The 144179-nt window shown below is 41.3% G+C and overlaps 6 protein-coding genes across 8 annotated transcripts; 2 read left to right on the forward strand and 4 right to left on the reverse strand.

Annotated features, from left to right (window-relative positions):
• Positions 1–7522: 7522 nt before the first annotated feature.
• On the reverse strand, positions 7523–11598 carry LOC115253641 (uncharacterized). The gene is made up of 2 exons (XM_029859338.2): positions 10894–11598; positions 7523–7841 (listed from the first exon to the last, which is right to left on the reverse strand). Exons 1-2 carry the CDS (start codon positions 11519–11521, stop codon positions 7807–7809), a joined length of 663 nt encoding a protein of 220 aa, XP_029715198.1. The 5' UTR covers positions 11522–11598; the 3' UTR covers positions 7523–7806.
• Positions 11599–27832: 16234 nt separating this feature from the next.
• Positions 27833–49852, reverse strand: LOC109409336 (minor histocompatibility antigen H13). Of its 2 annotated transcripts, XM_029858575.2 has the most exons (4): positions 49391–49852; positions 39509–40386; positions 29227–29341; positions 27833–28545 (listed from the first exon to the last, which is right to left on the reverse strand). In XM_029858575.2, exons 1-4 carry the CDS (start codon positions 49595–49597, stop codon positions 28501–28503), a joined length of 1245 nt encoding a protein of 414 aa, XP_029714435.1. In that variant the 5' UTR covers positions 49598–49852; the 3' UTR covers positions 27833–28500. The 2 variants fall into 2 exon arrangements, with proteins under 2 accessions (XP_029714435.1, XP_062706836.1); XM_062850852.1 differs by lacking the exons at positions 27833–28545; positions 29227–29341 and having other exon boundaries at positions 39505–40386.
• A 5196-nt stretch (positions 49853–55048) lies between these two features.
• LOC115253436 (crossover junction endonuclease MUS81-like) lies at positions 55049–87358 on the forward strand. The gene is made up of 3 exons (XM_029858890.2): positions 55049–55711; positions 55793–56743; positions 87060–87358. The coding sequence occupies exons 1-2, from the start codon at positions 55198–55200 to the stop codon at positions 56737–56739; spliced, it is 1461 nt and encodes a 486-aa protein (XP_029714750.1). The 5' UTR covers positions 55049–55197; the 3' UTR covers positions 56740–56743; positions 87060–87358.
• Positions 56716–77972, reverse strand: LOC115266916 (venom protease-like). 2 transcript variants are annotated; one of them, XM_029873538.2, is made up of 5 exons: positions 77674–77972; positions 77351–77593; positions 69723–69990; positions 57028–57448; positions 56716–56935 (listed from the first exon to the last, which is right to left on the reverse strand). In XM_029873538.2, the coding sequence occupies exons 1-5, from the start codon at positions 77765–77767 to the stop codon at positions 56768–56770; spliced, it is 1194 nt and encodes a 397-aa protein (XP_029729398.2). In that variant the 5' UTR covers positions 77768–77972; the 3' UTR covers positions 56716–56767. The 2 variants fall into 2 exon arrangements, with proteins under 2 accessions (XP_029729398.2, XP_029729399.2); XM_029873539.2 differs by having other exon boundaries at positions 77351–77590; positions 77674–77971.
• LOC115258807 (uncharacterized) lies at positions 81004–81780 on the forward strand. The gene is made up of 2 exons (XM_029859236.1): positions 81004–81081; positions 81160–81780. Exons 1-2 carry the CDS (start codon positions 81004–81006, stop codon positions 81778–81780), a joined length of 699 nt encoding a protein of 232 aa, XP_029715096.1.
• Positions 87132–93970, reverse strand: LOC109419087 (hypertrehalosaemic prohormone). The gene is made up of 3 exons (XM_029858893.2): positions 93673–93970; positions 87542–87673; positions 87132–87457 (listed from the first exon to the last, which is right to left on the reverse strand). The coding sequence occupies exons 1-3, from the start codon at positions 93739–93741 to the stop codon at positions 87419–87421; spliced, it is 240 nt and encodes a 79-aa protein (XP_029714753.2). The 5' UTR covers positions 93742–93970; the 3' UTR covers positions 87132–87418.
• Positions 93971–144179: the final 50209 nt, after the last annotated feature.

Here is a 144179-nt window from a genome sequence, read left to right on the forward strand (position 1 = left end):
ACCTTCGAGAAGGGAGCCATCAGTGTAACATACGATGCCGTCTGAAATACTTCTTTCCAGATATCCAGATGTCTACTCTTCCCGGGAAGGGAAATTCGTGGAAAATGTCCTATATGGAAAATTACAAGCAATTCTGGACGAACATTTGAAAAGGGCCTATCTGCTTTGCGTAAACAAACATGTTTTTGTCTCTGTAGGGCCCATCTGCATCCACTCACGCACATCAACACCCTTATCAGAAAGAGTGTTCTTCAAGCTATCTGTTAAGGGTGTTAATGTGCGTGGGTGTATGCAGATGGGCCCTGCAGAGACAAAAACATGTTTGTTTACAAAAAGCAGATAGGCCCTTTTCAAATGTTCGTCCAGAATTGTAAAATCACTTGGAGCAAGGACAACTTTGTCCCAATTCACCAAAAGTGGAAACAACAAGGTGTGTGCTGAACTGCGGTTCACAGGAGTTTCCTCTAGTAAACTGAGTACCCATAGGCGGTAAGTGCAAGGAAGTGCTTCTTGTTTGAGATGAATGTGTGGGGCAACGTCAAAGAGAACTTGAAACGACATCGTTTCAATAATAATTACACAACGTTCGATTCAAGCGAAAACGATAAGTTTCGCCTGCATTTAGGTTAAAGTGCTCGAATCAATAGTGCATGATTAGTTAAATGAGGAAATTCGTTCTGGGGGTAATTAAAAAGGTCCAAAAAGCCAGCTAAGAAAATTATAAAAAGAAATCAATAGAATACGGAATGCGGAAATGGATAAAATCTAGTACTGCATACTAGGTTTCATGATGAAATACAGAACTATGATCGGTCTTTCCCTGTTAGACCGCCGAGAAGAAAACAGCTAATGAAGATTAGAGTGCAAAGAGAAAATTATTCAAAGTTCTTTAAAGTAATAGTGAAATTAAAAGCAGTTTAACCGTGAAATTAATTTAATTAACTTGTTTTCCAGAGTTGTTATTCCATAGATGATCAACCACGGGGACGGCAACCTATTTTTTCACTATGGAGTTTGACAGGTTGGATTGTGCCTCCTTACGTGGAGCATAAATTTATGCTCCAGCCAATATATTCACCAACACAGTCGTGAAATTTGAATGTTTACCTTTTTACAAGGGTATTGGTGCAAAACGCTTGCATCCTCATAAAAGTTTTGATCATGAAAAAACGGCATATTTGATAATTATCAATTTGAGATTGTTAATGTTTAGGTAAAGTTCCTACAGAGAGTGGGAATTGTTTGTGAAAAGACACACAACACCTCTTTTCGCAAACTTTGTTCGCCAAAGTGCGTTTTTCCTTATTTTCTCCCGCTGCTGTATTGATTCAATGTTGGTATTAGTGAGCTCAGGTTGCGCATGATAAGCGGCAACAAAATCAGATCACCATAGCATCCCCGTGTGATCAACTGAGTAGAATATATGAAAAAAAAAACGTGAGTCGTGTGAGAAATTACTACTGATCATCGTAAGTCTCCGAGTGAGAGAAAATTAGAAGCTAGTTATAAATTACAAAATTTTTCTAATAGGTACAAATAGTAGAAAGTGAGAAACACAAAAATTAATCGTTAAGATCACTGAAAAAACGAGCAAGGTAAATATGGTGTACTTTGGTAGAAGAAAATGTGTCCTAATGTGCCAATTTTTGTTCAGCCAGCACGTGGCGTTATCCCGTTTGGGAACAAGAACGGTGGTGTCGGCCCCTCGCCGGAAAACTAATTGGGTGTGAGGACAGGGCAGAAGGAAGCTGGGACGATTCGCCTAGGTGCGCCTATCGCCTCGTGGCTGCGTGCCACTATAGGCCATCTGGAGTGCGTAGGCCGTCGTGAAGGATTCTCGGCCTCGCCGTCCACCAACGTCACCAAGGTGGTTAACAACACTGCGAGAGATCTAGCAGGGGAAAGGTTGCCACGCCAGCGACATCGTTCCTTGACTCACGTGAAACTTCGCTTCCCACGGTGAGCTGTGGTCCGTCAATCAAGATCACTCTCCGAAGCATTCCCGAAGTTGGTGCACAGTCGACCTAACCTCACTACCCACTGCCCGAGAAAAGCCGAAGGAACTCCCACAAAGTGAGACGGTTTCGTAACCGCTGCCGACTGCATGCACGCAGAACTCGATGTACACAGCGCAACGAGTAACTTTCATGCAGCGACCGAAAAGACAAAAGAATTTTCACGCAGATTTGTGTAACACCGGATCAACACAAAAAATGTGCTGATCCGGTGTTACACAAATCTGCGTGAAAATTCTTTTGTCTTTTTGCTCGCTGCGTGAAAGTTACTCGTGCGCTGTGTTGTTTCATTTAAGGGTGTGCTCAAGCCTCACAGGTCGTGATACTCTCCCTCTCGACCTCTCACGAACAGCGGCGTCGTTATCATCCGATCGCTCCATGCGCTAGATCGGCCCCGACCTTGAGGAAGTTTCAACCCAATACCCGTCGGTCGCCGGCTCCACGAATCCCCCGTAGTGTACCACTACCATCTCACACTGCGACCGCCAACCATCGTGGTGGTCAGGCGGTTCCACGACCTTTCAAGCCATCCGAGGCACGGCTGGCGTTGCGGAGTAAGTCCAAGGAGAATACATTTTACTAAGGTGGCGCAGATAAACATTGCAAACCACTGGTTGTCTCTTCCATTCTTCTGGTGTTCTTATGGAACTGAAATAGTGACGTCACTATTTTAGTTGCATAAGAACACCAGAAGAGTGGAAGAGACAACCAGTGGTTTGCAATGTTTATCTGCGCCACCTTAGTAAAATGTATTCTCCTTGGAGTAAGTCGGCATACATCCGTAAGTACCTATGGACACATACAGTGACATCTTCCGGTAGGGAATAGACAATCATAATCGCAAAAACCCATTGTAGAAAGTGAGCATGTGTAAACCGTAAGAAAAATTAGAGAAGAGACGATGAACACGATTTGATAGCCTAGTACAGTGGTGCTCAGGTTGATGTATACCGCGGGCCAAATTGAGATTTTACATCTGAGCCGCGGGCCGCAGGATAAAATTTATCTTGAGAGTATTCTAACTTTATCACTATTTTATTGTAGGAAAATTATAGATTTTTTGGATAATTTCGACAAATGTCTCTTGCATTCCAATTCTTTCAAAGATCTCAGTTCGATCATTGAAGACATATTGAGAATCGGAAATCCTTTTTTTTATCCAGTTCATTTATTTGGGGCTCAATCGCGTTTAACGCTTTACGGAGCCAAAGTTAAATTTTTGTTTGATATGTACAAATGCAATCTTATATACCATAATTACTATGGGTCAGAGCCAGGGTACTCCTCGTGGCCAGGGCCCTACATTTTCAATTTCAATTGAAATTTTCAGGCGAAGTTTGTAAACAATGTTTTCAATCGTCAATGGAAACAAGGCGCCGTCGTCGTCGCTCAGCCCGACTGTCATCGTCACCGATGAACCGACGGTGCTGCGCCGTCGCAGATGCCACTTTGTTTCGCACTCACAAGCTCACACACGCTCGTTCGACATCGAATGAATTTCTCTGTTATAACTCAATTAATGAGTGTAACAACCGGCAAATCTGTGTAATGTTAATGTATGCTATGCATATTTTACTGAAATAGTTTATTATTCATAAAAATATTAAGCAAACATACATTTTAGACCATTTGAAAATTTCAATTGAATCCCAGTCGGTGTGAAAATGAGCCGCCACCCGTCGTTGCGTCGAAGAAAGTGACAAGAAGGGCGGCTGAAGCGAAGCGCATGCATGTTGTTTTGAATGTTCTTGTCGTCGGCGTCCGTCCGATGCTGATGGGCGCTCGCTTTCAGCGTCATGTTTTGGTTTCGACGATGTAGGCCCCTGCTCGTGGCAGCTCGAGGTTAGTAAGTCACAATGTTTTAAGGATGGGCTTGGAAAGGACTGGGGTTAAGGGTTCCCTGAAGCTTATCCGGGCGGTATCTTTGGCTTAGCGTAAATATTCGTCGCCTTATAGTGTTGATACCACATTGTCGGTTTTCGTCTGCCGGATGGCCAGGAACAAAACACAAAAAGATAAAACAGAGAAAAAACTGGGGGATCGGAAATTCTATCCAATTGTGAATCAATTGTAGTAGCTAATCATTCATTGCTACTTATGGTGTGTAGATTCCATTTTCAAAATGTAGCATCAAACTATAGAAGAAACTGTAGCCACATTACAAACATAATATTAGCTTAAAATTATTGCTCACTACTAAATGTGTGAATTTTTAACCAAACAAAAGATTTTGTGGAGAGTATTGAAACCACTTTTTGAAAGAAATTAGACTTGGACTTGCTTTCAATTTTACCTCCGTAAGACCAAATATTTCAAAATAATGAATCATTCTACAGTTAGTATTAACATGAACTAAATTAACTTTTAACACAACTTTTTCAATCATGAAAAATTATAAGAAGTATTGATGTTGATATTGACATCATTTCATCATAAATGAAAGATAGACATTTGCATAACATTGAGCATTAAAATAATATGGTTTCATCATTTTGAACGATCTGTTCCAAAAAACTGTGCGGGCCGCATTCAAGAGCTTCGAGGGCCGCATGCGGCCCGCGGGCCGCAGTTTGAGCACCACTGGCCTAGTAGATGAGAGAACCGTGACGTCACAGGTAATGAAGTTTTCGAACGATCGTTCTCGGAGAAACGACTCCGACGAAACACAGAATGTAGGTCAGTAGGTCAGGGAATAAATGTGATCAACAGCTTTGGAAAATTTTACAAATTTTGTTTTGATTATCCGCGTGCTGATGCACGGAATAGTTTCGAATAGTTTCCACTTTGAATAAATCTTCAGAATGACTTTTAAACTTACCTTTAGTACGATTTATTAAATTTGGAATCGAGAAATCAAGGACATTGGAATTTGGGATTTCATTGGGTTCAGACTTTGTAGGGTTGGGAAAATCTCGTGGAGGTCGGTCTTGCTGTGGGGTTGGACTTTAGCAAGCTGGGCAACCCGATCCTGCAGTTCCTGCAACCCGATGTGATTGTCTGGCGTGAAAGCTGGGAACTTTAGAGGCTCCACCAAGACCTTCCTTACAAACTTCGAGCGCTGCCATGGGAGATGAAGAGAACGCTCCAGACATTGCCATTATGCACATCCTTTGGAGATGGCCTAATTTTGATTAAACCGTTCTCACTTCGCCCTTTTGCCAGCACACAAGACATCCATAGACCAATATTGGACGAACAACAGTTGTGTAAATCCATTTGATATACTTGGGTTTTAGAGCCCAAGTTGTACCAAAGGCTCGCCGGCATTGCCCGAAGGGCCGTAGGCCATACAAGCTTTCTTGATTCTGAACTCAACCTGAGCTGTCCAGGAAAGCTTGGAATCAAGAATGACTCCAACGTACTTTACCTGTTCAGTCATTAATTTCAGAATCAAAGAGACGTAAAGGTCGAACACCATTACGGTTTCGCTCTTCCGTGAAAAAAAAACAAGAGATGTTTTTCTCGGATTAATCGAAAGGCCATATTGGCGACACCAACCCTCAACTACCTGAAGAGCTTTTTGCATCAGGTCGAAAAGGGTGCTGATGCACATACCGACTAACAATGCTAGGTAGTCGTCGGCAAAACCATAAGTAGGAAATCCGCTATTATTGAGTTGCCTCAATAGCGTATCTGCTACGAGATTCCACAAAAGTGGTGATGAGACTCCCCTTGGGGGCATCCACAAACACTCAATTTCCTAATCGCCGCTTGACGCAATGTCGAGAAGAGATGTCGGTTTTTGAGCATTTGGTGAATCCAATTGGAAATCATTGGAGATATACCATGACCCCGTGCGGCTTCCAATATGGCATCGAAAGGCACGTTGTCAAAGGCACCCTCGATAGCTATGAAAACACCCAAGCAGAATTGCTTTTGAGCGAATGCCTTCTCGATATCGTAAACAACTTTGTGTAAAGAGTCACAGTGGACTTTCCAGATTGGTAAACATGTTGGTTCACATGAAGAGGCACATTGGCCAGATGAACATCACGGATGTGATGATCGACAATGCGTTCTATGCATTTCAGAAGAAAAGAGGTCAAAATGATAGGTCTGAAGCTCTTTGCTTCTAAATACGACGCACGAACCACTTTCGGAATAAACTTTACAGTAATGTCCCGCCAGGATTTGGGAATATACCCTGTAGCAAAACTGCAAACAAGTAGTTGTTTCAAAACGTGTTTGAAATGATTAAATCCCTTCTGAGGTAAAATAGGATAAATCCCATCTGCCCCAGGAGATTTAAAAGGAGCAAAACTATTAAGTGCCCATTCAATCGATTTTAAAGTTATGATACGCGAGTCGAAACTAAAGAATCATAGCTACAAGAAAAGACATCAGGTTCATCCGAAGATGTAATATCCACACATCCGGGGAAGTGTGTACTGAATAAACATTACAAAACTTCCTAATCAGAGGAAGTGAAATCACCATTTGGTAAACGAAGTTCGTTCACTTGAAAATTCTTAGATTTTGCATGGATTTTGTTCAACCGACTGGCTTCACTCAGACTGGAAACATTTGTACAAAGGTTTTTCCAGCCGGTTCGTTCAGCAGACCGAAGAGCATTCTGGTAGGCCTTGCGAGCCGACCTGAAAGCCTCCGATCCAGCAGAACGTCGCCTGTTCCAACTCTTTCTACATTGTTTCCTGAGCTTCGCCAGATCAGAGTTCCACCAAGGGGTTCCTCTTGTGGTCTTCATAGACCGCAGAGGGCAATCTTCGTCAAAAGCTTCCATGATGAAGGCCGTTGTAGTATCAACGGCATCATCTAAATCAATTGGAGTGTCAATGGATGGTGAGTATCCATGAAATTTGGCTGCAACCAACTCGGTAAAGAGATCCCAGTTGGTTGACCGGGGGTTCCTGAAACGCAAAGTTTGCGAAGTAACATTCACATGTTTAAAAAAGTGCAGCGATGGTCAGATAAAGATTCTTCATCTGACACATGGCTAGATGGCTAATTCTGGTAGAGCAAAGCGTTATGTCTAACACTTCCGCTCTAGCAGATACCATGAAGGTTGGGCGGTTGCCTATGTTAAGTAATCCAAGATCTGTACTACTTAAGTATTCCATCAAACTGGAGCCTCTCAAATTGATGTCTGAGCTGTCCCAGATTTTAAGGTGAGCATTAGCATCACTACCAATAATTAGCGGAAGGCCTTTTGAAGTGCAGTATGCTATACCCAACTAACAATCACTCTTTTTACAAGCACCTTTACGACGAATTGATTCAGCATGATGCTGAATAATATTTGGATAATTTTCAGGCACAACCTTTGTTCGGGTTTTGTTCACACAAATTTGGAGAAACTGTAAAGCATAGTGTTGTGTACCAACTAAAATGTTTGTTGTTAAATCGTTTTACAAATATATAGTAAAACTGTTATTCAGCTGTAGCAAAAATGATTAAAAATAAAAAAATGCAAAATTTTTCAATTTCCACGAGAGTTTATGATTGGAACTTAATGCTGTGAACAAATATTGTGAAATAATAACTGTGAGGACTCGGTTAATGTATCAAAATACTACAGCAATAGACACTTTAATAAAGAGCAATTAACGATTAACTTTATTTAATATTCACACCACACCGCTAGCTTGTTTACAGTCTTCTCTCTTCTATATCCATACACTCTTAACAATGACAAGCCATAAATATAAATATAAACACTTCAACGTATATTGACCATCAGGTATGCTATTCGTAATGCGGCCGTCACCACATCTCCTTTTTTCTCATAGAATTATAATTCACTCTGAGGATACTTCACGAATCACAAAATCTTTCAAATAAGAAGGTTGCCTGGTTTGACGTCGTACTCTGGAAGAAGTAGAAGGTGACACATGATCGTTGACTTGGGATTGGGTGATGAGTGTTTGTTCAGTGTCTGAATCTTGACGGCCTCGCGAAGATGAATCTACAGTTTCCTCTTCCACCAATGAACCACATGAAACTTTCTTAAGGTGTACCACATTACGTTGATAAACTTTACCGGTTTCCCTATTTCTGACTGTTACCCTCGATCCTTCTTTGCTCAGTACAACGCACTCGCTGGGATTGAAGTTAGGCACGAGTTTATTTCCAGGAATCAAATTCTTCATCAAGACAGTGTCACCAACTTTCAGTTCATTTTCTTTAGCCTGTCGCTTCCTATCTTCATTCTCCTTTCCTTTTTCTTTAAGCAATTTATCTCTATCGACCACTTCAGCTCTAGATGGTGCAGTTTCAATATCCTTTATCGATGGAATTTTGGATCGAATAGTTCTTCCGTAGCATAGTTCGGTGGGGGTTTTACCAGTAATTGAATGTGGAGTCGTGTAGTACATCAGAAGATAGTCTTGAAGATCCGCTTTCCAATCTCGGCCCAATGAATTACTTATTTGGAGACGTTTAAGTAACGATCGGTTTTGGCGTTCTACTAGACCATTTTCTTGGGGCCAATATGGAGTCGAGTAATTCAAAATGATTCCATTTTGCTTACAGTAGCCTTCAAAAAATGCACTCACAAATTGTTTAGCATTATCCAAAGTAATTGTTACTGGAAAACCTAACCTCGTGAAGATTTTCCGTAAACGTGCAACTGTTTCCTCAGCGGTTATATGTTTCATGATTTCGACCTCCTTATAACGACTGTAGTAGTCGATTATCACAAACAGATATTCTCCCGAAGGTAATGGTCCCAGGAAGTCCAGCGCCACATCAATCCAAGGTCTCATAGGAAGTTCTCTACGATGCATTGGCTCAGGTCTATTTGGTAGAGAAACGAGGCGACATCCTTCGCACACTGAAACATATTTGGTAATTTCGCGATCCATGCTAGGCCACCAGACTCGATCTCGCAGCCGACGCTTCATCACGGTTTCACCAGGATGACCTTCGTGCGCCAAGGTTAACATTCTTGCCCTTAAAATTTTAGGAACTACCAGTTTGTTCCCTCTAACCAGCACGTCTCCAACAACTCCAAGCTCATTTTGCACCATTTCGTATGGCTTTTCATTTGTCCATGTTCCCTGCCGCAGGCAATCTCTGACCATGGAAAGCTCTTCATCCTCTAAAGATGCGTTCTCCAACTCCACAGTGTCAACCGCTGCCGATTCCATTATAGCTAGTACTAAAAATTGGTTATCACCGTCAAAATCGTCTGTAGAAGTTATCGTTGACAGACGAGAAAAAGGATCAGCTATATTGCTGCTGCCTTTCCTATACCTCACTTCAAAGGTGAAAGATTGAAGACGAAGAACCCACCGCTCAATACGGGGGCATGGTCGAGATGTAGGTGAAAAAATGGCCTCGAGTGGCTTATGGTCTGTCTCCAATTCAAACTTCCTACCTATCAAGTACATAGAAAATCTTTCTACTGCCCAAACTAACGCTAAAGCTTCCTTTTCTGTTTGGCAATAGCGTTTCTCCGTAGGACTTAAACTTTTGCTAGCGTAAGAAATGACACGTGGATCATGTTCTCCTGGAATATCGGAAAACTGTACCAATACAGCCCCTAACCCAACTGGAGACGCATCGGCAATAACTCTGGTGCGAAGTGAGTTGTCGAAAAACTTCAGCATCTTTATGTCCATTACCATTTCCTTCAGTTTTTGAAACGCAGTCTCATGCTCTCAATTCACGCAACGATGCACAAACTGTCGCAAGATCCGGGAGAAATTTACCAACATATGTAACAAGTCCCAGAAAACTCCTTAACTCTTCTGCTGTCTGTGGAGCCCGGAACGATTTCAACGCCGCTATTTTTTCTCCGGTTGGTTTTACTCCTTGAGAGGACAAATGGTGTCCTAGAAAATCCAGTTCGCTTACTCGGAAAACACACTTGGCATGGTTTAACAAAATGCCTTTCTTGCTGAAATTATCCAGCACCTTCCGTAAAGCACGGTCATGTTCTTCTAGGGTCGCTCCGAAAACCAAAACATCATCAATGAAGCTTATGACATTTTCACAATCGGACAGAATCTGTTCCAGAACTTTTTGGAACATTTCGGGGGCACACGAATTGCCAAACATCAGTCGCTTATAGCGGTACATTCCTCTGTGCGTGATGAAGGTCGTGATGTACCGAGAAGATTCACTCAATTCAATTTGATGAAATGCATCTTTGATGTCTAGCCTACTAAACACCTTGGCATTTTTCAGTCGAGGAAGAAAATCCTCGAATGTAGGCATCAAATGTGATTCTCGTTTGATGGCTAGGTTTGCTCGCCGCATGTCTACACAAAGACGAAGGTCGCCGTTTTCCTTAATTATCGTGACTAATGGAGAAACCACTGACTAAAGTCATACACAGGCTCAATTATCTCTGACGCTAACAAATAATTCAATTTCTGTTCAATTTTATCCAGTAGGGCTAAAGGTGGACGTCGAGCGTGTTGTATGACAGGCGTGACACTCGTGTCAATTGGAATATCTAGTTGTATGCCTTTCATGTTAGGAAACGGTCGCTTTTGTTCAGTCTGTAAACGGTAAATCTCCTCAGTCTGGGTACTAGGCAACCCCAATGACAAAACGCCCAGCTCCAAGGCTGACACCTTCCCCAAAAGTGGTTGTGAGCCTCCTTCAATCACGTAAAAAGTTGCGTCCTGACAGATCCGTCGATGTCCCCCGAGAATTTCGATGGTACTCTCGAAAACATGTCGAACAACTAAGGGCTTCGCAGTTCTCCCATACGCTTTGAATGTTTGATCAGAGTTTGATCGTAGGTTCTTAACTTCCACCCTTTGAGCTTTCATTCTTTCCCAGGTAACATCATCAAGAATGTTTTTCTGACTGCCGGAATCGATTAAGACCTGAACAAGGACTCCACCAATAGCAATCCACAAATACTCATCTCCCTCTCCAATAGCAAAAATAAAACTCGAAGTTATACCTTTCTCCTCCACATCTTCAATCGTTCTGACCGGCTGTGATTGAAAACGGGAACGTTTGCGGTAGTCCTCATCCTGTTCCTCACGTTTGTTCTTCTGAGCCGGTTTTGAAGAGTGGCAACGAACTGCAAAATGTCCTACTTTTCCACATTGGTCACAGGTTTTAGTTCTGGCTGGGCAAACCTTATCGTTTCCATAGTGCCCCTTCCGGCCGCATCTGGAACAACCTTCAGCTCCTCGTTGAGGCAATTTCTTCGGTGCATTCCGGATCCTGTTTATTTCACCAGACGTAGATGGTTGGCCGATATTCGATGAGGTCATTTGACTGGCTTGAAATTTTATCGCTTCGTGGGAGTTGACCAACTTGATAACCTCGTCCATTACCAAGTGTTCTCTTTGCAAGAGCTTCTCGCGTAGATCGGGCGGTGCCAATTGGATGACCTTATCGATAACGCTTATATCCTGCGCTTCTTCTTTGCTCTGGCCGAAATTGCACTTGCTGGCGACTTCGGTGGCTCGCAGAATAAACTTGTCCAAAGGCTCGTCCTTTCGTGTCATCGACCAGAACAAAAATCGTTGGTAGGCTTCGTGTTGCTTCGGTGCGAAATACTCGTCCAATTTGTCCAACATTATCTTGAACGGATCAACGCCGAGCCTTTCTTCGACGTCTGCCCCCGGAAGAGTTTTGAACACATCCTGAACATCGGGCCCAGAGGAATATGTTCTTGAGACGTGTTTTGTTGTTCAAATTGTTTGCCAATGCCATATACTCAAAATTCCGCTTGTATCGCTGCCATTCATCCCGAACCTCATTCGGAGGCAGCAGCTTGAATTTGAATGGTGCAAGGTCCCATTTATCCATCACGGATCGTTCCACTAAAAGAGATTCAAAATAATTTAGCCTCCAAATGTTTCAATTTCTCTCTTGTTTACCTATAAGCTTTGTAGGCTGTGTATCGGAACTCAAACCAGTCACTTTCCTTTCAGCTTCCTGCTGAAAACAAATACAACGTTATGCTTGTTTAATTTTTTTTTTGTTTACCTGCAATGCTTAGGGACCAAATTCGAGGCACTTCTCGAGCAGATTAACGGCTCCGTCGGTTTCTTCAACCACGATTTCTCCCTAGAACGAAACATAATTTCCCGATTACAACTCAGTTTCCAGCCAAACATTCGTATTCCCTTCCTGTTGAGAAATGTATACACATTACTCGTTAACCGTAGCGCAGTACTTTCTAATCATTTTCTCAACTTAACTGTAAAATACGATTTATAAGAGTCTCACTGTGACTTGCACTGGCTGTCTGTATACGCTCTCCGGGAGACTTACTGTACAATGCACTAACCGTTCGATTTCCTTTTTACGCTCTCCGAGAGCAATGCTATGCGATGCACCAGCCACTTCCATTTAGTACGCTCTCTGGGAGCAATGCCATGCAGTGCACTGGCCACTTACCAATACGGTCTCCGGGACCATTTCCAAACCGACTACCAAACCCCATTTGAATATCAAACCACTTGAAATAACTTCCTATGATGACATCCGAACATTTTGCATTGCTGCATTTTGGGCAGCACCACTTACATTTCCCCATAACCTCAATTCAATTCCGAATTACCTCCGGACTTCCTAACTGCGAATTAACAAACAAATATCAACTTCCTTACCGTTTTTGCCGATCCTCGTCGCAACTGTGAGGACTCGGTTAATGTATCAAAATACTACAGCAATAGACACTTTAATAAAGAGCAATTAACGATTAACTTTATTTAATATTCACACCACACCGCTAGCTTGTTTACAGTCTTCTCTCTTCTATATCCATACACTCTTAACAATGACAAGCCATAAATATAAATATAAACACTTCAACGTATATTGACCATCAGGTATGCTATTCGTAATGCGGCCGTCACCACAATAACTACACATAAATTTACCTAAATCCAGATTCGAACTCGAGACCCGTCGATTGCCAGCCGCATGCCTTCCTATCTGCGCCATCCTAGAGATGATGAATTGCAGCGCTCAAATCAAAACATAAACTTCCCGTGGTTTAATAATGATCAGACTCTGACTCCTATACAGCAGTGGTGAATTAGCACAACATTATGGTTAACGACTGAACAACAGATTAATTCAGCTATTTTTCGGTAAAAAACGCGTGTTTTTCATCATGTACTCTGAGTCGAAGTATGATGAAACGAAAGCGCTTATTTGACTTGTGAAAAACACATTATTCAGATACATGTCCTATTTTTTACATGAACTTAACAAGAAGCAGAAAAAAGTCTTGTTAAACTATGTTGTAAAGGAATTACTGCGAGTCGAATAAAAATCTTATTAAACGCTTGAAAAGTGTTTTAAATTATCGTTATTGATACCAATACGAAAAGTTGAACATTGGTTACTTTTTCAATTGAAAAAGCATTTGCACAGTAATATGTACAGCATAATTTTAGTTCAGCTATAATTACCATTATAAAGCAACAATTCAGCATGCATGCTTGTTTGCGGCTGGCGATTGTTACTTGGGTAGGTAACCACTAAGCATTTGAATAAGCCGTGTATCAGCCCGTATTACGTATTTAAAATGCTTGCTGCCCTACATAAGCAGTTCGAATGCATAGCTGCATTGAGTTAGCATAAGCTGTGCTGCTCAAAAGCTTTCGGCTGTTAATTAGCATTTCAACTGCTTGAAGTGGTTTCACTTGGGGGCATACAGAATGCTTTTCAACTGTTCTTTAAATGCTATAGGAGCAAAAAGGTTGGGAGATATGTTACGCATTTGGCAACACATTTTGTCTCTCTCTTACAGAGCCCTGAGAGAGAGGAGACAGCTGGCTTCGATCTCGTGCTACTTAATGTCAAGGAGGACCTGTCACAAACTGTCACCGCGAACCGAGCTGAAAATCGCACATTGGTGGTGTGGAGTGGCCAAATATTCAAAGTATGTTATTAAAATTTCGCTCCATTTGTTGAAATTAAAAAAGATACAATGATGATGGTCAGTTTTCGTCAACCAGCGCAACGAATCCATTTATTTTCCATGCTCTGTCGCAGCAAACTCAATATGCAAAACAATTTTGACCAATAATAAATTTTCAAACCATTGTGCGGCGCACAAAATTGTAAAAAGAAGTAAGAAGAAGAAATGTAAACATCGGCGCCGTCAGTGAGCTGTCTTCTCTCTCTCAGACAGAGCCTATGCTTCTGTTTACAAATTTGTGCATCTTATTTGTTTCGTCATTTTCCCCTGCTCATCCAAAAGCACCAAAGAAAACATTACTGCAGCTGAATTGGATTGGGAACTTGGCCATCAAAAACTCCCCAATTATTTATCATTTCGTCGGAAAATATGTGCCGAATAGGTGGATGCTTTGGTGGATCATAGGATTGTTTGAAAGAGGGAAGAAACAATCATATTCCACAGATATTTAAAAGAAGGGATCGTAATGCTCTACCACAACGAAATATCTCAATGAAAACAAGTTTTGGATGTTGAAGCTGTTATCGAATCATTCTTTATATTGGCGATTAAATCAACGCACGCCACCGGGACAGCTTTAGCATCGTGGATCAGGAGCAACAGAATCCGAAGCAGATATGATTAATCAATCTCCGGATCGTAAGTTCAAACCTACATCACTACAAAAATTAGCAAAAAAGTACCACCTAGCACCGGCTGGAATATGGAAGGACGATGAAGCGGGGAAGCAGGCTGAGAGAACGAGAAGCAGACGTCAATCTATTTTGTCTTTTTTTTTGCTCGACGAGGCGTTACGCTTCTTTGACATTTCATCACGACGTTCCTGAAGGGATAGCACTAAGACAGCCCGTTATTTTGCCAAAACCTGCTGTGAGGTAGCACTATAGGCGCATATACGGCTAATTAGCATTAAACGCCTTGTCGTAAAGGTTACTATAATGCTGAAGGAATGCTATTTTAAATGCTTACTGGTTACTTGGGATGACTTGCTTGAAAGCATCCGAAGGGGATGGTTCATCATGCGGTAAATAAACCGAACAAAAGACGTATTTCCTGTTGAGGTTTTCAACAGATACATCAATTGTGATAGCACATACATCTCTAGTAGTTAGTTCAGAGATGAGTGTAGCAACGATTGCGTTGTTGACAAGCACACATGCTCGAGGCATGACCCGTGAGTTTGCCATTTCATTTTTACTGAAAGTAGCAAACACCGGATTCACAAGGTTACCTAGATAGAAATTCCCCTTACGAAAGTAAGGTTCTTGGACTAACGCCACTTAGGCTGTACCATTTTGCATAAGTCTACATAGATTGGTCGTTGCTGTTCTTTTGTGCTGAAGATTGATCTGAGCTATCCTAACCGTAGCCACTACCCAAACTAGGCAAGATTAAACTCTTAACAATCACAGCACAAAAAAGAACAGCAACAATAAAGCCAGATCGGTATCGATTTGAGTGCGCCAAAGGCGAGGATACACAGAATACACTGTGTAAATCGCATAATGCGAAACCATATAGGTAAAAATTTAAACTAATTAACAACATCTTCATAATCCCGCTCTTATTTAGCCTCAAGTGAGACTAAAAAAGGGCAGCTGATCATCTCGGAGAAACACAAGGTCCACTGCACCATTGCTCCGGTTAGCGCAGTAAGGGCAACATACTATGGAGGGCGCCCTGGTACTCCATATGCTCCGTTTGCGGTTAGGTTTTTATTATCCACTTATTCGCGAGCGGTAATGGCGGCGGTGGGCATAACCAACCGATTCGAATTTTGACGTTTCTTGGGGATCGCAATCGGTTGGCGCCACCGAACGGTGGGTGAAGAGGTGAGGAGGAGAATGAAACTGTTTTGACTTTCCCCCAAGAAACGTCAAAATCCGAACCGGTTGGATATGCCCGCCGCCGCCATTGCCGCTCGCGGATAAGTGGATACCCCTAGCCATTCATTCCTAGGCAAGGTATACCCGAATAAAAAATACAGTAGAAAAACCGAACGTTATATTGTAACAGTACTATTTAGAACCATATTTTTACAATAGACACCACTGTAAAAATATAAATACAAAAACAATAAGATGTAATGTTGGATACCATACCGTGAATTGTAAATAAGATTTTTACAATATATTATACAGGTTGTTAAGTATCGTAACAATATAAAAAAATATTTTCCTCCATATATATTTTTTTTGCAAAACCATACATTTTATTGTTAATGAATTCTAGATTAAGTTTAAATAAGGGCGAAAGTAACATGATCGATTTCTCTTCATCGACCCTCTCTTCTTCAAATTAAACCGACAAGATGCAAGTTTGATTAAACTTTTTGGTCATAAAACGCTAGGTTGGGATGCGATTTTGCGTCCAAACGTAAACAAGTTTAATCAAACTTGCATCTTGTCAGTTTAATTTGAAGAAGAGAGAGTCGATGAAGAGAAATCGATCATGTTAGTTTCGCCCTTATTTAAACTCAATCTAGAATTGTTCAAAATACTGATACGTGGGTTTAAATATACCGTACATTGTATGGTACATGAATGGTTTCAAACAATAAAATGTACCGTAAATAAATTGTTTTTAATTGTAATTTCACTACTGGTTATACATTTAATCAAATGGTTTTGGAATGGTTCTTTTTTGTTATGTTGAATTGTTTTACATTACATAAACCATATATTGTTATATTATCTTGCCATTTTCCTCCTGTTAATGGCATCTTAGGCTTATTAGATTTATTAGAATGCGCTTTGGGAATTCCCGGAGCGTTTTGGATAACCCTTCATATATAGGATCGCCCACGTCTAAGTCTGAGTAGTCTCTGATTGCATTAACAGTTGAAGCTTAGGCTCCCATTCCCCACCAGCCAGATAACCGGGTTTCGCAAACTAAGCATTATTTGTGGCAACACTTTGAGCGGCATGATGGAACTATGCCGAGCGCGCTAAGTGTTATTAGACCACTAATGTAGTTGCATGAAGTGGGTGACGAGGTACATAAGTATCATTACAGCGTGCTTAACCGTTATTGCAATATTGAGGCACCAGTTTGACTAAAGTTTGAAATACATAACAACTCATGAGATAACTGTCAAGTTCGATTCAAATATAAGTTAGGTTAAAAAGCGAACCCGCAGATGTACCTATATTAAAAGTCATTTCAGTGTTCAGTCCAGTCCATATGTTAAAGATGGCTCTACGTCAAAGATAAAGTTTGTCAACCGCATTTGATTCGATTGTGGTCGAAGGCAAGTTCACATGAGAGAAGAGGAGAAAACTCCCCTAAATGCAAATACAGAAAGAATAGTGTTGAAGTGTTGAACTCATCTACTGATTTACGGTAATCTGACCTACATCTTTCCGGGTTGGCCTACATTGCATTAGTATTTCTCTCATCGCACTCTACACACTTAGCCCGCCCTCGAGCTCGCCATATCTCTTGGACCCCTGCTTGGACCTGCAGTTCTTAGGACATCTGGTTTACCACTGATTTAAACATGTTATTGGCATTAACCCTTTGGAGCCGCCCGTATAAAAATGAACCGTTGAACCTATTGTGAAAACTGTAGACAAACAAAAGAATCTCATGTTAACAACGTTTTCTATTGTAAGTGTACTGTACAACACATTTCAAAATATCATTCGTTATAACGATTACAATAGATTAACATTAGATTTCATTGTTACAGTGTTTTCTATGGGCATACAGTAGATTAACATAAGATTTCATTGTTACAGTGTTTACTGAAGACATACAGTATAATCACATAGGGTACTGCAAGCACCTGATCTAACCTCACTTTGTCTGACAGTTCAGCGAGCTTGTTTACAAGGTGTTAGAATTTTTAACGAGCGGCGAAAATTTAATTTACGTCTTCCGTCTCGAAACCATTGTGGTACGGAAATATCGATTATATTCAACTCTACTAGTACAAAACCAATCGTCTAATTACCGTTTTACTGAAATTGTATCGAAAAACAGTTTTTCCGGATCTCCACTAGAGACTAAGTCCATGTAAACAAGCTCGCTGAACTGTCAGTGCACGGCTTCGTGACGTCATCTTGCAGTATCCTATTAGATTTCATTGTTATTTTTCATTAAGTTTCACACCGAACTCCATGGCACTCAATTTGGCCGATTTGGCGTAACCGCGTAACCCTCACACATTTTTGTGTTTGAAATTTTATGCGTGTTTGTTTTGATGTCCTCCGGGTGTGTGAAGCGTAGCGTGTGAAGTGATGGAAAGTTTGCTGCTTCCGATCGAATTCTGCGTGCGCCGATAAATCTCGGTACCCGCATTCGGAATGGCCACTCGTAAGCGCTTCCGTTCCGACTCCAAACGCCCGACGGAGAAGTGGTGTGCTGTTGCTGCACGGTGCAAAGGCGGACCGAAACAAGCTACTACGCTACTACTGCTGGGACGAGTTTTTCTGCTGCAGCCCAACACGGTCGCCTTCAAGGCGGAGCTGCAAAAGTTCGATTGATTCGGCGAAACTACACGGCCAAGTCTACTGCTGCTGCTGCTGCTGCTGCTGCTGGAAAAACCCATTGTGGGCCGGTGTGCGGTAAGTACGATATTGCTTTCGTTGTATATTTCAGTAAATATTTATCTGATTGCAATTCTGATTCTAGGGTGGTCAAACTTCCGGACATACATTTGGAGTATGGATTTGTCATTTGGAGCATAGCAGCGTTTAATATGAACAATCCAGTTCGGTCGTTCCGCCAGGGAGTGTCGAATCAAATATCAACTGCGGCGTTCGTATGCTGTGGACGGACCTGTTCAAGAAGGACCTGAGAGCAAGAAATCGTTACGCCAACAAGGGGTGGAGATCCCCCACAAGTTTTTAAGGGCATTCCAATTAATACGTAAGGGTACAGCCAGAGAGGACGCGGATTTTCCATGCGATTTGACTCCTTATTATTGATTGTTATTCCTTTGCGTGCAAATTTCCGCGTCACGCGCCCACTCTGGCCGGCACCTAAAACCAGAGGGGACGCCACAAGTTTTCAAACCAGAGGAAGACGGTAAGATTTTGCGTTTCGTTTTTTGTCTTCTTTCGGCGTTTTTTTTTTAGAATATGAGTCACGCCGAGAAAAGTTGAATGGTCGAATGGAATGCCGCAAAGTAAGTTTATTTAGGATTTGTCTAAAATTATGTCCCAAAAAGTATTTCAACCGTACGAATAAGTTTTAAAAAAATAATATAGGGGAACTTACGTATTTTCGGCATTTTTCTTCGCCATGGCTTTTTTCAAACCTCAACTCAGAGTTGACCTCAAATCCTTCCCAACCGAGCTGAATTATATGGCCAAGTTTAAGGCAATTTGGCCGAGAAAAACCCCCATGAAGAGAACAAACCTTCAGATTAAACCCAAAGTCACCCTACATAAAAAGCGTGTATATTTGGTATATTTAACTCAGTATTAGCTTGTTCTCTGTCACTCCACATGAATTTTATCAAAAACGAAAACAGAAGCACTGACCCATTCATTAACTGAGTATAACTTTCCACTGGAATAAAATGTTAACCGCCACACGCAAACAACCTAGCACTATCGCTGTCTGACGAATTTCTAGTCATACAACAAAAGAACCCATAATTTTGATTGATTTGTAGTTCCGTGCAGTTAACGTCACTTGTCTATGAAATGAACGCTGTGTCGATTTTTTTTAGTTAATATCGAGGTTAATATTCAATTACTTTGCGGTATTCCCATGCAGCGCATTTATTATCGGAGAGAGAGAGCATAGAGAGTAAGTAATTCTACGAAAAGCCGTAAAATGTATATTTCATAATGAGCACGACCCGTCTATTTACCAAATCTAAAAATAATAATGAAAGCAAGAAGTAATGCTAGTACGTAAGAGTATGTAATAGTCGAGGTAATAGTTCAACATAATTGTAAAATAATGCAGAAAAATTTCAATATAAAGCCCCTGAGGTTTTCCCGGTTTTGACGAAAATATGAAAAGCTTTTATTTAGAATTTTAATTGACTGCAATCATTCAATTCATATTAAACTTGTCTAGTGAAACAAAATTATAACCATACACTGAAAGTCGGCTTGCAGTAATGACAAGCATAACAATGTTTTTAAATTAACCATGGCCAAACATGATCATCGACCCACTAACGCTTCTTATGTGAAATTGAAAACATAATTCTGTTGAATTGAAACGAAAATCAGTCTGCACAAATTTAGTGGCGTTGTGTATTTAAATTGACCCTCAGAATAGTAATTTTTACCGCAAGCCACCGTTCAGTGTATTGAACAACGAGTAGGTGACAGCATACACTCTAATATTATTTTATACAAGATATTCACAATAGCAGTAGTGGGGACACTACACTTGTTACTGAATTAGAACCATCTTTCGCATTTGGTCGCTTTGCAACGTCTTCTAATATAGGATCGCTCTTCAAGCTTGGAACACATGCGTGCGTTTGAGTTAAATTCTATAGTTATCCCTTGGATTAACTATCAAATTAGACGCAATTGCATGCTGTATTCCGCAAGCTGTTTATCAAGTGTCTATAAGTGCTGCAATAATGGTTAAACACGCTGTAATGTTACATTTGTACCTCATCACCCACTGAATGCAGCTACATTAGTGGACTAATAACACTTAGCGCGCTGGGCACGGTTCCCATATGCCGCTCATAGTGTTGCCACATATAATGCTTAGTTTGCTAAACCCAGTTATCTGGCTGGTGGGGCATGGGAGCCTAAGTTTCGACCATGAATGCAATCAGACGTTATTTGAACTACGACGAGCGATCCCAATATTTGAAGAACTATTCAAACCGAGATTCAAACTATATAGAAGCTTGTGTATAGTCAACATTTAACAAACTTAATCTATGCAATATTTTGCATTTTAACGTTTCGAACGATCATCAAGTATAGGTTAAAGTTGTAGTATATCGAGTTTTTTTAGTGCTACAATAATGGTTAAACACGCTGTAATGTTACTTTTGTACCTCATCACCCACTAAATGCAGCTACATTAGTGGACTAATAACACTTAGCGCGCTGGGCACGGTTCCCATATGCCGCTCATAGTGTTGCCACATATAATGCTTAGTTTGCTAAACCCAGTTATCTGGCCAGTGGGGCATGGGAGCCTAAGCTTCAATCATTAATGCAATCAAATATTACTCGATTTACGACATGATTGATCCAAATATTAGATAATTGTTCGATCTGTGTTCTTAAAATGTAGCCCTTAATTTAGCATAAAATATAAATACAAGCTTCTAGTCCAAATGCATAAAGATGGTTCAGATTCACTGTTTTTCAGATTTTTTCAAGCAATCAGCAACAAAAATAAAAAGCAGAAATAGATCAAACCATTCCAAAATGTTCATATTCGTTTGTAAAATAAAACTATTCCAAAACATTAGAATTTTCTGTCTCACAATAGAAAACAATTCCCAAACCATTGGATTTACCGTGGGCAAAACAGTATGTTCCATAATCACAATTGAAAGCAATTCCAAAACAATAGAATCTAATGTGTAATTAAGTCACTGCTCAAAGAACAATATGAAAACATAAGAATCATCTGTATCACAATAGAAAACAATTCTGAAACCATAGAACCAAACGTGGAACCAGTAATAAAATTACTACTCCAAGCAATACGTTTATCGTGCAATTCACTGTTTTAAACATTTCGAAAACATAAGAATCTTCTGTATCACAATAGAAAACAGTATGTTCTGTTTCACAATAGAAAACAATTCCAAAACATTTGAATCAAGTGTGGAACCATCAATAAAATCACTACCCAAAACAATACGTTTACTGAGCATTTAATTGTTTGAAACTATTCGAAAACATAAGAATTTTCTGTTTCACAATAGAAAACCATCCCCAAACCATTGAATCTAATGTAAAATCACAGTTCAAAACAGACAGTTCTCGGCATATTTAACAGTTCAAAACAATACAAATACATAAAAATCTACGGTATATTTGATTCCACGTATATGTATTAACGACATTTCATTTACATTAGAATCTTCTGTTTTGCGAAAAAACTTGTATGGAAAAAAGTCATTTTTTGTATTGTTACGATACTTAACAACCTATACAATTCAATGTGAAATGCTCATTCACATTTGCTTCTATTGTTAGAAACATTAGATTCTATTGTTTTTCTATTGTTATTTTCACATTGAATTCTATTGTGAGAGCATGGTTTTCAATGGTACTGTTACATAAGAATCCTATGTTTTTCTATTGTATTTTTTATCCGGGCGGAGGGGTCATATATGACCCCGGCGATGAAACCGAGCATAACAAACGTGTTCGACACCAGCGAGGTTGCGTCAACAGCGGCGAAAAAAATCGATTCCAAAAGCTTAAATTGATGTTTCAACTTATTCGCTTTTTTTTTTCTTTCCTTTCCTTTGCATCAAAAAATTCACAAACATCAACAAAACAAAGCACGGAAAAAAATCTTAAACTGAATAAATCTGGTGTTCGATTTGAATAGGTCGAATCTGCATAGGAATCACAGCAAACATACGATCTATTCAAATCGAACACCAGAAATAATTAAAAATTCACGGAAAAATAATGTTTCGGAAAAGTGAATGGTTCAAACGTAAGAAAAACAGTATAATATATTGTTACATAAAAATCCAATGTAAATGTATAGTATAGCGAACCATTTCATTACAATACACTTTATTGTAGCTGGTACACTGTATGGTGCAGGAATGGTTTTCACCATACAACCTATGGTTAGTTTTTATCCGGGTAAGCATAAGGCCGCATCACACTACGAATTAGGGGCACAGAGAACAGACATCCAGGCTAGAACAAATTTCATTCGGAAAGTTGTGTAAGGATTTGAATCTTTACTCGAGTAAGGTTGCAAACCAATACACGATGACAACACTAACGCCACCAAACACCATATTGCCACAGTCAGTGGTGAATTGAAACATTTCAAGTGGTGAATTAAATTAGTATGAGAAATTAACCGATTGCAGCGCCACGCTATTGCCACTTGTGTTGCCGATTTCAAATGGCCGTTAAATTCCTTACACAGTTTCTGCACAGGACTTGGATGTCTGTTCTCTGTGTTAGGGGTCACCTGTTTAATTAATACTTGCCACTGGATCAGGCGGTCCGTAGTGTTTTAGTACCTTTTCCATAATTTTGAGCATTACAGAGGATAAACTTATCGGCCTGAATGCTTTGGTGTTGGTTTTATCTCTTGTTCCTGCCATCGGAATGAAGACAGCCCGAATTTGACGCCAATCGTTAGGTATACGCCCCAAAATCAGACTCGCCCTAAAAATCTCCACCAAGGGTGGAACCAGTGTTTTCTCCTCTTTTTGGATCAACGCTGGGAATAGTCCATCCATGCCAGGAGACTTAAATGGCTCGAAAGATCTCACAGCCCTCTCAACCCTGGCCCGAGTGGAAGCTTCCTTTGCAACCTTTATTGCGTCTTTTTTAGATCCAGAAATCCATGCACTCTCGAAATATTTGATTCAATGTGTGGCATTTGTGTACACTCTCAAAACATTTCAGTAACTTCTAAATTATTCACCTTTCATACATCATATACACTACAATGTAATCTTCGGATTGTAGGATTGCTGAGTAGGATTCCCAATCAGTTTTCGTAGGATCTTTAAACGTTGTTTTTATCGTTAGACCCCATTCCCATTCGAAGATGATGTGTTTATGGTCTGACATTGATATTTCTTCACAAATCGGTAGTTGAAGGTGTATTTGGGCTTCTTAAACTTTTCCATCCACGCACCCTCTACTGTGAAGATCCATTCAACATGAATGTCTTTCAGAATGGATCGTTTCACAATAGGTACGCCAATTAGTTGTTATAATGTCATTTTGGCTTTCTGTGGTTGGTCGTCGTCATAGCCAGAGAAAATAGGTAGAGAAGCGAAGAGTGTGAAGCCAAAAAAACCTTATCGAACCGTCAAACTGGTATCCTATCGAACAAAATCAACAAACCTTGATGATTGCCGCAGTCTCTTGATCCTTAGAGCAAGTTTACCGGGGGCTACTATCTGGGCGAGTAAAATGATTGCCCACAGAGTTGTCATTTTAGTTTAGTTACTCATTTCCACACCGGTCGCTACTATATTTAGTTACCGGATTGCGTACCGGTCGTTGCCAAATACTGTTGCGGTATAAACAAAATATTTTGCAAACCTATTTTGGAAGAATTTTCTCTGGGATTCGGCAGGAATTCCTTCTGAGATTCTAGCATGAATTTTTACTGAGTATTCTCGAGCAATACATACGTACTAGGGTTTCCCCAGGAATTCCAGATTTCCCCAGAAATCCCTTCCGGGATTTAACCCAAAATTTCTGCTGGGATTTTCTTTCAGGATTCCTCCTGGAATTCCTCCGGCGATTCCTCCAAGAGTTCCTCCAGGGATTCATTCCGGAATTTCTCCGGGGATTCTACCAGGAGTTCCTTCGGGGATTCCTCACGAAATTCTTCCGGGGATTCCTCCAGGAATTCCTCCGATGATTCCTCAAGGAATTGCTCCAAGGATCCTTCCACGAATTCTTCCGGGGATTCCGCCAAGAATTCCTTTTAGTATTCCTCTGGGAATTCTTCCGAGCAGGGTTCCTGATTTCCACTTTTCATTTTCTTCCACATTCGAAGACAGTCAGCAGCGAACGGTTGTCGCTTTAGTTTGTGTGTTTGCTTGTCAGCGACGACAGCAAACTCCGGCGAACGGTGGGAAGCCACACTTGGAAATTACTCATTCGTTCACATTCGCATCGCAAGCGATCGAGCGGTGATGCGATTCGTGAATGATACGAGTAATATTGTGCATACGAATTTTTGATGTTTTCAAAAAATGTTTGTTATTTTTTTTGCTAATCTAGCATTTCAACAACAATACACTAAAAATGTATGCATTACGAGCAAAAATTCTCTTCTAGTTAAGATAATAGCCGCTTCGATCACTCACCAGCATTCTTCACCATTCGCCATTCATTCATTCGCGTGCGATCCAAACTGCGACGAACGGCAACGAATATCCATGTCAAACAATTTGCCCATCGCTTCCCACTGGTGATGGGGTTGCATGTTTGATCATGACTATCCGTTTGCTGCATCTTTCTCGATTCGCTTCAGTAAAGAAGAGTAAATATGAATGGAGTGAGGCGAATATACCGATCCTTGCTTCCGAGGATTCTTCCGGGAATTCCTCCGAGGATTCTTCCGAGGATTCCTCCAGGAATTCCTCTGGGAATTCATCCAGGAATTTTTCCGGGAATTCCTCCAGGAATTTTTCCGGGAATTCCTCCAGGAGTTCCTCCGGGAATTCCTCCAAGTAATTCCGCCGGGAATTCCTCCAGGAATTCCTCCGGAATTCTTCCGAGGATTCCTCCAGGAATTTCACCGAGGATTCCTCCAGGAATTCCTCCGAGGATTCCTCCAGGAATTTCACCGAGGATTCCTCCAGGAATTCCTCCAGAAATTTCACCGAGGATTCCTCTAGGAATTCCTCCGAGGATTCCTCTGGGAATTTTTCCAAGAATTTCTCCAGGAATTCCTCCGGGGGTTCTTTCAGAAATTTATTCGGATGTTCCTTCAGGAAATTCCTCCTTGGGTTTTTTTTTCAGGAATTCCTCCGGGGATTCCTTCCGGCTATTTCTCCAGGAAATCTTCAGGGAAATTCCTCCGGGAATTCCTCGGGAATTCACCTGAGGAATTTCTAGGGGAATCTTCGATGGAATTCTAGGAGAAATCTTCACAGAAATTTAATATGAAATTTCCGTAGGAACTTCCGGATTAATCCCCGGATAAATTCTTGAGCAACCCTGGTGGATTTCCTGTAATAATCCCCGAATGAATAACCGGAAGAATTGCTGGAGAAATTTCCGGAGGAATTCCTGTACGAACTCTTGCAGGAATGCCAGAAGGAATTATAGGAAGAATCGTAAAAGAACTCTAGAAATATTCCAAAAGAAATCTCTGAAAGAATCCCAAGAGAAATACCCGGACCGATTTCTAGATTCATCTCCGGAGGGATGCCTGAAGAAATTCCTGGAGGAACTCTTTGAGGAGTTTATTGAGGAATCCAAGGAGAAAATGCTGTAGGGTTCCCCGGATGAATTCCTGAATGAATCCCCGGAGGAATTCCTGAATCTCGTCCTGAATGAATCCCCGGAGGAATTCCTAGAGGAAGGATTTCTGAAGGAGGAATCATCGGAGAAATTTCTGAAGGAATCCCCGGATGAATTCCCGTAGGTATTTCTGGTGGAATTCCTGGAGGAAACCCCGTTGGAATCTTTGGAGAAATTCCCGGAGGACTCCCCGGAGGAAATTTTGGTCAGGATGGCCGTTTAATCTGTTCCGGGTGGACCAGTAATCTACACAGCTCCCGAACCATTATTCACCGAAATCCCCTCGACGTGCAGAGCGAGATTTTCCGTTTCTCGCTCATGCCCCGGGAGACATCCCACAGCAGCGACACTCATTTCTTCCGGCTTGACCTCCGTTGACTCTTTCGGTGGTCGTACTCTGCCCCGCTTTGGCGGAGAGGCTTCCACTCCTCCTCCACTATTGTGGTGTCGTGCTTTCTTCGTGAAGGCTGTCCCTTCCGTTTGGGAGTGATAATTTTTCTTTTGATTCTTCCAGCACTTCACTCACCCGAACGCTGCGACGAGTACTCCTGGACATTTTCGCTTGTGATATTCGCAGCAGATTTTCTCTAACTGCAAGTGTTTATAAAATTTGTTGCTTACCGCTGGTGCGTTTTGTTCGAAACAAACAAATAAAAACAACACAGCACTTTAGACATATATGAAATAGCAATCGTTACCCGCGCAACTATCGGGCGCCTAAATTTGCGCGCTCGATGTTTCCCGCAAGCCGCGCTGCTATTTTACTAGCCCGGTTAGTAGCCCCCGATAAGGTATAGCGCTATGATACTGCGCTATGTAATTTAGTTTAGTCGCGCACCGGTAAAGGTGCTCTTACAGATTAGAACCATGTAACCGGACTTGTAGATGAGGTTGTTGAATTTGGGTATTATTGGCTCGTTTCGCTGTTGAACTACTCTGAGCAGCAGTGCTTCTTGTAGAAGGTCTAGCTGGGCTGTAGTGAGTTGGACGGTGGAAAAGCCTTTGGGTATTATCCCGAACTTCACGCTTTTGGCCATATATCACGGTAGCTGATACCAGCTGTTTCTCTCATGGGCGGGTTTTGTTGTCCAGACACGTTTTTTTCTGATGCGTGCGGTTTGAGGACTCTTTTGGATCTAGATGGGGTGGAGCGGACCTTCTGTGATGGTTAGAACACTTGACCATTACGCCGAGGACCTGGGATCGAATCCCACTCCCGACAAACTCGAAAAATGTGAGTTCTTCCTTCGGAAGGGAAGTAAAGCGTGGGTCCCGAGATGAACTAGCCTAGGGCTAAAAATCTCGTTAATACAGATAAAAAAAATCTAGATGGTGCTTCACCCTTTTTTGTTTGGGGTCCTCTATAGCGGATTTGTCTGGGTCGTTTGTCGAGCGTTTTGAGGATGTGGGCTCGCTCTCCTTATTCAAGATTGTAGATAAGGCCTCACTCCGATTTTTTTCCTTCTCCCGGAGAGTACTAAGCTGCTTCCTCTGTGAACGTGTGAGTGTGGGGATTTTCTTGCTCGGAGCACCCTTGGCTTCCGTAGAACCCTTGTTAACTTCGGATCCTTTGCTACTTGCTAAACATTCTTGGGGGTTGACGATCCTTATACCATCATCTTTGTTATCTTCCATGTCCAGCAGGTTGGAGTCGGTCGATGAGGGGTGTCGTAGAACTGGATCAGCTTTTTCGAAATATGTGCTGCTTCGGAAGATAGGCGTTGAGGGGCAGGATATATTACAACACTATTAAAGCTGAAAAAATGACAAGGCTGTGATATGACAAAAACAAATCCTACAACTACTGGTTATCATATCAAGGTAAAGTTACTTCATTCAATGTATTTTTTTTTCTGACAATAAACTGTATCTGCCGATGTTTGTCCAACTGAATTCTATAAATATTCCATTATGTATTATCATCCTTTCCCAGTTCGGGCCATAATGTTTCCCCCAAGCAATAGTTGCTTCTATAATATTTTGCTAAATCACGCCCGGCCGGTAGGAAAGTAACTAGTTTTCCCCATATTTTTTTTTTATTATTTCAAAAGCGACAATGTCGCTCACATCGCACTAATACAATTTCAGTCGATAAAACTTAAAACAAAAAAAATCCGTAAGCAAAACAAGCATGCTTAGCAATAGTACTCTTGTTCTTATGGATTCTGCTTTCTATCGTTAGGAAGTCAGTTTTTGAACTACTTTTTTGTTGTTTTTGTCTGACTGTGAAAATAAAGAAATAACAAGATCTAGGTATAAACGAATCTGCAAGTAGTGTAGTAAGTTGTGCTGACGAAACGGCAGTTCCATCTGGGTTTTCTATTTTTCTGCTTTCTGTTTTTCTTTCTCTTTACCTATTTGTCGGTAGCTAAAAGAGCGATCATCACAAACATGATCAGATAGTGATACTCACTAGAATGCTCACTCAGTTCAAAACCGGAAAGTAGGATGTAGGTTGTGTATCTTGCTTTTGATTTCATCGCTTTGTTATCAGACTTGATTGGGTCTGTTGATTTTTAGTCTGGAAAGAATAACGTTCATTATAGTAGACCATTTCCGTCAGATCTAAGTGGCTGTTTTAATAGTTCCAATTCTCAATAAAACTTTGTTTAAGATTTCAAATGCGATCCTTCAAAGTTTTCCAGATTCGAATAGGACAAAATTATTCAGAAATAATTGTATTTCAAACTGAAGCAAGATCTGATGAATTTGATCTATATTTAACTTGAGGTGTGATCATTTTGATGGAATACTGATTACTGAGCAGTTTTGATAACGGCGGAATGGATTCAAGCAGCGTTCGTAAGCGTTTTTTATGAATTCAAATCGAATGACAGTGATGATTACATAACAAGAAGACTGGGTTGTCTTTTTAAAACGTCTTCAATGTATTTTCTAATCCTGACGGAATTACTTATTCTGCTTATTAAGTAAGTAGTACAACACGATGATGGTGATTTTTTGTCCAAGCGTGAACTATTTTATCAAACATTTTTGTGTCCCATATTGGAAACAAATAGAATAATGATCTTGTTAAAAAAAATGCCCCCTCTTGTTATGCGTGTTGTTAAGTAGGTACTCTTTGAGCTGGATAGACAGCGATTTCCTCTGTAGCAGTTTCGCACATGCAACCAACACACATACAAACACACTCAAATGTTTTCGCTTATTCTTCTGGTGGAAGAATAGAAGCTTATTTTACTTTTTTCGACTCCTTCTTCTTGGTTTCCTTTTTCGTCTTGGTGGAGTTTTCATCGCCGGAAGACTTGTCCGATTTCTTGGCGTCCTTTGGTTTCTCCTCCGGGTGGTCTTCGTAACTAGAAAGAAAGGTGGGCATGAAAACTCGCTGCCTATCTGATTTGTTTGTCTGAATGTTTTGCAACTGTGTCATAGATTTGCAATTCAACCCTCTGCACCACCATGGATGCTCCAGACTGAAAGAAACCAAGTACATAAGTAACATTTCTAAGTATTACGGACAGACACGCTGGAATTTTGTACTGAGTGTCAATCATGCTATTGTCGCTTCGCCACCAAACCAGAAGTCGCACAAGCAAGTCGCGACGCGACCCAAGCAGCCATCCACGACGCAGCCGAAAGCACCATCGGATACGTGGAACGGAATCGACGGAACGAATGGTTCGACGAAGAGTGCAGAACGGTTTTGGAGGAGAAGAACGCAGCGCGGACGGTGATGCTGCAGCAAGGTACCCGACAGAACGTGGAACGTTACAAACAGAAGCGGAAACAGCAGATCCGCCTCTTTCGGGAGAAAAAGCGCCGCCTGGAAGAAGTGGAGTGCGAAGAAATGGAACTGTTGTGCCGTTCCTAAGAAACACGGAAGTTCTACAAGAAGCTCAACGTACCCGGTAACGGCTTCGTGCCGCGAGTCGCAATGTGCAGGGATAAGGACGGAGGCCTATCGACGGACGGACGTGAGGTGATCGAAAGGTGGAAACAGCACTTCGATCAGCACCTAAATGGCGTGGAGAACGTAGGCACGGGAGACCATGTCAGCGGAGAAAACGACGACGCCAGTGCAGTGGAGGACGGAAATGAACTAACTCCCACGCTGAGGGAAGTTAAGGATGTCATTCATCAGCTCAAAACCAACAAAGCAGCTGATAAGGATGGTATCGCAGCTGAACTCATCAAGATGAGCCCAGAAAAGTTGACCACCTGTCTGCACCGGCTGATAGTCAGGATCTGGGAGACCGAACAGCTACCGGGGGAGTGGAAGGAAGGGATAATCTGCCCCATTCACAAAAAAGGTTTCCATTTGGAATGTGAGAACTTCAGGGCGATCACTATTTTGAATGCTGCATGCAAAGTGCTATCCTAGATCATCTTCCGTCGTCTGTCACCTAAAACGAATGACTTTGTGGGAAGGTAACAAGCTGGCTTCATCGACGGCCGGTCGACAACGGACCAGATCTTCACCGTACGGCAAATCCTCCAGAAATACCGTGAATACCAGGTCTCAACGTATCACCTGTTCATGGACTTCAAAGCGGCATACGACAGTATCGACCGCGCAGAGCTATGGGAAATCATGGACAAAAACGGCTTACCTGGAAAGCTGACTGAATGATTAAAGCAACGATAGACGGTGTGTAAAGCTGTTCAAGGGTTTCGGGTGAACTATCCAGTTCATTCGAATCTCGCCGGGGACTGCCATAAGGTGTGGGACTCTCATGCCTATAGAGTATACTCTTCAACATCGCTCTGGAAGGTGTGATGCGATGAGTCGGGCTCAACAGCCGGGGAACGATTTCCCCAAAATCCGGTCAATTTGTGTGCTTTGCGGACGACATGGACATTATCGTCAGAACATTAGGAACGGTGGCAGAGCTGTACACCCGCCTGAAACGCGAATCAGCAAAGGTCGGACTGATGGTGAATGCCTCAAGCAGGGTGGCCACTCAGAGTGGCAAATAAAATTCCCGAGTTTTTCCCGGTTTTCCCGATAGGTTTTTGATTTTTTTCCCGATTCTAAAATAGAATGATTTGCAGTGAAAATTAAACGTAACTTACTAAGAAAAAAAAAAGAGAATTGATATTGATAAAAGTACTTATAGGAACTTGAAAATAAGTCATGTGTAGTTTGTCTCGTATCCAATGATGGGCATTGAAGTTACGACATCTTCATTAAACATTCCTTAAATTCATAAATGACCAACTAGTACAAATTATGCATTTGTTTAAGCAAATAAAAAAAAGATAATCCTGAGGGGGTCGAAATTCTCAGTATGATTATAGGATTAACGAACTTATTATTAGTGGATTTCTTAGTAATATTTCATAAACCTCTTCTGAAAAATTCTTGGTAAGTTCGTTTGGGAAACTAATAGGCAATAACAGAATGTCCAGAAAAAAAAATTCTGGATGAACTTTTGGTGGAATATCTGGAAAGATTACTCGTGAAAGAATTTTGGAAACGATTTCTAGGGAGAACTTCAGTGTAGTATTTTTGATGGCCAGTTTCAAGATATTTTAATAGAAAACCAGTGGAGAACTTTATGGTACCGTAAATGGCTACTGCAGAAAGTCAGGCAGGTTACTTAGACTGGAATCGTAAATTCTAGGAAAAAAATGGAGAGATCAAAGAAATCTTAGATTTTGTCTGATACTCGTCTAGTATTCAGTTATTTCATCAACAATTGCAATATGAACCTCTCAGAGATTTAATATCTGATCACATTTTCAGATGTCAAGAATTTCTCCAGGGATTTCGAAAGATTAGTTTTTGAGAAAGTATTTCCCCCAAAATGTAGAGGCAGATTCATTATTTGGGAATTATTTATTCTGTTATTCTGTTATAATCAACGCACCCCCGGGCCGTGGCCAATCTGCGTTGAATCGCTGGGCGATACGTCTACCAGTAGACTTGTATCTGCCCTATGCTAAACCGATTAGCATAGCAAGTCCTTTCCACTGATGAGTAGGCTCGAATGTCCCGCTCCTCCCTATAACCCATAGGGGGAAATAAGGAGTTTTCAGTTTCAAGTTTTGCATGAATCATGACACCAACTCTTTCTACCATAATGCTTTAAAAATTCTGAAATAAAAGAAAACTAATATGATGAAAATAATTGAGATGCAAGTTTTTATACAAAATTTAAAGATCAGTTATTTAAAGGTGAATTGAAGAAATGTTAAGTAGGGTAGGTAATCAAAAGTTGAACCAAATTGCAGCTTTCCGAAGTAGCGCAAATTTTGAGTGTTTTTTTCTCCCACATGGAAATAATTTACTACGGCAAAATTTTATGTACATGAAAGCCACGGGTATAAGCTTTTTGTTAAGTGGTAAAAAGTTTGTATTTGCACCGAGTTTCATTGAAAAATTTGATTATTCGTCAACAATGATTTTAATCTTAATTTGAACCATCGTAATCATAATTTGAACCAATTTTAATCTTAATTTGAACTACTAGCGGCAGCAGCTCGAGCATCTCCCACAACAGCCAATTTCGTGCTGAACAATAAAAAAAACACATGGATCTGCTAATTCTCATAACTATTTTTCATTAGGCAGTTGAATTTCAACTAAGAATGTTTTAAACTCTTCAGGAACTTGGAAACTAAATTTGGAATTTTTCATCCCCCAAGAGTAAACAAAACAACCACTAGCGCAGTCTGTTGGCCAACACTGGAAGCTCGCCCTCGTTTACTAGTTCAAATTTAGATTACAAATGGTTCAACTTAAGATAACATTCTCCAAGTAAGAATTACCTAAATTTGATAATTTTATGACAAATAATGCGGAATATTATTCGGTTGGTCGATTCTACAATAAATAAGCTTCCATTTGACGTGTTCATATATTGCGTGTGATACAATGCATGAGCTGTACGAGTGCAATGAAAATGTGCTTTCTCTGGGGGGAAATGGGTGAAATCACAGTGATTTTTCAATTGCCTGTTTTCCATGACAAAAACGCTTTTTTCGATGCTTTCAAAGTCCATGTTATCAGGTTATATTACGGAAAGCTGTTTAACATCTTTTTCGGAACAATATTTGCCCAAAAAGTACGTCGTTTTAATGAATTTCGAAATGGTTCAAATTAAGATTACAATTTGACTAGTTCAAAGTTTGATTTCTTACCCTACGGTACCTATATTATAAAATGTTCCGCACCGCCACGAATGTGATGAATGAGCAAACACATAAATATTCTATTTGCCTAGTAGTAGAAAGAGTTGCGTGCCTGTTTATAAAAGTTTTTACTTATCTTGATTGCTCCGGACAATTTCCGTTTATGTTTGGGAACTTCGTGGGTGTATCTTCAGAACTATGGCGTTTTCTGGAATCAAAAAATTAAAGGAAATACTGGGCCGCACAGCTCCGCGGCCCACTTAAATTAGTATAAACATATATATATATATATAGGACGAAGTAGTCAGTTTTTGTCGATTTCGTCAAGTATGCGTCTTAAGTCTTGAGTCTTGATCACCCGTTGGCTTCGAATCTATAAGCAAGCACTATTAAATGCTGCACTTTCACACTATTGGTTTCGGTTTCTTAGTTATTTTAAATTGATATGGCAAGAAAACATTATTAAGCATTAGACATTCAAAACATATTAGGGTTTACTCACAAAACAACTATCACATATGAAAATACTGATATTGAAAATTAAAATTAATATTAATCACAAGTAAATACAATGTCAGCACTGTGAATGAGCAATTTGAATACACGAGATACTATTATTTGTTGCATATTGTTTAACAATCAATAACCAAATAATGGAAAGCCCAGACAACAATATTCCAAGTCTGCTGAATCCAGAAGAATTATAATTATAATTATAATTAACTTCCTTCACTTAAATACCGTCAAACCCTGTGATCTTGGCTAGGGAGTAAACAGTTACGTGAAGTTGTATCAAAATTCTACAGAGTGTTGGGGAAGGGGAGGGGAAATGAACATACTTCTTCCTACACCTAGCAGTTCGGATCTTCTGTTCACACTGTCATTCCAACCTTCTTTCAGTGTGAAACGTTTCTGGATCTGTAACGGGTGGTATCACTTTACGCTATTCTTCTATCATGAACATAGATAACTACTTTTAAAAATAAAAGTTTTGTCCTACTACCTATTTTATACCTGAAAGATTTTAATTGGTCAAATGTTTCGTTCAGCAAGTCTATGTCCATATTGATGATACCGTGGGGTGCCCTAATTTCGTGCGGGCCCAAACTTCGTTAACTTCTGACATCTGAGAGCATTATTATCTAATTAACAGCGGAATCATTCAAAATTTGCTATAACCTCAAAACTGCATTTGATCTCAATACAATTCACAAAACAAAGAAATGAAAAATTTGATTTATGTTAAAGATTGAAAAATAAATTGCAAATGTATGCAAATAGCAGATGCCATATTCAGTTATACGAGAAAATCAACACTCACGAAAATGAACAAATATTTCGATCTCTATCAAAGGTAAATATTTCAATTTATGCTTGCTTATTTCAATTCAATATGTTTTATTATAATACGCAATAAAATTACTTAAAAATGTTATTTTCTTATTTTGTTTCAACATTTTTGTTGTTGGCGAAATTAGGAACCCACAATTTGTATGGGTCCCTAATTTCGTGCACTCTTTTTCATAACTTTGTTTTAGAGGTTCATGTGTACACAAATGGCTATACAAAGCCATCGTATGATTCGGTTATTAATAATAGTTCTAATAACTATTTTAATTGGTTTAAAATTAGCTAGGGACTGCTCATACATTACGTAGAAAAAAATAAATAAATTTATAAATGTGGGAATACTAAGTAAGCTCGGGATGATTTTATTTACCCAAACATTGGGAACAGGGAGTAGTAGCTTACAGCCGTTAGTTTTATTCAAGCAAATTATTGCCGTAAGCTTTATTGCCAGAACACAAATTTGGCAGACAACACTTTACTGGTTAGTTCTAGTAAAGTGTTGTCTTCCAAAGCAATATGCCTATTAATGGCACATAATAGAAACGTAAAAAGCTACAATTAAAAAAATGAATTAATTCACATTAGGCTAATACAAATTTCGATTTTCTCTTATGTCACCGCCCCCTCGGAAAATTTTGGTCGGAATTCAACATTTTGAGGGGGGCACAAATAAAATGTTCAAGAAAATCAACAAATTTAAGGTGTAATTCGAGTTCCACAGAAACTTTCTTAATAAATCCGATGAGTTTATCTATGTTGCCTAATTGTTTGGATATTTTTCCATCGAATACATTTATTATTTATCATCCTCCCCCTTAACGAGTCAACGAGCGCTGTGACAAAAGAAGAAAATGAGATTTGTTCCTGCCTTACTGACCATCAGTAAAGTTAATGAACATTTGATTCAAATAGCAAACAATATATCGTTTTATTAAGATTTCAATAAAAGAGCAAAATAAACGTCAAAAATAATAACCCCTAAAACCACAGAAGGATTTTGGAAATCTTAATGTAAACATCCGGGACGAACACGGTAAACAGCAAATATTCACTCATATTTCGTCACAGACATCGATTTTATCTATTCGTTATGGTTTCATAGGTATTCTACGAGTATGCTACGTTTTGAAAATTAACATATTTAGGCGAATTCTACGTCTTTTAGAGTGAGCGAAATTTGGACCCATTTTGAACGAAATTTGGAACCCGTGCACGAAATTTGGCACTTTCAAACAAATCAAAACTAATGCTGTATTTATCTTGTATAATGTCAAGTTGCCTAATTTATATTTTTCTTGGGAGCTACAGTACCAGCACTAAATATTATCGAAGAAATTAATCTGATATACTTTATGGTAAAATTTCAGTCGCTTATCAAACTTTGAAATTTCTTAAGTGCACGAAATATGGGCACCTCACGGTACAACCTTTTATTAATGAGTAATAATGTTGCTTACAGTTGTGAGGCAATATAACATTCAACTCGTTGAGTGCAAGTTATGAACCTGCAGAAAATTTCTTATTAGGCTGTTACCTCTAAAACTACTAAACACATATTGAAACGTGAAATTGTATTGTAATAATTGATCCTAATCTTAACCCTATCACTGGAACGCGTTTGAAGCAAATTGATATTGCTAATAGGGGTATTCACGAAACAGATTAAATTGCTGCGTAAGCCATGATTTTCCGCTTATTTGAAATGTTTCACGATTTTGCGAATGATATAATGAAAGATTGCCTTGGTGATCGCGACGTTTAATCAGTTTAATCAGTTTACGCTGTTTAGTGAATCCCCCTAATGATTTGGTTGGGCATTAAAAGTTTTTTTGGTTTCGACAATAGTCACATACTATGCCCTACGACATTGACGATTCTATTGTCTATGGCTCACCTATTTCGTGCCACCCAGCAGGGACTTGGTCTGGTACCCAATTCAGTATATCCGCTCCACGTAATATACCGCACCTCTTTTGATTTGTGATATATTACGCGGAACATTACTCTCTTCATTCGGATAGCGGCTATGTAACCCATTGGATTAAAAGCCTCCATCAAACATGAAGCGATTAATCGGAGACTGAAGACTCTATACCAAATTTGGCTCAGAGACAGGTAATCAGTGAGGTCAGTTTTTCTCGTTTGTCAGAGACGATTGATACGTATTAAGACAAACTTTCCACTGCATCTGCCAGCAATAATCGGTGATCGATCAACATTCCGAGTACCCCAATTTACACAAGAATGCCAAGGATCACCGCTCATGCTTTACAATACAGTTGGAAAAACTAGAACAACACCTGGCCACAATGATGCATAAAGCACTAAAGCGGACCGGCAGTGTTGGTGAGCCAGCCCCCACCATTATTTGGGAATTATTTATTTACATAAATAGTTGTATGATGAACATATTGCTCCAGATGATTTTGAATACTCACTGGAACTCCCGCGAGAATTTCAATTGGTAGTTTAACTAGAAACTACGAATACTGAAAATTCTCGAGAATTTGCTAAACCAGGAGTTTTACCAGGGACTTCTGCTAAAGCTTCGCCAAAAAGGGATTTTCCCGATACAAATCTTTCAAACAAAATATTAGAAATACTTTTATGAGCTGCAATAGGTGTGCTTTGAGAAATTCCATCAGATACAACAAATCCCTTCGAATATTCTTTCAATTGATTACCACTAACTTTTTTTAAATTGTAAAAATATTTTCACCAGCGTTACTCATCCAGAATTTAATAATTTTTAATTTTTATTTAATCTTGGGGCAATTCACTCATTCATTCAATATTTTATCAGCATCCTATCCGAATTTCACAAAGACTTTTCGCTCAAAGGACAAAGCCTATATTAAATATTCCCCAAGAGATTGTACAAGGATATTTTTTTAGAAAGGAGTTATAATTTTTGTTGTTTTATAAAACTTTTATAGGATGCTTGATGTTTTCAGAAACATGTACATTAGCCTGGTACACGGTTTATATGGGAAAATATAAAAAATGGAAAAACTGCAACTCCTGTATACTTTTTGAGTTCCATTTTGGTCCCATATCAACTGTGCAAAATTTCAGATCGATCGAAGAAACTATATTTTAGCGCCAGCCATTCTTATGCCGTTTTTCTTTATTATCCAGTTCCAACCTGGGTTGGAACTGGATCAGATCACAGTTTCAACCCCAACCTGATTTCGGTTTCGCTTGTACTAAAGTTTGTTTGACGTTGTTTGTTTACACATTTTCCGCCAATCCAGTTCCAACCCAGGTTAAAAAAGAAAAACGGCATTAGGTTTTCATATGATTTACTATGGGGAAAATTTACTTCTTCAAAGAAAAATCGCTTGAGGTCACTCATTGATCCCTAAAAATAAGCCGTTGAATGATTTCTGTTGAAAACTTCACGTGGAATCAGACCTCCGAAGACCACAAAGCGATGCGACATTCGTGGAAAAAGTTATTAAGCTTTACCCGATCGATAAAATGACGAGATTTTATTATTTATTGTTATTCCTTACGTGTTAAACAGCGTTTGCATGTCATTCGGTTTTCAGTCAATAACTTTTTCCACGAGCCTTAGATCGCTTTGCGCTCTTCGGACGGTTTGTTCCTCGTAAAATTCCCAACAGAAATCATTCATCGATATATTTTTAGGGGTTAAGAGGCAACATGGGGCGATTTTTCTTCGAAAAAGTGATTTTCCCCAAAGTAAATCGTATGAAAATTTCAAACGGCTGGCGCTAAAATATAGTTTCTCCGATCGAGCTGAAATTTTGCACAGTTGCTATGGGGCCAAAATGGAACTCAAAAAGTGTACAGGAGTAAAGTGTCTTCTTGTGTCCCACGCTAATGTACATCCTGAAATGCATAAGTGACATATGAATCTATAAATATTTGAATGTGTCTCAACCAGTCTTTTCACCAGATTTTTTTTTAGAATATCTTTGAAATTGTTCAAATTGTGATGTTTGGTAACATCACTATGATTAACTTTAATTGTCATGAGTCGACGACAAGATATTAATTTCCAAAAATGGTTTTTACGTCAGTTCACCCACTATGTTATATAGTTCAACAGTTGTTGACAACATTTCCCACAGATTCTCGTACTTATGCTTGTGGAGACTGTAATTTTAGATTTTTGGAAATTCCCGGTGGCTAGCAACAATTCCCGAGGTTTTCCCGACTTTTTCCCGGTGGTTTCGAATTCCCGAGCTTTTCCCGGTTTTCCCGAAATTCCCGACTGGGTGGCCACCCTGCTCAAGACAAAGTACATGCTGGTAGGCGGAACCGAACACGACCGGGTCCGCCTGGGTAGTAATGTTACGATAGACGGCGATACTTTCGAGGTGGTGGAGGAATTCGTCTACCTCGGATCCTTAGTGACGGCTGACAACAACGTGAGTCGTAAAATTCGAAGGCGCATCATCAGCGGAAGTCGGGCCTATTACGGGCTCCAGAAAAAAACTGCGGTCGAAAACGATTCACCCACGCACCAAATGCGCCATGTACAAAACGCTAATTAGACCGGTAATCCTCTACGGGCACGAGACATGGACCATGCTCGAAGAGGACCTGCAAGCACTCGGAGTTTTCGAGCGACGCGTGCTAAGGACGATCGTCGGCGGTGTGCAGGAGAACGGTGTGTGGCGGAGAAGGATGAACCACGAGCTCGCTGCACTTTACGGCGAACCCAGCATACAGAAGGTGGCCAAAGCCGGAAGGTTACGATGGGCAGGGCATGTTGCAAGAATGCCGGACAACAACCCTGCAAAGTTGGTGTTCGCGACAGATCCGGTAGGTACAAGAAGGCGTGGAGCGCAGAGAGCACAATGGGCGGCAGGTGGAGCGTGACTTGGCGAGCATCGGGTGTGACCGAGGACGGAGAACGGCAGACACGAACCGCGTATTATGCTGACATATTGTTGATTAAGTTTTGTCTTGAATTTGATGTAGGTAATACTAACTAAATGAAATGAAAATTGATTGAATGTCTGTCTTAATTCCAACGGGATAAACAATAATCTCTATACGATACTTACGCAAACAGCTTCTTGATGTCTCCCTTCAGCAGCGCCAACAGCAGAGGCGTTCCCAAGCAAGCCGGTACCAGATAGAGCAGCGCCGGCTGGGCATGCTTGAACACGTGCATCACGAAGATCGTGGCCAACAATCCGAAGAAGTACGCCGTGAATGTGGCGTAGAAGTACAGATTGCTCTTCCGCTTGAGACTGTTGTCGAACCGCAGCAGCAGGGCGATGAAAATTCCCGGAATGACGATGTCTCCCAGTCCCAGGACGGCAAAGTTCGAGGCGGCCAGTCCGTTGGTGATGATATCCTGAGGGAAGACCAGCTTGATCGGAGCCTCGAACGACTTGGCCACGGTAACCATCACGTTCGTTCCGAACACCCAGAAAATATCGTACACGAACAGTCCACTGAGCAGGATGCAGCCAGTCACGATGTTGTTCAGATGGAGCAGCTCCACTCCGTTCACGGCGAAGGCCAGACCCAGCAGGTTGTTGGCGATCCAGTGCTTCTTCAGCAAATACCACACGCCGATGATCAGCGAAATGATGAAGCAAACGATGTCGTGTGTCGTGAACTTGTAATCGATCAGGTAGGACTTCTTGTCGTCCTTGACGCCTTCCGTGGGTCCCTGGCTGAAGGACAAGTGGTACGGAATCTTCGGGATCGAAGCCGGGATCAGAGAGCCAATCACCGGACTGAGGAGGTGGGCCAGAGCCATCACACCGAGGAAGAAGAAATATCCGGTCAGCAGGAAGTTGATGTTGTCCTTGGAGAAGATCTTGAAGAACATGTACAATCCGAACAGGGCACAGGAAGCCATAATCGGGAACATCATCGCGTCCTTCGAGGTCATCGTGTCAGGCTTTTCCCCCGTTTTTAGGAAGGTAGACTGAAAAGGGATAAAACACGAGATTGGTACATGCAAGGCGATCATACATTTAGAATTGATAGTAGTGGTGACGAGAATCACTGTTACAAAAATAAAAGAAATTAATTATTATAAAGGATCAACATATCACGATACACATAGAACCTTACAAATGCACAATGTACAGATATCACAAATTGACGCAACACGACACAAAACATGTATGTGCCCTGTTATCCACATGACAAAGTTTTATTTATTGGTTTGGGTCCATCAGTCATCCTGGAATTGTATTTTAGTTGGCAGTTTGCCATTTAGTTCACAGCAGTGAAGAGAATTGTCAGACAAAAGAGGCACAAAACAAGCAACAAAGAAGGTACGACGATTACTCTTTATCCCTACTGGTAACAGATAATGACATGATCTCGAAATTTTTTGTTGCAGACAAAACGGAAGCTGAATTTGTTGCGTACTTTTCGACTCGTGAATAATCGATTGTTAGTAACCCAAAGTCGAAACTGTTTGATGATAGAGCTTCACCAGAGTTACAGTGCTTACCGACTCGAAGTTACCGTTCGAAAATCGCAATGCAAGTCTTAAAAATCTCTAAACTCGTGGTGTACGATGTTAATCCCATTATTTTCAAGTTGGGACAAACTTATGTCGCATGGGTTAGTTTGTCGCAACAGATACAGGTTGCGACATTGTCATTATTGTTGCGCGATGGTAGAATTTTGATTCACTGGTTCACAGTAGTTGTTGCTGTGTTCATAGCTCGTTTTTGTCTAGGAAAACTTATCCTAATCGGGCATCCCGTTTCGGGGTTCGATACTTGAAATCAACAACTTGAAGCCCGTGACAGGGAAAGGTTTATATCTCTAGTACTTGACCGCTGTCAGAAATAGCCTGAAAGTTTGCAATCAAAGTAGGATTGCATCTCATGGGCCTCTTTTTTCCAGACCCCTATAAATGTACATTAAAATTATGGGAATATGTACGAGGTAACATGAAACATACATCACAAATAACGCACAAATAATAAACTTTTAACACATTAAACAATTATTCTGTCTTATAATTGTAACAAATATTTATACCCGTAACATCACGTCCTTGTTCTGGTCAACAAATCTACTTATAAGCTAGAGAGTGGGACTATTCGGACATCGATTCTGATGTGAGTTGAGTACTTTTTCTTTAAACTTAACTGATACCTACTTTTACTGGAATATCAAATTGAGTGAAATCCCAAAAAGATTTGCAGGTGGAATTCTTGCTGGGATTCATGAGGCAAATCCTCAGAAAATTCATGCTGGGAATTCTCCAGCAATTCTTGGAGAACTTTCAAGAGCAATTACTGGAGAAATTCTAGTTGGAAATGCTTGAGAAAACCCACCAAAAATTCTTAGAGACATGCTGATACTATAAGAGGAATTCCGAAAGGCATTCTTGAAGTAACTCGCGAAGAAATAACTCAGGGCTGGTAGCGTTCAGGTGGCAAAATATTAGTGACTTTAGTGACCAAAATAATCAAAAAAGTGACCAAATAGTGACTGAATAGTGACCTCAAAATTATTGAAAAATTAAATTCATATGCTGAACATTTGATGAATTCGTTTGTGGTATAACTATATCAGATGGCTTTGAGACCTGACTTTTACAGAACTGTTTGCCATTGCTTATACATCATTCAGCTATTCCAATCATTACTGCATAGTACATCGGTCACAAGTCTGAAATCAAAGCTTCCTGAAAGATATAAACCAAGACCAGGGCCCGGTTTGATTATTACACCAAAACTGCAGGTAATAAGTTCCGTGAAAATTTCTGACAAGTGGAAATCTCAAGCAAATTAGTTACCAGGTAAAAAACTAGTTTTCCTTCGATGCTTGATGTTTGTTACTTCATATGCTGATGGATTTATGCATATTGATTATAAAATTTGTCTAAATGGTCGGGGTTCTGCTAAACCGAACCAAAGACCATTTTTTGGAAAATTGAGTTTTCTTGACCATTGGGCGAAGAAAATGATGATCTTCCTTCCATGCAAAAAACAGTAATTGTGACAGCTCTTCGTGGAGTAAATTCAAAATTTCTGTTTGGCAGAATATACAAAACATTATTTTGCATCCAACCAGAGTAAACTGTAAACCATCTGATAGAATCAGCGAAATATTTCAGTTTTGGTCCTGGTGATGAACATTCCAAGTTCTCCTCATCGCCGTTAGATTTCTAACTTCTAACCGACTCATAGAAACAATCTGTGAGAGAAATGAACACGTTATTAGAAATTCACATTCAGCCAGACCGAACCAAGTCCACAGCATTTTAGAATCAATTTATTCTCAACAATACAAAAACAAACTGGTGGGGATGAACCAGCCTCGGGCTGAATTTCCCCATAATAAAAAGTCAATAATAATAAATAATAACAAACTGGTTTTTAATACCAGCGGTATGTCGATACATCTCATACTGGTAATTTAACACAGGAGCCGTCATTGAACAACAAGCCTAATTAGAATAATTGAACTTGAGAAAAAAAAATCAAACACTTAGTTCGCTTTGGCTGATCGAAAAATGGCGTTTTCACGAAAACCATCCGTGAGAAGAACTTGATTCAGACTCAACGCTTGACCTTCAGCATGGTAATATGATCAAGAGGTAACGCGCTTGGTTATCACTCAGATGATCCGAGTTCGAATTTCTCATATTTTTGAAAATTTGTTTGTACTTAGTGCACTTTGGCAGAACATTTTCATGGTTTTCTTCGACCAGCATAAATTTGAAGTACACAAATTGCTCCACATTCACATCTCAGGACAAAGGGCATGCAAGGACATCGTTTGACATAATCATTCTTGCTCTGTGCCTCCACATGCACCGCTTATGAAGAAAAAACATGAATGGGAAGGGCTGAGCTGGGAGGGCTTCCGCCTTTCATATTTCAAACTATTTTGAGACCATTGTGCTACCATACTATACGCGTCCTCTTTGATTCATGTAAAGAATTGTGAGTGATATCGATTTCAACTTGATAGACGATGAAAAATCAAGATTTTTTTCACTATCCAACTGGTTTTATCTGTAACAAAAAAAAAACACATTCAGCCAAACTGAACTATAAACCATTTTCTAATGTTTTTAATTAGCCAGAGTGAACTGAGTGCAAAATACCAAGAAATAAAATATAATTATATCAATAATTCCAAATAATTTGCATGCATTCTTCATTTCTGATGGTTAATGAAGGCTTGTAAAGAAGTTACATGTGTGCGGAAAAGTTTCAAATATTCTCCGCTGTTGTTTATTTGTGAGTGGTTGAACTTTAAGCTTAATTATCTCGGAATTATCTTTTTGGCGCTTAGTTCGGTTTAGCAGAACCCCGGCCAAATGTCTAAATTAAACACATGAAATTTGCCTGCTGAGACTGAATGAATCCATTGTTATATTACTGTGGCCGAATTCCAATGTAATCTTTATTCGATTTTTTTCTATCACGGAGACAAATTTCGTTCGTTTGAAACAAAAATATTCATGTTTATTCGGTAAACTAATAAAATATTTAAAACACAAATATAAATTTTTAAAACTAATTCAATTACATATTGATTTCTACAATACCAATTGAAGAGCCCCTCGTTCCGCCGTCGAGAACATAAACAAAACTCTCAAGTTCCAGCACTAAATTTCCTCTTGCAAAAAAAGTCAAGTTTCACCAAAAGTTTCCACGGAATCCCGTTGATTTCGGGAGCGTATGTTATCTACATGATGTTGGCATTGAAAGTGCCGAAAGTGCCACGCGGGAAGTGGGTTTTCCTAGAGAAGGAAATGACTTTTTAAATTTAATTGGGAAACAAATATTTCCGTAGGGTCGATCTGCCACAAAAAACATTTTTTTTTACATTGTTACTAACATAACTTGTCAGAAGATACACACGCTATGTCTGAACCAACAGATTATAAAAAAATGAATGTACATCGGGTTTCTTTCCATAAAACATCAGTATTCAAGCTATATTTTCATTTGCAGAAGGTTTCAAAATATTCTATCGGGGAAATTTTGATTTTTCCATCTTTTTGACCGTTTTTCATAGAAATTTGCTTGAAATCCCCATTTTTCACTCCCATACAAAATGTATGGAAAAATTTTCACCGATAGAATATTTTAAAACCTTCTGCACATGAAAATATAGCTTGAATACTGATGTTTTATGGAAAGAAACCCGATGTACATTCAATTTTTATAATCTGTTGGTTCAGACATAGCGTGATACATGTTTGTTTCAAGAATGGATTGAATTTGCTTCAAATGTGACCTTCGATTTGCTCCAAACAGTTTTATTTTTGTTGCCAGAACAAATCGACAATTTATTTGAATTTACCTGAAATATTTTTGATTTTACCATGTTTTTTTCTGCGTGATTGTCCATCGACAAGAAAATTTCCTTTTCTTCGAAGAAATTACGCGCCGAAATTCGCCCACTCATGTTTTTCAATGGTCCTAAGCTCACAATACTGATAGATTCCCGAGACAAACAACTGACACAACTCATGCAGAAATATTCTGGAAAATCAGTGCAACACCGAATTAATTAATGTTTAAACTTTTATGGCATTTTTTGAGAAATTTCGTGCCTCAGAAGAATTATTCTTCCTTTCCCTAATCCCTATATATGGATGTGTGCAGCAATCAATTATTTCTATTCAATACCCAGGTAACCAATAAGCAGTTAAAATGGCATTAATTTGGCACTATATGCGCTTTTACAGCAGGTCATGAAATGCTAATTTGCCGTATATGCGCCATAAGTGCTCTTTAAATGCAGGTTTTGGCCCAATATACGGCTGATTAAATGCTTATTTTTTCTATCCCCCAGATTGTCAAAAACAAAAAACAAAAATATTTTCCCCTGCCCATTTTACGGCATCTTTCTCTTCTATTTTTGTCCTCACAGTCCTGTGCATTTTTTGCGGCTTGCGGGGCACGTTTTGAATTGCTGTTGTTGATTTTTTTGCTGATTTCGGCGAAATAGGAGGCAATCAGTGAAGTACTAGATTGAAAGTAGTGAGCTGGATTTTTGTATGGTGAGATGATCGATTCTCCATTTCTGCAATGAAATGGTGCAAACAGCGTGGGTTATATGATTTCTTGCCTAATTTGATGCTGTTTGAGCAAAAGTTTGGGTAACTGTGTTGTTGAAGTTGCAAGAAAAAATAATACAACAACAAAGATACCCAAAGTTTTGCTCAACCAGCATCAAATTAGGCAAGAAATCATATAACCCACGCTGTTTGCACCATTTCATTGCAGAAACGGAGAACGGATCATCTCACCATACAAAAATCCAGCTCACTACTTTCAATCTAGTACATCACTGATTGCTTCCTATTCTGGAACGTTACTTAGAAAGTGGAAATGTGTTGTGGGTTTAGCATCACTCATCTCAGTTAGCAATTTTATAGCAACAAAGTAGCAGTTATGCTGCTTGTTAACCAAAATATATCGTGCATTTGAAATGCTACACAACTGCTGTCTGATTTTAAATAGCATTTCAATTGCTAATACAGGGCAGTTCAGCAGTCGAACTGCTATGATACGACAGTAAGCAGGTCGAATGCAGATATGAAACAGAAATACGGCTTATTCAAATGCTTATTGGTTACCTGGGTAACCTTCAATTGGGTTTTTAAATTTTGAAAAATTCATTGATTTTTCGATTTTATACAAAAGAGCACCTTTTTCTGAGCCACTATGATTTTTTCAGATTTTTAGAACCTTATATTGGTACCCAGAATCAAGTACAAAGATTTTTTTTGAAATCACCTTTTGACAGCTGGGAAACTGTTTGACAGCTCAGCCCAGTACAAAATGCGACGAGGGGTGATTCGACAAATCGCTTCCATACAAACTTCAAATTGGCCAATTGGCTTCTTTAGCGCTGTTAAGGCCGGACGGGACGGTGGATGAATCGTCCGCCATTGCTCTGTTGTTAGTAAGAAGCAAATCTCAGCTTCCACTTCATATTATTGACTATAAATTTGATCGTTCATTTGCTCACTTGCGGTGCACAATCGACTAAAGTTTCAGCTACGTCAGTGCAGTGGAAATTGATATTTGTATCTTCAAAATCGCGAGGCAAATCATTAGAAAGAGAGAAATCCAAAATTTTCATGAACGTTGGTGCCCGGGAACTTATTTTAAAATCAGTTTGAAGTTTGTATGGGAGCGATTTGTCGAATCACCCCTCGTCGCATTTTGTTCTGGGCGGAGCTGTCAAACAATTGCCAAGCTGCCAAAAGGTGATTTCACTTAGAACAAATTTCATTAAAAAACATCGTCATTGTAACGTAATCGTTCGATGCTAAACGTATCGTGTTTGGCCGGGCCGCCACTAGATGGCGGTAGTGAGCAAATGTCAAACAGGAGCAGAAACGATTCCAGCGCCGCGAGTGGTCGATCGACCTACTACTGAATATTTGAATCAAACGTTAAAAAGGTAATCGATGGGAAGCAATGAGAGTGTGATGTCTGTTTCTCTGTGGTAAACATTGGCGGAGACGAAGGGGGGCAAGGGAGGGCACTTGACCCCCCTAACTCTAAATTTCCGTTTAAATACGCCAAAAAATGTTTCAGAAAAATTAATTAAATAAATAGAATCAATTTGGCGCCAGAAAATTTCACTAGATACGCCAAAAAATGTTTCAGAAAAATTAACAAAATAAATAGAATCAATTTGGCGCCAGCAAATTTTACTAGATACGCCAAAAAATGTTTCAGAAAAATTAATAAAATAGATAGAACTACTTGGGCGTCTGGAAGTTGAACTAGATTTGCCAAAGTAGTTTTTCCAAATTGAAGAAAATATTTGCTTTTTAGTCGGCTCATGATAAGAAAGTGTTCTTGTATGTAATTGAATTTTTAAATTTGAAAAAATTTATTGATTTTTTTATTTTATATAAAAGAGCAGCTTTTTCTGAGCCACTATGATTTTTGTTTCAGATTTTTAGAGCATTATTTTGATATCCAAAATTAATCACAAAGCGAGTTTTTAAAATCACCATTTGACAGCTGGGCAACTGCTTGACATCTCCGCCCAGTACAAAATGGGACGAGGGGTGATTCGACAAATCTCTCCCAAACTTCTAGACGAACATTTGAAAAGGGCCTATCTGCTTTTTGTAAACAAACATGTTTCTGTAGGGCCCATCTGCATGCACCCACGCACATCAACACCCTTATCAGATAGCTACAAGAACTCTCTTTCTGGTAAATGTGTTGATGTGCGTGGGTGGATGCAGATGGGCCCTACAGAGACAAAAACATGTTTGTTTACGCAAAGCAGATAGGCCCTTTTCAAATGTTCGTCTAGACTTGAAACTAATTTTTGAATAGGTTCCCGGGGGCACCGAAAATATATGAAAATTTGGATTTCGGCTCAGTTTGGCATGCAGATTCTGCATATGAGATTATCTCAACACCGCTAAAGAAGCCAATTCAAAATTGATGTTATCACAAATCGTTGACAGATACTTTTAAATAATTTAGAACGTTTTTTCTTTCTTAAATTTTTAACGATTAACAACTATTCTCAAGTATTCTGCGGACCGCATTTACGAGCTTCAAGGGCCGCAGTTTGAGCACCACTGGTCAAGAGGATGTTCTGGTTAAAAAGAAGAAATTTAAAAAGGGACACCTGGATTAATCCGAAAAGGATATCCCAGGGGCCAGAAATTTTTTTCCTCGAGAAAATCTTATCGAATTCCAACAGATAACCAAGCAGTACGAGTTAACCTAGAGGAATTCAAGAAGAAATTCCTCAGAGAATCCTAAGTTTTGTTCTGTTGGAAGTTCCAAGTGATTGCAAAGACAAATTTCATAAAAGTATTCCAGAAGAAACTACAATAGGAATCGGTGAAGGAATACCTGAAGGTATCATAGAAGATACTCGTAGAGGAATGCCTTCGGGAAAGAAGGAAATTTTGCTAAACATGAATAAAAGCGAAGCTGTGAGACGATTTTACGTCATAGAGTGACCTTATGAAATTCATCCGAATTATTTTGAATTATTTAAAGGCCGTTTCATAAGTTGGGCATTATGGAAATCTTAAGGCTATTTGGCTGAGTGAAAGACATTGTTTTCAGGGTATGTGTTTCGGGGTAATGGCATTCGGGGAACTGCTATAGCAGTGGTGCTACGCGTATCGCGCATTCTTCCATAAATCAAGAAATCAATAAAAACTGAAGAGATGAATTTATGCTTTTTTTCTGGTCAACTAGCACCGTTCGGCGCCAGTTGTGTTTTGCGTCGGCTGTGTCTAGGAGCTAAGCCTTAAATCCGACGCCCCAGGGAGACAGCCACCACACCTGAGGACCCTACATATCGAACCCATCAACACATGGGCCGGGACCTACTGCTTTACTTCCTATCCGAGGGAAGGCGTGATCACGGATTCTATGTCTCAGAAAATCCCATCGGGGTCGACGGGAATAGAACAGATCGGTGAAGTACTAGATTTGTAGTAATAAGCTGAATTTTAGTATGGTGAGAAGGTCAATTCTTCATTTCTGCAATGAAATGGTGCAAAAAGCGTGGGTATGATGATTCCCTAATTTGATGCTGTTGGAGCAAAACTTTGGTCAACAGTGTTGTTGTTTTCTCACAGCATAAACAACATAATAGTTATCTAAAGTTTTGCACACAGCATCAAATTAGGCAAAGAATCATCATACCCACGCTTTTTGCATCATTTCATTGCATCACCATACTAAAATTCGGCTTATTACTACAAATCTAGTACTACACCGAACGTGCCCCATTAAACCCCGATTTATGCTTAAGTGCACAAAGTGCTGCTCCCTACTGTGTTATAGAATCTTTTACGATAAAAATGTAACTTTTACTTTTCTAAAAAAGTTCAAAAAGACAGGAAATTTGACATTTATAGCTACTAATAGCCAACTCACTGAACAGTGACTCACTACCAGCCCTGTCGGACGGAGAGACCCCTCGCTAAAACCTACCGTCTGTTCTTTGTGGTGTTTGACGGACCGGATGGAACCGAAGAAGATGGGCAGCATGGCCATCACGACCAGCGTTCCGTATGCCAGGGCCATTCCCTCCGGTGTGGAGGGCACCTTACCGGTCGTCCCATTGGTGGCTGCCGCGTTGGCGCTTTCGGTGAGATTCTCCTGCACCTGCTGGACGATTTCCTCCACCACATCGGCCATTCTCGTCAATCAACACTGTCGCTTCTCGGGGAACCAGTAGTCGTCAGTCAGTCACGGAGAAGAAAAGCGCGATCTTCCCGGGGAAATGGTCAACACTTCGTCGTCGTTTCCGCAGTTCTGGTTTTTTCGATCGAGAAAGAGCAAAATCACGGCACGAAAGGGGGAACTTTGTTTGCACTGATTCTCTGCAACGCACCAGCACTCTCGAAGGATACGCGTTTGCTGCGGCCGTTCGACGTTTTCTGACTGCGTGTCAAGCCAACTTTGCCAGATAACACAAAACGATGACAGCTGTCGTTTCGCTGACTGAAAGTGATCTAAACCCAAAGTATTTCGATTCGAATGGTGTGATCGAAATGGGGTCGAATCCGGGATTTTAAATAAAATAATGATTTTGGAATCATATTTTTTTCCAAGGATGAATTTGGTCATTAAATAGGTTTCTGTAGTATCCACTGGTTTTTGAGGTGATTTCTCCACATAAATATTAACCTTATTTGAAACTATTAAGCCTGGAAAACATATTTTCCTGTAAGTCTTAGTGAGTTTTTTTTTCTTGAAATTAGTCCATTTACCCGACGTCTCCACTAGACAGAAATGTCTTGCCATTTTGCTGGACAGATGTGTCATGACAGAAATGTTCTCTCGCTGTTTGCATGGAAAGCAGCGGTGTTGATCATTTCTGTTACGTTTTCTCTTTCTGGCAGCAAAATGGCACGACATTTCTGTCTAGTGGAGACGTGGGGTTAACGAACAACCCAGGTAACCACTAAGCACTGTTCTGAGCATTATAACGGCCATTAAACAGCTTTTCAGTGCTAAGTAGCTCTATATAAGCATTCCTAATGCTTATAGGCACTATAACCAGTAAGAACTAAATTAAGCCCTGTAAGCCTATATAAAGCCTACAAGCTGTAAAGAAGTTTGTCAGTGCTGTCACAGGGCTTGGAGCACATGACGTTTATATCAATCAAAATAGATTTCGACCAAAACAGACTCGAGTCGGTCATGATTAATACATTTTAAACATCCATGTCGGACGGGATTGACGAAACGGGATTATTTTTGGCATGTTTATCGGAATGGTGTTGTTAAATAGATAATGGAATTTGGTTATCTTGATTATTCCATTTTTTCAATCATGATAAACTCCAGCTCGTTTCCTTCTTCTTGTGAAACGTTTCCCGACCATTTATATAAACATTGCTTCTCCTGCATCAATTCCTGCGTTCGTTACCACCAACCTTACCACTCAATCATCCTCATCCCATATCATTTTCAACCCTCGAAATGCCAAAACTATTTTGTTTTTCATGGTTTATATACTAGTTTGATCACACCATCCCCATGGTGCATTGGTGGAGCAGATGAGAAAGGCAACGGACTTGGACTTGATCAGGAACTCGGAGGACAACAGCTAGAATCTGGATGAAGTAGCAAAAAAGCAACTTCAATGGAAGCGAAGGAAGTTAGAAAAGAACAGGAGATAAACATTTTCTTTTCTTTTTTCTTTGTCTCACTTTTGACAACTTTCGCTCCAGAGACTTGGTACGATATTTTAAAGTTGGCCGTATATCAGCCGAATAATTCGCCAAAAGTGGCTTTTGAGCAGCTCTATAAGAGGATATAGAACCAATTAGCTCTGTTAGCCAGGTTCTACATTCGACTATAGAGCCGACTTAATGCCATTTTTACGGCTTAATGGTTACTTGGGAAGTTTTATGAATGAAAATCTGGCAGGAGATGACAGGCACGTAAATATCAATATCATCATTAACACTGTTGTCGTTTCGTTATATGGCTCATTTGCATTGAACTTCCACAGTTCTCTTTTTTTCCCCGAGTTGATTACTGCTCGTTGCTTTAAAAGATGAATTTTTGATGCACTTCGCTTATCATACTATTTTTGTGGCACGGTTGCCGACATGCATTTCATAAATTTCAATTGGCTTCTTTAGTGGTGTTGAGATAATCCCAAGGGGTTGGTCACTCGGCACATTGTGCCCGGCACACATGCCGGCACATCTCGGCACATCTCGGCACACATGCCGGCACAATTCGGCACACATGGGCACAACAATAAAATCTAACGTTGCTCTATAGAATCAATCTGTCAAAATACTCACGATTGAAAAAAAAAAACCGTTTATTCACATTTTTATCAAGTATGCTGGGTTGGATTTTGTTTGTAAACACCAATCAGATCAACAACATTCGACAAAAATTGACAGGGTGCTTCATTAGCGCAAAAACATTCAAAGAAAAAACCCCACTGGGCACGTGCGGCACACCTTCGGCACGTTCGGCACACTTGGGCACACACTGAAAATTATCCGGCACAGTTTTGGCACACATTGGCACACGCTCAAAAATAATGGCACAAACGAAGTGTGCTGAATGGCCAACCCCTTGGATAATCCCATATTATGAATCTTCATGCCAAACTGAGCCGAAATCCAAATTTTCATCAATTTTGGTGCCCGGGAACCTATTTAAAAATCAATTTGAAATTTGTATGGGAGCGATTTGTCGAATCACCCCTTGTCGTAGTTTGTACTGGGTGGAGCTGTCAAACAGTTGCCCAGCTGTCAAAAGGTGATTTCAAAAAATCTCTTTGAAATTGATTTTAGGTACCAAAATAAAGTTCTAAAAATCTGAAAACAAAAAATCATAGCGGCTCAGAAAAAGGTGCTCTTTCATTTAAAAATAAAAAATCATAGAATTTTTCGTAATTTATTGCGCATTGCGCAGTTAAAAGTGCGACGAGGAAGTGCGGAATCTCAAATAAAAGTGCGATTTGGTGTCAGATTGTTCGAGGACTAGCAGAGTCTGAACCAGGTTCGGGAGCAAATGAAAACACGTCTTTACTACTACAAGACTGAACGCAAAAGAGAAAGTTTTATTTGAAATCCAATTACAGACATAAAAGCAACCAGGTTGCTGCGATTGATTCTTACATTAACGACTTAAATTCAAACGTGTGTTACCATTGGCAACCGCATCGTCACGCATGCCATCGCCACCACGTTGATGTTGCACTAGGGTGTGCCACCTCCAACACTCCTCCTCAACATCAACTGTCTCCGTAGTTGAATCGCAGTCATAAAATTTGTCATCACCCTGACCACCAGAAATCGAATTCTTCACTATTCCGTTATCCGCCACCTCGCTGCTGGTGACTCTTTCGTCGTGAACCTTACTTCTACGATGCTTACGGCGACGTTTCCGAGCAGCCACACCCCCGGAATCCATCGACATCGCACGCTCTTTTATCACGTTCAGAGTATACAGTCCGCCAACATTATCAGCAGTCGCGATAACGTCATCCCCGAGAACCAACCGACACTGGTTCGCAACAAACTCAGTTCTTACATTTTTCGTCGCAAGTTTTGAAACCGAAATCAAATTCTCCTTCAGCGTGGGAGCATAAAGAACGTCCGTCAATGTTATCAAAACTCTCTGATTTCGACCGTTTACGCACTCAATCGTACAATCTCCGATGCCACCGGTGTGGATCTTCTCCCCACTCGCGGTCGAAATTATCCGGCAAGCACTCGTGTCCAATCTCGAAAACGCTTTACGATTCTTCACTATGTGCGACGACGCGCCGGAATCAATCACCCACGTGTCCGCGTCACGCGCACCGCTCCTAACCATAAACGTGAACGAATGGTGTTCATTTTCGCGCACTGTTTTAACCTCACTTTTCTTTTTCTCACCTATTTCTTCCAGGAACGCTTTGCAGTTTCGCTTCAAGTGCCCTTCCTGTCCGCAAAAATAGCACATCACACCCTTCCGACGCGTGGTTCCACTTGTCCGGAGCACTTGTTCGTCAGTACTGTCGGTACTGCTTCTTTGCTTCCGCTGCTTTTCCGCTTCATCGATGAGCTTCACTTTTACCAACTCGAGAGTCAACTCCTCCTCGTCCCGGGCCTCCAAAGCCGTGGTCAACGGATTGAACGAATCCGGCAACCCACGCAAAATCAACGCGACCTTGAGGCACTCTCTCATTTCGAAGCCAGAGTTCTCAAGCCGGACGTACAACTTTTCGATGTCCGCCAGATACCGCTCCATGTCCTCACCGCACTGGTAATTCTGGTTCGTAATCTGCTTCAACAACGTTACCTTCTGTCCCAGCGATGCCTTCTGGTGATGGTCCTTCAATGCCGCCCAAGTATCCCTCGCCGTGGTTTTACTTCGAATCAGCCCGTACTGGCTCTCATCCACCGTCAATTGGATCGTGGCCAGCGCTCTTTCGTCTCCTTCAAGCCACGCGTTCGTCACAGGATTCGGGGGAGTTCCGGGGTCGACATACCTCCACATTTGCTCGCGTCGTAGCAGTGCTTGCATCGAAAAGCACCACGCTTCGTAGTTCGTGTTCGTCAGCTTCACGATCCGTGCCCACTCCATCTTCAGACAGCTTCCGGAAAACAGGGAACTTCTAACCTGGGCTGTATTTTCAGGAACGGCTTCTGCTTCTCAATTCGGCGGGTCACACGTGCCGGGCCAATAACCTGTTCGAGGACTAGCAGAGTCTGAACCAGGTTCGGGAGCAAATGAAAACACGTCTTTACTACTACAAGACTGAACGCAAAAGAGAAAGTTTTATTTGAAATCCAATTACAGACATAAAAGCAACCAGGTTGCTGCGATTGATTCTTACATTAACGACTTAAATTCAAACGTGTGTTACCATTGGCAACCGCATCGTCACGCATGCCATCGCCACCACGTTGATGTTGCACTAGGGTGTGCCACCTCCAACACAGATCGTTTCGGTGTCTTCACCGCACTTATTCATTAGCTCATGATGAATATGTGCGGTGAAGACACCGGAACGATTTGATGCAATATCGCACTTTTATTTAAGATTCCGCACTCTGTCGCAGTCCAGTTAGCAAAATGCAATAAACTATAAAAACCCAATTATCACAAACTTTTTCCATGAATATAAACGCACAAACCGCATAACACTGGCCACCGGTAACAACTTTGGTTAGAAAAACAGAGCGACACACCACCAAGCACACCACTTGCTAGTCTGTGACAGACCGGTTGCACGGTTGCACTAATAATGGCGAATCTGTTTGTCTGTGGTTCATATCTAGATTGAGTTTAAATTAGGGCGAAAGTAACATGAGAGAGTTCTCTTCATCGACTCTCTCTTCTGGCAATTAAAGTGACAAGATGCAAATTCAATCGAACTTTTTTACACTTAGACGCTAGGTTGCATCGCAACCTAGCGATTTATGACCAAAAAGTGCAACCATACTTGCATCTTGTCACATTAATTTGAAGAAGAGAGAGTCGATGAAGAGAATTCTCTCATGTTACTTTCGCCCTTATTTAAACTCAATCTAGTTCATATAATTTGCAATTTTCCCGGGAGCAAATTCCTTTTCTTAACCACGACACCGATCGATGCGAATAACAACCCTTCGGTCCGAATCAGCTTGAAAGGCGTCGCGATGCCCGCAGCTGGCGCAAAACGTTAGGGAAAGTGTAAACATCTGAAACTTGGAAATCGTTCTGATAGTTTAGTTTCCCAAAATGTGCGTTTTGTTCTGAGTTAAAGTTAGCTGATCGTATGAAAACTGATAATGAGTAATTGTTTAAAAAGTGGCAAATCTCATCAACGCAAAACCCGACGTAGAACGCGTGTAGTTCGAATCGTTCGCCGTCAACCAGCCGAATCAGCACAACCGACAGATCCCTCCACTGAAAGCCAGCCCATCGGTTCCCATTCGGTCCGCCAAATCTGCATCAAATACCTGACCTGCCCCAATCCGTTGTACGAACGATGGCTGCTGGAGATGATTGCCGAAGCGCAGGAAAAGGACGCCAAGAGCCGCCTGACGCTACAGAAGGCTCTAACGTCCCTGCGGCGCTATCCGCTGCCAATCCGGACGCCGAGGGATTGCATCATGCTGACCGGTTTCGGGATGGGAATTTGCGAAAAACTGGTGGCAAAGCTGAACAAGTTCAAAAGGGATGGTGGGGTGCAGTTCGATGAAGCGGCGAGCGATGCGATGGTTGAGAAGATGCTGAACGATCGACAGGGAGAGTTGTACCGGAAGTTGGTACAGGACGAGGCAGCAGCGTTGGATGAAGAAGGTACGGTCCTTGTAGTATTTACCATGTGTTATGGTCACTCCACATACCTATGTTCTCAAACAGAATGATTTTCCTTCGTAGATAACGAGATTCTGGCACCAACCGAGGAGCAGTTCGAGATACCGGATGATTCGGTGTTCGACCATTTGGAGATCGTTGAAAATGAACATCCGACAGTGTCGAATCCAAAGGCTATTCTGCTCGTCGACACTCAGGAAACCATTGGCAAATCTAAAACCAACCTGGATCGGACCCTGAAGGAACTGGAACAGTACCACATTGACTTTGAGGTTCGTCGTTTGAGTGCCGGTGATTTCCTTTGGATTGTTCGGGACGACACTGGAACCGAGTACATCCTGCCATACATTGTGGAACGCAAACGGATGGATGATTTGGCCAGTAGCATAAAGGACGGTCGATTTCACGAGCAAAAGTTCCGGCTGAAGCAGTGCCGGCTGACCAATGTGGTGTACCTGATTGAGAATCTGGGCCAGAATCGTCAGGTGGGTGTTCCACAGGACACGCTAACTCAGGCGGCGCTAAATACCTACGTGCAGGACTTTACGGTGAAGTACACGGACGATCATCGCCACACGGTGCTGTATTTGTCGATTATGACGGAGCTGCTTAACAAAAACCTTGACGGTAAAACTTTCTGGAACATCACCAACCTATCGGTGGAGGCAACAGCCGCAACCGCATCGGATTTCAACCTAAATCAGCGTACAGTTCCGTTGATTTCGTTCGAGTCTTTCAACAAAGAATCGTCCAAAACAGCCGACTGCACGGTACGGGAAGTCTTCATAAAACAGTTGCTTCAGATCAAGCTTCTCGCGATCGACAAAGCGAACGCCATCGTCGACAAGTATCCAACGCCGAAGGAACTAATCCTGGCCTATGAGCGATGCACAAGCGAAGAGGAGAGGGAAAAGCTGCTTAACATTCCGTACGGACCTACAAGGCGGACAATCGGATTGAAACTTAGCAAAACCATCTACCAACTGTTCATGAGCGACGTCTATCAGTAATGAGGTAAGTTTATTTCATCGTCTGTATTTAGAATATTAAATTTTCAATCCACGATATGTACGGGTAGACCTTGGTGTAGACGCCAGGTGATCCCGCCAAACCGCAGTACTTTCCGAAGGATGTCACTCCGATTATCGTATACGTACAGTAGACACCTTCGTCGTTGTAAATTTGCAACGGTCCTCCAGAGTCTCCCTAGAAGATAAAAGATATTCGGTGTAAATCAAGCTTAACCTTATCTATAGCTGCTGGCATGTAGAAATAGAAAAACCCCCCACATTCCTTACCTGGCAAGTATCCTTCGAGGAATCCCTCGACCCCGCGCAAATCTGCGATACCGCATTCAGTCCATCCTTGAGCTTCCGGTTCGCCTCAAACTGCACCGAGCATTCCTCATGCCCAAACATATCCAGCACCACCTTCAACAATATGGGACTGGTAGCTTCTCCATATCCAATAGTGCCCCATCCGGTGGCGATGGCCCGTCGGTTTTTCAGTTCACCGCTCATCGGCAAGCAAATCGGTCGAATGTACGGCGATAGGATCACCTTGCGGTCCAGTTTTATCAGGGCAATGTCGTTGTACTGGGACGTCAGACGATAGTCCGGGTGGGGAATCGTTTCGGCAATTTTGAAATCTTCCGGGAAGGCCTCGTCGTTCGAGGAATCCAGTGCCAGCTCTCCGAGGCGGACTGTGGTGGCGGGGCCGCTGAAACATAAGTCAGATATTTCCTACAGTTGCTTATTCATACAAATTGGATTCTAATATGAGGAAATAGTGAATAGTGATATACATGATATGTACATTGTAATATATTTATCAAATGACAAATGCAATGATCATCCACATGAACCACCAGCGACAATCACAACATTCACCTGAGGAGTGGATCCGGAAAGACGTCATCAAGTGCAAGAAGTTTATAACAGAAAATCCGAATCTGGTCATCTTGGAGGTGGATAAAGGCAGCAGATCGGTGATCCTCATTTATTTAGTTCAACTTCAAATTCATGATAACACTGAATCAACAATTTGCTGCCATAGGGGTAGTCGGGGCAGTATGGACACCCTCAATATTTTCAAGTATGCGAACTCTTTTGAACTTTGAATGAATGGAGAATACAGTTCATTTATTTGAAACGTAGTTTCAGTAAAGAAATATTCTACCTATGGTCGCATAATTGTCCCATATGAATAGGAAACCCAGCAAAGATGGGACTGATATGCGATCATGGGTAGTATTCTATATTTAAATTATACTTGATTTTACGCGAAAAAGTTGCGTCCTCCGTTTTTTGTGCATGGGAATTATAATTTTCACACCATCTAAAATAAGATTTAGTGAGTGATTACCTGCAGGTCGATTAAAACTTGATAAAGCCTGTATCCGCAATAAACGGGACACAGCCATATTTCGCTGTAACTCTGCAATAGATATATTAAAATTGCTTAAACTTTGCCTAATAATATCTTAAGATGGGTTCATTTCACCTGCAAAATTTCATGTGAATCGGTGAAGTAGCTTTTGCTATAGCAATGAAACAGTAGAACGCGAGCAATTGAATTTTGTACAGCCCCTGGTTTAGCTTGTCAGCGCTGTAACTTTTAAAATTGAAAAAGGAAATGGCTGAAATTTTGAACACAAACCTCTCAATCTACTTTACTTGCATAAGCAAAATTTCAAAAAAATGGTGCACCATCAACAATTTCATAATCGAAACATATATTGGGGCTGACCGTGATTTTAGCCCTTCAGACAACAATTAGTGAGCACCCCTTATTGTTTCGATTGTATTGTTGAAAGTACTACACCGATAATCATCAAATTTTGCAGGAATAATATACACATAATCAACTACCTTCTGTGAAAATTTCATGAAAATTGGCAGAGACATTCAAAAGTTATGAATAGGCAAACATCGCACATAAAAAACATGAAACATTTTCACTAACACTATCCCCTATCAACACCAGTAACTTTCAATCCAATTGCTAAAAGTTGATGAAATTTTGCAAGAAAGTGTCTCTATAAGTATCATAACTGCTCACGAAGGATCATAATTATCCTCACAGAACATTGAATTGTAGCGGAAAAGAACCATCTAGTAGGGTAAAGCACTAGACTTCGCCACTGCTCTAGTCTTCGCCCCCTTCATATAAATTCTATTTTTTATGTATGAAGTGGCGAAAATTAGAGCAGAATTTTAGGGGGGCGAAGTCTAGTGTTTTTACCCTATGCGAATGAAAATTGGTGATAGGGAATCGCGCCACTTGGGCGATGGCTTCTATATTCGTCTGTTTTCCACTATAACTCAGTAAAATTTGAACCAATTGACACAACTTTTGGAATGTGGTGAGATAGGTATAGTATCTACCCGTGTACAGCATTTCAAGTCAATTGGTTCAAAATTGACTGAGTTATAGTGGGAAACAGACGAATACAGAAGCCACCGCCCAAGTGGCGCGATACCCTAATTGTACAAAATCTTAAAAACCACGTCTGTTTGTTTCTTATCTACAGATAAAAGTAATGCATCGATTTTTATGAAATTTTGCACAAATAATAAACATACATCAAAGAGTTCTCAGTCAACTTTTGGTCAATTTTTATTGATTCAGTACAGAGTTACTGCCGTACTTCTGTGTCCCGATTATTGCGGATACAGGCTTTATTTCTAGAACGCATGCAAGTAGTTTTGCTGCATTTACATGCTTAACATTTATAAATTTTCTTCTTTTTTTATATGAAAAAACTATTTTGAAAACATCCTGTTCTACCGGGGCAGAATGGACATTCATCTTTTTGATAGAAGTGGCAAGGGAAAAATATAACCTAAATCACACACCAACCAAATTCTTCGATTTCAGTATATTTTCGGTTAACCCTCTACTTCCCATGGTTGCTCTAGAGCACCATCGATTTTCGACGAACTTCGGACAAACGGAATTAGATGAATATGATGCAATAATTTTTAGAATATGGTTATAACCTCATAAGGTTAACCCAACTACTACCTACTTGTTTCAATAGTTGAACTATTGATAAACAATCAAAAACCTATTGATTTACAACCAAAATTTTTTTCATTGATTTCGAAAATTTTAGCCAATTTGCAATAACTTTTGTTCTACCACTTTTTTTCGGAAACGCTTTTTTGGCATAGATATAGCCGTTCAAAGTCGTGGGAAGGAAAGGGTTAAAAGTTCACTATAGTAGACATAGAGTGAAACAAATTGGTCAAAAAACGACAACAGTGGAAATTAGTTGTTCTAGGCACAGCTGTACATGCCGACAAAAACAAAGCTTTATCCAAAACAGCCTGAATTTAAATTAACTGAACAAAAATGATCTACTTTGCCATGGGGGTGTCCATTCTGCCCCGTCTGCTTGAAGACGGTCATGAAAAACTAACATTTTTCGAAACATTTTTTGAAGAAGATAAATCATATTTTTTCGTGAACACTCTTATGCAATAGCTGCTAAACATCGTAACATCGCTGCCAAGACTTGTCCTATCTCGTTCAGTCCCATCTACCAGCATGTACTTTGTCTTAGCCGCATTCATCAGCAGTCCGACCTTTGCTGCTGCACGTTTCAGGCGGGTGTACAGTTCTGCCACCGTTCCAAATGTTCTAACAATAATATCCATATCATCCGCAAAACAGACAAGTTAGCCGGATTTCGTAAAGATCGTATCCCGGCTGTTGAACCCGGCTCGTCGCATAGCACCTTCCAGGGCGATGTTGAATAGTAGACAGGAAAGTCCGTCACCTTGTCGCAGTCCCCGTCGAGATTCGAATGAACTGGATAGTTCACCCGAAACCCTTACGCAGTTTTGAACACCGTCCATCGTTGCTTTAATCAGTCTAGTCAGCTTCCCAGGAAAGCCGTTTTCGTCCATGATTCTCCATAGCTCTGCGTGGTCGATACTGTCGTATGCCGCTTTGAAGTATATGAACAGATGATGCGTTGGGACCTGGTATTCACGGCATTTCTGGAGGATTTGCCGTAGGGTAAAGATCTGGTCCGTTGTCGACCGGCCGTCGATAAAGCCGGCTTGATAACTTCCCACGAACTCATTCGTTTTAGATGACAGACGACGGAAGATGATCTGGGATAGCACTTTGTAGGCAGCATTCAAAATAGTGATCGCCCTGAAGTTCTCACATTCCAAATGGTCGCCTTTCTTGCGGATGGGGTAGATTACCCCTTTCTTCCACTCGTCCGGTAGCTGTTCGGTTTCCCAGATCCTGACTATCAGCCGATGCAGACAAGTGGACAACTTTTCTGGGCCCATCTTGATGAGTTCAGCTGCGATACCATCTTTACCAGCTGCTTTATTGGTTTTGAGCTGGTGCATGGCATCCTTAACTTCCCTCAGCGTGGGAGTTGGTTCATTTCCGTCCTCCGCTGCACTGGCGTCGTCGTTTTCTCCGTTGCCGTAGGCTCCCGTGCCTACGTTCTCCACGCCGTTCAAGTGCTGCTTCCACCTTTCGATCACCTCACGTCCGTCCGTCAAGAGGCCTCCGTCTTTATCCCTGCATATTTCGGCGCGCGACACGAAGCCGTTGCGGGATGCGTTGAGCTTCTGATAGAACTTCCGTGTTTCTTGGGAACGGCACAGCAGTTCCATTTCTTCACACTCCGCTTCTTCCAGGTGGCGCTTTTTCTCCCGAAAGAGGCGGCTCTGCTGTTTCCGCTTCTGTTTGTAACGTTCCGCGTTCTGTCGAGTCCCTTGCTGCAGCATTATTGCCCTCGCTGCGTTCTTCTCCTCCAAAACCGTTCTGCACTCTTCGTCGAACCATTCGTTCCGTCGATTCCGTTCCACGTACCCGATGGTGCTCTCGGCTGTGTCGTTGTTGGCTGCTTTCACTGTACTTCAGCAGTAGGTTGTCCCAAAATTGCACATGGTCAAAAAACTTGGGGGCTCACCCTGCAAATGATAGCTAAGGGTGTTAGAAACAAACTTTTGTATGACGGCAACTTTCATAAATGACGTTTAGAGGTCGCCCCGGCGAGATTTTTGAAAAATGGCCATTTTTCATAATAAATTTCATACAAATATTTTTTACCGTACAAAAATTGGCAATACCCACTATTTTTATATTTTTTGCAGCTTGATATGGATCCAAACTTCTTGGGAAAAATAATTAACGACATGTTTTGCAGGTAACTTTTTGATACTGAATTTTGATTGTGCGATATTTGCCAGAAAACCGTTCGCCAGAAAACCATTCGCCAGAATGACAAACGCCAGAAAACCATTTGCCAGAATGTACCATTTGCCAGAATACTATTTGCCCGAAAGTACCATTTGCCAGAATGTACCAATCCCCAGAATTTAATATTAAATATTAAATTCTGGGGATTGGTACATTCTGGCAAATGGTACTTTCGGGCAAATAGAAATTTTATTAATTTCCTAAGAATTAATTTCAGTCCATTAACAAAAAAAAATCTTTTGCAATAATTTGATATGTTCACTGCTAGGATGATCTCTTGGTTTGTTTCGATAAAGGACGACTAAAGCTAGACCAACGAAAACAACTGGAAATGATTCACCGGTAGTTATTGAGCAAAGAGAAAATCGATGAAGAGAAATCGATCATTACAGATACGCCTGTATGATACTAAGCGCGAGACTTCGATGTAACTAGACTATGAGCCATTTTACGAGACGTTTTGGATCAGCTGATTTCTCATTTCATGAATGGAAATTTGATAGTAGGTCGCGTCCAAGCCCGTGAGTGTGAATATCAATATCAACACTGTTGTCGTTCCGCAAAATAGACTGTAAGTGTATAGGTCCACAAACATCTAGTATGGTGAAAATACTGCTGACCGAAGTACATTAGGCCGATTGGTCAATAGATAGAATGGTGATCACGAATCGCTATTCAGTGATTATGGAACAGGAATCGGGACGGTTTCTTACATTTGTTCGGTTTTCCAATAATTAGCTGATACTTCTACAATATTAATATTTCCGTATTGTTTTACCGCAATCAACAATTAATGTCAAAATCTAGTCTTACTAACTAAGAAGAACAGCCTATGTTTAAAAGAAGGCAAAATTCACTAGTTGAACATCAACGGTTTCGATGCAAAAAACTATTTTTCTACAACTAAACTATTCTCTCCCCAAGTAACCATGATGCTGAAGCCTTTTTGCGTGCAGATATACGCAACTTTAAGGTTGATTTGAAGCGGAAATGGTCATTTATAGAACCAAATTAAGATTTCACTGCTATAATCTTAGTTCAGTCGCATAATTCCCATTTCCACTTTGAATCAACCTTAAATGTTCTTAATGATTGTTCTAAATACACCGTATATCTGCATGCAATAAGGCTTCAGCACCGTGGTTACTGGGTTAGTTCAAATAGTGATTTTTTTCCTTCTTCTAAGCACAGGCTGTTCTTTCTAGTTTTATTGTAAGACTAGTTTCTTTCCATAAATTGTTGATTATGTTAGAACCATAAAGCAATATTGGTATTGCTGGACTAATAGTTTAATTATTGAAAACAAAAAAAAATACAGATCTTAAACCCATTTATTGTTCCTATATTTAAAAGAAGGAAAGATTCATGGTGAAAATACAGTAGCTCCAACTTCAACAGTTATTTTAACAGCATAAAAGGAGAAAACGAAAAAAAATATGGCCATTCTGCACTTTTTGACCAAATGACATTCGACCCAACGGCCTTCAGTCGAATTCCCTAACACCATGGATATTAAGATTCTACAACAGTAGCCGGAGCGCCATTAGCTATAATGGGGCACGTTCGGTGTAGTACTAGATTTGTAGTAATGAGCTGAATTTTAGTATGGTGAGAAGGTCAATTCTCCGTTTCTGCAATGAAATGATGCAAAAAGCGTGGGTATTATGATCCCTTGCCTAATTTGATGCTGTTTGAGCAAAACTTTGGATAACTATGTTGTTTATGTTGCAAGAAATGGAGGAAACAACAACACTGTTGCCCAAAGTTTTGCTCAAACAGCATCAAATTAGGCAAGGAATCATAATACCCACGCTTTTTGCGCCATTTCATTGCAGAAACGGAGAATTGACCTTCTCACCATACTAAAATTCAGCTCATTACTACAAATCTAGTACTTCACTAATCTGTCCTATACCAAAGCCCAAATATGTTAAGCTCACATGTTACAATTACCTTACCGTGATAAGAGAATGTATTGGTTAGAATCGGCGCAAATAAACTAAGAAGTTCATCCAAAAAGAACAGCAGATGATTAAAAGAAGGAAAAAACTCTGCTGGAATTATTAGAATTAATTTCCTCAAAAACAAGCTTTTTAAAGCATTTGATCAAGTGATATTCGGCCTAATGGTAATGGCTTTCGGGCAGTGACAGTCAGGCTAATGGTATAGGTAAAACCGTCACTTGAGTTATTATTTCTGTGTATTTTACTCGTTGCTTCCAATAGGTTTTTGTTTATGGTATTCGATTGATTTATATGTTTGATCAACAATTCCGGATAATTTTGCTGTTTGGCACAAAAATTATTATTAAAAAGCTTAAAAATTACTTTCAATTGAAAGCAGGGAATCTTTGAAAAATATAAGGTAAGCCAAAAATTCCACATCAGTAAAAGCTGGGAATCCTATGTGTTGAAGAAAGGTAAATCTTTGATGAGTATTGAACAAATTCCGTAAAAATAATATTTGATCAATTGGATCCACATTATGATCAACTTATCCACAAGACAAATTTGTGGAAATGTTCTAATTGAAAAAATAAGCTGTTTTGCGCAATAAAATATTTGAATAACATCAAAGATTTAATGTATTGTGAAGTTTGAAAGGTTTAAGTTCACATCATTTTTTTTGTTTCACAGTGATTTTCCCTTCTTCAAACTATTGCATCTTGCTTTGCTTCATAGATTACCGTGCAAATGTTCAATCGTCTAAAATATTTGTTCACACGTCAAACACAAAGGAAAGTAGCATGTAAACAAACCGATTATTCCATGCACCACCCAAAAAGTGTAACTGACGCTTAAAATTTCTAGCAGTGAAACGAACCAATGTATGCTGAAACTGGTGGGAACATATTGTGGTGTGACAAAAAATTTCTGCAGGGGGTCGAATACGGTGCAAAAAAAGCAATATAAGCTTTTCTTTAAAAGTTACTCTAAATTCATTTCTTGCTTGCTCTTACATCAGTTCTGGTAATTTATTTAACTTTCGCATATAATAAATCTGAACAAAAATTAAATTTTACATTTTGCAATCGTTATTGTGGGCTAATCTATCCCAAACAAATAAAAAAAAGATTTTTTTTAAATTATCATTAGATTGGGAACACTTCAGGATTGAGAACTATGGAAAATTTCTGGGAAATGGTACTTTCTGGGGAATGGTACATTCTGGCAAATGGTTTTCTGGGGAATGGTTCTTTCTGGCAAACGGTTTTCTGGGAAATGGTATTTTCTGGCAAATGTATTTCTGGCCAATGGCATTCTGGCGAATGGTTTTCTGGCAAATATCGCACAATCCTGAATTTTTGTATTTACTAAAATTTGTCATTTTTTGATATACTGTGCATTTTACCCATCATAAAAAGTATCTGAACTCAATGCTAATTCAAAACAATTTCCATAAAAAGATTGGAAATTTTATGAGCAAAAACTTTGCCGAAGACAGCATTGCGTTTTTTCTATCCGTTTTAGAGTTATTCACAATTTGCTATTTGGTGAAATTTGAATTTTTAGGTATTTTTCTAAAAATGTCACATAAGAACTTCCCAAAAACACATACAAAATGTTAAATATATTTTTGCGTTTATCTTACTTTCCTGTCGATATTCTCAATTATTATTCCACACGAAGACGTATGAGTCCTGGACAAGTGAAACAGCCCAGGAAACAGTGGCAAAGTGAATAAAGGCGAATACGTTGCTCCATACCAAATTCAAATCGCGATTACGAACATCTTACGTAAGAATACCGATATGTATACCAATTCAAGACATTCTAAAAAACAGAGCATGTCTTTTTTGATATTTACTGATTTAAACTATCTTATCAACACCTAAAATAAGATACACCGAGGCAAATTGAAACGGATGGGATGAGATGAACCAGTGAGTTAACGTAATGTTATCCAAGGTTAGAACAATTTGATTACCATAACACATACACGGCATACAATAAGACAAGGTAGGCTATTATTGGTAAACAACAGTTTTGGACGTAAACAAGTGACGTCATTTTTATCGTCCTATATGTTGATCAAAATGATAGGGACTACTAGAACGTTTTATTCATGTGTTTGAACGATTAGAACAACATCATTGAACAATAAAATCAGCATGTTTTGCGGAATGTATCACCTTCTAAATGGTATAGAAAATGTGCCGTGCGTTTGATTGTGTATTATGCTCGTATAAACCATTGTCAGTACATAACCGTTAAAAATTCCATGGCCTACTGAGGCATCTCAAAATGGTATTGCTTTTTTTGCACCGTATTCGACCCCCTGCAGAATTTTTTTGTCACACCACAATATGTTCCCACCAGTTTCAGCATACATTGGTTCGTTTCACTGCTAGAAATTTTAAGCGTCAGTTACACTTTTTGGGTGGTGCATGGAATAATCGGTTTGTTTACATGCTACTTTCCTTTGTGTTTGACGTGTGAACAAATATTTTAGACGATTGAACATTTGCACGGTAATCTATGAAGCAAAGCAAGATGCAATACCTAATGATAAAGTTTCTTGCTAGTAGGTCCCTTTCTGTATCAAAGAAAATGGATTTGTCAACGGAAACGAAAATTCAATAAATGATGCCACCATAATTCCTAAACACAAAAAAACAAAAACTTGTTGAGCATACGTGATTTTTTACTTTGTATGTGTTTTTGGGCAGTTCTTTTGTGATTTTTTTAGAAAAATGACTCAAAATCGCAATTTCACTAAATAGTAAATCGTGAATAACTCTAAAACGGATAGAAAAAACGCAATGCTGTCTTCGGCAAAGCTTTTGCTCATAAAATTTCCAATCTTTTTATGGAAATGGTTTTAAATTAGCATTGAGTTCAGATACTTTTTATGATGGGTAAAATGCACAGTATATCAAAAAATGACAAATTTTAGTAAATACAAAAATTCAGTATCAAAAAGTTACCTGCAAAACATGTCGTTAATTATTTTTCCCAAGAAGCTTGGATCCATATCAAGCTGCAAAAAATATAAAAATAGTGGGTATTGCCAATTTTTGTACGGTAAAAAATATTTGTATGAAATTTATTATGAAAAATGGCTATTTTTCAAAAATCTCGCCGGGGCGACCTCTAAACGTCATTTCTGAAAGTTGCCGTCATACAAGTTTGTTTCTAACACCCTTAGCTATCATTTGCAGGGTGAGCCCCCAAGCTTTTTGACTATGTGCAATTTTTGGGACAACCTATTCAGCAGTCCTCTAGAGGGGCCTCATCGAGCTCGCCCTTGTCTGGCAACGCGGCCTCGAGATTCTGCGCGTGTGCTGAGGCGACATCCGGTTGCTTCAGTCGCTCTAGGTTGTACCGTGGCGGTCACCGGTACCGTACATCGTTGATGACGGAGAGTTTTGGGCGCAGTTTGACCATCACCAGATAGTGGTCGGGGTCGATGTTGGCGCCACGATAGGTCCTGACGTCGATAATGTTGGAGAAGTGCCGTCCGTCAATCAGAACGTGGTCGATTTGAGATTCCGTCTGCTGTGGTGATCTCCAGGTGTAACGATAAGGGAGGCTGTGTTGGAAAAAGGTGCTACGGATGGCCATATATCCAGTGCTGAAAATTTCATTTCGCCATATCTAAATTCAACCTCCTAAAGCTCATTTTATAAGCTGAACCTGAAAATATGCTATATGAAAAACTTGTGCGGCTAGACCAGTTTTGCAAGAAAGTCACAAAAAGCCGCTATTTTTCAAATATTTGATGTAAATGTCACGGGCTACCTTTGCAGAATTGGTCTAGCCGCACAAGGTTTTCATATACCATATTCTCAGGTTCAGCTTCTAAAATGATCTGTAGGTGATTGAATTAGGATATGACAAAATGATTTTTTCAGCACTGCATATATCTACTTACGTGCTAACCCTAATTTGTATTCGAATGAGTGTTATCAGTTTCGTACCTTTTAATTCCGCCCTTATTGCTTATCCTTTGACAGATACGCGTATTTCGACTACCACTTGTAATCTTCCTCAGTGTCAGCTATCCACTCAAAAAACCTAATTTGTAGTTATTATCTAAAAAGGTGAGAATTTATCGCTAAAACAAGTAAACAGTACTTATGGATTAGTTTCTTAACCTACACAGAAAAAAAATGTAATTAAAATTCAGCAAAAAATCATGCACATAAAGGGAATGCTAGAGTTGGTGCACTTTTCATGAGATATAATGTAAAATTACATTTCCATTGTGTAAATTTCCACCAACCATCGCGTAAACCATCATGGACTCCAACCGGTTACGTGACTATTAGTGGAAATTTACACGATTGTAACATAATTTTACATGATATCTCATGTAAATATGCACTAACTCTAGCATTCCCATTATGTGCATGATTTCTCGCTGAATTTTACATGAATATTTTTTTTCTGTGTATGTATGTGACTTAAATTACTAGGATTAGCCTACGGACTAGAATTGCCTTCTGTGCAAGTGCTACTAAATGTGACCCTTTGGCTTGATAAAAAGGTGAGCGAACAAAATGTACATCTAAAACATATTCCTAAACATATAATAACATATATATATATTATGTATAAACAGGTTTCTACGGCACAACAAGAACCGCCCACCAATTCCTACTTTTTGGTACCGTGCATAGGTGAGACATTATACCTCAAAACAAAATGTGAAAAAGTAAAAAAAAACTAATTCTACAGATTACCTGTATCTACGAGCGGAAATTACCAAGAATTTAGCATCAAATAGACGACAAGAATCACTAAAGTAAGCCTTAAACCTGTAACGTATAAACTTAACCAAACTTAACTATGTTTTTTCAGGAATTTTATAACTTTCGTCCATTGAAATATAAAAATACGGAAGGAAGTTCATGGAATTTTGATTCATTCTCGTTGCGATCAACAGGTGGCAGTGTGCTCATGAAAGACACCGGGCAAAAGTTTTTGTCGAATTTCCTTTAAGAGTTACGTCTGTGTCAGAACTTTGAACGTGGGTAACTGGAGGAACATCCATACCCAAGACCGAACAGACATAGACGAAGCTCTACTAAATATACATACGGTGCAGATATAAAGCTACACTGAACACTGTAGGGTATTTACGATTCCCGTTCCGGTCGGGAAATTTATCTCGACTCCCTGGGCATAGTGTTTGATTGTGCTTGCCTCACAATTTACAAATTCATACAATGGCAGGCAAAAAAGCCCTTCAATTCATCGTTTAAGATCAACAAAGATTTTTTTTTTATAACAGGATAAGTTTTACCAGCCATTTTTCCCTGCAATTGCCAAAACGAGTTACTTAGTTATAGCATTAAGGGGTCGAGGTTAGCTCTTGTTAGTTACTTCAGAAAACTTAAAAGAACTGGGAAGCATCCACTCCAAGTCAATGATTCGTTTGAAAGCTCAGTGATGCATTATGACACCATAAATGCTCGTTCTCGTAAAACGTTTCGACCACATCGCGCCCATCTCTCTCTCTTCTTGGCGTAACGTCCTCACTGGGACAAAGCCTGCTTCTCAGCTTAGTGTTTTATGAGCACTTCCACAGTTATTAACTGAGAGCTTCCTCTGCCAATGACCATTTTGCATGTGTATATACTCTATGCACAAGGAAGTCAAGGAAATTTCCTTTACGAAAAGATCCTGGACCGACCGGGAATCGAACCCGTCACCCTCAGCATGGTCATGCTGAATACCCGTGCGTTTACCGCCTCGGCTATATGGGCCCATCGCGCCCATAGATTACCCTAATGAACATGCACGCACTAACTTACCTTTCCGGGGAATTGATACAATGGCCCGCGGTCAGAACGAATCTATCGGAGACCAATGAACCGCCGCACAGGTAGCGCACCTCTGGTGCCACACCATATCCAATCAGTGCCATGTGGGGGAATTCCCGCGATTTAGCCGCTTCTCCGTTCACCACCAGCTCAATCGCTTTGTGGCCGCATTTGTCCAGCCGTTGCAGCTTCGGCTCTTCCGCACCGACCGAGTTGACGTACTCTTTCGAGAAGACGGCTTCCCCGTACTCGATGCACTCTGGAATACGATGGAGTCATGCGGTCAGTCAGACAGTATAGTGAGTGAGTGTTTGGTGAGAACAAAGATCAAACAATGACGTTGTTGGTACGTGCACTTGTTGCATCTCATTTAGCGTCGAGTGCACTGCTTGACCGGGATACAGGTGAATGCGTCTGGGTAATTCCATGTCAAAAACGTGAAAGAAACGGATTCAAATGAATCATTCAATTATGTATGATATCTTGCGAAAAAAATGTGTTTCTCCATTTCTTTAAAACATCCCAATCGGGACAAGGCCGCATCTCAACTTAGTATTCTATGAGCACTTCCAGAGTTTTTAACTGAGAGATTCCTCTGCCAATGACCGTTTTGTATAAGACCTTTTCATACAAAAAAAACAAAATTTCTGGAATTCATCCAGTCACCCTTACATTCACATCCTAATGCTAAAACAAACTTCTGGTCAAATTTTCAGCTGAATTGGTCAAATCAGAAATGTGTTTTTTGGCCCTTTTTCACTATTGAAAAATGCCCATGAAGGCTGGAAGCCACATAAAATATCGCGGCAACCACAAAATGAAAGATTTTTCTATTCCTGTTGAAAACAACAAACAAAACGTTTATTTCCCTGCACGGAAAAAATCCATTCCCCTCATCATGAATAAAAAATCATGTTCTTATGATGTCTGCCAAGTCATAATATCATGGTTATGATTCATAATATCATGAATGAGTTGACCAGAATTATGAATAGAAACATACAATTTCCTAAATTTTATTCATGTTCGTTTCCTAGCGTTACACTTATCTGCCATATGTAATTATATAATTCGCGCAGTCGTCTAGCACAGACATGTGGAAAAAGTTAAAGCTGCTATTTTTGCAAAGTTTTTATTTGTTCAGAGTAATAAATGTGCATATATTAGGAAATGAAACAACATGAAAACAGTGTGCCCGTAAGATTCGGCAGTTTGTTGGGAGTTGATTGACTGAAAAGTAAACGCGCAAAAAGTAAATAGTGCCCAGTTCGCGTTTTCGTTGTGCCATTCGTCGTAGTTCCGAGTTTATGTACGGAGGGTGAAGCAAAGTGGAAATCGCGCCCAAGTGATGTGAACTAGTAGTAGAATAACTAGCCACAGAAGTCCAATGTCGCGACTTTTCGTGTGACTAACATCTAGTTTGCCACGCCCTTACAGCGTCAGTAGCGGTACTAGAAGTGTCAAATAAAATTTGTTTACCAAAACAAAAGATTCTCTTCAAGCTGGACACTTAAAAACAATCAATAATAACAATAAAAATTATAAACTTAATTATATAGGAAAAGTGACTACAGCGCCATTGGAGTTCTAGTGTATTTCTATTGAACTAGTGAACATTGGATATGGTTTATAGGGCATCTATAGCCTAGTGGATGTAGCAGCCAAAGAAAAAAATAGAAAACCAGCTAAATATGATTATCCAGTGAGTTCGATCATTGTTGTTCTCTTTTATTGCATCTTGCTTTGCTTCATAGATTACCGTGCAAATGTTCAATCGTCTAAAATATTTGTTCACACGTCAAACACAAAGGAAAGTAGCATGTAAACAAACCGATTATTCCATGCACCACCCAAAAAGTGTAACTGACGCTTAAAATTTCTAGCAGTGAAACGAACCAATGTATGCTGAAACTGGTGGGAACATATTGTGGTGTGACAAAAAATTTCTGCAGGGGGTCGAATACGGTGCAAAAAAAGCAATATTTGAACATGACATATCTTCACTTACAAGAGGCCAACTAAAAAGTGTTGCTTGCTCATAGAAAAAAAAAGGATTATGGATAGGTCCCAAAATCATAGAAATAGATCAGAGCCTATCACGTATTTTATTTACTTCTGATTTTAGTTTGTATCGTTTTATTAATCTAATTAAAAGAATTTGGGACCGACGTCGACGGAATCATAAAAATTATTCTTAATTTCATGAATTCTATGCATGGCTCCATATCCTTCAACCATAGTTTTATGAATTTGATTAAGAAGCATTTAGGTCCGACGACGACGGAATCATCAAAGTATTTTTTTGATTCCATAAATTCTATGCATGGTTCTACCTCACCAAACCATAATTTTATGAATCTAGTGGTACATACAAACATTTTTGTATAGGTTTCACTTAAGTCATGTTCAAAGTTACTTTGACATATTATCTTTTAAATAAAATCTAGAAAACCAAGAAAACCCAACAACCATTAGGTCTCAACAAAAGGGATCTCAACATCTACACCGGTCTGTACACTTCCCCTGCAGATACCATCTACAAAAGATCGGAGCAATCCAAACCTCAAATTGCCGCTTCTGTGACGAGGAGAGGGAAACATCAGAACACATCCTATTGCTATTGCAGTGCACTCACCCAACGTAGGTTCAAAGTTCCCAGCAAGTCCTTTTAGGGCCTGCTGACATATGCATCTTATCTCCCAAGGACGTGTTTGGCTTCATAAAGCTAGTCTCGCCAGAATTCTTCATTACACCAACAAAGCTAGCCATGAAAATGTTTGACACTTCTGAGGTCATTTTGACAGACCACACACATGCACGAAAAAGACGGATCATATATTCTACTTTATCGATCTTGTTTCCGTCCTTTTCATGCTCATGTTGCATCTGTCAAAATGACCTGTGAATTGTCAGTCATTTTGAGGTTAGGTTCGTTGGTGTAATAAAGAATGGGGGAGTCACATACTGTAACTCAGGATCTCTATTCATCAATAATAGATGGTCTTGAGTTCAGTCGATACCAAGGTATCTCAGTGACAAACATGTTACTGAGATAACTTGCGTACCACACAGCAAAAGGGTATATCACAATAGTTCTAAAATCTGGACGCAGTGATCTTCACCCGACAAACGAGAGAGAGAGGGGGTTTTGAAATCGGACGCAAATTGGCGGAGATATGGGCCTTAAAAATGACATGTTTTTAAGGGGGTGACCTCAAACTTTTGATCGGGAGTGTACACTGTGGTGCGTAATTAATCGGAAAACGCCGATTTCAAACAAAATGATCAACTTTGAGATGCTGTAACTATGGTTTGCTTCGATGGATTGGGCTCAATTTTTGACACGGAACTAAAGAGCGTAAGCTGGGGTCATATTTATCTGTGGGTCGAAACTGATCAAATGTGTTTCTTTAAAAAAAAAGTATGTTATTAATACTTTCCTTGCTGGCATCGTGCTGTTAGAATCTGATACTAAACTATATTTGTAAGAAAACTGTTTAAAAAATGCTTTGTCTACATAAAAAAACGACTGATCAATTTCTTCCCGGAGATCAATTTGACCCCGGTTTACGGTTCCAAACGTTTCTGTTCACAAATCTGGGCATGACAAGGCGTTCAAAATGTGCAAAAGTGATCGGACAGCGGTGCCGCTGTCTTGTAACTTTTGCGCATTTTGAACGCCTTTTCACGCCCAGACCTTTGAACGGAAACGTTTGGTACTTCGTTTACGCAACATTCAGCATATCTTTAGTTCCGTGTTAAAATTTGAGCTCAATCCATCGAAGCAAACCATCAGGTATCAGTAGGTCGGCTCCAGAGGCACGTTCTCCTCCATTTGGGAAACTTGTGCCATCGCCCTGAACACGGATGGGACAGGGGAAAGGGCAGGTAAGAGAATAGGATCGTCATACACGCGTAAGCGTTCCACCACGGGGACGGCAATCTGTTTTTTCACTATGGAATTTGACAGGTTGAATTGTGCCTCCTTACGTGGAGCATAAATTTATGCTCCAGCTAAAATATTCACCAACACAGTCGTGAAATTTGAATGTTTACCTTTTTACGAAGGATATTGGTGCAAAACGCTTGCATCGCATTGAATCTCATAAAAGTGTTGATCATGAAAAAGCGGCATACTTGATAATTTTGCAAATTGAGATTGTCAATGTCAATGATTGTCAATGAGGTAAAGTTCCTACAGAGAGTGTATTTTTTTGTGAAAAGACACACAACACCCTTTTTCGCAAACATTGTTTGCCAAAGTGCGTTTTTCCTCATTTTCTCCCGCTGCTGTATTGAGTGAATGGTGGTATTAGTGAGCTCTGGTTGCGCATGATAAGCGGCAACAAAATCAGATCACCATTGCACCCCCGTGCGTTCCACAGTGGGTTCAAACAGCGCCCTGAAAAGAGCACTGTGATAAAGTATAAAGCGTAAAGAGAGCCGATAGCTCTTTACCACAGCGGGTCAAGAACAACAGAACGTCCTGAAGATTCAGGTTTCTGAAGTCAGTTTCACTTAACAAGTGTTTACCGAGTACTCGGAAACGCAGTTGCGCAAAAACTGGACAGTTACATATCAAATGATACGAAGCTCTATAATCGGATTCACAGCTATCACATGCAAATGAATCAGCTTGCTGAATATTCGCCATGTTCCCAGTCAATGCTTTGACCAGCATGCTGAAATTCTGCTTTGACAGATTTTTTTTTATCTGTACTAACGAGATTTTTAGCCCTAGGCTAGTTCATCTCGGGACCCACGCTTTACTTCCCTTCCGAAGGAAGAACTCACATTTTTGCGAGTTTGTCGGGAGTGGGATTCGATCCCAGGTCCTCGGCATGATAGTCAAGTGTTCTAACCATCACAAAGGTTCGCCGGCATTGCCCGAAGGCCATACAAGCTTTCTTGATTCTGAACTCAACATGAGGTGTCCAAGAAAGCTTGGAATCAAGAATGACTCCAACGTACTTTACCTGTTCAGTCACATTGATGTCACATTGATTTCAGAATCAAAGAGACGTAAAGGTCGAACACCATTACGGTTTCGCTTTTCCGTGAAAAGAACAATAGATGTTTTACTCGGATTTACCGAAAGGCCCTATTGGCGACACCAACCCTCAACTACCTGAAAAGCGTTTTGCATCAGGTCGAAAAGGGTGCTGATGCACATACCGACTAACAATGTTAGGTAGTCGTCGGCAAAACCATAAGTAGGAAAACCGCTATTATTGAGTTGCCTCAATAGCGTATCTGCTACGAGATTCCACAAAAGTGGTGATAAGACTCCCCCTTGGGGGCATCCACAAACACTCAATTTTCTAATCGCCGCTTGACGCAATGTCGTGAAGAAATTTCGGTTTTTGCGCATTTGGTGAATCCAATTGGAAATCATTGGAGATATACCATGACCCCGTGCGGCTTCCAATATGGCATCGAAAGGCACGTTGTCAAAGGCGCCCTCGATATCTAAGAAAACACCCAAGCAGGATTGCTTTTGACCGAATGCCTTCTCGATATCGTAAACAACTTTGTGTAAAAGAGTCACAGCGGACTTTCCAGATTGGTAAGCATGTTGGTTCACATGAAGAGGCACATTGGCCAGATGAACATCACGGATGTGATGATCGACAATGCGTTCTAAGCATTTCAGAAGAAAAGAGGTCAAACTGATAGGTCGTAAGCTCGTCGCTTCTTCATACGACGCACGACCCACTTTCGGAATAAACTTTACAGTAATATCCCGCCAGGATTTGGGAATATACCCTGTAGCAAAACTGCAAACAAGTAGTTGTTTCAAAACATGTTTGAAATGATCAAATCCCTTCTGAAGCAAAATAGGATAAATCCCATCTGCCCCAGGAGATTTGAAAGGAGCAAAGCTATTAAGTGCCCATTCAATCGATTCTAAAGTTATGATACTCCGAGCCGAAGCTAAAGAATCATAACTACAAGAAAAGACATCAGGTTCATCCGAAGATGTAATATCCACACATCCGGGGAAGTGTGTACTGAATAAACGTTTCAAAACTTCCTTATCAGAGGAAGTGAAATCACCATTTGGCAAACGAAGCTCGTTCACTTGAAAATCCCTAGATTTTGCAAGGATTTTGTTCAATCGACTGGCTTCACTCAGACTGGAAACATTTGTACAAAGGTTTTTCCAGCCGGATCGTTCAGCAGACCGAAGGGGTGACCGGGGGTTCCTGAAACGCAAAGTTTGCGAAGTAACATTCACATGTTCAAACAAGATGTAGCGATGGTCAGATAAAGATTCTTCATCTGACACATGTCAATTGGTCAGCTCGTGACTAATTCTGCTAGAGCAAAGCGTTATGTCTAACACTTCCTCTCTAGCAGATACCATGAAGGTTGGGCGGTTGCCTATGTTAATCCAAGATCTGTACTACTTAAGTATTCCATCAAACTGGAGCCTCTCAAATTGATGTTTGAGCTGCCCCAGATTATATGGTGAGCATTAGCATCACTACCAACAATTAGCGGAAGGCCTTTTGAAGTGCAGTATGCAATGACTTGCTTGAAAGCATCCGTAGGGGATGGTTCATCATGCGGTAAATAAACCGAGCAATAAACGTATTTCCTGTTGAGGTTTCCAACAGATACATCGATTGTGATAGCACATACATCTCTAGTAGTTAGTTCAGAGATGAGTGTAGCAACGATTGCGTTGTTGACAAGCACACATGCTCGAGGCATGACACGTGAGTTTGCCATTTCATTTTGACTGAAAGTAGCAAACACCTAATTCACAAGGTTTCCTAGATAGAAACTCCCCTTACGAAAGTAAGGTTCTTGGACTAACGCCACTTGGGCTGTACCATTTTGCATAAGTCTACAAAGATTGATCGTTGCAGTTCTTTTGTGCTGGAGATTGATCTGAGCTATCCTAACCGTAGCCACTACCCAAACTAGGCAAGAATAAACTCTTAACAATCACAGCACAAAAAAGAATAGCAACAATAAAGCCAGATCGGTATCGATTTGAGTGCGCCAAAGGCGAGGATGCACAGAATACACTGTGTAAAACGCATAATGCGAAACCATATAGGTGAAAATTTAAACTAATTAACAACATCTTCATAATCCCGCCCTTATTCAGCCTCAAGTATGAGATTGAAGAAGGGCAGCTGATTGTCTCGGAGAAACACAAGGTTCACGGCACTAAAGCCGCATAACACCTTGAATTAGGGGTCACCTGATTAGTGGACTCCTACCACTGGAACAGGCGGTCCGTAGTGCTATTCTTAGCCAGTTGAACCAACCGCTACCGACACTATACAGCTATCTAGGCTGATCGGGAAAAGAAGTTAATATTGGTGATCAACTTCATACGGGCCCGAAAAGCCACCTCCCGAATCCCAATCGCTAATATATCGTGCTGTTTTCAACGAGTATCTCTCAAAAGTATGTAGGTATCCTAAAATTCAACGGATGTGAATTCGGCTCACTTTTTTTCTCAATTTGACATGGAATTACTCAACTGTTACCTCCCACCGGCTAATAAAGCGAGGTGTGTAAACTCTCACCGGTCCAGCATCACTATCGCTGCTGCACTTATGTGCGTACACCTGTATGCAATGTCAATTAAATTAGCGTACTTTCCGCAATCCGTGGATGATTACTCATCGCCGATGGGGTCAACGGGGCACTTGTCGAGGTTGTTGTTTTAGGCTGGACTCCATCTGGACAGCAAACAATTTGAACCCGACCTAGAAAGCCACACTTGGTCGGATTCGCACGCCGGTTTCGAATGTCATCGATCACCGAGGGGCAATCGGATACGGCCCGGCAGACTCCGGCCGCGTTTGTGCGCTGAACGATGCACTCATCTCCCACAACTACTGCAATTATACGCAATACGAAAACTGTGGTTACTTATCTGTGGGATGGTTTTTTTGTCGGTTCAAAATTTTCAAATCACCTAAATCCTCTTCTCCATGCACGACAATCGCTGAAAGCGCCAATACGAACAACAGCGATCGGAACCGAACGGTCAAGCAATCGAAAATACTCATCTTTACTGATTCAGAACCGGCACTCGACTAAACGCAGCTGGACGCGTTTCATTTCAGCTATACCTACACATAGGCTGCGAGGGGATCACTGCGCCATCCGCCGCTGTTATTAATTAGTGACCTGAGTGCCGTTCCGTTTGAACTCGAGAGGATTATCAAATATTCTGCTGCCGAGCAGGAATGAATAACAAATTTTGGTCGTGTTGATGGAAGTTTTCCTGCTAGTGGTATTTGAATAGTGAAATTTGACATGTTTTTACTTGCTTGAAAAGAATCAAAATAAGAAATGATAAGATAGCGTCAATTATGTGTGAAAGCTGAAGCGAAAGAGTGCATGGACCAGAACGATATGCTTAGGTTCTATGCAATTAGCAAAGGTGTGCATCATAATAATGAGGCAAAACTTATAGACTATTTCAGAAATTGTAAATACACTTTGTTTATTAAATAAAATGAACTCTTTTGATAATTTCAACCAACTTTTTTCAGAGAGCTACGTACAATTTAGACCTGAAGAAAAAACAACAATCTAATATAGTAAGAGAAGATAGCGTCAATTATGTGTTGAAACTGAAGCGAAAGAGTACATGGATCAGAAGGATATGCTAAGATTCTATGCTTTTATAAAAGGCGCGTATCATAATAATGAGCCAACACTTATGATGTTATTCAGAAACTACCATAAATTTCTTTGAAAAGTCGTTCTCATAAAATTTTCAAACTATTTTCAAATTAGTGCACGGGCATATAATTGCAAAATAAAAATTTCGACCGGCCATCGATGAAACCGGCTTCATTTGTTATCTAATCGTAGGTAATATTGATCATCAGACTCACTGCCTTGCAATTCAATGAAACATTTTCATATGCAAAATTTGTTCTTCATTTGCAATCCTTCCTAACCCGGGACAGCACACAAGCAGCCGCGAATTGATAGCGAGAACTCCGAAACAGCACCATAACCAGCTGGTATATGGTTTATTTAGTTTATAGCACACAAAGTGGTGCGTTAAGTGATGTTGAATGAGCAAACTCGCGTGCCCAGTGGGACTCTAAAATGAATCGATTATTAATGGAGTGGTGCATCCGCACGTCCAGGAGAAAAAATACCCGCGAACCGGTTTCGGGTTGCTTCAACGGAATTATTTATCCTATCGAGTTGCTTGGTTCGATGTTTTCGGTTCTATGCGGTTTTGTTGTTTAGTGTTAGTTGAGAAGAACCAGCAGTATATGGTGTTGGGTAGTTCCCTGGAGAAGCATAAATGATGTGCGAATTGAAATGATCGGCAAGGGTCAGGCTTGAAGCGTTTGTTTTTAAATAGTGAGTATCTGAAGCATAATAAGTACATAATTTTACAACCTACGAAAACTACTGTAAGCCTATCCGTATTTTTGTTTTATAGAATGTGAAAATCTGCCGATCAGACACCCAAAAGGTGGTTCCTCGGGGTTATGTGAGTTTTGACCCACTAAAAACTCATTCTCTCTCTTCTTTACCTTCACAGTACGCCCGTTAGGAATAACATCGAGAAGGGGGGGGGGCGTACGTGAGTACTCTCAATTGGTTAACGTTCCTTCAACAACCGCCTTAAGTTGTCTTCTTTCCCCTGGAAGCCTGAGTCCTGGCTAGTTCTATAGACTACACGGCGCAACATTTTTTTGTATCAAGAGCTTTTGGTCTGTCTCAAGAGCAAACTTATGTGTCTCTGACAGATTTTGGGCCGCTGAATCCGAGTCCGGGCTCAGATTTGCTCCAGCACGTCACAATTTTGAGCTATAACTCAATTTATAGGGCAAAATATGCGATGTTGGGCTTTTTTGACTGCCAGCAATTAAGCATGGAAATATTTTTTTTAAGCAATCAAAAGGTAAATAGGTCAAATAACATCTAAATTAACGACTTATGCAAAATATTTCGTTTTACCAAATCAAATTTGATAGTTTTAAGCGATAATTTTAAGGTACGATATTTCCCATACAAGTCATCCTACAAAAGTTGCATGCAAGTTTAATTGCTAACATAAAATGCTTAAATCTATTAAAATTGATTTGGTAAACCGAAATATTTTGCACGAGTCGTTAATATAGATGTTAATTGACCAATTAACACTTTGATTGCTTAAAAATATATGTTCATGCTCAATGACTGGCAGACAAAAAAGCTCAAAATCGCATATTTTGCCCTGTAATTTGATACGGCACAAAATCTGTCAGAGACACATAAGTTTGCTCTTGAGACAGACCAAAAGTTAATTTTGTTTCGCATAGCTATCCGTTGGACTCAAGAGTTCAATGGAAGAGGGGAGGTAGGCGGTCGGAGGGGTAACTCAACTTGCTGTTGGTCGGCCCGCCATTTTCACTGTAGTTCAAGTACGATTCGGGAAACCGTGGAAGTAACTGGTTCAAACCTGAGACGTTCAAACTTGTCCGCCCCGGTATACATCGTTTCAACAACGTTGTCAGGAGTGATATCTCTACCGCACATTTCCTGCACACTCGACCTTTGCTCCACGAAGCGTGGGCATTCGAAGAGCACATGCTCTGCGGTCTCGTCACAGTCTGCGCATTTTGGGTATGCGGGGGAACCTACATGTCCGAATCTGAGCAGATACCATCTGAATCACCCACGGCCTGACAGACATTTTATCTAGTGAAAATTCACCTCGCCATGGCGCCTGCTCCTCCATTTAGACACGCTAGGTATGAGTATTTACTCTTGCTGGAGGAATACCAATCCCTCTGCCACTTCAAAATAGACAATATTCTTGCAATTCGTCTTGCGCCTCTTATGCCGCGTCGCTTGAAGTATCTGAGTACCCATCGGCCTCTACCACCACTGACTGGTGTTATGAGCATTGTGGCGTATTGCATCTGAAGCGGCGATTAGCGTTTCTGGCGACGATCGAGAAAATTCATGTTCCGGAAAACTGAATTTCGTCAAGCCATCAGAATTCAACATTGGAGATTCGTGGCCGCTTTATGAAGAACGCCTGAAGTGATATTTTGTGGCGTAAGGAATCGAAGAAGCGGAAGACGAACGACGAGCTGCTTGCTTGTTGACTGCGGTTTCCATGCATGTCTATCATATCGTGTAAAATGTGTGTTTCTTGAAGTTTCCTGAAGAAAATTTTCCGAGATCTGCGACTTGATGAAGCAACGGTTTACCGCTACGCTGGTTGTGTTCCGAGAGCGAGCACGGTTTTTTTGAAGCCCGGCAAGGTGATGCGGAATCGATAATGGAATGGTTCTCGAGGTTGAAGAAGCTAGCAGCCAATTGCGATTTTGGGCTGCGCCGTGGTCCACTATTCGAACAAGTGTGCGAAGAAGAAGCGACTGCAAGCTTCGACGTTTTGATGAAGATCGCACTAAAGAAAGAATCAACCCTCCAATAGCGTGGCCTTTTGGACGTGCACAAGATTCAGCAAGGTGCGGAGAAGAAGCAGTGCAAAAGTGATTCACGCTGTTTCGCCTGCGAAAGAGGTGATCACGATTTCCGGAAATGCAAATACAATAATTCCGTGTGCAAGCTTTGCGATAAGAAGGGACACCTTGCCAAGGTGTGTCCCACTAAGGAGTCGGAACAACCAAAGGAGAAGAAGAAGCCGTATGGGCAGAAGCGAGGCCCCAGGATCAGCCATTTGTGGATCAACAAGTTGGAACCAACAAGTGGAAGTGTTATGGTTGGTATCAGTGTCAACGGATGTCCTGTACGCTTTGAGGTGGATACCGGGAGCCCGGTGAACGCCATATCGAAGGACCTGTATGACCATTTGTTTTCTGTGATACCGTTGAACACCGATTTGAGAGAGGAATTCGTCTGTTACAACGGGTCTGGTTTCCGTGCGGTTGACACATTTGAAGCAGAGCTGCGGTACAAAGAGCACATGTCCAAAGAAAAGCTCTACGTTTTCGAGGGAACGAGGCAGCCACTGTTCGGACGGCCAACAATGTGCCGTTGGAATTTGAAGATCGATTGCCACATCTCGGAGAAGAAGGTTGACTGCAAGCAGTAGTTGAAGCCATTGCTGCTAAAGCATGCTAAAATTTTCGAAGGTGAGTTGGGCTGTTTCAAGCATGGTAAGGTGCAATTATCCCTGAAGGAGGAGGCAGTTCCTAAACTTTGCAAGCCAAGAAAGGTTCCGTTCGCATTCAAGGAGAAGGTGGAAGCAGAACTGGATTGACTGGAAGAGTCAGGCATCATTTCGAATCCCTATCATCAGAAGCAGAATGGGGTACAACGCTAGTTTCCGTTCTCCATAAGGATTCGTCCATCAGGCTGTGTGCAGATTATCGTATCACGGTCAACCCGTTTTTGGTGGACAACCGTCACCCTTTCTCGATGATCGACAAGATTTTTGCGCAGCGCCGGAGGTAAATATTTTTCGAAGCTCGACCTGAAGAACGCCTGTTATATACAAGACATTTGCTGGCTTGGAGCACGCACAGAGGTGTGTACCTGATGAACCGGCTGCCATTCGGAACCAAGACAGCCTGTGCCATTTTTCAAGCGACGTTGGAGATAGTTCTGCAAGGCTGTCGTGGCACAGTCATCTATCTAGACTCAAGGAAGCGCGATTCGTACTGAATATGCAGAAGTGTGAGTTTTTCAAACAAGAAGTTGGTTATCTTGGCCACGTCATCGAGCATTCGTGGGCCTTGCGAATTATTAAGCGAAGTTTTGCCCACGCTTGGCCCAGTGTATTAAACCGTTGTACGAACTGCTGAGAAACGACGTGAAGTTTTCTTGGACGGAGAATCGGCAGAGAACCTTTGAAGCCGTCAAGAAGCTGCTCTCGGAAGATACAGTACTGGTACATTACAACTCGGACATTGCGACGCTTCGAACGAAGGAATTGGTGCTGTTATCGTTCATGAGTTTCCAGAAAAGAGTGAACGACCAATATCATTTGCATCGAGAGTGTTCCAGAAGCAGGATACTCCGTGATCGACAAAGCCTTTTCAGTCCTAAGGGTGTTCCGGAGGCAACAACCAGGGACAGGGTACGACTCAAAACTCTCTGCGTGCCGCAAACGCTGCTACGAGACAGCACAATAAACCAGAAGGAGACGAGTACGTGCAATCGGTTGTGTGTTGCTCGCTTACTTTGCCGCGCACTGGAGCTCTCCTGTCTCTCACGCTCTGTCGTATGCACTCTCTCGGTGCTTGTCTCCGTGCTTTGCACTTGGCTTGATACTAGAGTAAAAGCTTCAGTTTTGGCCAGCCCGTAGTTTTGGCCATGATGCCGTATTCAGCCTGTTACGATCTAAATCGATATAAGTTTATTTTTTACTAGTAGATTCTAATATATGGCTGACACAAATTTCGATTTTCCCTCATGTCACCCCCCCCCCTCGGATTTTTTTTGTCTGAATTCGACATTTTGAGGGGGGACGCAAATAAATTATTTAAGAAATTTAAAAATTTTAAAGTGAAATTAGAGTCATAGAGAAAATTCCTGACAAATCCGATGAGTTTGACGATTTTGCTTTATTGTTTGGGTAATTTTTGATGAAATACATTTATTATTTATCATTCTCCCCTTGACGAGTCAACAAGCAAAGTGACAAAAGAAGAAAATGAGATTTGTTCCGGCCTAATATGATGATTACAGCTTTGAAAACCATACGTTTTGATTAAAAACTGGAACAAAAAATAAATTTCCTTAAACAATCAGCTCCCATACATCTATTTTAGCCAGGGTGCTTCTATTTTGGCCACTCCCATAAGAAATACACGTGATTGGCCAAAATAGAAACCAAAGCTGAGAATATGGCCAAAACTGCGGCAATGCTTCTATTTTGGCCAGTGCCACTTTTATGAGCATGAGCATGAGCATAGATGACCACACAATTCGTAGTTGCTACTCCGTGATTGACCAGAACAATCGAAATTGCACAAGGAACCAATGAATAGGGCTTAGGACTAGCTTACTATTCTCAATGTACACAGGTCGAGAGCTCTCAACTTTAATAGGGTCAATAACGGCGCCGGCCACGTCCTTACGGTCATCGAGGATGGGAGGGAATGTTAGTAAGACAAACGTTGTTATAAAGACCGCGAATCGCTGCATCTCCACGTTTGTCTCAGGAAGGATTTTTTTGTTAGTAGGGTAAGGTACATTGTCAGTCCGGGAGTCACCTATGGTTGGTGATATGATTTAACAATGGATCAATATACACAAACCGCCGTTAACAACCGACCACTTTTCGACGCAAAAACTAGCCAAAAAGAAAATTCTATCGCGCGTCTCCACTCCACTAGGGAGCAGAAACCTTTAGTCTATTCCACACAGAAATACACTGAACGCGACTCACTTGTCGGCGCCCGGATTTTTTTCGACCGGCGAGCCCGAACTAACACTTTTCACTCTTGCATCGTGCACTTTTCACAATGCATTTCACCTCACGTTTGTTCCTCAGGAGGCTCCCGTCCTTATCGCTGCAGATTTCGGCTTGCGGCACGTAGCCGTGTCGGGTTCCATGCTGTAGCATTACCGCCCGCGCTGAGTCCTTCTCCTCCAGAACCGCTCTGCACTCCTCGTCGAACCAATCGTTTCGTCGATTCCATTCTACGTACCCGATGGTGCTCTCGGCTGCGTTTTTGATGGCTGCTTTGACTGTACTCCAGCATTTTGTCCGGCAACGCTGCCTCGAGATTCTGCGTGTATGCGGTGGCGACATCCGGTTGCTTCAGTCGCTCTAGACCGTACCGGGGCGGCCGCCGGTACTGCACATTGTTAATAACGGAGAGTTTTGGGCGCAGTTTAACCATCATCAGGTAGTGTGCAGAGGCGATATTAGCGCCACGATAGGTTCTGACGTCGATAATGTCGGAGAAGTACCGTTAATCAATCAGAACGTGGTCGATTTGAGATCTCCAGGTGTATAACGATACGCGAGACTGTGCTGGAAGAAGGTGCTACAAATGGCTATGTTCTTGGAGGCAGCGAAATCGATGAGGCATAGGTCATTTTCGTTCGTCAGCTGGTGGGCGCTGAACTTTCCAATCGTCGGTCTGAATTCCTCCTCCTGGTCTACCTGAGCGTTTAGGCTTCCCATGATGATCTTGACGTCGTGGTTTGGGCAGCGGTCGTACTCGCGTTGGAGCTGCGCGCAAAATGCGTCTTATCATCAGTGTTTCCGGAGTGAGGGCTGTGCACGTTTATTATGTTGAAGAATTGGCACCAACCGGTCACGTGCCTCTGCATGTCGCCCAAAGTTGCCGCAACTCTGGTAGATTTTTTTGCTTTTATTAATGTGTATTTTGACTAAAAGCTAATTCTACACTCACTCTGATAGATGGTATGATTACCTCTAAACGTTTGCACCATAGATCCTGTCCAACACACCTCCTGCAGCGCTACGATTCCGAACCCGCGGTCCTTCAGTATAAAGATCTGCAGTCCCACGTAACGAGCTTCCAATCGCAAGTACCTTTTCGTCGCTGTGGTCGTCACCATTGGTATCGGTTCGCATTCTTCTCTTGTTGATTTTTCGGTGCTTGTCTTTTTACGGCGGGCTCGCAGGGCCTGACACCAACCCACTAATCCAGGGGGCTGGGCTTATCTTCCCGGAACTTACGGGTTCTGCATTGGCATTTCCTCCAACTACAGTGCTAAATAGCTAGGCTCAAGCGCCAGTTTTCTCTAGCGGTGGTATTTTAATGGGTGCCAAGGAGATAATATTTTACCTGAGCTTCCACCCTCGATCGCAATATTTACGTTACGTATGTTCAATGAATCCCTTTAACATTGCGCGTTTCGTCATAGATTATCGCTAATAAATGTACTAATTTTCTTGCAACGCATAATAAAAAAGCTGTTCATGGAGACTTTTATATTCCCCTACCTCGGCAAACAGGATACGTTGCTAGAGTTCGGTTTAGTTCGGTTCATAATCATTCAAACCTTCAATGAATAAGTATCTATAGAAATCAAGTTAAGTTCTTCAAAACCTTTCCAACAACAATTAATACTTCTCTTGTATTCATTCCTTATTTGTGCATTACAGATTAACTCGATTGCGCGAGAGAATCTACGCGGAACCAGCGTTCATGTATCTTTTCACGTTCGGATTGTAATTTTTGTAACAAGACATTTAAATATTCGGAATCTGTTGTCAACCTATTTTTTTTAAATACCAAATATACAAGTACCCGAATATAAATAATAAAATTCCCTATGTATGCATACCAAGAGCATCATTTGGTCTTGAATGGATTGAACCGACTATGGAAAAGAGCGTTGACAACTCAAACTGATGACGAATTGAATATCATTTTGCAAGACTTGCAATCCGAACGGTGTAGAATACTATGCGTACACTAGTGTTTCCTTTATCTTTACTGAAGCAATTACAAGAGGGCTAATATAGTGCTCTTACTGAACAGATTTGCTCTATATTGAGCGAATATGACCCTATAAGACTAAAAAGGAGAAATATTGATGCTATTGAGGAATCAATGGCCATGTCAAGATATGTAGACAATGTGTACACGTAGTATTAATATTAATGAACATATTCCGATACACCAATAGCGTTAGTAAGTATAACCTGATTAAGATAGACTAAGTCCCTATTAACGGCCAATGACGACCAATCTGCTCTTGAAAGGGGATGAAGAAATTGAAACCAGCTTGGGCTCCTTGTCCTTGTATTTCTTCTCAAATTCCCCCGGATGATTGTCTTAGTTTTCAATCTGAGGCCTTTCGAAAACGGTTACAATGATGATTTTTGAAGCGTTGGAGTCACCACCCGAATTTGCTGGGTCCCATGGGGATTAGACCTTCACGCTGCGATGGAATACATCGAAACGTGTTAAGTGACTAGGCTTAGGACCTTCATGCATTCGAACGTCTGATTCACGCTTCACTGATGGTAACGCACGGAACAACGAAATCTATTTTTACGCAGTTCACTAATCAGTTGCAAATTTCACTTTTATGTTGATTGGATATCTATGAAGTTGACAGTAAGTATTAGATTCTCAGTTGTACTAGTTTTAGTTAATACATCATGATGATCTTATTAGTGCTTTGGATGGTGTACAATATCTAAATATAGTGTTTCAGCTGTTTCATCCAAGTTATTCAAAAATTGTATCGTAAAAAATAATAAAAAAAAAATGTAAATTGTTTCTATGTTTTAGTTAGTCTAGATCCAAGTGAATAGCTAAAAGTGAAATTTGAAACCGTGTAAAGATAGAGTGTATCGTGTCATGATAAACCACCGTCATCCATAACGATTGGCCAGAATTTATCTAGTGACTCGAATATCTATTTCAGACTTCACAGGTATCATGCCTCCTACCCATTGCCAGGGAAAACCTCTTCGGATTAGATAGATGACACACAGCCCGCCGGAAATTCACTTATGCCATTTGCTTTGTGATCTATATTTTTGAACGCTTAGTCGTATGTGCGCGGCGAGTGCTAGCCCAGGAAGAAAGCACCACACGGACAAACGGAACGAATGTGATAACTCTACATATCTACAGATTTTAAACTTAATAAATGGAGCAAAAATAAAAACAATCGCTTCCGCTCGGAGCGAAGCGTTTTTGGCTTTGGCTGTGCTGCCGGAGGCATCGATGTCGTGGTTGTTATTCCTGTTGTTGTTGTTCGATGACAGCCGTCCATCCCGTTTGTGGTCTTTACTTCTGATTGCATTCCAGTATTTTTTGCGCTTCGGTCTGTGGAGAACAACGGGAAACGATCCGGATGTAAGGGGATTGGTTTCTGGTTTGATTGAATCAAAGACTGCTGAGAGTATTTACCTGAATCATCCGGTATATGACCATTAGGGAGTCCACCGGGGTTTTACAGCTGTCCTGTACGCCAAACGAACCCGGCATGTTCATGCTCAACGGGTTTGCGGCACGTTTTCCCCAGGAAGGTGTGAATGTGAGCTGTTGGTGGAGGTGAGAAAAATTTTGGGTGAGGAAACTTTTTAAACTGTTGATTTCGTATTTAAATTAGGTAGCAGTCTAGGTAGCAGTACATTCAATCTGATATTATTCTCCGGTTTGGGATTTGTCTGGTATTTGTTCCTTGTATGAAGAATATTTTAACTATCATGTTAATAAAACAGCAAACTACGTTGGGTTAGTCATGTTACACAAACTCCGGAGAATGACAAGCAAGCATAATATTCCTTAGTCGTCATGGCTTGAAGGTTACATGAGGGGTCAGATAAGGCGCTGTCCATAAACTACGTAGTCTCAAATTTGGCAATCTCAGACCCCCCTCTCCCCTCGTAGACTTGCGCCCATACAAAATTTCCGAAATTTGTATGCAACGTAGACTTTGACAAGAACCACCCCTCCCTCTACAGAGTCTACGTATTTTATGGACAGGCCCTTATTGGTAATGATCATAATTCTCTAGGCGGATCGACTGAGAAGTTTACTGCAGGATTTAAAGCGCTACACAGTCTTCAATACGAAAAAACGAGGGTTTTTATTTGCCCGACGTTTCGACACTGGGGCTTTGTGTCATTTTCAGGGGTAACTAATAGTTCGTTGTGCACTGTACTAACGCATGAAGCGTAAACAGAGCTTATACCTCTTTACCACAGCGGGTCAAGAACAACCGAACTTTCTGAAGATTCAGGTTTCTGAAGTCAGTTTCACTTAATGAGTGTTTACCGAGTACTCGGAAAAGCAGTTGCGCAAAACTGGACAGTTACATGATCACGATACGAAGCTCCATAATCAGATTCACAGCTACCTATCACATACAAATGAATCAGCTAGCTGAACATTCGCCATGTGATAGCTACAGGGGATGGCCAAAATGTTTGGGATAGGCAACTTTTTTTCTCCCACAAAAAAAAATCAACATGCTGTAACTTTTCATAGAGTGCATCAAAAAATCTCAAATTTTGACTGTTTGTCAATCTATTATGTGTGCATCATTGGTACAAATTTGGGCTCGGTTGATTAATTTTTCGCGAAGTTAGAACCGTTCGCGTAAAACACTATTTTTTAGACAACTCATTTTTGAGCTGTCATAACTCGGAAACCAGTGAACCAAATTGAATGAATTTTTTAACGTTTATCAACAATATATTGATACTCAATACGACGTTTTAAAATGTAATATTTTCTCACGGCGAATTAAGTTATATCGGGTTGAAATTTTTACCCATATAGAGGAAAATAAATCAAATTTACAATACCACAAAAATTATTAAATGTGTTCTTCCTTCAATCTAAATAGGCTCAAATATATCTGATTAGAGATAATTTGAGAACAGAAGTGGAAAATCTTTGAATATCAACACTAAAATTTATTCACATTAATGTAAAAAAAATATATTTTTTCGAGAAAAGTCCAAAAAGTGTCAATCCATGATAACTTTTTCCAACGTTTAAAAAGTATCTATGTTTCAATAGTTTGTGAAGCATTTACATATTGTTAGTGTACGTTCAAAATTTCATTCAATTCGGTTTACTGGTTTCTGAGATATGACAGCTCAAAAATGCGTTGTCTAAAAAAAGATGTTTTACCCGAACGGTTCTAACTTTGCGAAATATTAATCAATCAAGCCCAAATTTGTACCAATGATGCACATATAATAGGTTGACAAACAGTCAAAATTTGAGATTTTTTGATGCGCTCTATGAAAAGTTATAGCATGCTGAACATTTTTGTGAGAGAAAAAAAAGTTGCCTATCCCAAACATTTTGGCCATCCCCTGTATTAGATACTTTTCCACCCCTGGAGATGACTCAGTAACACAATTTGGTTTGACGACATGACCGAGTAAACCGAGTATCGATAGGCGGTAAAAGCAAGAAAGTGCTTCTTGTTTAAGATGATTGTGTAGTGGGACAACATTAAAGAGAGCTTCGAGCGTTGCCGTGGGAGTTCAAGAGAACGCTCCAGATATTGTCATTAAGCACATTCTTTGGGCGATGTCCATAAACTACGTAGACTCAATTTTGGTCATCTCAGTTCACATGAAGAGGCACATTGGCCAGATGAACATCACGGAGGTGATGATCGACAATGCGTTATAAGCATTTCAGAAGAAAAGAGGTCAAACTGATAGGTCTGAAGCTCTTTGCTTATTCATACGACGCGCGACCCACTTTCGGAATAAACTTTACAGTAATATCCCGCCAGGATTTGGGAATATACCCTGTAGCAAAACTGCAAACAAGTAGTTGTTTCAAAGCATGCTTGAAATGATCAAATCCCTTCTGAAGCAAAATAGGATAAATCCCATCTGCCCCAGGAGATTTGAAAGGAGCAAAGCTATTAAGAGCCCACTCAATCGATTCTATAGTTACAATACTCCGAGCCAAAGCTAAAGAATCATAATTACAAGAAAAGACATCAGGATCATCCGAAAATGTAATATCCACACATCCAGGGAAGTGTGTGCTGAATAAGCATTCCAGAACTTCCTCATCAGAAGAAGTCAGATCGCCATTTGGCAAACGAAGTTCGTTCACCCGGAAATCCTTAGATTTCGCAAGGATTTTGTTTAACCGACTGACTTCACTCAAGCTGGAAACATTTGTACAAAGGTTTTTCCAGCTGGATCGTTCAGTAGACCGAAGAGCTTTCTGATAGGCCTTGCATGCCGACCAGAAAGCATCCGATCCAGCCGAACGTCGTCTGTTCCAACTCTTTCTACATTGTTTACTGAGTTTCGCCAGATCAGAGTTCCAGCAAGGGGTTCCTCTTGTGGTCTTCACAGACCGCAGAGGGCAAGCTTCTTCAAAAGCTTCCATGATGAATGCCGTTGTAGTATCAACGGCATTATCTAAACCACTTGGAGACCCCAGTTTGTTGACCGGGGATTCCTGAAACGCAATGTTTGCGAAGTAACATTTAAATGTTCAAAAAAGATGTAGCGATGGTCAGATAAGGATTATTTATCTGACATATGCCAATTGGTCAGCTCGTGACTAATTCTACTAGAGCAAAGCGTTATGTCTAACACTTCCTCTCTAGCAGATACCATGAAGGTTGGGCGGTTGTCTATGTTAAGTAATCCAAGATCTGTACTACTTAAGTACTCCATCAAACTGGAGCCTCTCAAGTTAATGTTTGAACTGCCCCAGGTGAGCATTAGCATCACTACCTACAATTAGCGGAAGGCCTTTTGAAGTGCAGTGTTCGATGACTTGTTTGAAAGCATCCGTAGGAGACGGTTCATCATGCGGTAAATAAACCGAACAATAGACGTATATCTTATTGAGGTTTCCTACAGATGATACATCAATTGTGATAGGACATACATATCTGGTGGTTAGTTCAGAGATAAGTGTAGAAACAATTGCGTTGTTGACAAGCACACATGCTCGAGGCGTGACACGTGAGTTTGCCATTTCATTTTTACTGAAAGTAGCAAACACCGGATTCACAAGGTTTCCTAGATAGAAATTCCCCTTACGAAAGTAAAGTTCTTGGACTAACGCTACTTGGGTTGTACCATTTTGCATAAGTCTATAAAGATTGATCGTTGCTGTTCTTTTATGCTGAAGATTGATCTGAGCTATCCTAACCGTAGCCACTACCCAAACTAGGCAAGATTAAACTCTTAACAATCACACATCACAAAAAAGAACAGCAACAATAAAGCCAGGTCGGTATCGATTTGATGTTAGTATGATCCTCAAAGCCTCCACTGTCCGTTAAAAATACTCAAAAGGTCATTTCTGGATGAAAATTTGATGAAAATAACTGATTTTTGAAGCATCAGTTTTCACTGTTTTGGACACCCCAATGTATTTTGGACCCTTTTAAATATATATTTTGGACACCCGGTGTTTAAACCCGTTTGAAACTATTTTCGAAGCATCTGCCACTTGAATATGCTGGATCGCATCCTAATTACCTGATTGACAAAGGCTGATTAGACGAACTTTGCGAATTTAGTGCGCTAGAATGATAAACGTTTTTGTTTACATCTGCAAGTTTTCTCGGCACCAGATTCTCTTTTCGTAAACATGATGCGACACTCGAACGGATGACGAAATTGCCAAAAATAATTTCAAGGCAAATAATGATATTTCCAGTGAGGAAATGATTGTTGCTTGTGCAGAGCAATCTAATTTAGCGAATGATTCTAAAAAATTTCACCATCTCTCCATGAAATCTGTAAAAATTGTGATAATACGACCCAGGGGGTCCAAAATATATAGGGGTCCAAATTATATTGGTTACCCTATAGGTGAAAATTTAAACTAATTAATAACATCTTCATAATCCCGCCCTTACTCAGCCTCAAGTATGAGAGCAGCTGATTGTCTGAAACACAAGGTCCACCGCGCTATTGCTCCGGTTAGCACAGTAAGGACAAATACAGTGGAGGGTGCCCTGGTACACCACAGGCTCCGTTTGCGATTAGGTTTTTATAAGACCCCCCTAACCATTCATTCCTGGGCACGGTAAGCGTAAAGCCGCATAACACCATGAATTAGGGGTCACCTGATTAGTGGACTCCTACCACTGGAACAGGCGGTCCGTAGTGCTATTCTATTAGACCCTTCTAGCCATTCATTCCTAGGCACGGTAAGCATATAGCCGCATCACACCATGAATTAGGATGATCGAGAAAAGAAATTAAAAGTGATGATCAACTTCATACGGGCTTGAACAGCCGGCATCATTTTTATAAAATTGGCCCCTACGTAATTTAGTCACCAGCTTTCGCTACCAGCCCTGTGTTGTCTAGGTATATGCAATGTACGTTACAGATGATCGTAAAAATTGCAGCTATTGCCTTTCGGCTCAGTAATTTCATTGTTTGCATTTAAAATTTCACACTGTCTTGATTATTTTTGCACGCTGCATGCATGCTTGAGTAAATTAGTTCCACTGATAAATGCTTCTCAGTTAATTTGTTGCTCAAAACAAACTGGTGTGCTCTCATTAGATGGTAAGTGCATAGCAATAGGAAATCGATGCTTTTGCGAACTGTGTTGTTATTGGGATTTAAGTCATGGAATTATCCAACTGCATTTAACTCAATCTACATGATTTTTTGGCTTACAATGCGTTGGGAATCTCACCATCACTTACTCGTGAAAAGCAACAAAAGACGATTCTCCATAGTCAGTTTCCCTACTGTTTGTTCACTTAAACAACCGCTCAACATTATTGATCCTTGCTTGTCCTTGTGCAGTCTAATCTTCCTCGCCATAACAGCATAATCCAATAAGCATAAGCTTAGCATCTGCTCCGGATTGACTTCAGGTATTAATGCCTTTGATTGCCACAAGAGCCTTCATTAAGCCAGAATCTTCATTACATACATAGGTGCACGGATGACAAAGAGCAATGAATGGCAATGGCCGCACCTGCTCTAGAGTTCCATGCAACAGGAAGCACGCTCCCGGCGAGATTAGATTTTAATCAAACTCAATTTCCAATTAGCGACCTGCTTTCACTCCGCTACTGGATATTTATATGGAGGTAGATCTCTCATCGCGGTCATCATCATCGGTGGCTGTGGCAGCTCCTCTGCGTGCTGCAAGTTATACTAGATTGGTCCAATTGGTATTGATGACAATTCAAACCTAATCGAAACCCTACAACAGTATATTCAAAGTCAGTTTGAATCGAAGCTGTTTTCAATGAATGTTCTTTGGAAGTTGAGCTATGATGAATAGGATTAATTGTATTTTGGATGTTATATCAAGGAAAACGAAATCGGCTGTCCTTGATTTCCTAGAATATTTGAAAATCACTACCACATTTATAAGGTTCCCTTTATCCTTAAATGCCAGCAACTTTTGGATACAACCAGCACTGAAAATTTCAAAAGATAATCAAATTTTCTCACATAAACTGCCTCCAAGTTGGATATTCCTGATTTACATAGAATCTTGGACCCCTCTAATGATCCTTATAGGGAACACCACTCGCACTCAGCCAACGCCACTCTCACCTGTGCATCACAGACGAAAATCAAAGCAGCGCAGATTAGCAGCATGCTGAATAGTTTCACTAGATCCATTTCCGCGGATTTGGGGCCTCTGGGACAAAGGGCAATTGTTTGGCAAACCAAATGAAACGCACGCGTATAGTACTCTGGGGGCTACTGCCGGCCAAATATGTCACACAATCACGTATTTGTATTCAATAGGCACTTGAAAACTGATTGATGGTGGAAAAGCTGATTGCAACGGTTTTTATACTCTATCGTGGGCAAAAGCGGGAAGTTCATTCTGGGGTTCTTTGCTATGGTTTCATTATCGGCACTGTAGTTAATTAGCTATCGTGTTGAAGGGAGATTTGCATATATTTAGCAGTTAGGTTGCTGCATGGCAGCTCGCTTCGTTTGCAGTTGGATGCTGTGGACCAACCACGATGGCACAGCGCTGGAGGTTATTATGATTTTCAGTCTTTCCCATTGACGTAATGAATCCCGATAAGTTACGATCTCAATAGGATGCTATTCATGCTTGGAAAATGTAGCCTTTTTGAAGGACACTATACAGTTTCATCAACCACTAAAATGCCACATTGTGAATAGTTCGCTCTAACCAAATAGAAAAAATGACAAATTTCAACCAATACTGTACGTTTTGGATCAGTTGAAACCAAAAATAAAGTTCATGAATAACTTATATTTAGGGTATTGGTTCCCTTCTTAAGCATGTGGCTCCCATTTTCATCCTACGAAAAACAAAGGATTGAAGCGCTGTTTGTTTTGTTTCTTATTTTTGTATTTTTTGTTAGAAGTGAGCACCCATGAAAACAAAAAGAACGGTATCAATCGGTGCCGTCATCGCTTGTTTCCGCATAGGATGAATATGGGAGCGTGAGATTAATGATGGCACACATACCCTAATTGTTAGGACCTCGTAGACCGTAGATACAAAACATAACACGTGTTGGATAATCAAAATAAAATTCAAACTCATGCAATGAGACGCAAAGGAAGCCCTTCATTGAATGACTGGGAAAGTAGTCAAAGAACACAAAGTTGCAGAGAGGCAAGCCAAGTTCAAGTGACAATGAAGATGAAGAAGGATGCCTTACGTTACATTACTGTTTTATTTTTTACAATTTTCCCGATTTTCGCCCTTAGAATTTGGCTTTTGTGCGGATTGGCTCTGTTTCGTTATGCAAATTTTATTGAGCATGATTTTGCTCTTTTATTTGGAAATTTTATCATAAATCCATTATCCAGTTAGAATCCGGACGCAAAGTATAATTTATTGTGATGTTTTTAATTTTCATAATCATCATTCTTTTACAGCAGTATGACCATAAACTAGTCCATTTTTAACCCTTAATAAAGCACAGACAAACAGACGTCTTACTCTACCCACTTCCCATCGTTTCCCTTTTTAACGGGCTATTCAAATATTCTGAAATTCGCAAATATCTCGTTCATGACGCTCGCATCATTTTTGCTCCTGTTTAACGTTTGCTTCCTACCGCCATCTACTCAGTGGGTTAGCGAAACACAGCATAATTAGCATTGGGCGATAATATTTTTGCAACGATGATTTTAATCGCGCCTTGTTCCAAGTGATATTTATATGTGTCTGTGCTTAGAGAATGTGGTCAACTTTTTTGCATAGAGGTGTCCTATACAGGTGATCCCCAGAGGGGACTTCTGGAGGAATCCCCAGAAGAAACTCCTGAGAGGGATCTCCTGGAGGAATCCCCAGAGGGAACTATTGGGAGTGCGCAAGAAGAACGTCCAGTTCGGTTGATGGTTGGAAGAAAAGTGAACATTTATTAATTCAAATAAAACCTATGACTACTAGGATTGACGCAGCTTACTGCTCTTCAACACTCCTCCTTAAGCTTGCGTCTTCAGTTGAGTAAACCCATCGCTTTTCGGTTACGTTCAAGCTTGACTCGTTGTAGTGGCTTGGTCAAACCATCGGCAACCTGCTCCTCAGTGTTGACGTAGTTCAACTGGATGATTTTCCGGTCCAACGCATCACGGATGTAATGGTGCCGGATGTCTATATGTTTCGTCCGGGGTGTGTATCCGCCATTCCGCGCGATACAGATTGTGCTCTGATTGTCACAGCGTAGCTCGATTGCGTCCGTCTCACCAAACTGCGACACCAGTCCTCTCCACCACGAAGCCTCTTGTACCGCAGCCGACAATGCCATGTACTCCGCCTCACAGGTTGAGAGAGATACAGTGGACTGTCGTTTACAGCACCAGGATACTGCTCCTCCTTGCAGCAGGAATACGTACCCACTCGTTGATCTCCTGTCATCTAGATCGGACGCCCAATCCGCATCGGAATATCCAACTAGCTTTGAGTCGCCGGTCGCAGAATACTTCAGTCTAATCGTTTTTGTCCCTTTCAGGTACCGGAACAGATGCTTGACTGCTTCCCAGTGCTTCGGTCCATAGCAACAGTTGAAACGACTCAGGAGGTTCACGGCAAAAAGTATATCCGGACGCGTACACTGTGCCAGATACATTAGGCATCCGACGGCCTCCTGGTACGGGATATTCTTCATCCGCTCAGTTTCTTCCGGCGTATTCGGGGACATCTCCTTTGACAACTTTTCAGCGGTGTTCATCGGAGTTGACACAGTCTTCGCATCTTGCATGTTGAACCGTCGAAGCATGGAATCGATGTACGCCTCCTGATCCAATGATACTGAGCCTTTCGCACGGGTGATGCGAATGCCCAAACAGCTCGCCGCAGGTCCCAAATCCTTCATTCGGAATGTACTGCTGAGCTTGGCCTTCAGGGTGTTCTTCAGGGCTGCATCGTTGGAGAAAATCAGCACGTCGTCAACGTACACTGCAACGAACAAGACTTTTCCGTCCTCGATCCAGTAGTAAAGGCATGGATCAAACTCGGATTGGTGAAGTCCCAGCTTCTTCAGCGCAGCGTCTAGCTTGGTGTTCCAGACCCTACTGGATTGCTTGAGACCATAGAGCGCCTTGTTCAAGCGGCACACCAGTTGACGTCCTCCGGGCTTCACGAAACATGGCGGTTGTTCCTGTTGTGAATGCAACTGCTGTGCGCCACTCTACTCATCGCAAGGTCTCTATGCTGTCAAAAGGTGGCAGCACTGCTAACAGGCGGAAGCGACGACGACGACGCTTGCGCGTGGCGCCATTTTATCAGAAGTGTTCGAGACGTTGTACTGTTTAGATCGTTACCGTTAATTAAATTTCTTTTCTCGTTGTGAACTAAAACTGGTCTTTCATTTCCGCTGCAAATCTCAAATCCAAGAGGTTATTGGCCCAGAGAGTCGCGGGAAGATCAAGTTTTTGCGGTTCGGTAGTGGAAAAGTGAATTTTGCGAAATTAACGTCGGTAGTCGGTCGGTAGTAAACGCGATCGTGCTTGTTCGGAAACAAGATGGCGGAGTCACACGTCTCGATCGAAAAGTTAAGTGATCAGAACTATACAATATGGAAGTTCAAGATGCAGCTACTATTGTCGCGTGAAAAAGTGCTGAAGGTCGTCACGGAAGCAGCGCCGACGGCCCCTGATGCCGCGTGGCTCGCGAATGACGAGAAGGCGAGGGCTCTGATCGGTCTGGCATTGGACGACAGCCAGCTCATTCACGTGATGCAGACGGAAACATCGAAGGAGATGTGGGACGCTCTGAAAGGGTACCACGAGCGTTCGTCCCTTTCGAGCAAAATACACGTGATGCGCCAGATGTTTGCCACCAAGATGCCGGAGGGGGAAAACATCGGAGAACACCTCAAGCAGCTGACGTCATTACGGCTGCGGTTGATTGCGCTTGGGGAGGAGATGAAGGATCCGTCTTTCGTCGCCTTGATGCTGTCGAGTTTGCCAAAATCATTCGACGGTCTGATCGTGGCCCTTGAAAGTCGGCCGGACGCGGACCTAACGGTTGACTTCGTCAAGGGAAAGCTGCTGGACGAAGGCCGGCGGCGCGCGCAAGAAGGGGTAGAAGAAAAGGCGCTGGTGTCTAGTGGACTCGGTGAAAAGAGTCGAAGCAAAAGTGACAATAGTGAGAAGAAGAGAGTGAAGCTGTGCCACTACTGTAAGAAGGAGGGACATTTCCGGAAAGACTGCAGGAAGTGGGCAGCGGACAAAAAGAACAAAGAAAATAGTGAGAACGCAAACATTGCCGCAGAGGCGGAAGAAAGTGTGGATTTGTGTCTGTTCGTCGGGAAAGCGGATGAAGGCGGGTTGTGGTATTTTGATTCCGGTGCCACTTCCCACATGACATACGACGCGTCGATCCTGAAGCAGCTGGACAAATCGAAGCACTCGTCAATCTCGTTGGCTAATGGCCAATGCATCAAGTCGGCCGGTGTAGGAAGCAGCAGGCTTGTGACCGTGAATGGGGACGGAGGTCGCATGAACGTTTCGCTGGACAACGTGTACCACGTACCATCGCTCGCCACCAATCTTCTATCGGTGAGTAAGATTACTGATTTGGGGTTTGAAGTTGCATTCGATAAGAGTGGGTGCAGAGTCCTGAAAGGCGAAAAAGTGCTTTTAGTAGGGGAACGCAAAGGTGGGCTCTATCACCTGAAGCGATTTCCGGAGAAAGTGATGCTAGCGAACTCGAATCACGGAGTCTCCTGCCTACACCTGTGGCATCGTCGACTTGGGCATCGTGACACGGAAGCGGTGCAGAAGATTCTTCGAAACGATCTGGGGAGCGGCTTGAAGGTGGATCAGTGCAACGTGAAGTCCGTTTGTGGCCCCTGCTGCGAGGGCAAGCTGAGCCGAGAATCGTTTCCAAAAGTGTCAGGTTCGAGAGCATCTGCCGTGGGTGACCTGGTGCACACGGACTTGGGCGGTCCCATGGAGGAGCCAACGGCGCGCGGCAGTCGATTCTTCATGACGATGGTGGATGATTACAGCCGTTACACGGTTGTCTACCTGTTGCATGCGAAGTCGGAGGCCGAGGACCGAGTTCGAGAGTACTGCGCCATGATGAGGAACCAGTTTGGGCGATATCCGAAGGTCATTCGATCGGATGGCGGCGGCGAATATGCAAGTAAGTCGTTGCAGAAGTTTTTTGGGGATCACGGGATAGTTCATCAGCGGACGGCTCCGTACTCCCCGCAGCAGAATGGGGTGGCCGAACGAAAAAATCGGTACCTCGTTGAAATGATGCGGTGCCTGCTGGCGGATTCGAAACTGGAGAAGGTGTTCTGGGGCGAGGCGATTTCGACTGCAAATTACCTGCAGAATCGCTTGCCATCGTCGTCTGTGGAGTCCACGCCTTACGAGTTGTGGTATCGGAAGAAGCCGGCGTATGATCATCTTCGAGTCTTCGGGTCGGAAGCATTCGTCCACATCTCGAAGGAGAAGCGGCGAAAGCTGGACAATAAGGCGGAAAAGCTCGTGTTCGTTGGTTACGCGGAGGGGCAGAAAGCCTATCGCTTCGTGAACCTGAAAACGAAAGGAGTCGTGATTAGCAGGGACGCAAAGTTCGACGAGAAGTGTGGTGTTGAAGAGGTGACCAAACAGGAGCCTTCCACGTCAGGAGGAGTAGTGATAGTGTCACTTGCTCCCACTCCCCCGCCCGAGGAAGTGAATGCGGATCTTGATTCCGATGCCGGTGGTGATGACCTCAACGCGACACTGTATGATAGTGCTGATGACGATTTAGCGGATGAACCGTCGTTCCACGGTTTCCCTCTGGATGAGGTGTCGCGCAGATCCGGACGTGTCAACAAAGGGAAACCACCCATCCGGTTGATTGAAGAGGCTTACGCGGCGGGAACTGTATCGAAAGCAGTGGAACCGAGGAACCTGAAGGAAGCTGTATCCTGTGAAGCCCGCGCCGAATGGAGAGCAGCAATGGCGAGTGAACTGAAATCGCACGCCGAGAACGGTACGTGGGAGCTTGCTGAGTTGCCTGCTGGACGGAAGGTGGTTGGTTGCCGCTGGGTATTCAAGTTGAAACGGAACGCAGCTGGTGAGGTGATCAAACACAAGGCTCGTCTGGTGGCTCAGGGCTTTTCGCAGCAGTTCGGTGAAGATTACGATGAGGTCTTCGCTCCGGTCACGAGCCACACGACTCTTCGTATGCTGCTTGCTCTAGCTTCGAAGAAGAAAATGACACTTAAACATTTCGACATCAAGACGGCCTACTTATACGGCGAGCTCGACCAGGACTTGTTTATGCGGCAACCACCTGGTTACGCGGAAAAAGGCAAGGAGCACTTGGTTTGCCATCTGAAACGGAGCATATATGGACTCAAACAGTCCGCACGTTGCTGGAACCAAAAGCTGCATGGTGTTCTTGTGAAGATGGGGTTCAAACAAAGTAGTGTTGATCAGTGCCTGTACACAAAGACTGAAAAGGGGAAGAAAGTGTACTTATTAGTGTATGTAGACGATATTTTGGTCGGATGCGAAAACGAACAGTATATTGACAATGTGTACCAATCGTTGAAAAAACACTTTGAAATCACCGATCTCGGAGACGTGAGTTATTTTCTGGGACTGGAGATTAAGCGCGAGAACGGTGATTACAGTGTGGGGCTAGAGGGTTATATTGAAAAACTGGTGGACAAATTCGGGTTGAGTGATGCAAAAGTTGCAAAAACACCAATGGACGAAGGTTTCTTGAAAGTTGAGGACACAAGTGCAGCCTTGGCTGATGAAACCAAATACAGGAGTCTTGTTGGTGCTCTCCTGTACATATCTGTGTGTGCCAGGCCAGATATTGCTGTTAGTACGGCCATACTCGGTCGTAAAGTGAGCGCTCCAACGGATGCATGTTGGGTGGCGGCCAAGCGAGTGGTTCGCTATTTAAAAGCCACTAAGCATTGGCGGCTGGTGTACAGCGGATCTGGCGGCGGTTTGATCGGCTATACGGACGCTGATTGGGCCGGCGATGCAAGTTCCAGGAAGTCAACAACCGGGTATGTATTTTGCTATGCAAACGGAGCAATTTCATGGGCCAGTCGAAAACAGGCCTGTGTTACCCTGTCCTCTATGGAATCAGAGTACGTCGCGCTGAGCGAGGCTACGCAGGAGTTGGTCTGGCTTCGTAGGCTGATGGACGAAATGGGCGAGCGTGAAGAAGGACCAACGAAGGTGATGGAAGACAATCAAAGTTGCATCACTTTTGTGAACTCCGAGCGGATCAGTCGTCGATCGAAACATATCGAGACCAAGGAGCGTTTCGTCAAGCAACAGTGCGAGCTGGGAGCTCTGAAGCTTGAGTACTGTCCAACGGAACATATGGTGGCCGACGTTCTTACCAAGCCACTGGGGACCACGAAACAGCGAAAGTTTTCAAGGATGCTGGGACTGTCAACCGATCGTGGCGCCATTCGTTGAGGAGGAGTGTTGTGAATGCAACTGCTGTGCGCCACTCTACTCATCGCAAGGTCTCTATGCTGTCAAAAGGTGGCAGCACTGCTAACAGGCGGAAGCGACGACGACGACGCTTGCGCGTGGCGCCATTTTATCAGAAGTGTTCGAGACGTTGTACTGTTTAGATCGTTACCGTTAATTAAATTTCTTTTCTCGTTGTGAACTAAAACTGGTCTTTCATTTCCGCTGCAAATCTCAAATCCAAGAGTTCCATGTATATTTCCTCCTCTATATCTCCTTGGAGAAACGCGGTGATGGCATCCATCTGGTCCACCTGAAGGTTGTATTTGGCTGCCATGGCGAACAAGTACCGCAGTGAACTATGACGAACGACCGGGGAATAGGTCTCGTCGTAATCCACCCCCTTTCGCTGCGAGTACCCCTTGATTACCAAGCGAGCTTTGTAACGGTCCACTTTGCCACTAGCGTCGTGCTTCGTTTTGTAGACCCACTTGCATTTGATGGCCGACCGCCCTTTCGGTAGCTCCGTCAACGTCCAGGTGTTATTGTTGATCAGCGCGTCGTACTCCTCCTTCATTGCCGTCGTCCAGCGTCCGGAGTCGTCTCTGGACAATGCCTCCTGGTGCGTCACCGGGTCATCGTCGCTCCTCCTAGCTTCGGCTTGCGTTGCGGATTCCGTCATTCCGCTGAACTGATCCTGGTTGGCGGTACACGTGGGCTGCCCGGCATCATCGGCATCGGTATCACGGGTGGTTCTGTGTGGGGGATTGATATGCGGTAGACCTCTATTCGGTAATTGAAAGCCATTATACTTGCCTGGTAGCCTGTGCTCCCGACCACTGCGCCTCAACACCTGTGACCGAGGTGGATTTGAAGATTGTTGCGGTGGGAGCACGGATGTCACTTCGATCACGGAATCTGTTGACGTGTTACTCTCACTGCTGTCTTCAATCGCATCGCTTGTTTCACAATCGGTGAAAAACTCCTCGTCTTCCTCAGGTTCGTTGAGCTGCGGTTGCAGCGGGGCTTCTTCCGGGGATAGCGAAACTACTTCCTCGATGTCTAGCTGCACCAGCGTACGACGTCGTGGAACTTCCTGCTTCGCATCATCGGTTGCACGTTTGCTTTCGTTTACGAATGTCACTTCCCGACTCTTGATGATGTTCCTTGATTTGGGATCGTACAGCCTGTACCCTTTGGTTTCTTCGTCGAAACCAGTCAAGATACACTCGTGGGACTTCGGATCCCACTTCTTCCGCTTCGGCTTCGGAATGAACACCATCGATTTCGTTCCGAAAATTCTCACGTGGGACAGGTTCGGCTTCGTTCCCGTCCAGGCCTCTTCAGGGGTAACGTCGTGACCGTGAGTTGGAGATCGGTTCAGCAAATACACGGCCGTCGAGACAGCTTCCGCCCAGAAAGCTTTTGGTAGTCCTGCTTCGAACAACATGCACCGAGCACGCTCCACAATCGATCGGTTTGCTCGCTCTGCCATGCCATTCTGCTCCGGAGTGTAGTCGTTCGTCCTTTGGTGCCTTATGCCATGCTGTTTCAGATACGCCTCGAAACCACGGTTCACGTATTCCTTCCCGTTGTCCGTTCTCAACACTTTGAGCTTCCTGCCGGATTGGCGCTCCGTCATCACGTGGAATTCTTTGAACACCTTCAAGACGTCCGACTCAGACTTCGACTTGAGGAAGTACACCCACATGCGCCGGGATTTGTCATCTACGAAAATAATGTAGTAACGACTACCGCCAAGGGAACTCACCTCCATTGGTCCGCATATATCGGAATGAACGACGTCCAATTTCTCGGCAGCACGGGAGCCTTGCTTGCTAAACGGGTGCCGACACTGCTTACCCATAGGACAGATTTTGCAGTTCCCATGGTTACCGTTGTTGATTTTCATTCCGTCGACCAAACCATCGGCTAACCGCCGAATGCTGTTGACGTTCAAGTGGCCCAATCTCCGATGCCAAACCTCCAGGCTCTCGGACGACGAACAAGCTAGCGCGCTTTTCGTGTCCTGTCGATGCTGTTCCAGTTTGAAAAGATTGTTGTCGTGGATACCTGTAGCAATCACGTCGCCATCCGTATCGACCACTCTGCATCCGTCGTTGGTGAAAATCACGGTGTGTCCCTTCTTCACAATTTGGCTCACAGACAGAAGGTTTGCGCTGAGCTCCGGCAACAGCTGCACTTCCTTGACCGGAATGACCTCTTGCTGGCATTGTGGCTTGAGTACCGTCGAGCCCGTCGCTATTACCTTCATGGTGCCTCCATTTGCTGCTACCACTGTGCCGGCAGAACGCTTCATGTTCTCCAGCAGATTGCGGTTCCGGGTCATGTGCACGCTTGCACCTGAATCGAAGAACCACTGATCCTGGTCGCTGTCGTTGAACGTCGAAAGTACAGTGCAAAATGCGTTGCTCTTGGGTGCTGCACTTTTGCAATCCTTTGCGATGTGCCCGAATTTGTGGCATTTTCGACACTTCGGACCTCTTGGGGGATCCACCTTCTTGGTTTGCTTACCGTTTCTGCTACCGCTTTTACCCGTAGCCAGTGCCGAATCCACGCACGGAACCTGGACCTCTTGGAGCAACTTCGTTTTGATGGCATCTCCGGTGATCGGTGTTCCTGAGTTCTCGAGGGCCATGATCATGGGACGATACTCATCGGGGAGACCGGCCAGCAATAACGTGCCAACCCACTCTTCAGAAATCGCGAATCCAATCCCGTCCAGCTGGTGCGCTGTCGTCACGATTTGATTGACGTAGTCGGCCATGGAATCACACGATGACAGCTCCGTTTTGATCAGCTTATGGAGAAGCCTGACTCGCCTGGTTAGACCCGAGTCCTCGAAAGCTTTCTCCAGTTTGGACCATACTTGCTGAGCTGTTCCTGCTTCCCGGACGTGGACGTAGTTCACCGGTTCCAACAGCAGGATGATCTTCGCACGCGCCTTCCGATCCTTGCCAGCTTCTACCGCTTCAAAGGTACCGTCATCCACCCGCGCCGGTTTCACCGCACTCCAAAGATCTTCAAGCTCCAAGTAGGTTTGCACCGCAAACTTCCAGGTTGCCCAATTCTCGCGACCGATGAGGCGTTCAATCCCAGGCAGGCTTGATATCGACTGGTAACTTCCGGTTCCGCTTGATCCGTTTGCGCTGGAATTCATCTTCACTGCTTGATGGAAAAATCTTCTTTTGAAAAAATCTTGCTGACTTCTAGAAACTTCCTAACAGAACGTTCGCACGTCGGCCCATAACCTATTGGGAGTGCGCAAGAAGAACGTCCAGTTCGGTTGATGGTTGGAAGAAAAGTGAACATTTATTAATTCAAATAAAACCTATGACTACTAGGATTGACGCAGCTTACTGCTCTTCAACAGGAACTCCTGGCGGAATCCCCAGAGAGAACTCCTGCAGGAATCCCCACAGGGAACCCCTGGACGAATTCCCACAGGGATCCCCTGGAGGAATCCCCAGAAGGAACTCCTGGAGGAATTTCCAGAGGGAACTCCTAGAGGAATCCCCAGAGAGAACTCCTGGAGGAATCCCCAGAGGAAACTCCTGGAGGAATCCCCAGAGGGAACTTCTGGTGGAATCTCCAGAAGGAATTTTCGGACGAATCCCCACAGGGAACCCCTGGACGAATTCCCGCAGGGAACCCCTGGAGGAATTCCCAGAGGGAACTCCTGGACGAATCCCAAGAGGGAACTTCTGGTGGAATCCCCAGAGGGAATTTTTGGACGAATCCCCACAGGGAATCCCTGGACGAATTCCCGCAGGAAACCCCTGGAGGATTCCCCAGAGGGAAGTCCTGGAGGAATCCCCAGAGGGAACTCCGGGAGATATCCCCAGATAGAACTCCTGGAGGAATCTCCAGAGAGAACTCCTGGAGGAATCCCCAGAGGAAACTTCTGGAGGAATCCCCAGAGCAAATATACTAAATTAAGAATATGACCCACTCTAGCGCTGAACTGGCGAACGCATTTTACCGACAGCAGCGGCACGGTTGACTCGCGGTCGAACTAATTTACTGCCTCAAAGCCGCTGGTGGCTTTGATTGAAGAACAAAAAAGATAAACAAAGAAAATTTTGGACGAGCCCCAGACGTCATTCTTCGGTGCTTCAAGGTTCCACGTCTTGTGGGATTTTGTGGATGCAATTCTACATGGGAGTCATATTCACGGTAGGTACTGCAACAATGCGCTCATTAAGCACGAATTCGAGTATCATTCATACCGTGATGCGGTTTTAGTGTGGACACCATCTCAACACCACAGGCCATTCAATCCCAACGCCATTTCCTGGTCCCTGATAAAACTTCCTAAAGGAAATTTCTTAGAATATGATTGTTTTCAAGAACACCAACGTTGTGTGGAACCCCGATCTCTTTATTTTATAATTTAATTTGTTATTATGTAACGTAAGTGCTTACACCAAGCTACCGAAACGAGTTTCCACCCAACCGAGACTCACAACGACCATTCTCTAAATTTGGTAGTTACTTCGAAAATATCGTGTAAATTTTTTTTTCTAAAATTTGCTGCTTATATTACGACCTTGATTACGACATGGTTTTCTTTGGGTCCAGTATTTACACACCAAAAATCGATTGAGGGTTTCAGCAAAATTTCGCTGAATTTTGCCGAGCTGAAGGTTTCAGCAAAATTTTTGATGAAATTCAGCAAAAATTTGCTGATTTGTTCAGTAAACTCTGCTGATCACCAGTAACGTTTTGCTGAAATTCAGCAAACTTTGCTGAAAGTTCAGCAGAAAAATTTGCTGGACCCTTCAGCTCGGCAAAATTCAGCAAAATATTGCTGAAAGCGTTTGGTGGTACATTCTGATTCGCGGGACGACATAAAGCGAATCTCGTCGTTACAACCCAGAAAGGAAAGAAAGACACGGTTAAGTGACCGTTTGATGACCATTTCAACCTGGAATCTATCCGGACTTCATGAGGACTCTAGTGAGGACTTATGCAGGTGCATTGAGCGGCATGAAAAAAAAAACGAGATTACTCCCACGCACACCATGAGGGCCGACTAGCAACTCATTCGAATGACATTTACGGCACAGCGAAACACAACAGCTGCTTTGATTATCGTTGTTCAAATAATTCGATTTCCTGGCGCAAGAAAGCGCTGTTGTCGAAAAAATGTGTTCGCCGATTGACTGTATGGAAAAAAGCAAGAGTGGGTTATCTTGTACTTAAAAATCTTTGCCCAGAGGGAACTCCTGGAGGAATCCCGAGAGGGAACTTCTGGTGGAATATCTAAGAATCTCAGAGGGAACTCCTGTAGGAATCTCCAGAGGGAACATCTGGACGCATCCTAAACAGGGAACCCCTGGACAAATCTCCACAGGGAACTCGTGGACGAATCCCTACAGGGAACTCCTGGACGAATCCCGAGAAGGAGCACCTGGAGGAATCCCGAGAGGGAACCCTTGGAGGAATCGCCAGAAGGAACTCTTGGAGGAATCTCCAGAGGGAACAGCATGCTGATGGAATAGGAATTCCAGAGGGAACTTCTGAACGAATCACCAGAGGGAAATCCTGGAGGAATCCCCAGATGGAACTGTTGAAGGAATCGCCAACGAAAGTCTATGAGCTATCTTCGGAGGAAACTTTTGGATGAATCCCTAGAAGGAAATCCTACTGGAATCTGTAGCGGGAACTCCTGGAGAAATCCCAAGCGGTATCCCCTGGTTTAATCCCCTGCCGCAATACCTGGAAGAATCTCAATGAGGAAGTCTTGGAGCAATCTGCTAAGCAAAGGGGCTATTCATAAGAGCATCTCAGACCCCTTCCCCCCTCGTAGGGTTTTGTTCATACAAAAATTTTGAAATTTATATGGAGCATAGACTTTGGCCAGACCCCCTCCCCCCTAAGTCTACGTGGTTTATGAACGGCCCCAAACTACATAAAGAATCTCTAGTGGGAGCTCTTGGAGGAATTCCCAACTGAAACTCCTAAAGGAATCTTGAGAGGGAACTCCTGGAAGAATCCTTGACGTTTCCCAGAGTTAACTGCTGGAAGAGTTCCTAGAAGGTATTTCAGGTAAAATCCCCAATATTATCTTCTGGAAGAGTTCACAGAAGCGATCTTCAGAGGCTAAAAATCTCGTTAATACAGATAAAAAAGCAATCCTTGTGAAAGAAAAAATTGTCTACAAGAATCCGTGGAGGAGTACACAGAAGATAATTCAAGAAAAAGTCCCTTGAAAACTCCTAGGACAATACCTTGAAAGCTTGCCTAGAAAGACTACTGAAAGTATTCCTAGACAGAAGTCCTGCAGGAACAACAACATGGGACTTCTGAAGGAATTTACAGAGAATGAAAGAATTCACAGAAGGAAGTTATGGAGGAATACCAGCTAGGAACTTCTGTAGGAATCCTCGGCAGAAACTTGAAATTGTCAGAAGGAGCTCCTGGATGGATTCTCAGAAAATACTTCATTAGAAATTTCCAAAAAGAATGCCCCTGAAGGAAATCCTGGAAGATCTTCACCAAAAATGCCTGGAGAAATACATCAGGAACTCCTGTAGAAAAGGTAGTTGCCCACTAAAGAAGCTTCTGAAGGAATGTTCAATAAATAGGAAATACTGGAGAAATCCGCAGCAGAAACTGACCTGGAGGTCCGATAAGGTATAAATTTAGACCAAAAAATGGACCACCAGTAAAGTTCCCCTTATTTTTGAGATACATTCTAGAACGAAAACCATAAGCAAAAACGTACAGCCATGAGAATGGGCTAGTAAATATAGAAAATGGGACCTCACAATTTGACATTTCAAGCAGACCACTAAAACGTCTCTGCTGATGCCATAAACCAGCGTTTCTCAAACTATGGGTTTTGGGCTGATCCTATACAGGGTGCGTGCGGTAATTTTGCACTAACCTTCAAACAGGAATATTTCATCAAAGGGTTGCAATAAAAATATAAATCCCACATCATCAAATGCACCATATTTCTAGTGAACTGTGAAAAATATAAAACCATTAATAATCAAAAACGTGGTGGTATGAGAAAATATTTTCAGATCCTATGTTTTACACTAGCGCGCCCAATAACATTTCGGGTTCTACTATTTGTTGTGTAAATAAGACGAAATCAGTAAAATGTAATGTGTAAAAGCCCGATAATGATACACGAGACGTAATGATACAGATATGCTTTAAAAATTATAATTTAAATAATTTTGACGTGGTGATTTTAACGCATTATCGAATAGCATCAATAAAAACTGGTTGTTTTTTCGATACGCTAAGTCTAGGGTACAACTTTTTTTTAGCAAGCATCGGAACACTTAGCGGTCTTCAACAAAGATGTTCCGCATAGAATTTCCTATAATACTAAAAATAAGGGTTATTGAACGCTTCCAGTGCCATCTAGTGGCAGAAAACTAAAACTATGCCATTCCTGCACATATTTGTACCAGACCAGACCTTATCAATTCAGCTCAAATTTGTGCTGTAGCTTATGGGAGTCTAAAACAGCAAATTGAGGTGGTCAGACTTAGGATATTTTAGTTTTAAATTTTCTCATAAATGTTTGAGCAGCCCTAGTAGAATACCATTGCTCAAATTAGAATTTCCGACTTCTTCCAGTTATTTCTCCGCTATCTTCCATTCCGGCGATGTAGTTTTTTGTAGGTAACAAGCCTATGGAACTCCCCAACTACACTGAAAAAATCAGCTTCATAGCGTTCTTGACAGCTGAGAAAATGCAGATAGTATGCAGCTGCTCCATATATTTATATTCAAGTTGTTCGCTTTTTCGTCTTCTAGAAACCTCTTTTTCAAATTCATAGGATATTTTTTGAACGGCACACATAACGATGATACCATTGGAGCTCCTCGTACAAAAAATATTCTAGTTTTACCTAAAATAACACAATTGTTGACCAAAATATAGAGAACAACATTAAAACGGACTTGCAGCGGTTCACAGGATCGTTCAAAAAAGGTTATCGATATTAGGACCACTTATTTCTTCCTAAATCATTGAAATAATCACAATTGTTCGCGAAAAAATCATTTAGTATAGATCTATTGTCGAATTATTTTTAAAACGTGTTTTATGATTACGATATGATTTAGTGCAAAAATATCGCACGCACCCTGTATACTATAGATATTCACAGCGAGTGGGTGTACATCAAGTAGTTTTTAGAATTAAAGTACGGCTGGATGGTCAGATGAGTCCTCTTGAAATTTTCAATGATGTCCTTCATTATTTCCTTTTTTATTAAAATCACTTTTCAGTTGTTCCGTAAAGTTCAGATTATCGATCATCTGAATTTTACAGAAGTTAAGCTTTACTGAAGTTCGATAAAGGTATGGTTTTTTTTGCCGAAGTTTAGTAATTTTTGGCTGATTTTTGGTATTTCTATTTTTTTTTACATTTTAGCTGCTAAAACTGGCATGTAAGTTTAACAGAAAATGCTATCTTTGTGCCGACTTTTTCGAACCCTCTAAGGAAAGCGTGGGTCCCGAGATGAACTAGCCTAGGGTTAAAAATCTCGTTAATACAGACAAAAAAACCCTCTAACCAGAATATCCTCTTCGATTGAGTGTAATCAGTTTCGTACCTTTTAATTCCGTTATATTTTGCTTATCCTTTGACAGACACTTGTAATCTTCCTCAGTGTCATTTATCCACTGCTAACTGCAAATAATAACTTGAACTTTATTTTTCAGTACACAAGTAAAATCTAAAATTTTACCCTAATCTTAAAATTTCCGATTGAAAACTCATAGTTTTAGAATCGATTTCAGAACGCAGACAGTAAGGACTGTATCGGAAATTAACTATAAACATTCAGAATGCTCTATCTCGACGCACGGTTGATCTTTTTATTTCGGTTCTTCTATGAAATCTTCACAATATAGTTAAGTTTAGAAAAGCTTGAAGAAATTTGGAATATGTTTAGTATTATTGAAAATATGGTTCTATGAGTATACCACACAAAATAACAATCTGTACAAACTGCATTTTTTAATTGTTTTAACGTTTCAAACATTTGTAGCGAAAAAAATTTGTACGGGGAAAAATCTGGAAAATAACATATCACTCAAAACCGACTGTTAATATTCTTATTTTGGATAGAAAAACCTCCAACATTAAGAATATGGTCTATCCCAAAAAAACACCTACTTTTTTGTCGAACTTTGACGCTCTGTTTTAAATATCTTCAGAGGTTATAAAATTCCATCCTCTGGTAAAACTACCTCTTCAATAGATTTAAATACATTACTCAATCGAAAAAAAATGAAAATTTTCAACTTTATGTATTTTTTGTTTGCGTAATCGTTCTTTAATGACGCATAAAAAGAAAGCTTCCTCGTAAAATGGCCTTTTTTCATTTTTAAGAATTGCCCTAAACTGCGAAGGGAATTTTTCTTGATAAAAAAAAATTTCATATATCATGAGCATTCTGGAAAAGAATATATTTGCGCAAAAATAAGAGAAAAAATTGAATATTTTCCCACAGTTTTCGCAATTTTAAAATTTTAGGAGGTGTCCAAAATTTTAAAAACATATGTGCAATCTTTGAGATAAAAGTCCAAGTTAAATGATTATTTTTTTGAAAATCAGAACTGCCATTCGTTATCTAAGAGATTTATATAGTATCTCCAAAAATAAAGTTATGTTTATATCGAAAAGATTATTTTTCAGGCAATTGTGAACGTTTATAGTTAATTTCCGATACAGTCCTTAGTTTCAATATTCAATATACTCCAGACAATACTTATAATACAAAATTTTGTATAGAATTAAGGAGAAACCAAAATTCTAGAGATAACTCTTCTAGAAATCGACTCTCCAAAGGAGTATTTGAAAATTAGAAAATGGCTAGCAATAACATTCGACATAAGTTAATAAAGACCTCGTGACCCACCAGTGGGTCGCGATCCATGGTTTGAGAAATGCTGATCTATAGCATTTTCAACCGATGTTTAATTTTCAAACAGATTTTAAAGTTCTGCAGAAGCATAAAACTTCTATTACAGTTCCTTATCGAAATCTCAACTGCTGAACGTTTGGTAATGGTTTTTACCGAAATTCTGTAAAATTTTCCAAATTTCGGTAAAATGTTATAGTTTATCTGTCAATTTTTAACGAAGTTCGGTGAACGTCACCGATGTTCTGCGGTAAAAAACTTAACGGTTGAGATTTCGGTAAAATATTACCGAAGTCGGTGATTTTTTCTAAGTGTGAGCTCATACAGTCCAGACTCCTATTAGACGCTGCCACCCACTTGACGCCCACCGCAATTTCTCAGCTGTCTTGCATCCAATCCAGCTGATTTTTTGGTGCAGTTAGTGCTTATTATAGACTCATCACATATAAAAAATGAACTAAAATGGTTGGAAGACAGCCTGGAAAATGTTGTGGGCGTAAAGGGGGTGGCAGCGTCTAATAGGAGACCCGACTGTATATGGCAATATTGTCATAAAGTGTGTGTTTTATTGGCTCTTCAAATCGTAAACAACTAGTTTCACAAACACCATTCCAAAGATACAACTTCTCTGAAAATTTGACAACATTTCATTAAAACAATTGCAAATTACAGTGGTTTGAAAATATAAGATTGAAAGTGTTGATAACTTAGAATATTCTTTAAATTTCACATGTTAATCATTCCTTACAATGAATATATATTTTGTATCTCATCTAGAACTTTGATTATATAATACTTTTTTGCGATATTGTTCAAAACTCAATAGGTGTTTTAAACGTGTTTATATAAACACCTAGATTAAATCACCGACTTGGTAATATTTTACCGAAATCTCAACCGTTAAGTTTTGTTTACCGAAAAAAATCGGTAGGCTGGCAACATTTACCGAATTTCGTTAAAGCTGAAAGATAAACGATAACATTTTACCGATATTTTTTGTAATTTTTACAGAATTTCGGTAAAATCCATTACCGAACGCTCAGCAGTTGAGATTTCGGTAAAAATTACCGAACGCGATTAGCTGTGATAGACAAAGCGATAGTATGCATATCTCCAATGAAATTAGAATTAAAGCTTAAAATCGTTGTTACTGATGATTATTCAAATAAAATATTTATAAATTCACGGAAAACACGTTGGTAAAATGACGTATAAAGCTGGCTAGGAAAACGATTAACATTTAGGTTCACTTTAAAAGCTTCAATATCCTAAACATTATACCAACGATTCACAAAGCTTCCTAGCAATACCAAATCCTTGGGCTGTAAATTCACTTTAACTCTCGTTTCAACATGAAACTTTTCCAAATTTACCGACAAGATAGCAATATATCTCGTGCATAACGTGCACATTTTTATTTGTATTCGTGTAGCAGGTAGAACTGTGGAATATAATTAAGATTCCCAAACTACGGTAATTTACATTCCTCTCAATGAAATCCGAGGAAATCCGTGGTTTCGCGGTCGTGCGGCTTAGGTCACCAAGCCTTTGGTCGCATCGTGCTGAGGAGCGTGGGTTTGATTCCCGCCGCAGCTGTCAGGAAAAGTTTTCGGCTGTGCCACTGGTCGGTGCATGCTAGTCCGTTGTCTAGAGTCGTGCTTCCTTCAAAGAGCAAATAGCTCACTGGAAGGATTAACGTGTCCGTGTTGTAACCGTTCGCCGAATTAGCTCGAGAGAATCTTAAAACGCGGTGGCTTTTGCGCCACTCTCGCGAACGAGAGACCACCGGTTCATTTTAAAGTTTGCCCGACTAAATTGACGACTCTTTCTCTCAAGGGCTTTCTCGAACGGCCGCTGACTGAAATTAAAATCCCTAAACGCACCAAATCTAAACACATAAGGTACAAACTGAAATAATAACGGAAATTCACACAAACTAGGAATAAAAAACTGAATCAACAAGAACAAGTAAACAATTAAGTGTCGTTGAAGTGAATTTATTTAAATTTAGAACGCTAATTTAAGGAAAAAAAGAAACAATAGAAACAATAAAATCAAACAACTGAATTCATTTGTATGTATATTCTTTTCTACAATATGCTCGTCAAATGGATTGTGTTGTGTGTGTGTGTGTGTGTGTGTGTGTGTGTGTGTGTGTGTGTGTGTGTGTGTGTGTGTGTGTGTGTGTGTGTGTGTGTGTGTGTTATCATGGCCATGAACTCAAAAACGACGTACCTGCGCAGGCTTTTCCGTTGTCGGTGCTTCGTCGTGGCCATTCGTCGACGTCGGTTCGCTCTCCAAAACGTTCGCCGGACTAAAGGTGCGGAGGGGGAGTGTCGGCGGTCTGGTACTCTGCCCGATCGTACTTAAACCGCACGCGGGTAGGCCAGATATCATCCCTACTCTCCGTTTAACTGCCAGTTTTGGCGGGCGAGGAGCAGCGAAAAAGGCTTGAAGCCAAAATAAAAAGCGTCTTGGACGCTTTTTGAAAATCAAACAAATGCTCAGGGAACAGAGTGTCTGCCCCTGGCGACTAAATCCACTATTCAAATAACTTTAAAACAGTACAAACTGGGAGAAGGTCGCCGAAGCTCACTTCTGCTCTCCAGCCGACTCAACTATGAAGTCATGGAGTCAAGTCGATTTCTCTAGTCAAGTAAATTTCCTGCTATTGAAGCAGTCGTCTATTCAATTTACAAACTATTATATACAAGTGCGCCAAATTTAAATCGCACATGGCGTAAAAACTATTTAACGCCATCGAAAAAGTCCTATAAGATACGTAACATGAATCGTCATTAGCTTAGCCTAGACACAAACCTTACATGAAACGGATAATCTCTACTAAATGAAACGGTTCAAACTCAAAGACAAATTCAACGAATCCAATTTATATTAGATTTTACTCAAAAAGATAAAAACGTCAAAAGCTACAAATTAACTAAAACAGTAATAATTTAAAGAAACGAACTTTGAATTAGAAATCTTAAATGTTGAAAAAAAAACATATTTATCCAAGTTTATCGAACTGAATTCAAGTTTTATTTTACTTAAACAGAATAAAAAAACGTCAAAACGTTACAGTGTCTTAAAAAAATGTTGTAAAATTTTCAGAGAAGTGGCTTGAACATTGTACTTTTGGAATTTGTAAAACTCATTACACCGTTCAACACTAGTTTGCGTTATGTGGGATGAGAAAAAAAAGTGATGTCCCGTTCCAATATTTTTCGAAAATTCTTTCACTATGACACTTCTAGGGTTCCAAAGCTCTGTTCTTTTTTTCTCATCCCATAACACGTTTTTTTTAAATTTTGTCGAGCAGTGTTATTATTTGTTTATGATATGAAGAGTACCGTATGATAATATTCCATTAGGCAGCATCAATTTATTACGTAACGCTAAAATTGTCAATTTTGGACCCCCCTCCGTAACGCTATTTTGTATGCAAATCCTAAAATTTTTGCATGAGCCGTAACGCTTGGCCATACTCCCCCCTCCCCCTAGAGCGTTACGTAATTTCTGGACGGCACCTTATATGAGATAATTCTATGAAAAAAGAGGAAAATCTTCAAACAGTTAAAACTTTCGTTTCCTTCGATAAAACATTTTCAAATTTTCGGAGGTGATGCAATTATAGTATATCTTTCGAATGCCGGGTGTCAGTTTGGTGTACATTTTTATTTGTTAATAGCGGTTTCAGGCACACCGTGCGCGCATATTTACTCATATAAGAAAGTTCTATAGAAACGGCTCAAAATGTTCAAATAACAAAAACTTTAGTTTCCCTCGATGAAACATTTTCAAATTCTCAGACGAGATGCTAGAATAGTATATCTTTCGAATACCGGGTCTCATTTGGGTGGACATTTTTATTTGTTAATAACGGTTTTTGGCACACCGTGGGGGTAGCTTGCCTCCTCTTTCGTCCCGATTTTTTACTTGCATTTTTAGTAGTGAGTAAGAAAAAATAAAAAGCTGGCTCCGTTAATGCTGGAATCCCTGTCAGGATTCCCCGGAATCTCTGTCAGGATTCACCTAGAATTCTTGTTAGGATTCCTCCAGAACTTTTGTTAGGTTTCCTTCGGAATTCCTGTTAATATTTCTCCGGTATTCCTGTCAGGATTCCTCTGGATTTCTTGTCGTTTTTTTCCTGTTATCTCTGTCAGGGCTCTCTAGCAATACCTGTCACGATTTCTTTGCTATTTCTGTCAAGATTTCCTCTGGAATTCCTAAGTATCAGTTTCGATATTTTCACTAAAATTATAAATATAGGGTGAAATAGGGTAAAATGAGCCACTTTTTGAACTCAGCACTGCATTCCATCCCGCAATCCAGTACTGTAAAGATGAAAACAAAGTGTGTACTTTAGTATACAAAACATCATCAACATCGGATTTAGGGGGAAATTTTCATTGAAATTATTTATATGGGGTAAAGACGAATTAAATTGACCATTTCATCTCAGTACCGCATGCCATCACTGCCATTCAATTCAGTATAGATGAAATCATAAAATTTAACGATTACAGTGGCGTTTCGGTTTTATCACTAGTCATTTTATTCACTACTCGCCAAATTCACGCTCGATTTTATCACGGTTTTCGTTTCGTTTTTATCACGCTTTTTCTAAAACATTGCAAAATCAATATAAAATGGCACAGAAAATTAAAATGTACTTGAAATACTAGTTAAAATTTATAGAACACATCACTATTTATTCATTTTTGCAAAAAAAAATAATATATAATAAAATCGAACTTATTAAGAAAATCCAGAAAGGACGAGCAAATTCCTTTTTATTCCGCTACTACGCCAAACTACATTAGTTTTCTCGATTTTTCTAAAATTAAATCATACCGACGTGCACTGCCCCCATTCGCATATCAGTCCTATTTGTGAAAATACCACTTGACCATAGGCGCCAACTTGTGACGTAGTTGGGGGGGCGAAGCTCTCCGAAATTGGACTATATTCAACTTTTTTCAGCTCAATGTACTAGTTTTCACGTGAATATGCCCAAACAAGAAGAATAGCGTCGATATTTTTCGAATTTCATTGATTTTGAGAGGCTTCGCCCCCCCAACTACGTCACAAGTTGGCGCGTATGCACTTGACGTTTGAAAACTCGTTTCCAAGCAAAACTTTGAAAAATCGTCATAATTTGAAAAATATTTCGATCACCTTGAAACTTTTACAGATTGCTTTGCACCTCAACACACAACTGTGAAAAATATTACATTTGCTACAAAATTGTTCAGTTTTGTGTTACAGGGTACTTTCGATATGGGACGCTCATGATTATGTATATTTTTTTACACATTGACATAAAAATCCGCAATCTCCATTATGAGGCTTAAAAGTAAGTTGAAAATGATGACCATTCTTAACGATAACTCAAAAATGATGAAAAGTCAAATGGGACTGATATACGAGTGGGGGCAGTCATTACACATTTCCCTTTTCACAAAAAATAAAAATGATAAATATGTAGGGTATTGGTTCCCTTGTTAAGCATGGGGCTCCCATTTTCATCCTACGAAAAACAAAGGATTGAAGCGCTGTTTGTTTTGTTTCTTATTTTCGTATTCTTTGTTAGAAGTGAGCACCCATGAAAACAAATAGAACGGAATCAATCGGTGCCGTAATCGCTTATTTTCGAATGAGATGAAAATGGGAGCGTGAGATTACTGATGGAACACATACCCTATGTGTCCGACTATCCCAAACAAATTGGAGAAAAAACTTTATGCAACAACGAAAAGTTTAATTATTGATTTTGTTATTTCATTATCTTCAGTGTTCATGATTGATAAGTTAGTTTTCATTACCTCGTCCATTAAAACAAATTCTACTTCTTTTGTTAAATTGTCTAATTATTGCTCACAGCTGTATATAAATGACTTTAAATAATCTTCTACAAACAACTTCTTGAATAGTATTGATCTTGTGTGGTATCTTAAATCAAAATGACATACAATTTTCTGGCAAATATTGTCTTCAAAGCACGGTAAACCCTTCCATAAACTACGTAAAGGAGGAGGAGGAGGATCTGGCCATACGAAGGTCTACAATCCATACATTTTTTTTTTAATTTAGTATGGAAAAAATCTACGAGCGGATAGGGCGTTTAAGGTGGCCCAAAATGAGTCTACGTAGTTAACGGACAGCGCTAGAACAATTACAAGCATTAGCAGATTACTAAAACAGTTGAAAATGTGAATTACACTTCAACAATTTTGTAGTTTATCAATTCTTAATATAAAATTTACAATTATTTTTCATTTCGCCAAATTCACGGTTTCGCCAATTTCACGGTAAAATTTTTTTTGATCGTGATAAAATCGAAAAACCACTGTAGTTAGTAAAACATTCTGCAGCAAACTAAATTAAAGTGATCTGTTAAACTAATATAAGATGAAATAGGGTAAAATGGGCTATTACTAAAACATGTCACAGCATTACCCCATCATCATTTAATGCTTTAGAGCTGATTACATCATACTTGTCCAATCATAAGCTTAAATTATTGCAGCATTTGAAGCTATAGACGTTATATTCATCAATACCAGTGACGAGAATTGTCAGACAAAAGAGGCATAAAACAAGCAACAAAGAAGGTGCGACGATTACTCTTTATCCCTACTGGTAACAGATAATGACATGATCTCGAAATTTTTTGTTGCAGACAAAACGGAAGCTGAATTTGTTGCGTACTTTTCAACTAGTGAATAATCAATTATTACTAACCCAGAGACGAAACTGTTTGATGGTAGAGCTTCATCAGAGTTGCAGTGCTTACCGACTCGAAGTTACCGTTCGAAAATCGCAATGCAAGGCTTAAAAATCTCTAAACTCGTGGTGTACGATGTTAATCCCATTTTTTTCAAGTTGGGACAAACTTATGTCGCATGTGTTGTTTTGTCGCAACAAATACAGGTTGCAACATTGTCATTATTGTTGCGCGATGGTTGAATTTTGATTCACTGATCAATACTACTAATATAGGGTGAAATGGGGTAAAATACTCCACTTCTTGGACTAAGAATAGCATTATGTCATCGTCATTCAATTTTGTAGGTATAATAGCATGAAACTTCTTCATTCATGTGCAAGAAAATCTAAATGAATTGAAGTTACAGGCATATACTCATTAAAACAATAAATATAAGGTCACTTATAATGCTCAGCACTGCATGAACTCTTCCCCAGTCTATTCTGTTAACATGATAATACCATACTCGTTAATTTATTTACATAAAAATTAGCGGTGTGTAGAGTTATGGAAGTATACCCATTGAAAACGGCTGATTTAGGGTAAAATGGTGCAAAATGAACCCCTTCCCGAGGTCTGCAAAGGATGAAACCATCGCCATTCGATTTATTGGCCCATTTTCGATGTAATATGCATCAGTTTGAGTTTCAAAACCAGCGGCTTCTATAAAAGTCCGGTTACAGGTCCGTTCCTGCCCACTGTGCGATGGCTGGCAATCTCCCAGGATGGAAATCTTTCAATTCGGCCCTCTGCACCACCGTGGCTGCCCAGGACTGAAAGCGAGTTTTGCAACGTTAAAAATATTGAAAATACGTATAGATTTTGTAGAATATTTAAAAAAATTTTTGAAAAGGGGCGTGATAAAATCAGAACAATACTGTATTTTGGTGTTGTTTGGTTTGGCAACCCGGGAACGCCAACAATATCACAACGTGAAAAGTTCCACAGCATCGTAACCCCGTTGTGTTGCAACAACAAGAAAACCCAAGTTGCGACCCCCCTCCCTTCCGAACAAAATGGCGATCTAGATAACCTATCTTTTTATACCTACTGTTGTGGTGGAATCTTTCCTTCGATAGAAATCAACTACACCTATTGATAGCAGCTTCCTTTAACGTTGAAGCATTCGTCATTGAAATCATCGTCATCATCAAACATTTGAAAGCAGTTTTTTCGTTCAAATCAAACAGTTTTGCAACGAAAATGGATTCACTGCATTCCACATGAGGAATGTAATGCAGTGAATTCATTTTCGTGGTCATTGTTTTGAATTACAACGAAAAAACTGCTTTTCTATTTCCGAAAAATGATGACGAATGCTTGAGCCTTAAGCAGCTTCAATGCTGTAATAAACACTTTATTTAACTAAACTATTTTAAATTATAAATTAAACTTACACTTTAGTGTAGGATTCCGACATCGCAAGGCTACAATTCCCACTTCACTACCTTTTCAAACTCATTTCTTCTCTCAAATATTGCTATACATATGCACTGTCTTTGCCCATTTCAGTGTGGCCAGTTTCACTGAACTTACCACAACAATCTCCCTCCCGTGAAACTGGTAATCAACTGAACATGTAACTACTATAATAATTTGATTATTATGATGAGGAACGAATTTAACTAAACTTCTGCAAATTAAACCAGCAACACTCCCCCAGGATCGAAAACGCCGAAGATATCTCCTACCGCCCCCGTCATCGTTGTCGCATCGCAGCATCCACAGTTGTTATCGTATACACGGACTTGCCCTTTCTGTTTTGCTAGACGATACACGATCTGCATGCGATCGACACAAATTTGCCGCGCTCCGATTCGAGCCATCTTATTATTGCCATCACTATTGTTTCGATCCAGTTCAGCCTCACCCGAAACGTGTGCAGTAGCAGCAGCAGCAGCCGCAGCCACAGCAACCAAAGGCTTTCGAGTTAAACTGTTCGTTTGAGGTTTGGTCGGTTGTTCAATGTTTACTTCAATGCATTGAGAAGTAGTGTTTCTTGGCGGCGAATTCCATTCATTTGTAATTCAATTTGTTTTGCAGCTTTACGGTACTCCTCATCAATCTCCGCCAAATTCCGCTGGTATTCTTCCTCAATACGTCGTTCTTCCTCGTCGTACTGCTTTCGTCTTACCACACTTTGCTCCTCCAAAAATTTGAGCCTGCGTATGGTAGCCTCCAGGGTAGCATCCATTGTTAACTATCGGTAGGTGATTAAAGTCATTGAAGTTTGTTGTGGTGGAATCTTTCCTTCGATAGAAATCAACTACACCTATTGATAGCAGCTTCCTTTAAGCAGCTTCAATGCTGTAATAAACACTTTATTTAACTAAACTATTTTAAATTATAAATTAAACTTACACTTTAGTGTAGGATTCCGACATCGCAAGGATACAATTCCCACTTCACTACCTTTTCAAACTCATTTCTTCTCTCAAATATTGCTATACATATGCACTGCCTTTGCCCATTTCAGTGTGGCCAGTTTCACCAGTTTCGGATATCTTTTTGCCACGCTCGAACACCTATTGAGAGCAGCTTTTGGTGTAGCAGCTTCAATGCTGTAAAACATAATTTATTATCAAATTGTTACTACTATTTCTATAAACTTACATTTTAGTGTTGTTCGCGGCCTGCAAACGATCCTACTTCCAATTATTAACTGATTCTTTTTAACAAATTCTCTTCTTTACTTTTTCACTCAGTGCTGCCAGTTTCACAGACCTAAATCTACCACAACAGTCTCCCCCCCGTGAAACTGGTAATTCTCAGAGTTATTTGCTAAATCATCCATCCTATTTAGGCCCTAATTAACAATTTTTGAAAACCTTTTTTTTAAATTCAACCACTAACCAACCGTCTAAACATCACTGTTTCTGCATCACATGGATGAACCCTCGTAAAAGTCCCACCGGGATCGTAAGCTACGAGCAGTATCGCTATTATTGTGTAATTCACACCGCTGTATTGTTTCAACCCGATATACATTTCAGGTCTGTGGTCCGTGCTGGAATACGATTTCGTTGATTGCAGAGCTTGAATGACACTGCTGATCGTACTGCGCTGGTCGGTGGAGCAATACCACCATTCGATACCATCTCTTTCGTCGTTTTCATCTCCCTTGCTGTGAGCTCTTCCAACTGCGCGCGGAACGTACACGGTATTGGTCGTTCGGTTCAAAATATGTTTGGATTGTATTGTTGAGGTTGGCTTTTGAGTGAGCACGGCTTTTGATGGGCAAGAAGTGCAGACATAGAGTGGTTTGCTAGGACCAGTAGTAGTTATAATAGAACTGCAGATTGATTCCTCTTTAGCATTTTCGCCACTAAACTGCCTTTTAACTTCATCCCTTCGAATAGAAAACTCCAACCTGATTGCAGTAATGGCTTTTCGATGGGCCTCTTTAATCTCTGCTAAACCACGTTGATATTCATCTTCTATTCGTTGCTCCTCGTCTTCATAATATTTTCTCCACATCTCACCTTGCTTCTCCAGCAATTCCAGTCTACGTGCTGCCGACTCCATTGCAGCAAACTGATCAGTAGATGATTAAGATCATTGAAGTTTGTTGGGTTCGGATATCTTTTTGCCACGCTCGAACACCTATTGAGAGCAGCTTTTGGTGTAGCAGCTTCAATGCTGTAAAACATAATTTATTATCAAATTGTTACTACTATTTCTATAAACTTACATCTTAGTGTTGTTCGCGGCCTGCAAACGATCCTACTTCCAATCATTAACTGATTCTTTTTAACAAATTCTCTTCTTTACTTTTTCACTCAGTGCTGCCAGTTTCACAGACCTAAATCTACCACAACACCTACTTTCGATAGATTGTGTGCGTTGATTACTATAAAGGTGATGGTGGGTTGTAGAAAGTAGATATAAAGATACATAGATATAAAGATACAAAATAGGGAGAAAGGGACGGGCCAGGAATTGAACCTATGACCTTCTGAATACGAATCAGAAGACCTTGAAACATTTGTGGCTTTATAGCTTTATCGGTCATTTTTATACTCAAAAACAAGGGAGTAGAATGTGCAAAGTAGGTTATGATATAATAGTTTTTAAAGTATTCGCCAGGGAGCAAACAAGGGGTGATACACAAATTATGTCACGCAAAATTCAACCCTTTTCAACCCCCCCTCCCCCTATGTCACACTTTTTGTATGGGACCTCATTATTTTTTCTATGGGTCGTCACGTTCTGTAAAACACCCCCTCCCCCCTAAAAGCGTGACGTAATTTGTGCATGAGCCCCAAGTGTGAAGTTGGTATTTAGAAAGTGAAAATTAGGTATAACGTCCATATACGAAAATACGCAAACATTTTTGCTGTACAAAAGTAGAACAAACAACTCTTGAGCAAACTTTAGCTTAAGAAACGGTTATTCAGCTATTACTTGGGATTTTTTTTCTGTTGGGTATGTTCCTGCGACCAATTTTCTGATCTCTTGTGATACAACTCTATCAGAAAGACATAAATCTGGAGCTCGATTTGAATAGGTCGTATGTGCTTTTGTCGATTAAAAATTCGATCAGTTGGATTCGCTTATTATTGCGAGAACCGTTGAAATTGAGCAAAGTTGATACATACAGCAGAATCCTCACAAAACAGGCTTTCTATTCCATCATCAAAAGTTTGCAAAATATCTGTCATATTGCTACAATGACTAAAATAAACTGATCGATTTTTATGTCGACAAAAGCACATACGACCTATTCAAATCGAGCTCCAGAAATGTTTTAATTATAAATTCCTACGGTCGATAAACTAGAAATAAAAATGCAAAATAGATGCTTTACAAGCTCTGAGTTATCAGATTGCCCATACCAGATACACCACTGCAATGTTCATTAGTGTCCGGCGGTTCATTCGTTCCCAAAAGGAGAAGTTTACCCACATTTTCTCTGAGCACTTGAAATCTTTACTCTCGTTATCCACATTTCACAATACTCTCAGTGCTCTACATTTTTTCCCCATACTCGCAGTGTTATCTTCATTCGGAAACTACTGTTCCGCCAACAACAACGTTCCAAAGCGGATTCGTGACGGAAAACAAAATCACGCTGTTTCAATATTTCGTTCAACCGATTGCCAGTCCAAAACCAGAAGACAAGTCTTGCTTCGGGGAGAAGTTTTTTTTTTTGTTCTGCTTGTCGAAGGAGGAGGAAATGTGCTGCAATGTTGTGTTGTGTGGGAAAACAATTTTTCAAGTTCAATGTTTGAACTTGCGTTCCGCCGATGTCCGGGTGCTGCGGGCTTTTCCTGGGAACAGAATGGAACATTGTTCTCGGGATAGAGCTGTCCCGGCGAAAATATTTATGTTCCTCGTGAATATTAATTGTAATGCATAGTTACGATTTGTTCTAGTTTCAAAGTGAAGAAAACATCCAAACTGTTCGACATTTTGCCTTTTAATGAGCGAACGTTTGTGTATGTGCGCATTTCAGTTTGGTACATTTTTCAAAAAGGCCTTAAAAGGCATGGGTATTTAGCAAGACCTAGTTGAGGATGCCTGGGTCAGTCCAGGAACTTTTAGTAGTAGAAGTCCTTAGCTTCCCTTTCGAGCTTCTTCCTATTTTGGAACACCCTAATGTATGATTGTGAGTACATATTTAAATTTGTCACATATAATAATAAATTTATCTGTAAAGACAAAATTTCCACTCTATATTGTACAGTTGGACCCTATTCAATTTGTCTGTTTTCTTTCTTGGAATTGAAAGGACCGCAGTGGGAGAATCCTTGCTTTCCATGCCATTATTCATAATATACAAATCCTATCATTTCTCCATCGCTCGTAACTGACATGCCTTGACAGCACCTAGCGCCACCGACTGAAACTCTGCTGCTCCGAATCAACAGAGCGAGCGAATTTGTCGAGCGGAGGCAGCTGGAAATGTTTGGAGTTTATTGGGCAATTTTATGAAAACTTTTGCCATTATTGGACTTGCTGTGCTGGTTGACGCGGTGTATTCAATTTTATTATTTTTTCATCCTCAATGCTGTCTATTTGTGTGCTTGGCAGCTCGGCATGGGTGGTGGATGGCGCTGCGCTGGTACTAGTACAAACTAATTGTGCCGGTATCCAACCGCCAGTCGGCATCCCAGGCAAAAAGCAGAAGAAATGGCCTGTCGTGCAGCGTCACTCTTCTGTCGCGCTTGAGCTCGCTGAGATTGTTTAAGTTTCTCCGTTCTTGGGAAATCGTTTACCAGTCAGTCGCCGGGAAAGCGGAAATGCGAAGGGATGGTTTTGACTTTCCGTTCGCCGCAGGAGCCATTACTGTTTCGAAGACTATTCCGGGATTCATCGAAGCTACAAGGTGTAGGTAGCACTTACCTTTGCTAGAGAGTTTTTTATGGAGCTTAATTAGCTTTTGCTAAAAAGGTTCGAAGGTTCTGCTCTGCAATAGGAAAGCATACTTGTGCAGCCGGATTTTTAGATCTTGACCTTTTAAAAAGGTGGTTAACTTTTTTCACACTTTTGGCTATATATACCAATCTATTATTACAGTCGAGTCTCCTATTAGACGCTGCCACACACTTTACGCCCACCGTTATTTCTCAGCTGTCTTGCATCCAGTGCAGCTGATTTTTTGAGTGCATTTAGCTCTCACTATAGACTCATCACTGCGAGTATGTATTTCTAGATCATTTGGTTTTATGGATCTCCTGGTTTGTGTTCGACAAGATTTTAGCGGAATGCAAGGCGGCAATTGTGGCGGAGATATTCGAGCTCTAGCAACCGTGTCTGTTGCAATTGCAACGAAAAAGAGACAGATGTCCAATTTTCTGAACGTAGTTTATTTGGGACAACGTTAAAAAATTCCTATGGAGTAGATAATCATAGACAAAGTGTTGTACATTTTTTGCTTTATGTTGTACATATTGGTTTTAAGTTTTGGTTTCTTTGTGTAAGTCTAATTCAAATATCTTTATAAAAAAGGTTTACTTACGTTTAGTATCTCTTCTGTGTTCTCGATATTGCGTTTAACTTCAAGATCGGTTGTGAGCTTGCTACAAGTTACAAATTTCATGTTAGGTTTAGTATTACAAGATCACAATATCCAAGTTACCTGAATTGAACGTGTTTTTAGTTTGTCACACGTTTACTACCGTTTCGGGAAGATTTCACGGATAAAGGCTGTATAATTAAGTTTAATTTTTAGAGAATTTTCTACTTTCGTATCAACAGCATAGACCCTAACCTGTGATTCCTACGCCGTACTATTTGTGTTGTTTTTTAGTTCACTTTTAGTTTAGGATAAGCAAATTCACTTAGTATTAAGAATTTTAACTGTAATACGTAAAAAGACATTAATATTAAGTAGAAAAGTAGTAGATTTTAAGCAAATTTTAACTAACTAATCTGGATTTACACCGCACGCCTACCTTCCAACGTTACTTGCATGTTTTTTTTTCTATCTGACAATAGTTGACGCTTCTTCTATATCAATAGCTACCTGACATGACATTCTACTACAAGGTTGTATATCTACAGTAGAGGCTTTCGTCGGGGTATGATATTGAAAGGTTCGCATTCTTGAGGTGTTTGGATGTGGTGCGAAGCAATGAGATATTGCGACACCCCCCAAGTACTTCTGGATCACTGGTCTGACGTACTCACGGTTACACCAACGTCCAATACCGCCAGCTTCACGGTTGGTCTCTCTAGCACTCCAGTTGCCGTCTGAACTAGAGCACGTCGAACCTCTCCATCCTTGGACTGAATTGTACGTACAACCCGACCTTTCGGCCAACAGTTCCTGGGAGATGTCTCGTCCACAACGATGACTATATCGCCTTCCGTGATGGGCTTGACGCGACCGAACCACTTCGTCCTTCGGGTGAGAGTTGGCAAATATTCAGAAATCCACCGCTGCCAGAATCTGTTGGCGTAGACCTGTGATATCTTCCAGGTATGCTTCAGGGCGTGGCTTTTATCGTCGATCGCGATCGGGGGCTTAGAACCGTCTGACGACCCAAGCAGAAAATGGTTCGGGGTCAATGCTTGAGACAGTTCATCATCTAGTGGAAGTTCCGTCAACGGTCGTGAGTTGACTATCATCTCGACCTCGGCTAACATGTTTCTCAGCAGCTCGTCGGTGGGTGTGCGTATGAGTTGGGTGTGCTTTAGGGCCTTCTTCACAGATTGGACGACGGACGAGTCGTTCCCACGCTCCACCAAAGTGCGGAGAAACAGGTGGATTGAACGACCATTTCGTGTCAGCTGTGACGAAGTACTCCATTAGCTGGTCCTGGTTGATTTGCTGTAGCGCTTCCCTCAGTTCCCGACTGGCTCCGATGAAATTTGTACCTCGATCACTGACTATTTCCAGAGGAGCACCTCTTCTGGCGATAAAGTTCCGAATTGCGAGAATGCATGAGTCCGCCGTCAGGCTGTGAGCTACCTCGAGGTGAATTGCTCGGACTGTGAGACATGTGATCAAAACACCCCATCGTTTTTCGGTTCGGCGGCCTACAACGACGTTCATCGGTCCGAAGTAGTCGATTCCAATGTACGAAAACGGACGACAATATGCTTTAAGTCGTGAAGGTGGAAGTGCAGACATTTCTGGAGCAATAGGCATAGCTTGAAGGTTCTTGCACTCCTGACATCGTGTACGAATCCGGTTATATGTAGAACGGAGTTGCGGTACGTAAAATTTACGGCGAATTTCGTTCAGCACAGTCTGATGATTCATATGACGGTACTGTTGATGTATGCTGGCAATGATGAGGCTTGTCACTGGATGGTTCTTGGGTAGAAGTATTGGGTGTTTTGTCTCCTCATCCACCGCTTCACAGGCATCTATGCGACCCTTCATTCGCAGCAGACCATCGTCATCTAGGTACGGACTCAGACTGTACAGCGAGCTACTTTTTGGCAGTGTGTTCTTCCACAATATGGGGTTCGGTTTCTTCAGCAGCGCTACCTCAGCGACAAACTTAGCGTTCTGAACCAGCTTTATTAAAAACAGTTCAGCTCTTTTTAGTTCTTCTTGCGCTAGCGGACCAGTGACGATGGACTTTTTTTACTAACCTTTTACGCAGGTTTGATGTAAACCGTATCACGTATGAAGCACAGCGCAGCAAAGCTTTCCATTTGGAGTAGTCGTCCCAGTGAAACAGCGCCGACTGCGCATTATGATAGAGCACATGCGGGCGCTTCTCCTCTCCGGTTTGACCGAACTGTGATACCGCAACAGGCCACTGTTCTTTCACCTTTCGCAGAAACTCAGGACCACTAAACCATCTACTTGCAGGAGACAAATCCGGAATCTTGCCATTTTGTAGCTTCATCAGCAACGTTGAATTTTGTTGGAATCCGATTCCACTCTCTAGCTTCCGTTAATTCAAGTAGTTCACTGACTCGCACTGCTACGAATTGGCTATACTTTCGATGATCGGAATTGATCCAGCAGAGTACGTCACGAGAATCGGACCAGAAGTATCGTTCAGCAGGCTTTATCTTATGCGTCTCCATGATATTATTCGCCAAACGTGCTCCGATAACAGCAGCCTGAAGTTCCAGTCTAGGGATTGACACGAACCGCAATGGAGCTACCCGTGTCTTGGCGCCGATGAGTGCGCATTCCACTTCGCCGTTTTCTTCAAATCGCAGGTATGCTACTGCAGCAAATCCGTTTTCGGACGCGTCCACGAATACATGAAGTTGCACCAAATTCTGTTCACTTATTCCGGTTTTCTTTCGATAACATCTGGGCACTCTGACGTCTTCTACCTGGGGAAGAACTCGCAGCCACGTCTTCCACTTCTCGTACTGATTGGTTTTAAGGTGAATATATAACGAAGCCACACTTCGAATTTTCAAAAGCACAAATCTGAAGAACCGAGGGTTGGTTTGCGCTGAAAAGTTGATCGATTGGTCACCACCAGCGGGTCACCAATCGATCAACTTTTCAGTGCAATCTGTCCTTTGGTTCCTCAGATTTGTGCTCTTGAAAATTCGAGGTGTGGCTTCGTTATATATTCACCTTAATCTGATCATCCCAATTCACACCGCTTCGCCAAATTTCTTGAAGTAGGATTTTTAGGAACATGAGGAAATTCGCCAACAGTCCTAGCGGATCGTAAATCATCATTAGCGTGCTCAGAACTTGCCTTTTGGTCGGTACAATGCGGGCTTGCAGTAAGTCTGCGCTGATTCTCGGAGAAACCTTGTAGGTGAACGTATCGGTGGCAGTACACCACCACATCCCGAGAACTTTTTCTGTTGCCATATCGCCGGATAAGTTTAAGCATTTTTCTCCTGGCTTCGCTTCCAATTCCTGCAACACTTGTTTCGAGTTTGACAGCCAGTTGCGAATTTCGAATCCAGCCCTGCGTGAACGAATCTCACATCCTTTGCTAGCTGTACAGCATCTTTCTCCGACTCCTCGCTACTCAACATATCGTCGACATAGTGTTCTTCGATTATCGCCTCAGACGCCCTCGGAAACTGCTCCCGGAATCGTTCTGCATTATGGTTCTTCACATACTGAGCGCAGCTTGGTGAACACGTTGCCCCGAACGTCATCACTTTCATCGTGTAGACATCTGGACTCCTGTCTTGATCACCGTCGCGCCACAAAAAACGCTGGTACTGCTGATCGGCCTTGTTAACCAACACTTGGTGGAACATTTCTCTGATGTCACCTGTGATAGCGATACGGAACTCTCGAAAGCGGTGCAGGACAGACGGGAGGGAAGTCAGCTGATCCGGACCAGAGATCAGGAAAAAGTTGAGTGACGTTCCCGCCACTTTTGCGGCCGCATCCCAAACAATGCGCAGTTTTCCTGGTTTATTAGGGTTCACTACAGGAAAGATGGGAAGATACCAGACACGTTCGAACTTCTCCTCAAGTTGGCTTTCTGTTAGCTTCTCGATATAGCCGCTGCGTCTTGAATCTTCCGCTTTAGCACTTCAGCCAGTTCAGGATCATGCTACATTCGCTTTTCTAGGCACGCCAATCGCCGCATGGCCATTGTCTTGCTGTCTGGTAATCGGACATTATCGTACCTCCATAGCAAACCTGTTTCATACCGGTTTTCCTTCGCACGTGTCAGGGATTTTAGCCACTGGCGGAGCCAGCTTTTTCTTTTTTCTTACACACTCTCCTAAACATACACGAGAAAGAGCGAGATGAAAGAGGAGGCAAGCTGCCCCCTCTTCTATCTTTCTCCTTTCGTGTATGTTTAGGAGAGTGAGTGAGAAAAAAGAAAATGCTGGCTCCGCCAATGATTTTAGCAACTGCTCGGCTTGTTCGTCGTCTTTCGACAGGAGCGGCTTGACTGAGCTCATAACCCCAAGACTGTCCAGGGAAAAGTAGGATTTTACTGTGTTGTGAAGCTCTACGTCGTTCTTCTCGCAGCACGGACACAAATGAAAACTGTGGTGTGCTGTGTATTCCAATGCTGGCTGAGACGTTGTAGAACACGGTCCAAAAATGATCCAGCCAAGACGTGTTTTGGTAGCGATTGGTTCGAAAATTCCTCCTTCTCTGCTATCCAACGCATGGCCTAAGTGACAGTTTTCTATCCCAATCAGTATTCTTGGTCGAACATTACGATATGAGTCGGCCGGTAAATCCTTGAGGTGGTAGTATTGCTGACCTAATTCCTTCGCCGCAAGAGATTGTCGTGGTAGAGCGAGATTGTTCACGGTATGCACCTTTGGAATCCAGTGAGTATTTGTATCGTGCGCTCCGGAAACCTCTAAGGCAAGCACTTTAGAGTTTGCCTCCTGCCGTTGCTGATCTGCTGTCCATCCTAGGCACAAGGGATACGGCTTGCCATCGAGATTCAGTTCTCTCAGCAGGCTATGTTCCATCAACGTCGCAGAAGAACCGTCATCCAGAAAAGCGAAGGTACGTACTGATTTTCCACGTCCATGAAGGAGTATCGGAACGTAACGGAACAGAACATTGCTGACATTGCTTACGTGAGTATTACACGTTTCAGCTGACGATTCCGAGTTTGCTTGCACAGTTGTTGCATTTTCCTTTTGCTGGTATCTGGAATCATCGTGCAGCAACTCATGGTGCATCAAAATAACTGGGACAGATAAAATTTTCACTTTTTAAAAAATGTTCAACTCGCTGTAACTTTTCGAAAAGGGCATCAAATATTCTCAAATTTTTACTTTAAGTTCAGCAACTAGTTGTGTATCAGTGGTTCAAATTTGGAAATGATCGGGCTATTCTACACGAAGTTATAAAGGTTCTAGAAATAGGTATAATTATTTGATAGCCAACTTTGAGCTGTTATATCTCCGAAATCAATGAACCAAATGCAATGAAATTTTGATCATTTTTTACTTATATAATGAGCTATTAAAAACATTTGACTAAACTTAAAATTCTTTACACGAAAGAAAATTATTGCGATTAGATAATTTTTCTAATATAACACCAATTTATAAAAAACTTCGTCATCGTTTCAAAATTCGAGATAGTAATTATAGTCCATTTTAATTCCCTCTAATTGTCTTGAATATATTTATGTTTCAAAGGAAAGCAACCAAATAGCCGGCATTAAATTGAAAAAGTAATGGGATGCATATGAAAAATAGATAAATTTACTAAAAAACACACAATAAATAAAATCGCTATAACTTTTTTCTTAATAATAATTTCAAATTAAGTCAACTGTTTTTCAAAGTTCATTATATTAGTCATAAATGAACAAAATTTCATTACATTCGGTTCATTGAATCCGGAGATATAACAGCTCAAAGTTGGCTATCGAATAATCATACCTATTTCTAGAACCTTTATAACTTCGTGTAGAATAGCCCGATCATTTCCAAATTTGAACCACTGATACACAACTAGTTGATGGACTTACAGTAAAAAATTGAGAATATTTGATGCCCTTTTCGAAAAGTTACAGCGAGTTGAATATTTTTTGAAAAGTGAAAATTTTACCTGTCCCAGTTATTTTGAGTATCCCCTGTATGAACATCCGTGTCTTCCACAAGGTTGCTTTACGGCACACGCTCCGAAATGCTTTGCCAAACACTTTCGACAAAGTTTGTTGTCTTTCACCGCTTTCCATCGAGCTCCAACATCTAGTTCTTGAAATTTCTTGCATGACCCAATGCTGGTGCAGACCCCGTTGCAAATGATACACTGCTTGCTCATTGATTTCGACTCAATCTTTGAGGCCACCGATGAACTAGATGTCTGGGTTAAGCTACTTTCGACGTGAACGTGAACTTCTTCCTTTCTACTGCGCTTCTCAGACCTGCCAACGTACGTGCTGATCGACGACGGCACCGTAACGACACATGCGGCCTCCACTAGAGTTCCCAACCATGCGCTGAAGTCTGATAACGTTTGCAGTGTTTGTCGATGTTTCGCCCAATCTAGTTTGATAGTTGGTGGTAATCTTTCAACAAGCTCTTGCAGGAGAGCCACGTTGCAAAGGTGTTCGTTCAATCCACAGGCCACGATCGTCGCACACATATTCTGGACTGCAACACCGAAATCGATCAGAGTTCCTAACTTCTCCGTCTTCGGCGATGGCATGTCCCGAATTTTGCACACTAGCGAGTGCACGATCACTTCCGGCCAACCAAACAGCGTTCGTAGAGCACTAATGACACCTCCGAGCCCGGCGGGGTATAAAAGCCGGCTCCTTACCACGTCGAGCGCCTTGCCCTTCAAACACCGCTGAAGTCGAAGTAGATTTTCCTCATCACTGAAACCGCACATTTTGGTCGTACTTTCGTATGTGGCTATGAAAAGTGGCCACTCCTCCGGGCTTCCTGAGAAAACGGGAAGCTCTTTGGTCACTGCTTGCCGCGCAGCGAGCTGACTTCTACTTAGCTCGTGTGAATTAGACACTGAAGAAACGTCTGAACTACGATCCGGGTCGAATGGGTCCGCATTAACGTCCAGACCATTGCTGCTCCTTCCTACAGGATCGTCACTGCTGAGTTCCATCGCCCTTAATCGACCTTCAAGACGCTTCGTCTCCAACTCCTGCTTCTTCGCCATTTCATCCAGCTGCTTCTGTAACCGCTCGATGACATCACGTTAGCCGCCGCACGATTCTCCACTCCCAGCGTAGTAGAATTTGCACTCGGCAGAGGTACAGCCATAGGTGCAGCCAGCTCGTCACGAATTTGTTGCTCCTTTTTCTCCAAGCGATGCTGGAAGTGGCGCTGCAAATCATCCACCGCATTCGTCAACTCGCGATCTTTCTCCGCGAGCATCCTCTCGTACGACTGTTGCTGTTCATTAAAGTTCCGCTGCATCTGTTGCATTTGCCTCTCGAACTCTATTAGTTGTCTCTCGAGTTGCAAATTCCGCTGCTCCTGGTTGCTGGCAGACGATTTGGCTGCTCCAACTGGTACCGGAACTGTCAAACGGGTCGGTGTGATCTGAGCTGCTCGCTTCGCCTCGCACGACGCACAACTCCAATCTGCTTCCTCAATCCCTTGATCAACTCCCACGCACTCGAAATGGAACCATCCACCACAGTCGTCACAGCATACCATTCGGCTATCATCTGGATTTTTGCACACATCACAACTCACTGCCGGGTGCCGCAACTTTCCCACGGTTTTTCGACATATTTTAGCCTCCCCGATCGCGAAGTAAACGAATTTTTTAAAATGTTGCAATTGCAACGAAAAAGAGACAGATGTCCAATTTTCTGAACGTAGTTTATTTGGGACAACGTTAAAAAAATCCTATGGAGTAGATAATCATAGGCAAAGTGTTGTACATTTTTTGCTTTATGTTGTACATATTGGTTTTAAGTTTTGGTTTCTTTGTGTAAGTCTAATTCAAATATCTTTATAAAAAAAGGTTTACTTACGTTTAGTATCTCTTCTGTGTTCTCGATATTGCGTTTAACTTCAAGATCGGTTGTGAGCTTGCTACAAGTTACAAATTTCATGTTAGGTTTAGTATTACAAGATTACAATATCCAAGTTACCTGAATTGAACGTGTTTTTAGTTTGTCACACGTTTACTACCGTTTCGGGAAGATTTCACGGATAAAGGCTGTATAATTAAGTTTAATTTTTAGAGAATTTTCTACTTTCGTATCAACAGCATAGACCCTAACCTGTGATTCCTACGCCGTACTATTTGTGTTGTTTTTTAGTTCACTTTTAGTTTAGGATAAGCAAATTCACTTAGTATTAAGAATTTTAACTGTAATACGTAAAAAGACATTAATATTAAGTAGAAAAGTAGTAGATTTTAAGCAAATTTTAACTAACTAATCTGGATTTACACCGCACGCCTACCTTCCAACGTTACTTGCATGTTTTTTTTTTCTATCTGACAATAGTTGACGCTTCTTCTATATCAATAGCTACCTGACATGACATTCTACTACATGATATTGAAAGGTTCGCATTCTTGAGGTGTTTGAATGTGGTGCGAAGCAATGAAATATTGCGACAGTGTTCTTAAGGTGAAACATCAAGAAATCCCATTGCAATTTTTCATACAAACTTTAGATGCACAAATCTGACGAACAAAGCATCGAACCAAGCCGCACTTGTTTTTCCTGGCTTTGCTCACTTCCAAAAAGAGGCAGCTTTTACAAATCGAGAGCATTTATTTACAAATTTTCAAGATTGGTGCTCTTGAAAACGTGGGTAGGGGACCAAGTCGGCCATTGTGGCAGCCATGTTTGTATTCTCTGAAGTTTCTCCTTAAATTTACATATTTTTCAAAAAAAAGGAAAGAACTCCAAAATTGTTTTTTTTTTTTTACTTTTTATGTAGTTTTGGTGTAACCGGTTTTTGTTTTTTTTACGTGCGGTGTTACATACATTTATTTGCTCAACATTACATTTAAGATAAGCCATAATCAACAATCGTACGCCTCAATACGGTTTGTGGCTGCCACACTCCATCCTCGGTCACGCCCAATGCTCGCCAGGTCACGCTCCATCTGGTCCGCCCATCGTGCTTTCTGCGCTCCACGCCTACTTGTACCAAACGGATCAGTCGCGAACACCATTTTGTACGGTTGTTATCCGGAATTCTTGCAACATGCCCTGCCCACCGTATCCTGCCGGCTTTGGCCACCTTCAGGATGCTGGGTTCGCCGTAAAGTGCAGCAAGCTCGTGGTTCATCCTTCTCCGCCACACACCATTCTTGTACGCACCGCCGAAGATCGTCTTTAGCACCTGAATAGTGTGGAGAACGTAGGCACGGGATATCACGGCAACGGAGGAAACGACGATGCCAGTGCAGCGGAGGACGGAAATGAACCAACTCCCACGCTGAGGGAACTTAAGGATGCCATTGATCAGCTCAAAATCAACAAAAAGGATGGCATCGCAGCTGAACTCATCAAGATGGGCCCAGAAAAGTTGGACACCTGTTTGCACCAGCTGTAAGTCTGTTTGAATAATTTGAACAAATTTTGTTGTAATTTTGTTTCTACAATAATAACAAACTATGTTACGTTTTTGTTATGTTAATTCACTTACAAAAATCCTTACAACAAAATTATATCAGCTTCTGTTATTTCTAGCAATGGTTGTAATAATTTTGTTATAATCTTGTTATGTGCTTTAGAGTTGATGTCAGAATGTTTCGGACTCAGTTTGACCATCACCAGGTAGTGGCAAGAGTCGATGTTAGCGCCACGATAGGTTCTGTGGATAATGTCGTAAAAGTGCCGTTCGTCAAACAGGGGGGAGGGTATTGATTGAGAAAGTTAGAACCGAATGAACGATAAAGTGTTTCTTGTGGCTGAACGAATGTATATTATGATGGCAAACCTGTTGTGCAGTACCAAAGAAAAAACCTCCCACATAAAAACGATTCAATCAGTGCACATTACAAACAGAGCATGCTTTAATTAAGTAGCACTAGATGCTTTAAATAACCATCGTCGGATTCAACGCTCTCCACAGCGCAATGGGTAAGAAAGCATTATAGTCAGAATGCGAACATCCTAGCACCAAGAACCCAAGCATAAACGCATCCATCGCATCGCATCGTTACAACATTCCACTCTCTGCAAAGATGGAAATTTACGCTTTGAACTCGCTTTGAATTCCCTTTCCGGGTTTGGCTTTTCCATGGGTTGGGTACGCCGACGACTTGCCTTATTCTCCAGCAACAACGCCATAATTGAGCTGACAACCGTTTATTCGAGAAGGAAGTAATCGTGAAGGTGGGTATTGTGTCCTCATCCGGGAGCCGGATGCAGAGCAAATTGCACACTGACTGCCAGGTAACTTCTGCCTCGACACGGGTAAGATCCATTGCACATTGCATTGTCACCAATGGATTTGAATGCAAGAACTAGGTAGGTAGGTGGAATAAATAAGAAGCTGTGTAATTCTGGAATAGTGTAATAAATAAGCATTCAGGTATCGTTCGTTGTTATCTGATAATCAGACTTCTTCGCTGATGTATAGCAAATAAAACAAGTCAAATTGTTATAGCCTTGCGTTGGATGGATATTCTAAACAACTTAATCGAAGACTGCAAAGTGATAAGATGCTTGTGAAAAATGGAAATGGGCTGCAAAACGATGAGTCGATAAGGAGAGCGTCCCACATAGCTCTGTTCCTCACAAGTTCCTACCTCATTCTTCCACGGGTCAAGCGATGACAAAGACCGTCAGCTAAGAGTTGTGTGCTTAGCTGGTAGTGCAGCCTGGGCACTGTTGTCCTTCTGACTTCAGCTAGATTGAGGAGGTACGTCCCGAGCGTCTGTTCATCAAGGAGGTGCGGCTCAAACAGCGTCTGTTCTGGCATCCAGCGGCTGAGTATGAAATGCTGTATTGCGTCAGTTATACCTAAGAAGGCAGCCACTTCAACGCAATGTAGGCATCGCGGCCCCGGTCAGGTAGCCTGCTGAAAATCTTCAAACTCCCAGAAAAGCAATAGTAGAGTAAACGGATTGATTCAACGGCAACAGACCCGGCAACGAATAAAGGACAACGACAGTTAGCCTAAGTGCTTAAGGCTCGTCAATCCGGAGACGGCGGGTTCGATTCCCGTTCCGGTAGGAAAAATTTTCTCGATTCCCTGGGCATAGTGTATCATTGTGCTTGCCTCACATTATACAAATTATGCAATGGTAGGCAAAGGAAGCCCTTCAATTAATAACTGTGGAAATGCTCAAAGAACACTAAGTTGAAGCGAGGCAGGCCAAGTTCCAGTGGGAGCATAGAGCCATAAAGAAGAAGAAGAAGTGTTGGGCTCCTGGCTCGTGAACTGCAGAATGTCGGCGTTAATGTGGCTGCTATCCAGGAGATACGCTGGCCCAAAATTAGAAAACGCGAATTCCGAGCGGTGGATCCCATCGCCAACACTTCATTCAAGTACCACATCTACTAGAGCGGCGGCGATAAGGCAGAACGCGGAGTTGGCTTTATAGTGATTGGGAAGCAGATGAAGCGAGTTATTCGGTGGAAGCCGATAAGCGACCGAATCTGTGTGTTGAGGATGAAGGGCAAAGTCTTCAACTACAGCCTGACCAGCATCTATACGCCAACGAGCGACGAACCCGATGACCTGAAGGATGAGTTCTATGAGAGCCTTGATAAGGCCTACGGAGATCACCGTGCCTAAATTAAGATGTCAAAATAGTCATTGGAGATGCAAATACGCAGATCGGCAGAGAAAGTTTCTTTCGTCCTGTAATTGGAACGGAAAGCCTTCATTCTGTTACCAACGATAATGGTCTGCGCCTTGAGACATTCGCTGCTGCTAGAGGGATGACAATCAGCACTAAATAAAAAAGAAAATCGGGTTAAGTACGGTTCCTTTGAATTCCACTAAGAATTTGCATCCTTTGACAGATACGTATTTCGACCTCAACTGTAAGGTCGTCTTCAGTGTCTTGTACTTGACTCGACTGCCAGTCGACCTTACAGTTGAGGTCGAAATACGTATCTGTCAAAGGATGCAAATTCTTAGTGGAATTCAAAGGAACCGTACTTAACCCGATTTTCTTTTTATTTACAGATATTCCCCTAACAAGCCCAGGTTAATCATCATAATCAGCACTACCTACTTCGCACGTCAGAATATCCGAAAACACACCTGGCGACACCCGAGTGGTTACACTTGCTCCCAAATAGACCACGTGCTGGTCGACGGGCGACATTTTTCGGACGTCATAGATGTGATGTCCTACAGAGGCCCAAACATTGACACGGACCATTATCTTGTAGCCGCAAATATTCGGGCGTGATTATCCAGCGTCACGAGTTCAAGAAACAGCAGAACGATGGGGTTGCTGCACAGTACCATCAGAAGCTAGACGAGAGGATAGGAGAGACCAACGGAGCTGGAGAAGTCGACAGCTTATGGGGAGTTATCCATGAAGCAGTGACAACAACAGCGCAAGAGGTGATAGGTACCGCTCAGCGACGCCAACGTAATGGTTGGTTTGACGAGGACTGCCAACGAGTGACGAGCGAAAAGAATGCCGCCAGAAGTCGAATGCTAGTGGCTGGTACCCGGCAGAACAGAGAGCGGTACAGGGTGGCAAAAGCAGAAGAGAAACGAATCCACCGCAGACAAATACGGCAACACGAAGAGAGTGTTATTGCTGAAGCGCAGGAAAGTATGGACAGGAACAATATGCGGAGGTTTTATGCTACTGTCAATGGCGCGCGGCACAAGACTGCGCCAGTGCCCGCCATGTGCTATGACTGGGAAGGAAATTTGCTAACAGACAAAACAATAGTGGCAGCCAGGTGGAAGAAGCACTTCGAATATTTGTTCAATGGTAGCACTGAAGGAGCACCTAGAAACAGGATTAACATAATGGATGACGGTCAAGCAGTGGAACCACCAACAATGGATGAGGTTAAAAAGGCCCGTAAGGAAGGACGAGATCCCGGTCGAACTTCTTAAGCACGGAAGCGAGCAGCCACATCAATCAATCCACCAGATTATTATAAAGATTTTGGAGGATGAATAATTGCCCACCAGCTGGTTGGATGACCTAATATGCCCAATCTACAAGAAAGGGCACAGACTGGAGTGTGCGAATTACAAAGGGATTACCCTTTTAAATTCGGCGTTTAAAATCCTGTTGCGTGTCCTGTTCAACAGACTGTGACCTCTTGAGGAGTTCTTCGTCGGCAAATACCAGGCTGGTTTTCGTGAGGGCCGATCAACGACGGATCAAATGTTTATCCTGCGGATGATCCTAGATAAATTTCGGGAATATAACTTGCAGACTCACCATCTGTTCATTGATTTTAAAGCAGCGTATGATTCAGTGAAAAGAAATGAGCTTTGGCAGATAATGTCAGAACATGGTTTTCCGGCGAAACTAATTAGGCTAATAAGTACAACGCTGGATGGATCAGAATCAAGTAGGCCTGCAGAGGAATGGCTCTATCATCACACGGTCGCACATGATCCTCGGTTTTGCGGACGATACTGATCTCATCGGCATCGATCGTAGGGCAGTGGAGGAAGCTTATGCTCCTCTGAAGAGAGAGACAGCGAGGATAGACAATTAACTCTACCAAGACGAAGTACATAATAGCGGGTAGAGACAGAAGCAGGCCTAGTGGTGTTAGTGCTGAGGAAGTGAATTATGGGGATGTGTTTAAAGTTGTTAAAGATTTTGTTTATCTTGGAACACTTGTGACATGTGACAATGAAGTTTCCCGTAAAGTGAAAAGGCATATTGCAGCTGCGAATAGGGCCTTTTACGGATTGCGTAGCCAGCTTAGGTCCCGTAACTTGCAAACGCAAACAAAATTCGCTCTGTATACGACGCTGATTCCATTCTACCATGATAGAGTAGAAAGTGAAAGCAGCGCAACGGCAACCAGTTCGATATAGTGCAAAAAATTGAATACATTTAGGCGCTGTACAAACTATACAGGGTGACTGGTAATTCGTGTTACACCCGAAAGGAGGTGAAAGTAGACCATATTTGCAGCAAAAAATTGTTCTACAGGTAGGTCCGGAAATCACTGCTAAGTGAGTTATTCAAAAATTAGTGTTATTAAATTACCCCATCTTTAAACATCTCTAACTCAGAAACTATGAACCGTATAATCAATCTTAGTGCATGGATAGAAAGCTTAAAACTTTGTCTTTTAATGCTCTTTAGACAGGTAATTGATAAACAGTCATTTAAGTGCAGAAATTTTGACTTTTATGTAAAAAGTGCCTAAAAATGTACCCCCTTTTCACCTTTTTTGATAGTTTACTCGTGAAAAACGTGATAAATGTGAGAAATGTTCTTCTACAAAACATTCATTTTTTGATACGCTACCAAACTGCCCTTTGGAGCAACATTGTATCTTTCATAGTTTTGTCACAATCTTGAATTCAAAATTTTGTGAAATAAATCAATGTTTAAATTGCAATACTGTCTGGCAACCCTACACGTTTGCTTGCTGTTGGTCGTCGTGCGCATGGCAACGTAGTCCAGCGTCGCGGCGGCGGTCATCGTTTGACAGAGGCAACAGTGAACGGCAAATTGCGCGCAATGTTTATGAATCAATCTCAAGGCATCCTTTTCTTTGGGTGAAGATTCAATTCGCCTAGATGCCATACACCCAAACCCACTCACTGGTGGAATTTAGCGAGATCATACCGCTGGGTGGCACCGTTTTAAGGGATATTCAAACCTACGTTCCGAGACTGGGTCCGGGCCGGGGCCGCGGCCGAGACTCGATAGGGCTTTTGTCGCTTCGTTCTCACTGCACACAATGCTCACCGGGCTATAGCGCCTGCGCACCAGCAATTTATGTTGCGCGAACGCACGCACAGTACGAAGCGGTTGTAATTTATTTTTGTTTTTGTTTCTGTGCACTGTCTCCAGTGTGTGTGATGTACATTCATCAAGAACTTTTTTTTGTAATTTCTACAGGAATCTGGGATTCCTCCAGCTTTTTTATTTCCCTTGGAGTGCTTTCTGGGATTCTCCCGTAGTTCTTTCTGGAAAACCTCTGATGAGATTCATCTAGGAGTCCTTCCTGGCATTTCTCCAGCTACTCCGTCTGGGTTTTTGTCCTGGAGTTCTACTAAAATTTCTTCTGGGATACTTTCAAGAACTGGTTTAGAATTTTTCTCCAGAAATTCCTCCAAGAGTAGCTTCCCACAGTTTATTTATTTTCAGTTCAACGGGAAGCCGTCCTGAAGTTCCTGAGAGTGAGTCCAAGAGCTCCCCAGGCATTCCTCCAGGGCACCCCCAAAAAATACCAAGGGAATTTCTTTAGAATTAGCCCAAGAATTCCTCCAGCATTTGTCGTAGAATAACCCTAGGATTTTACTTGGAATTTCTCCATTATAACTCTGGAAATGAGTGCAGGAGTTCTCCAGCAATAATGCATGCTTCTCTTCAGGATTTTTCCCGAAAATTATTGAAGGACTCAAGGGATTTCTCCAGAAATTCCTGCATTAATACCTCCAGGACTTCCTCAAGGGATTCCTCCGAAAAATCCTCCACGATGTCAACTAAAAATTCTTCCAGTAGTTCTTCCAGGAATAACTCCAAAAATTCATGTCGAAAATCCTACAGGAATTTCTCTTCAGGAATTGTGGAAGGGATTTCATCAGGAATTCTTCCAGAAATTTCACAAGACAATTTTTCAATAAATTGCTCCCAGACTTTCTCTACGAATTCCTGCAATGATTTATCTAGGAATTTCTGTGACGATTCCTCCAGATTTTTTCCCACGGTGTCCCCCAAGAATTCTTCCAGTTATTCCTCCATGAGTTCCTGCAGGAATTCACATCGAAATTCTACCAGGAAATCCTGCAGGGATTCCTCTAGGAATCCCACCATAAATTCCTCCTGTAATTGCTGCAGGAGATTCTCTAGAGGATCCTCCAAGGATTACTCTAGAATTCCTTCCAGAATTTCTCCCAGGAAATCATCAAGAAATTCATCCCAGGAAATCATCGAGAAATTCCTTCAGTAATTCCTCCAGAAATTCCTTCAGTATTTCCTCACAGAATTTCTACAGGGATTTCTTCAAAAATTTCTCCAGAAAGTAATCCAGGCATTTCTCCAAGAATTACTTCATGAATTTCTCCATAAATTATTCCAGGAATTCCTCCAGAAATTACTTCAGGTACTACTCCAGGAGTTCCTCCAAGAATTCCACCGGAATTTCCTCAAGGAATACCTCCGGAAATTCCATCAGGTATTTTTCCAGGAAGTCTTCTTGGAATTACTCCAGGCATAACTCCAAGAATTTCTCCGTGAGTTACTCCAGGTATTCCTACAGGATTCTTACAGATGTTTATCCAGGAACTACTGCAAGATGTCCTCCAATTTTTTTCCAGGAATTCCTCCAGTGATTCCTTCATAAATTTCTCCAGTAAATGCTCCAGAAAATTCTTTAGAGATTCCTTCAGAATTCCTTCCTGTATTTCCTCCAGGAAATCGTCCAGAAATTTCGCCAGTGATTCCTTTAATAAATCTTCTATGGATTCTTCCAGGAGTTCGTACAGAAATTCTTCCAGACATTCCTCCAGAAAACACTCCAGGAATTCCTCTAAGAATTTCGCCAGTGATTTCTTTCGTCCAGAAATTTCGCCAGTGATTCCTTTAATAAATCTTCTAGGGATTCCCCCAGGAATTCCTACAGAATATCCCCCAGAAATTCCTCCAGGCATTCCTCCAGGAATTCCTACAGAAAATACTCCAGGAATTCCTCCAGGAATTTCGCCAGGAATTACTCCAGGAATTCATCCACGAACTTTTCCAGAAATTCCTCCAGGAAATCCTCCGATAATTCCTCCAAGAATTCTTTCAGGAATTTTTCCATAAAGTCTTCCAGGATATACTCCATGAATAACTCCAAGAATTGCTTAAGGAATAACTCGAGGAATTCCTCCAAAAATTCCTCCAAGAATTCGTTCAGGAATTCTTCCATAAAGTCTTCCAGGAAATACTCCATTAATTACTCCAAGAATTGCTTCAGGAATAACTCTAGGAAATCCTCCACGAATTGCTTACGAAATTCCTACGGGAATTCTTCCAGGAACTACTTCAGCCTGTCATAAAAAAAAATCTCCAGGAATTCTACAAGGAAATACTTACGGGATTCCTCCAAGAATTACTCCGGGAGCTACTCCAGGAAAGCCGTCAAGAATTCCTCCCGGAAACAATCCAAGAATTCCCATAATTTCTCTTTGAATTACTCCAGGAATTCGTCAAAAAATTGCTTCTGAAATTTTTACAGAAATTCCTCCCAGAATTCCTTTAAGAAATACCTCAAGGAAATGCTTCAAGAATTTCTTCAGAAAATCCTTAAAGAACTCCTCCAGAAGTGCCTCCAGCCAATCTTTTAGGAATTCCTTCACGAATTTTTTCAGGAACTTCTCCAGATATTGCATAGGAATATCTCCAGGAATTCGTCTTGAAGAACTATTCCAGAACGTACTCCAGGAATTACTCCAGGATTTCCTCAAGAAATGGCTCTAGAACATCCTTCAAGAATTCCTTCGGTTAACTTTCCAGGAATTCCTCCCGGAATTATCTCAGGTACAGTATTCCTTAAAGAGCTACTTCAGGGATTCCAGGAATAGCTCCAGAAACTCCGTTAGAATTTACTCCAAGAATTCCTCCAGGAATCACTCCAGTAATTCCTCAAGGTAGGATGTCATCCAGGAATTTCTGTAGGAATTCTTGGAAAAAAATTTGAACGGATTCTTGATTGAAATCTTGAAAGAATTCTTGGGGGAGTTCCCGTAGCAGTTTCTGGAATAAATCCTGGAGGATTTTCAGGGAGAATTCTGGAGTGATTTTTTGGGAAGATCCTGTTGGAATTTTTGGAGGATTTCCTGGGAGAAATCCTAGAAAAGTTTATTTAGGAATTCCTCCCAGACTTCCGCCAAGAATTGCTTCAAGAATCCCTCTATGAATTTCTCCAAAAATCCCTCGAACAGTTCTTCCTGGGATTTTTGAAGAAATTTATTCAGGAACTACTTTACAAACTCCTCCAGGAATTCCTTCACCAATTCCTCCAGCAGTTCCTTCAAAAATCCCTCCAAGAATTTCTCCATGAATTCCACCAGGAAATCCTCCAAAAATAACTTGTGAGATAGCTCCAGGGATTCCTCCTTGAATTTCTCCAGGTATTCCTGCAGTGACTCTTTCAAAAACTCCTTCAAGGCTTACTACAGGTATTTCTCTAGGGATTCCTAATGAAATTTCTCCAAGGAAATCCCCCCGGAATTCTTCCAAGACTCCCTCCAGGTATTTCTTCAAAAATTCCTCCAGGGATTATTTTAAGAGTTCCTCCAAGGATTCCACCAGGGATTCTTCCAGGGAGTAATTCCTGAAAGAAGCTCCGAAGGAATTCCTGGGAGGAATTCTTACATAAATTTCCGGATGACATCCTACCTAGAGGAATTACTGGAGTGATTCCTGGAGGAATTCTTGGAGTAAGTTCTAACGGAGTTTCTTAAGCTCTTCCTGAAAAAAAAAATGAAGCGCTTCCCAGAGGAATCCCTGGAGTAATTCTGTAAAGAATTCCTGCACCTGAGATAATTCCGGGAGGAATTCCTGGAAGATTAACCGAAGGAATTCTTGGAGGAAGTTCTAGGGACATTTCTTGAGGAAATCCTGGAGTAATTCGGAGTTTCTTTCAGGAATTACTCCCTGGAAAAATCCCTGGTGGAATCCTTGGAGGAACTATTAAAATAATCCCTGGAGGAATCTTTGAAGAAATACCTGGAGGGAGTCCTGGAAGAATTCCTGGGGGATTTCCTTGGAGAAATTTCATTAGGAATCCCTAGACAAATACCTGAAGTAAGCCTTGAAGGAGTTTTCGAAAGAGTCACTGATGGAATACCTGGAGGAATTCAAGGAGGAATCCCTGGAGCTATCTCAAAAGTTATTTTTGGAGGATTTCCTGGTGGAATTCATGGAGAAATTTTTGGAGGAATTTGTGAAGGAATTCCTGGAGGAGCTTGTAAAATAATTCCTGAATAAATTCCTTCAAAATCCCAGATAAAACTGCTCGAGGGATTTTTGGAGAAATTCATAGAGGGATTCTTGAAGCAATTCTTGGCGGACGTCTGGGAGGAATTCCTAAATAATTTTCTCTAGGACTTCTCCCAGGAAATCCTCCAGAAATTCCTATAGGATCTTCCCCAAAAATCACTCCAGAATTCTCCCTGAAAATCCTCCAGAAATTATTCCAGAAACTGCTACGAGAACTCCCCCAAGAATTCTTCCAAGATTTCAATCAAGAATCCGTTCAAAATTTTTTTCCAAGAATTCCTACAGAAATTCCTGGATAACATCCTACCTTGAGGAATTCTTGGAATAAATTCTATCGGAGTTTCTGGAGCTATTCCTGGAATCCCTGTAGTAACTCTATAAGGAATACTGTACCTGAGATAATTCCGGGAGGAATTCCTGGAAAGTTAACCGAAGAAATTCTTGGAGGAAGTTCTAGAGACATTTCTTGAGGAAATCCTGGAGTAATTCCTAGAGTAGGTTCTGGAATAGTTCTTCAAGACGAATTCCTGGAGATATTCGTAAGCAA

The sequence above is a fragment of the Aedes albopictus genome, chromosome 2 (genome assembly GCF_035046485.1).
Source record: "Aedes albopictus strain Foshan chromosome 2, AalbF5, whole genome shotgun sequence".
Lineage (NCBI taxonomy): Eukaryota > Metazoa > Arthropoda > Insecta > Diptera > Culicidae > Aedes > Aedes albopictus.

Bases quoted from the DNA above. Each gene is read 5' to 3' on its own strand.
- LOC109419087 (XM_029858893.2), bottom strand. From the start codon at position 93,741: ATGGATCTAGTGAAACTATTCAGCATGCTGCTAATCTGCGCTGCTTTG. The intron at 87,674-93,672 runs GTGAGAGTGGCG...CTCCACCAACAG, and splicing joins TTTTCGTCTGTGATGCACAG to CTCACATTCACACCTTCCTG. The intron at 87,458-87,541 runs GTAAATACTCTC...TGTTCTCCACAG, and splicing joins TCATATACCGGATGATTCAG to ACCGAAGCGCAAAAAATACT.
- LOC115266916 (XM_029873538.2), bottom strand. From the start codon at position 77,767: ATGAGTATTTTCGATTGCTTGACCGTTCGGTTCCGATCGCTGTTGTTC. The intron at 69,991-77,350 runs GTACGCTAATTT...ATCGTATTCCAG, and splicing joins TCATCCACGGATTGCGGAAA to AGTGCATCGAGTACGGGGAA. The intron at 56,936-57,027 runs GTAAGGAATGTG...TTTATCTTCTAG, and splicing joins CCTCGAAGGATACTTGCCAG to GGAGACTCTGGAGGACCGTT.
- LOC115253436 (XM_029858890.2), top strand. From the start codon at position 55,198: ATGAGTAATTGTTTAAAAAGTGGCAAATCTCATCAACGCAAAACCCGA. The intron at 55,712-55,792 runs GTACGGTCCTTG...TTTCCTTCGTAG, and splicing joins AGCAGCGTTGGATGAAGAAG to ATAACGAGATTCTGGCACCA.
- LOC115253641 (XM_029859338.2), bottom strand. From the start codon at position 11,521: ATGTTGGACAAATTGGACGAGTATTTCGCACCGAAGCAACACGAAGCC. The intron at 7,842-10,893 runs GTATAACTTCGA...TACTTCTTCCAG, and splicing joins TGAAGATGTGGAGGAGAAAG to AGTACGACGTCAAACCAGGC.
- LOC115258807 (XM_029859236.1), top strand. From the start codon at position 81,004: ATGGAATGGTTCTCGAGGTTGAAGAAGCTAGCAGCCAATTGCGATTTT. The intron at 81,082-81,159 runs GTGTGCGAAGAA...ACCCTCCAATAG, and splicing joins GTGGTCCACTATTCGAACAA to CGTGGCCTTTTGGACGTGCA.
- LOC109409336 (XM_029858575.2), bottom strand. From the start codon at position 49,597: ATGGCCGATGTGGTGGAGGAAATCGTCCAGCAGGTGCAGGAGAATCTC. The intron at 40,387-49,390 runs GTAGGTTTTAGC...ATCCCTTTTCAG, and splicing joins AACACCACAAAGAACAGACG to TCTACCTTCCTAAAAACGGG. The intron at 28,546-29,226 runs GTAAAATAAGCT...TATTCTTTCCAG, and splicing joins AGAAGAAGGAGTCGAAAAAA to ACTAAAAATCAACAGACCCA.